At 34.2% G+C, this 109,347-nt stretch overlaps 4 protein-coding genes across 8 annotated transcripts; 3 read left to right on the plus strand and 1 right to left on the minus strand.

Moving 5' to 3' along the window:
• Nucleotides 1-34,117: 34,117 nt before the first annotated feature.
• Nucleotides 34,118-72,204, plus strand: LOC119070023 (mucin-19). Of its 5 annotated transcripts, none has more exons than XM_037174307.1 (8): nucleotides 34,118-34,401; nucleotides 47,743-47,840; nucleotides 55,828-56,067; nucleotides 57,071-57,180; nucleotides 59,104-59,251; nucleotides 59,323-66,620; nucleotides 66,705-68,035; nucleotides 68,283-72,204. In XM_037174307.1, exons 2-8 carry the CDS (start codon nucleotides 47,756-47,758, stop codon nucleotides 68,374-68,376), a joined length of 9,306 nt encoding a protein of 3,101 aa, XP_037030202.1. In that variant the 5' UTR covers nucleotides 34,118-34,401; nucleotides 47,743-47,755; the 3' UTR covers nucleotides 68,377-72,204. The 5 variants fall into 5 exon arrangements, with proteins under 5 accessions (XP_037030202.1, XP_037030203.1, XP_037030201.1 ...); XM_037174308.1 differs by having other exon boundaries at nucleotides 66,729-68,035; XM_037174306.1 differs by having other exon boundaries at nucleotides 59,323-61,578; nucleotides 61,651-68,035.
• Nucleotides 72,205-78,949: 6,745 nt separating this feature from the next.
• On the minus strand, nucleotides 78,950-80,695 carry LOC119070012 (replication stress response regulator SDE2). The gene is made up of 2 exons (XM_037174291.1): nucleotides 80,496-80,695; nucleotides 78,950-79,823 (listed from the first exon to the last, which is right to left on the minus strand). Exons 1-2 carry the CDS (start codon nucleotides 80,589-80,591, stop codon nucleotides 79,137-79,139), a joined length of 783 nt encoding a protein of 260 aa, XP_037030186.1. The 5' UTR covers nucleotides 80,592-80,695; the 3' UTR covers nucleotides 78,950-79,136.
• A 2,369-nt stretch (nucleotides 80,696-83,064) lies between these two features.
• Nucleotides 83,065-85,476, plus strand: LOC119070018. Its single transcript, XM_037174299.1, has 3 exons — nucleotides 83,065-84,398; nucleotides 84,817-84,891; nucleotides 84,953-85,476. Exons 1-2 carry the CDS (start codon nucleotides 83,174-83,176, stop codon nucleotides 84,846-84,848), a joined length of 1,257 nt encoding a protein of 418 aa, XP_037030194.1. The 5' UTR covers nucleotides 83,065-83,173; the 3' UTR covers nucleotides 84,849-84,891; nucleotides 84,953-85,476.
• Nucleotides 85,477-96,280: 10,804 nt separating this feature from the next.
• On the plus strand, nucleotides 96,281-98,527 carry LOC119070025. The gene is made up of 4 exons (XM_037174309.1): nucleotides 96,281-96,748; nucleotides 97,167-97,438; nucleotides 97,500-97,654; nucleotides 97,833-98,527. Exons 1-4 carry the CDS (start codon nucleotides 96,414-96,416, stop codon nucleotides 98,121-98,123), a joined length of 1,053 nt encoding a protein of 350 aa, XP_037030204.1. The 5' UTR covers nucleotides 96,281-96,413; the 3' UTR covers nucleotides 98,124-98,527.
• The last annotated feature ends 10,820 nt before the right edge of the window (nucleotides 98,528-109,347 follow it).

A 109,347-nucleotide genomic window follows, 5' to 3' on the forward strand; every position in this document is an offset into this window, starting at 1 on the left:
TAGATGACGAATCAGCAATAAAAAAAGCCGTCCTCCAGCTTGAGTAAATCACAACCTTTTTTCAAAATTCTTTTTTTCTGGTATCGACAAAAGTAAGGTCAAGTTCGAAAATGGGCATGGTAGGGTCTGCCCTTCCAGAGCTAGGGCCCTATATGTGTTTTTCAGTCTTTCGACGATATCTGCCGAAATACGCACGCAATAGCTGATTGTGATATATCAAATGAAAGGTATTGACGAGTAGAACAAAGTTGCTGAACATTGTTTTTGGGTAAGATGCAACGTGGGCTTGTTGGGAGGGCTCAAAGGTCGTTATTCGGCCCTAAGTGTCTTTTGCACATAAATCGAGTAAATCTCATCCGATTTTGCTAGTTTTTGTTTCATTTGAGAGATAATTGAATGCCGAATAGAATGATGGCAAAAAAAGTTGCAAATTTGGGCCCTTGGACTAAGGTCGCTGCTCGGCCCTAAGTGTTTTTTGCACATAAATCGAGTAAATCTCATCCGATTTTGCTAGATTCAGTTTTTTATGGAAGGTAATTGAATACCCAATGAGGGATTCTTTTGAAAATATGCCTATCAAAATCGGATCCATTTCGTCTGGGATTGATATATACATGGTTTGAAAGGCAATCACCAGCACTGCAAATAAGGTATCAATGAAAAGCTTAGACAATGTACGTTACGACTAGCATCTTAGGTTCACATTAAGCGTCATCAGTACCAGCCCAGACCTGTCTAAAGTTCACACAGATTTTGAAAAAAATTTCTTGCATTTTTTGCAAATATATATCAATGAATCTAATCAAACTAGGCATGACCCGAAAGTACTTGAGCTCGGCTTTCCAACGAGCCCACTCTCACCTGGAACGATCATTTATAACGGCCTAAAATTTCGGATATAAAACACTACTTTTCCAAATTCGGAGATCTTCCACCAGCAACCAGGTGTGGCTCGAGACTGTGTGAGGCCTGTTTTGAGGTCTACTGGCAAAGACCTTTCAAACCATGTATATATCCACCCCAGACGAAATGGGTCCGATTATGATAGGTGGATTTTCAAAAGAATCCCTCAATGGAAAGTTGGCAAAAAATTTTGGGTTTCTAAAATAATGTCGTAAGTTGTTGGTTTTATTTGAGAGGTACTTCGTACGAGCTTTCGTAATTGTGCTATGCGCAATTTTTAAAATGAACATTTTCAGTAAATTTTACCATGCCCAACTTGACTTGCATTTTGGTAACAGACCCATTAGAGGGTTGAAGACGTATTAGGGTTCCAGGCGTATTACGGCTTCGAACGTATTATGGTTACGGACGAAATAGGATTACGGGTCGTACGGGGCTAGGTCGTAGCAAACGCTCCGACTGTTCTGATGCTTTGTTTGATTTATAAATTCTGATTTTTTCTTAATGTTAAACCTCAATAAAAAGGAAACCAAAACAAAGTGGATCGTATGTAGATCATCCTTTTGGACAAAATCGCGCGCTTAATGATACAGACTATATCTGAGAAAACCTTTACCTTTTAACCTTTTACAAAAGTTTTTTTTTTGAAAAATGGCAAGAAAATTTGGAAAGTGTTGGAAATTTTGGAAAAAAATGACTCATAAATATTTCTCGGTTCACCTTTTGGAAATGACTAATTAATTGTCCTCGACAGCATTGACAAAATAAAAACAGCCTTTGGTTAACAAGTTTTTTTTACAGTCAAATGTATATTAAAACCAAAGAAGTGAAGGACTTCGTATCAAACTCTAGGTGATACTATGAAGAGTATTTCTATCGGTTAAAAGAATCGATTCGGGTTCTTCATAGGTAGTCGAAATCGTGGTGATTAGAGCTATTTTCGATTGAAAATTAGTCGAAACACGTAAGATTAAATATTTTATCTATAGCCACTAAAATAAATTGTTGTTGGTTTTTTTAGCAGGTCATGTCACTAGCTGTTTTGATTGAGACTCTTTCGATTCATAAGCAGATTTATATTATACTATTAATTTACTGAAGGACTTCACATATTCTATGTCTTGTTCGAAAGAAGATACTAAGAGACCAAAATATGATTCCTTAAACAGGGTTTAAAGGAGTGAACATAAATGAAAGTTAAGTTAAGTTAAGTTTCATCATCGATTGGGAGTGAAAAACAACTAGACATACATTCGAAACATGAAATCATTTTCGTAGATGTACGTATAGATACGTCATATATAATCCTCGTCTTCCGAGCGGATTCATTCTATTGATGAAGACGTTATGTCGAGAAAAAACTGCACAAGGTGAAAAAAAACATGCACAAGCAAAGTGACTAATCCATTTTTTTCGGTTACTTCGAAATAAAAACTGAAAAACGGTGATGCTGTTTGAAAGATTCTAACTCACACACAAAAAAAAAGTTTATTTCCTATCTTATTTAAAATCTTATTGATTGATCGTGCGAACTCACTTTAAAAGACTTGACTAATCGATCGAAAAATAATTCTTGTGAACTTGAGAGGGATTCAGAAATGCCAATTGCTTAAATAAAAAAAAAAAAACAAATAGATGAAATAAATTGGTTGCTACTAGTGTTAAAACTCATTTGAATCTCGATTAACATTTATATTGAACGAATACGTTCCTTCTTTTGATCAAAGTATTTTCAGCGATTTGTTACAAAATCTTTTACTTTATTAGTTTTAATATGTATTTTGCTTTGAAGGCTTGGATAGACAAGTGTGCCATGATAATGGACGGACGTGAAAATTTTCTGCTCCGCAGAAATATGTGAAAAATGTGAAAATTATGCTGGAAAAACTGAAATGTGACCGGTCAATGATGCGATACAGCAGTACGGGAACGCGCTACAGCCATCAGATCCGAAATAGAGATGAAATTGAGACAACAAAACGCGATGCGAGCACGAATGACTGTACCATGAAAATTCACGATGTTACAAAGGACAATAAGAATGCGAAAGCGGTACAGGTTGATGTGGACAAACAGATCCCCACGGCAAAGATAAGGTGAAACGGAGACATGGAAAAGAATGGTAAACATCGTTCAGCTGAAGATCGGCATCAATAGTGAAAACCTGGAATGAAGAAAGGAATTGAGAATAAGGCGAAGATAAATGGCAAATCAGTGCTTACTGGCAACTCCGGCTCATCATATGCGGAGTTTCGTAAATTCACTTGCTCCATCCACTCTTCGTGCAAATTATGGATGTCCTCCAATTGTCCCAATGTAACAGAACTCTCTGCGCTACGAGCTCTAGCTTGAATGCGAGACAGAGCAACAGACGGAGTGGTACGCAAATAAACTGATGAGAACAGAAGAACGATAATTAACGACTCAGAATATAAAACCGGTTTAATGGTAAGCCCACCGATGACATGGGGTTTCAGATCACCATCGTCCAACATACGATCATACCAGGTTCCCATAATGTCAGCCATACCCTGCTCGATGACGTTATTACGCAGAAGGTTTTCCATAAAAACATACCTGAGGAAGAGAGAAGGTGGTGCTATAAGAATAAAGAAGGAAGAGATTCGATGAAATGATTCAGCATACCGGGAACTGAGCAACGATCTCTCAATTAGTTTCACCCGCTTCCAAGTCTGTTTCCTGTAATTATCGCCGACAGTCATTCCCACCAACAACTGGAACGGTATGGCCCACTTACTCGGATTACCATAGTATTCCGACTGATGTAAAAAGAAATTAGATATCACCACGGAAGCTCAAAGATAATACTAGAGAGAACATTACCAGAACGTTCGTGCCGAAGAAACTCTGCCACTGGTCAACGGGCTCTGGATGTGACTGAAAGATGAGTTCGGAATGTTGACTGCAATATTCAAGAAAAGACGATTTGCCGGCACCGATATTTCCCTCAACGGCGACGACTAGAGAATTGGACCGATGACTAGTACAACTGATATCAGTAACTTGACGTGCCATGATATCACAAAGTTTTGTCAAAGTAGTAGCGGACGGTATTACTTGCAAAGGTTTGACGATAATGAATGACTTGCTAACTAGAAGTTTCGTACGAATGTCACAAGACACGCTGAGATCACGAGTGAATGAACATATTATGAGTTGATTTTCTACTGCTTTCCGAATAATGAGGAAGGTGAGTATATACCGACGAGGACCACGCATAACGTTTACGATCTCAGATAAAGGCGCTACTAGAATATCAACGAAAACACACGCAAGTATAAAGGAACGTCAAAAAGAGCAAGAGAAACCAAAGAACAACACCGACTCGAAACGACAGGTAACAATTGTGCGTATGAACAGGTAATTTATATATTGAACGAAAGATGATAATATTATAAAAGTAGTTAGTCCGACCACATAGATCGAGCGACGGTGGTTGAGTTAGTTACCTTGGTTCATCCTTGGTATATAAGTCAAAGTAATGCAAGTAGTGGCCCCACCACTGACAAAGTTCATCGCACACAAAGTGCCAAAGGCAGAATGCGAATGTGAGTGAATGTCCGCGACAGGAGAAAGTGCATAAAAGCTCGCTGGTGTACGATGAACTGAGTCTAGGAGAGAGAAAAGGGAGGATTAGGACCTGAATTTTCATTCGTGATCACTCAAGTCAAAGTCCTCACGTTCAAATAATCTCATGGGACAGCCCACAGGGGCAAGCTTGTTATTACGAAAGTCAAGTCAAGTCAAGTTATATGTATTTTGCTTTGACGGCGATATTACTCATAGCTCAGCGTTTATTTTCATCGTCTTTGTCGATAACGGATGACAAAGTAAGTTTTGGAAAATATTAGCGAATTAATTTGTTAACCATTGTGACACATGAACACAAGTAGAACATAATTCTGAGCCATTTCATGTTAACAACTCAAATAAAGCCTCCCATAAAAAGGGTTCAGGTTCGCACTTAGGTTCTTCAGTGAGAATTTAGTTTTGGCGCCCAGTGTCTCGTTTTTTCTTTCTTGTGAAACAATAATATGTTCATTAAAAAAATTAATTTGAATCAGCTCCTTCAGTTGTACGATGCCATTGTGAAAACACAAAAGCAAGCAACAATATCAAAATATATTCTAATGTATTCTTCTCTATTCTTCTTTTATTAATTAGAACGATAATAACAAATAATGACTACGAGTAGCACTTATTGTGTAAGATATTTTATGTTATAAAGATCATCGACACTCCGTACTTGTTCTTCTTCTTGTATGTGATCGGTTATTTTTGGATAGCGAGGAAGGTTGAAAATTCCTATCGAAACATACACGGGAGAGGTTTTAGACATATCCGAAGATAGTCCAAGTCCAAAATTTAGAACCCGCCTCCTGTAGAAGAAAAGACCCGCCTCTTTTCAATTTAAGTTCATAATGTTAACGTTAAAGGTGTGTCTAATTTAAGTGAAATAGGCGTGTTTTTAAAACGGGCAGTCCATTTTAATAAAATAAAATATTTTATACCGATCCTGGACTGTCCAACTTTTTTCGCGAGTCTTATTTCTGGACTGTCCAACTTTTTCTTCGACTCTTATTTCTGGACAGTCCAATTTTCTACTTACGAATCAATTCTGGACTGTCCAACTTCTTTCGCGAGTCTTATTTCTGGACTGTCCAACTTTTTCTTCGACTCTTATTTTTGGACAGTCCAATTTTCTTCTTACGAATCAATTCTGGACTGTCCAACTTTTTTCGCGAGTCTTATTTCTGGACAGTCCAATTTTCTTCTTACGAATCAATTCTGGACTGTCCAACTTTTTTCGCGAGTCTTATTTCTGGACTGTCCAACTTTTTCTTCGACTCTTATTTTTGGACAGTCCAATTTTCTTCTTACGAATCAATTCTGGACTGTCCAACTTTTTTCGCGAGTCTCATTTCTGGACTGTCCAACTTTTTCTTCGACTCTTATTTTTGGACAGTCCAATTTTCTTCTTACGAATCAATTCTGGACTGTCCAACTTTTTTCGCGAGTCTTATTTCTGGACAGTCCAATTTTCTTCTTACGAATCAATTCTGGACTGTCCAACTTTTTTCGCGAGTCTTATTTCTGGACTGTCCAACTTTTTCTTCGACTCTTATTTTTGGACAGTCCAATTTTCTTCTTACGAATCAATTCTGGACTGTCCAACTTTTTCTTCGACTCTTATTTTTGGACAGTCCAATTTTCTTCTTACGAATCAATTCTGGACTGTCCAACTTTTTTCGCGAGTCTTATTTCTGGACTGTCCAACTTTTTCTTCGACTCTTATTTCTGGACAGTCCAATTTTCTACTTACGAATCAATTCTGGACTGTCCAACTTTTTTCGCGAGTCTTATTTCTGGACAGTCCAATTTTCTTCTTACAAATCAATTCTGGACTGTCCAACTTTTTTCGCGAGTCTTATTTCTGGACTGTCCAACTTTTTCTTCGACTCTTATTTTTGGACAGTCCAATTTTCTTCTTACGAATCAATTCTGGACTGTCCAACTTTTTCTTCGACTCTTATTTTTGGACAGTCCAATTTTCTTCTTACGAATCAATTCTGGACTGTCCAACTTTTTTCGCGAGTCTTATTTCTGGACTGTCCAACTTTTTCTTCGACTCTTATTTCTGGACAGTCCAATTTTCTACTTACGAATCAATTCTGGACTGTCCAACTTTTTTCGCGAGTCTTATTTCTGGACTGTCCAACTTTTTCTTCGACTCTTATTTTTGGACAGTCCAATTTTCTTCTTACGAATCAATTCTGGACTGTCCAACTTTTTTCGCGAGTCTTATTTCTGGACAGTCCAATTTTCTTCTTACGAATCAATTCTGGACTGTCCAACTTTTTTCGCGAGTCTTATTTCTGGACTGTCCAACTTTCTTCTTACGAATCAATTCTGGACTGTCCAACTTTTTTCGCGAGTCTTATTTCTGGACTGTCCAACTTTTTCTTCGACTCTTATTTTTGGACAGTCCAATTTTCTTCTTACGAATCAATTCTGGACTGTCCAACTTTTTTCGCGAGTCTTATTTCTGGACTGTCCAACTTTTTCTTCGACTCTTATTTCTGGACAGTCCAATTTTCTTCTTACGAATCAATTCTGGACTGTCCAACTTTTTTCGCGAGTCTTATTTCTGGACTGTCCAACTTTTTCTTCGACTCTTATTTTTGGACAGTCCAATTTTCTTCTTACGAATCAATTCTGGACTGTCCAACTTTTTTCGCGAGTCTTATTTCTGGACAGTCCAATTTTCTTCTGACGAATCAATTCTGGACTGTCCAACCAATACCAATTTTAATTGTACATAAAAAGCGTTTTAACACGCCGAGCGATCCGGTAACTACCGTGTCGGTAACTTAGGAGTTAATTTTTTTTCTCTCGCATCGTCTAATAATTAGTCTGTGTGAAGGCGTTAGCTCGTTCCTAGGGAATTCATCCTTTTACGAAATTTAACGTAAAGGCGTTTTGTTCCAAACCTAGGGAATTCAACCTTTTATTGATTCGTAAGAAGAAAATTGGACTGTCCAGAAATAAGAGTCGAAGAAAAAGTTGGACAGTCCAGAAATAAGACTCGCGAAAAAAGTTGGACAGTCCAGAATTGATTCGTAAGTAGAAAATTGGACTGTCCAGAAATAAGAGTCGAAGAAAAAGTTGGACAGTCCACAAATAAGACTCGCGAAAAAAGTTGGACAGTCCAGAATTGATTCGTAAGTAGAAAATTGGACTGTCCAGAAATAAGACTCGCAAAAAAATATGGACAGTCCAGAATTGATTCGTAAGAAGAAAATTGGACTGTCCAAAAATAAGAGTCGAAGAAAAAGTTGGACAGTCCAGAAATAAGACTCGCGAAAAAAGTTGGACAGTCCAGAATTGATTCGTAAGTAGAAAATTGGACTGTCCAGAAATAAGAGTCGAAGAAAAAGTTGGACAGTCCAGAAATAAGACTCGCGAAAAAAGTTGGACAGTCCAGAATCGGTATAAAATATTTTATTTTATTAAAATGGACTGCCCGTTTTAAAGACACGCCTATTTCACTTAAATTAGACACACCTTTAACGTTAACATTATGAACTTAAATTGAAAAGAGGCGGGTCCTTTCTTCTACAGGAGGCGGGTTCTAAATTTTGGACTTGGACTAAGTTCGGAGATATGGTTTTAGCGATTTCCGACCAATGGCCAATTCACACCATGATTCTGAACGTTGAAGTTCTATGAAGAGAACCTTTTGCTCATCTCGAACCGAAGTTTATCATCTCGATGTATCTGTTTTCAGCAGATAGGTCTACTATATTGTAAATAAAAAGCTTAGATCAGCTGTGTCATAATTCACTGTTGGATACCTTTTGTTTAAGAATAAAAAAGTGAGTAAAGAGAATTATGCGGAATATTTTTTACTATATTTGTAAGTGCGATTTCTACGTACCTACTTGCTCATTCTTTATATGGACCTATTATAAGCTTTGAACATCAGTGCGATACATTTATAGAGCCCAGAACAAAAAAACGTTTACTGTTAAATGCCCCAAAACGACAAAAATGTGTTTTTATCAATTTGCTTGAGTTTGTTTGAAGGCAGCAAATGTAAATCATATTCGCAACGAATAGAAGGTTGACGTGATTTGCCTAATGAACGTTTAATTGTTAAGATATCGCTTCTTTTACCTTTACACGACATAGAGTGAGATTGTGGTGGTAAAAAAAAGCTGCTGTTCTCGCTATCAATCTTTGGTTTCACTTTGTTAAGTTAAAATTGCGGTTCCCCTTGTAGGCTGTTTTGTTAAGTTTCAAACAATCAAGTAAAGGGCGCGTAAAAAAATCCATTTTTTTGCAGCCCAGTTAATGCACCCAGTAAAAGAACTAAACGTTTGATGCAAACCATCAAATTTACCTCTTTAAAAGAGGAACACACTATTACGATAAGATTCATTTCATGTACATTCCTTCTCACAGTTTGAATAGGCATGTAGATGTAGACAGTAATAGCCTAACTTTCGCTATGTGCCTTGAAACGTTAGGACAGTAATATGCACCAATTACAATTATTCAACTTATTCATTCATATCTCAGCCGTCAGTCGCCATTCCAAGAAATTAACGTAGCTGTTCCCATAAAAAATTAATTTAATTTGTGACCCTCAAAGGGAAATTGTTGATTAATAGTTCCTCGGTGCATTTGAATTTCTATAAATAACCAACGCATCTTATTAAACGAGATATGTTACATGCGTGCGAACGCCATCGTTTAACGGTTAGAATTAATTGGCTAAATCAATTTTGCACCTGAAACACAGACGTTTAAAATGGTCACTCATAAGTGCTATTGGAAATGGAAAAAAGGAGAAAAAAAGAACGATCATCATCATCCCAGATCCATACATTGTGTACTGGGTCGTAACTCATGACCTGTCTGATGGTTTTCGTTGGACGTACCTTCTCGTTGGACAATTTTCTTTAAACGAGATAATAATAATAAAATGTTTTGCAATAAAAATACTAAGTACAAAGTTTTAGTACCTATTAAATAGTACGGCGAGGAACGCTAATAAGACAGGCACCGAGGAAAATGTCCGATTATATAAGCTCAATTTTCCCCGAGATCAATCCAGTATAAAATTTGACACCGATTCTACACGATAGTCTCAGTCCCTTATAGGGTTCGAACATCTAATGTTATATATTATTTCTCTAGCTAGGTTATGCCCTAGTTTAGTATGAATAAGCACAAGCAGGACATAGTAGTACTTAAGCCTCCGTATGTAATTGTCGTCATTCAATCTATTACATCTTCCGATTGCCAGTACTGCCTAGTTCGGTAAAAAATCTTTCACCTAATTTGTTCAAACATACATTTAGCTATAAAAGAAAACATCAACCGTCATCATTTATTTTAAATGTCGCTAACAGATGACTAGCCGTTACGTTAAAAAATAGTAGGCTGCTTTTTCTCTCGCACTTTATTATGTTTCTGCTTTAGCTTATCTTTATACTTATTACTGTAAGATAAAAGTTTAAAGTGTAAAGGACTGATGGTATTGGAATAGGTTTTGCATTCCTTTCATTACGACAGGAGACAGAAGTCATGCTTTCTTGGTGTGAATGAAAACACACTGATTTACGTCTAACATACGAGTGTTCTTTCGAAAGCTTCGAGCTTCTTTTGGATTTTATTGGAAAAGTGGAAGATTTAAATGGAATTAAATAGCTCAGAGCTCTCCAAAACACAAATGCGTTACGTTATTTTGGCTTAAACGGCATTTGAAATGGTAGGAGCAGTGCAATTTAATTGTTCATTATATGAATGGTACAAAATCCAATTCTGTTAAACGCACACAGTCCCGAAAAATAGCATTAATCAAATCGCAGATTCTTCTCTGTGTCCAGTTCTTTGTGGAAGGAAATCGGTAAAATAAAATTTGCAAAAGTGCACAACAACATGCAGTGTATGTATTATATTACGCTTTCCGTACATATATGTGTATAACCAACCACGAGTGTAGCTAAAACTACATAGTACTTCCAGTACGATAATATACATAAAAAAGAGTAATTCGTATGGATACCTATCTGATTCTCTGTTATTTATGCGATTAATCTTCTTCATTTCTTGTGCAAAAATCAAATTTAAAATATATTTATAGCATACAACGAAACAAGTTCAGCATAAGCAGATGAGTCATTCTAATGTCATTTATATATACTCCATTCATTTATATTTATACCTTTTAGCATCTCATCTCCTAATCCAAGATGATCGCTTCGCTCGTAGTACATTTTTCTGTTACAACGCTGATGGAATATGCGCTCTTTTATTACGAGGATGACGACCTTTGAAGGCCGTGTGTAGCTTCTCTTATATACCATATTATTTTACGATTAGCTGTTACAAGACGCAAAAAAAGATTATGTACAAAGCTACGAAACGTACAATAGCAAAGCGTTTCTCTTTTCTTATTTTTATAAATTTTTTTCGCTTTTTTTTGCAATCCACACAGCTATAGATTATTTATATTGTTGTTATAATGTTCAATCAATATCATCAGTTATTTAAAAGAAAATAAAAAAAATGCCAATCTGAAGATGTATTACCCCAATGATCATTTATATAAATTAAGTAAGTTAAAGGAATTTATGGAATATTCTTCATCACTTTTCAAAACAAATTGATTTGGTCAAATCGGACTAAGAGACATGGTTAACGTTTATATATATTTATATATATTATGCATTACACATACGTGTTGTACCTGGTATAATATGTATATACACGCATAATATATACCCGGTTCGCATATTTATATCCTTTGCATTTACCTACTTTAAATTAAAACTAAAAGAAAATTCTTTCATACCTTTATTCTCCAATAATAAGCACTCAACACCATCAGGTCCATTGAACTTGAACAAAGATGAATGCAGACGCCACAGATATACGTACAAATAAAAAAAAAATTTGCGTCCGTCATATTAAGTATGTTGCGCTCATGGGTAATATTAGTTGTCTATTTGTTTGTTAAAATGTTTGCACATTATTTAATTGACTTTGATTGCAGAGACACACTCACACCGACCTATCATGATGTAAAGATGTGATGTGTTTTTTTTTTGAATTTGGAGAATTTTTTGTTATTAAATTTTGTGATTTTATTAAACAAATTAATTTTTTGTCTGTGTTTGATTATAACACTGCTGTACGTGGAGTTTTTTTTTGCTGTCTCTGGCAAAAACACGGACATGATATGACTACAACTCATCACTGACCCCTAAAGTAAAAAAGAGGTCGTTTTCTCCGAATATTTTTTTTTTGTCTTGAGTCATTTCGTTTCTCAGCTTACGTACTAACAAAGTTCTTGTTAGGTCTAACATTCAAAAATATTTCAAGCTAATAGGAATTCTAACCCAATTGATCAGCGATTTCTACGAAAGCCTATTTTACACTAATTAACACAAGTTTTGAGCACAAAATGGTGGCATATTGCACATGACTTTATTACCTACAGGCTTTAACATTTCAAATGTCTCACTGTCATTTTTTCCAAAGAATGTCATTGTGAATTCGCAATGACACAATGAAATTCTCTGAAAAATTTGATAGTGAGACATTTGAAATGTTAAAGACTGTATCGTTAGTTTTAGAAGGACGACAAAAACGACTCATAATGGTTTACTATGCGCAGCAATAAAGTACACGATTTTGGATCAGAACAACTGAAGTAACAGATTCTATTCTACAGGTGGAAAGCTAATGTGTTCAGTGAATATACTGAATCATTATAGCCTCGCCAAAAAACAGGAAAGAAATCCCAATGAATCTGATGCTAAATTTTGGAACTATGGTGTGGGCATTAAAATATGATAAATAAAGGCTAAATTGACATAGAAATTGGAAAGGGCTCAAAGGGCTCAAATGCACTGGAATAATTAGATAACGTTCTCATGAATTGGTTTTCAACTATCGAATAGTGGTGATTTAGAGATGCCTTTCGAAAGCTACATGTTTTATCATCAAAACTTGTAAATGCAGCAGTGCTAATTGAATTTGATTAAATAAAATTATATCCAACTTGAGAGTATTATGCAGCAATTCTGTATAACAACCTTTGCTGTCGAATAAACTTTTAGATCAAACGTATTGAATAATCCCTATTCACGGGATAACTAATTGACGTGTTTATGCTATACTAATTTGTTACCAACATCAGTATGAGATGACCCAGTACGGATTGCAACTACTATTATTAGTTAATTTTAGCACAAATTAAAACTGTAATCGATAATTGAATTTAAAAAAAATATCGATAAACGAAGCAATTAAAACGTTTAGCAAATTTGCATAAAATTCTAAGCAGATGTGCTGCTATGTCAATGAAAAAATTATTATTCAAAATCATAAAATTCAATTAAATTTTCAACAACAACATTCGAAGGGATTAGCATGAATTAGCAATGTTACAGAAGAAAATGTTCAATAAAGATCAAACATTAAATTGTTAAGTCTTTTCGAATGGTCCGCTTCTGCTTTGTTGATAATTTGCAAGTTGCTGAGTCTAGTCGATATAAATCTGCTCTGACAGATACTTAAAAAAATGGTTAGAAAAATGAACTTGTTTAAGGATAAGCGTAACGAAACTAGTCACTCTACTACAGACAGTTACAACTGATATGTAAAGTCTAACTCAAAATTTTTTTATTTTTTTTTATGAGAAGCATAGATAGTGTGAAGTGCAGGTGATTCCGGCGACTACCTTGATTGGTATCGTATATTGTATCTTCACTTCAAATCCATTTATTACGATTTACATTCCGAGTTAAAAGAAATTTAACCGAAAACAGACAGGAACTTTTTTTTTAAATGCAATAATAATCTTTTAAGAAGATTAGCTGAATGCTCTTTCACAATTAAGTCATATCGAAAGGAGTTATACGAGCATTACACTTCGTCGAAATATAATGGCAAAAATTTTATATTTACACAAGTGTATGCCAATCAGTTCATTAAGAACATTTTACAACGCGCACAGTAAAAGCCAAGTCATATTTTTAGCGATTTAAAGAAAAGTTTATGCATTAGGGGTCTTTGCAATATAAAGAAAAGTTTTGGTCATGCGTTCAAATTTGGTTTACGAAATGCTCTAAAAACGTTGCATGAGATAGGTATTTCAGCTGCGGAATAAGAATGACAGCTCGCTGTGATTCACTTCAGGTTATACTCTTCACTGAGTGTATAGAAGTAAAAACGGACAGATTAGAAATGTTAAATGTCGAATGTCCTGGGAGGCATAGTCAGAATTTCGTGTGTTTGTGGCCAATTTGTAATGATGTTTGTTTAACATTTTTAGATATGACTACACATTAACTTACTGGTCAAAGGCATAAGTTATAACTACTCATCAACACAATAATGTTGAGGGAATGAAACTACCCGCTACTCATGTGTTATCTAAAACGACAGCAATAAGAAGCGATGGGTTTGAGGAATATTTGTTTTATGTATGTAGCAAAATGTATTTCAAAACTTTTGAAGTAGAAGATTTCGCATCAATTACTAGACGGTTCATTTAAACAACAGAAGTAACAGATTTTATGACTACTGTAGAAATGAAACTTCAAACTTCTGTTGACTTCTTTTGCATATGATGGTAGCGTCAGATTTTTCTTGCAATTCAATATTGTTAGTGTTGCGTCTAAGGCAATTTACAACTTCCACTTCATACAAAAGTCAATTTTGTCGACGTTTATTCTTTCGTTACCTATTTGATATCGATTAGCAAGTATATTTGTCATTTGTAATTGGCTATAAAGTTTTGTGAAAAGCGTCGCCTTAACAATTTGCATTATTAATGGAATACTATCGACTACCCGCTTGTCATCTGCTCTTTATCACGGACGATTGATTACCAGACGACATTTTAATGTTGAATAAAAAAAGTTTAAATCTTAAATCTCATTGACCATCATCAATTTTAAGCGAAACGAATGAAAAAAAGAAGAGGAAAAAATAGAAAAGGAAACAAAAAAATATTTCATTAACACTTTCAATGTTTCAACTATTACACATCGCAAATGCGCATTATCATAATCTTACATTTTTAGGATGAGCAAATATCTCGAGTATATTCAAATGTTATTCTGATACCGGTATGTCCATCAAGATTGTATTTCAATTTTATCAAAGAGAAATACTATGAAAGAACACTTAATGTGACCACAAATTCTGGAATTTATTTCTAGAGATAAGCTGACCGACCAGTGTATAATATAGGCTTCACTAAAAATAAACATTGCAAATTTTTGCCTTCATAACAAAGTTAAGTTTATTGACAATATTTTTTTTTTCTTGTTATTAATAATATTTTAATAAATAAATCGATCGATCGTTCGCTGTTTCATAAATTTTATAATTAATAAAAAACAGCGTCATTGTACATAATATGAAAGCGGAATATTAATAAATATACCTAACACTCACTCTCTACTGATGCCAGCAGTTGACTTTAATTTTATTATTATACCTTTCGGACTTACCGTATAAAACTTCGTTTTATTTCATTTTATGATTTACGAATTTCTTACTATCTTTGACAGTCTTCTCTCCACTTGATGATGTGCAAAATAAAAAAAAATGAAAAAAAAAAAATATTATGCAGCCTAAGAACTCACCACTTTGCGATTGAGGCTATTGAATATAGACAGAATTATGTATATTGAACGACCTTCACGGCTGTATGAAGAGAAGAACATAACAATATAAAAAAAGATTCGATTTCGTTGTCTTATCTCATCAGTTGATTTCGTCATTTAGAAGAAACTCAAAATTTCAAAAAGCGTTAAATGTGTCAAACAAACGCGGTTATTAAAAAATAATTTGTTTTTGCTAATTTAGACGAAGAATTCGAGAAAAAAAAATGATGGGACGAAGTAAAATTGGCATGGTCAATTTTGTGATGGATTTTTACCAAGCTAAGAAAATAACACCGCTGCTGTTCAATGGTAATGGTAGCATTAGAGATTGCCAGATGAATGAGGAACACAATCCCATGCCAAGCGAAAAACAATTTTTCAAAGACCTTGAAACAAGAAAAATACGTAAGAAATAGATCCATGAAAACTGATAGGATGTCCTTAAATAATTTATGTTAATGAGCAACCTATACGACTTTGATGTTCGCACAGGTATATTTATTGAACTTGAAATCATCATCGATATATTCTAAGCATTTTATATACAAGTGAGACGCCTTACACATCTTATCGATTAAATGTCTTTTAATAGATATTCAATTATACTTTTTTTATTACTATTATTCGAAGGAGGTACATGTGTCTTGCTTGCTATATTTCTGTTTTTCTAATGTTTCTATCGATGTAGCAGTAACAGGGTGGTGTGATGATAAAGTACAGCAAACAATATTCATTTCATATTACTTTCAATTTTTTTTACGGAATGTTTTAAATGGATTTGATGGTATTTGCACCCGGACGCGGATACGAGTAGGCTACTTTTAACCTATTCAAATCTCAACACTGGTAACTTAATGATTTATCAATCGAGAGAGAAGCTACGCAAGAAAATTTTGGGACAGGTGCGACCAATAGAAGGAAATAGTACGCCAAAAGACATCAGTAGAAGTAGCTGCGACAGTGCTCCCTTTCGCCACCATTTTCACTTTAAAAGACTTCTCTGTTGAATTCGCTCTTGTGAATATTTGACACATAAGAGAGAGCGAACGTCGGGATGTACTAAAACTCCTTAAAAACGTTATAATATTGCAACTTAACCTATTTATTGATCTTAATCTAATGGACTTTTAATTGTTTATCTTAACGATATGATCAAGTGGGAGCGAACGGTTTTCCAAACTCCTATCACGTAGCAAATATTGGTCCGATTGAAAAACTAATTACTGTTCCTGAGGTCCTGAGGTCATTTGCTATACGCTAACACTTTATTTGACTAAAATCCTGCGAGAAAAATTTGATAATTTTTCTCTTGATATTACTAACACTGGATCTGATATATTCGTGGCATAGCGACGCGTTTTTGTATTGATAACGTAAAAGAATAGTTGACGATAAAAAATTACTGCCATAGTACCGTTCCAGATGCTGTTCCAGCTGTAGAGCCCCCGGAAAGAAGGAAAAAATCTGCATTTTGGCACCAACTTTTTTTTCAACACTTCTGTGGGCTTGGAGCACAAAAGTACTGGGTTCATTTATATGTGGAACGATAGTGGGTGAGGCCAGCTACAAACAAGACCTGTAGGTCTTTCCAAGGCCGACATTCGTACAACATTACAACAATTTAAAATAATTTCTTCTTGAGTTATTGCCGAAAAACTGTTTTCGGTACCCTCTGACATGTCTTCACTTTTGAACGCTTTTCACAGAAAAAGAATTTTTTTTTTAGAAAAAGTGAAAGATACGTGTTTCTTAGAATTGAAAGACGAATCCAACGAGCTATCACTCATTAAAATCGGAGACCGCTTGTTCCCAAAGTTAAAAAAATCACCTGAAGATTTGGCGATATCACTCTTAACTCTTTAGACACCTTATAGATTGAGGACCAATGGAAACTGGTTACATCATATATCACGCTGATGCACTTTCCGTGAATGTAAGGTGTTCTTCTTTTATCAACAATCATTTTTAATCGTTAAGATTACATAGTTAAACGATATAATTTGTATAAAATATGTTGACGTTGAGATTTTAATGCTTTAGAACAACTGTGTGGTCAGGCCATTTGTCTCACAATTTTTTTTTATTTATGTTAGAATTTTGGCACAAGAAATTTGCTCTTCTTCAATCGAGATGTTCAATCAATTTAAACAAATCGGAAATTTGACGGAAGAAACCGAAGATAGACCAATAATAAGAAACGTGGGATCGGAGGATATGCCCGACATAACTGTTGATGAAATCAAGGCCTCAGTAGCCGAGATGAAAAACAAAAAGTCTCCCGGAGAAGATGGTGTTCCAGTGGAAGCCATTAAACTAGGTGGAGACTCATTATTAAAGGCAATCACGGCTTTGTTTAATCAATGTCTCCAATGGGAAGAAGTACCAGAAGCCTGGGAAAATGCGGTAATTACATTGCTGCATAAAAAAGGAGACATAACAAAGCTGGAAAATTACCGACCCATAAGCCTATTGTCAACACTCTACAAGTTGTTTATGAAAATCATTACGAAGAGGAACACTAACAAGTTCGACTTCTACCAACCTGTTGAACAAGCTGCTTTCAGATCTGGTTTCAGCACATTTCAGACCATTTGCAGGTGATGAGAACGCTTATTGAGAAGTGTCGTGAATACAACATCGACATTGTCGTGCTATTCATAGACTTCGAAAAAGCTTTCGATTCAGTGGAAACATGGTCGATATTGGACGCATTAGACGAATGTAGAGTAGACTCAAGGTACTCCAACACAATTCAATATGTGTACAAAAATGCTACTTCATGTAAACTTCATAAGAGCACGGAGAAATTCAGAATTGGCCGAGGTGTAAGGCAGGGTGACACCATTTCACCGAAATTATTCACGGCGATTCTGCAGAGTGTTTTTAGGAAGTTAAACTGGAGTAAAATGGGAATAAAGATAAATGGAGAGTACCTGAGCAATCTCCGCTTTGCTGATGACATTGTACCGATAGCAGCGAATCTAGGTCAGGCTCAGCTTATGCTACAACAGTTAAGTGAAGAGGCAAGCAAAGTTGGCCTCAAGATGAACTTATCGAAAACAAAAGTCATGACCAACATCGGGGACGATAGAGAAATCAAAATTGGTGACACTGTCATTGAACGAGTCTACAGCTATGTATATCTAGGACATAAAATGAAGTTAGGTCTGGACAACCAAACTGCAGAAATAAGACGTAGGATTGGTCTTGCATGGGCAGCGTTCGGAAAACTCAGACTAATTTTCAAAAGCAAAATGAATAATAGTCTGAAACGCAAAGTTTTCGACACTTGTGTCCTTCCAGTGCTCACTTATGGAGCGGAAACGTTAACCTTAACGAAAGCATCCGAAGATAAATTGAGAGTGACACAAAGAGCCATGGAACGGAGTATGCTTGGAATAACACTCAGAGACAGAATGACGAATCAATGGATTCGACAACAAACCAGGGTCGTTGATGTCATGGCAAGAATAGCATCTCTGAAATGGAGCTGGGCGGGACATATTGCAAGAAGGACAGATGAACGTTGGACCAAAACGATCATGAACTGGCGACCATATAAAAGACGAGCTATAGGTAGACCACCAGAGAGATGGACAAACGGAATTAAGAATATTGCAGGTACAAACTGGCAGCAAATGGCAATGGATCGTACGAAATGGAAAGAAGTTGGAGAGGCCTACATCCAGCAGTGGATAGAAACAGGCTGAAAAAGAAGAAGAAGGAAATTTGACGAAACAGCTGCCTATTTATTACCTTCAACAGGTGTGATTACAATAGAGAAGCGACACAATCGGAATGAAAGGAATAAAAAATCACAAGAAACAATAGGACTGCTGTCAGAACGTTATCTTGCTCTTGCATTTAACACATCGGCGATGGCTCCCGATTCAACTCTTACATTTTCAATTGGGAAATTATTTTCGATAAATTCCAAGAATTCCACTAGAAATTGGGACCTCATAGTTTTTCCAATAACAAAATCATTTTTAATTGTTCCCTTCAAAACCACAGTCCCTAGCTGCAAATCATTCAACTGCACTTTAACCATGTTATTCAGCTAAGAAACACCATTAAAGTTATTGACATCGATTATGAATGATGCATAAAACGGATATTACCAATCGTGTAAGTTCTAAATTATCGCTGATGTCATCATTGCAAAGCAAAAAATTTGTACATTTGATTCTTCCATTGCTTGTGCTTGAAACATTGGCGCTGGAGATGTTATTCATCATCGCAAGTTCATTACATGTATCAGATGACTCAAACTAATAATGCACCCGGAGAGCTACTCATCAGGTAGAAACGTTCAACTTATTGCTTTTTATTATCGTTGTTTCCATAAAATCGTTGCTTTAAACATTAACTCGGGCATATTACTTTGATGATCTCTTACCGTATAGCACTTACTGCCTGCGTTCTAACGAGTAATTTATTGGAACGAAATGTAATTTCAGATTCAATTTTGGTGTAAGGAAAATGCATGCACTGTGACAATTCTTTTACCTCTTCGAGTGCATGAACACGGATGAAAAAAAGCACGTAGAAAAGTCGAAGATAAGAGGAAAAAGATTCATTTTGTGTATTTTACACCTTTGACAATTATTGTCGTTATCTTTTTAATGTAATACGAGGAGCCCTTTTTCTGTTTACTACAATTGAATTCGTATTTTTGCGTCTCCTCTCCACCCACTCTTGTTGTATGAACATTGGCAACGATGGTACATTTCGCTTTGTAGCTGAGCGATAAAAAACAGAGAAAGAGAAAAAAATATCGAAATGAATTAGTCTGAGTCTTCTTCATAACACTTAGATAGAGGTATCATTATTGGAAAATATTCTTTTCGAAAGAAAATGATCACGAAGCCATTGGAAATGAATCAGTGTGAATTTATTGAAAAGATTTCGTAAAAATTGCATTTCTTTTTAATATTAATGCCTTTTTTCCTGTTATTTCTCTGCTTTCATTTTGCATATATTCATGCCACACTGATGCCAACATTTATTTATATTTTTTTCCTCTTCACCGGTTGCCCCGGTGAAGATAGCATTCCCACTGAGCCAAAGAATATAATCAATTTTTGTTTTGAATAGCCTTCGTTTATTAGATTTCCTTATTTCGCTTATTATATGCATATAGACATTTACTTTCGCATGATTTCGTCATTACTTGCATCGCAATTTTTGATATTACGTTATTTTCGAATTGAATAATAAACTGAATAAATAAAACTGATTCAATAGAACATATTGAATAAAGGATTTACTCAGTTACAAAAGAATGGACGGTATTGATGGTTGTTTGTTTGAATGGTTTATTGTTGTAGAGAATATCTTACGTGCTTTAGTGATGACTGTAATAGGGTGCAGTCGTTCGGAGCCGGTCGTTAAATTTCTGACCAAATACTAATTTAAGTATTTAGGGAATCAAGTAATCTCTAGGAGATAATTCATCCTTATGAACTATTTAAATGGAATAGAATGCTACCAATAAGTTCTTAGTAACATTACCGAGGTGGAAACTACTTCGAAGAACGCTGTACCATGAATCTGTATGAAGCTGAGCCAACGACTTTGACTTTACGTCTATTTATATGTATAGTGACTTTTCTGGACCCTGCCTGCCATGACTTCCCGAAGTAATTTGCAATGCAGGGCAAATCATCAAGTTCGTCTTCTTCTGTCTGTACACCGCTTCCTATATCTATAAAATCTAACGAATTTATACCGATCATGTCATCATTACTAGGGACCATTGTTCTTTCATATTGATCAATTTTTTATGAATAAAATAACGATATATGTCCGTTTTCTGGTATACGCTACATACAAACTAGCTACTAAAAGGCGTTTGTTATATTTGAATCAGAAGAAGTAGTAGATTTAATCCTTATATATGTGTGCCGTAATACTCTTGCCGTTTATAAAGCACTCGTGTATCTAATAACATCAAAAGAACTTGTAAATATTTTCCACATAGCGGATTTCATGAACCTGTGACTGGGGTTTATCGAATCAAATATCGTAAATCAATCAGGAAATATGCATAAAGTAATTTCATTCGGCAAAGTAACAACAAAAATAATGGGAACAAAGAAAAACACATAAATTTCAAAATTCTGAAAAATGGCACTAAAATATGCGATTGTGTGGCGTTGTCTGTGGCACACAACACACACCGTTTCTATGGCTAACAAGTAAATTCCAGGAACGATAACTGAAAGAATAATAAGAATTCCTCTGTAAGTAAGTGGGTCATACTTTTATGACAGAAAAAGTAAACTTTCATTCATTCACTCATTGCACATTAATGTATGCTGCTGTGTGTACTACCAACACTACCTACAAAATATCAATTAGAATTCAAAGATCAGTTAAGAATGTTCACGGATCGATTATTGAATATTATTTAACCACATACCTTATCTTGATAGTTTGCTTTTTATGAGTGTTTGAGCAACAAGTGGTTGTTTCTTCATTTTTTTCTAACGAAAAGCAAAACAAAATATTCGCAATTTTTAATGTATTTCTAAACATTCATATCAAAACAAGTGTTCGAAAACCCATTTGAATAGTGTATAAATCCAACAATGTAATAAACACGAATAAATATTACAATTTTGTTCTGATATAGAAAGTTACTCATTAGATTGATATGCAGACACATTTTTTTCGATAAAAGTAAAAAAAAGAGTTTTTTGATATAAAAAAATCCTTATAAAAAGAAGAAGAAAAAATTAATCATTAACAAAACGTTACTTCGCTTGCGTACATACCTACTTTCGGTACGAAACCACAACTTTGAAAAACAGTTTTTATATTCAAAATGTAATTAGTGTTGATTGGAGGAATTTATTACCGGTAGGTCTTAGTGGGAGACTCGTACGTGCCTATTATTATAAGGCCGCACATCTTCTGGTATGAAAGCTTTCACACTTTATGAGATGAACGTGGAAGTCTGAAATTTAAATAACATATAGCGACAATACTTAGCAAGCAATTACTTACGACTGCTGCATTTTTACATAACAAAATATTGTTACAACTAATGAAGTAATAGATTTGACTAGCGAAGATACTACAAACAAAATTTGCATATATTGCGATATGTTATGGTAAATACTTGAAGAAAAATGAGCCTGGACAGGATCAAACATTGGTATGAGGACACAGCTAGTGAAAAGTTTCTGAAAAATGTTTGAAACACAGACCCTTACAAAGTGATTGAAAAACGTTGACAGAAAATGTACGACCCACCTCACAAACTAGCCTATAAGAACCGTAAATTTTTATCTTCAATTTGTTCAGTGAGCAACTTTTTTAGAATTTCAGTTTCTAGACACCACATCTTTCAATCCTGCCTCATATTATGTATCAACTAGCCAAACTACGTTAAGTTTCTTTACTTTTGTTAAAATAAATTCCACGATCCTCCACAGTCACAGTAACTACATACGCACCACATTGAACTCAATCTAGTACTTCGAGAGGCCATAAGAGGCAGTAAGCCTCTAGACATTTTTTTCAGATTCGTTGATACGTTTTGTATTAGGTATCGTAAAAGACCTAAAATCCTAACATTCAACCGCTGGGACAATTCATTTTTGACTATACGCCATCGACATAAATATTTCTATTCCCACTAAACCATTGGTTGGCAAATCCACGAAACTCTCCCCATTCGAATCGTTTAATGAAAAATAACATTCGAAAGAATTTATCGGAGATTTTTCTGATTACCAAGTGATGCCGTTTTTTTTTCTGTAAGCTTCTCAAATGATGTCATCGATTTATAATCCACAATCAATTCCTTTCTGTATATTATGAGATTATACACAAGAATCATCTTTTTGTCGAACACTTAACTTTTATCACGAATCCAATGATTTTTGCATGCTATATCATGACATCATACGCTTGGAAATGATCGAATAAATGACCAATAATTATGTGCATGAAAAAAAAAGAAACCTAACCGGCATCGCTGTGAACAATTGGAGAGAAATTACTATTTTGAAACAAAAATATTAAGCTAAGAAAAAAGAGATACAGAGACGTATGTATAGTAGCGTACCTATTCAAGAATGTGTATAATATTTCAGTTCTTGTTGGTTTTTTTGTATTTTTTTTTGATTGAAAAATCCATCGTCATATTAAAAATAGCGATTGTATGAATAATAAAATCAAAGTCGGAATATCCATTGACAAATTGTAATTTCAACAGAAATCTCTTTTATTGCTAACCGTTGCTTTAAATAACGTAAACATTTGGATTTTCTCTATTACTCTCGATCTACTTAAATTTTTATTAAAATTTTCTGTCAGTGATATTGAACTGGACGAGTGTAATTAATCAATGGCATTCTTTAAACCATAGTTTAGGGTGGTACAATTGTAAGAAACGCATCTCCTGATTTTTACAACGGTTTGGATAATAAATTGGTCAACAAATTTCTGCATTGAACTCAACCTTATCGGTGTCTTCTATTATTATCGGATTAACCTATTGTCTTTCGGGTCATGATGCTAGAAAAACAAAGAGAACTGACAAGGTTATTAAAGTTTGAATTATAAAAATCATTAGAATGATAAAATGACAAAAAAATGTTTGAATTTGTTTAATCAGGAAAAAATCGTTTAAAAAATGTGTGATGCTGGATTGCTTAATTCGGCTACGATCTTTGAACTGGTGTGAACTTCTTCCAATAAAATGAGCTGAAGTCAGACGAAGGTTTCGATTTTTACTTCAATTTTTTAACAGGAAAGAATTGCTCATTTCAAGGTTTTGTTATTTATTTTGTTAACAGTTTTAGGCGCAAATTAAATTTTAAAATATCTGAGTTTGTTGTCAAAACATTCTCTGTTTTGTGCATTATGTAGAACACCGAGCTTTAATGTTCGTTTATGTGTTCACTAAGTGAACTTTAATTGAGATCGTTGAGATCGTAAATTGGTCGTCATTTTTAAAGTTTAATTTTCGCTCCATTTATTGTATTTTAAGCAATTACAGTAGCTCATAGAACTCGAGAATTCCCAAACAACGGTTTCGCTTCTGTGATTTTTTCATTGAATCAAACACCTACTTATGTATCGGCTTGTGTTTGATGTACAATCTTGTACTTCTTAGTTTTACCAAGAACAATATAGGTGGTCACGTATGTTTCTAGTTACTGTCGATAACAAATGATTTCACAATAATCAATAAAATAACTTTATTGAGCACCTTTTCTGTTAGAATTTGATGATTTTCGATAATAATTTTCGGTGCTTATTTTTAGAAATTTAATTCTTTAAAAATTCCCTAAAAATCCTAAATTTCTAAATTCACAAATTGAGGAGTTTGTAGGAATTTTGTAAACATTTTCTGGAAATTTTTAGAATTTTAAATTCCCAAAAATAGGTCGTGGTCACAATTCTATAAACTCATTGAGCTAACCCAATTAAACCGATTAGATTAGACCCTGATGACCCTGCACATATATCAATCTATTAACAGGTCTTAAAGAAAATTCAACATTTTCATTAATAGTGTTGAAGGCTACAAGCTGAATTTTGTAAATGTTTTTAATCGTTCCACCCTAATCGGTATAAACTACTGATATTATTAAGAAAGTCATTCAGGTTATAGTTTTGTTGTATCATATATTATTCGCGTAGTGGCGCCATATAAACATCATGAAGTTAGACATTAACTTTTAAGAAGCAAAGCAAAAGCAGAAAAAAACCATCACCTGATGATCATAATAATTACCAAAAGAGATACGCTATGTTATATCTAACTAGAAAATAATTCTTGATGCTCATTACCATACAACTAATTCTTCGATAATTTTTTTTTCTTCTTCATCGATTTATAAATTATTCTTAGTTCGCAATATCACAAACACAACCAGCTTTTATAACAATCGAAGAAGAATTCTTTTGAAAAATCCTTGACGGCTTAATAACACCTAAGCCATTTTGTGACGCTAAAACATTATATCGACGAAACGTACACACAATATGAGGAAAAAAACATATCTCAAAAGACAACAATAATGATAATAATGAAGAAGAATTCTTATAACTCTTCTTCGACTATTTGACCAAAAGCTTTAAACTTTATAACACTTTTATTTTCAAAACACGATTTTTTCTACAAAAAAAAAGTTCTTTTTAATATCATATTAATCAATTTACGATGATGCCATCTCCGTTTATACCAAATACATTTCATATTAAAAGAAAAAAAAAAAATCGGCACATTTTGTATTGTACTAATCATGTAGACCTTACTAAACTAGACAACTCTACGATATTGGACGGTTGTTGTTGTAATTTTTTTTTTCTGTTAATTTCGTTCCTCATTCTCTTCTATTTAATTTGCAGAGTATGATCTATGAGCTGCGAGAGTCAGAAGACAAAATATATACTTATAAAAAAGTCATAATTATTTTGCATTTAGGGTTATATATATACTCTCTACATTGGTCCATTGGACAAAAATTCGTTCGTAAAAAGAAGATATACCTGATTGTTCAGTTTTCATTCAACTAATTAAAAATAACTAAAAAGTGAGATCAAATTAACAAATATTTAATTTATATTTAGTAAGCACACGTTAGGAAACTTGTTTCCTTGTAAATAATAAAACAAAAAAATTAATTAGTAAAAATCTCCAAAAAATTATACCTCCTCTCAAATACTTGATTATCAAACGCGTCTCTTACATACTGAATCAATACAGCGCTGCGCTGATGATGGCCGGTGTCGGTGTATGAAACAAATAGATATGAAATTTTTCAAATTTTAAATTTTTCGCACAAATTCACGTCGTATGCATTTAACGATTTTTATAAATCAAATTTGGAATTCAAATTTAATTCAAAAAAAAACTTTGTTTAGGATAAATAAGGAAGTTGGCGCGTTTAATAAAAAGGATTTAATCTAGTAAATTATTGCGAGAAGATTAAAAAAACGTTTAATAAATTAATAATCAATAAAGTTATCATGTTTTTGCTTAATATTCCGAATTCCAACTATAAAAAAAAACGGAATATCGAATTAGAATCTCTATAACATTCTCGGTATTGATCGAAGACTCGCACGCGCACGCATCAAAAAAAGACGTTCATCATCGATCATCAATTATAAGGATATCGAGTAAGGCGCAAACAAAAGCTGACCTGAAACGATCCGTTCAATACATTTATAAGGTATAGACCCAACCAGGACCTAATTTTAGAAATTTGAAAATTCCAAAAAATTCTGAAAAAAATCTTTACAAAGATTTCACAATCTTTTTCCGGAACTTTTCAGAATTTTTCATAATTAAATTTACAGAAATAATCCCTGGGGCACTGTTGCACTTCAGTGAGTTATAACTCTAAGGGGGGTAACAAGTAAATGTTGGCTCAGTTGATACTTTGATACAAACACAGAAATTAATTTGAAAATTAAACCAAATCGAAGCTGCTTATGACAACGCATTTAATGCCTACAATAATCGAGTCAACTGCATATGGTGTCTAGTCTACATAATAACATTTTTTTCTATTTTTTTAGTGTTATACCACAAGTCTGCAATTTGTTTTTGACTCGGTCACTGTCATAAGCTGTGCTGGAATACAGGCTATTTACTTTAAATCTTAAACTAAGTAAGTTCTACAACTTTGCCCTTAGAGTTTAATATATTTAATATCAGACGATGAAACATCGTGCATTGCATATTATGCAGCTTGAAGAAAATGTTAGACTTTTACGAACTGTTTTAAAGTTCCCTCGAATAACGTTAAAACCAGAAGAAGAATACTAATGAAGAAAAACTAATGTGCTGAACATTTTACAATTTTAAAGCTGTGAAGAAAATGGTGCATCCGATTAATTGTTCTGGGCTGTTATTTATGGTCGCTTCAGACTGCAATCCCACAACGTTGAACTTTGCCCCAAGCATATTAAGCTCACGAGTGAAATTTTTCCACAGAAGTACACAACCGACTTCCACTTTCGTTATGTTCTATGGTGGAGTCTAATTTACATAATGCTCGAGCTATGATGAGATGAATCAACTGAACAGTTAGAAAAAGATCGAAAATACTAAGGTTTTAGACAAACTTCAATGACTTGTTAGCGTTGGTTTGGCTAAATCAAATAGACTCTCACGATCATTTCGCATCGTGCGAGTCTCTAATAATTAAATTCTAATGTGTATGCTTTGTTGGCTATAGCATGCTTTTGCGTAAGAAGAGAAACAGGCAGACAGGTCATCATAGATTTAATATGACCATGACAATATTATCACTTTGAATGCAGAAATACGTTTATATATAGACAGCTATGGTTTGGATTGTATATGTTATGTGGTTATTATACAAATGAGTAAGTTGTTTAAATCTTTCCTCCGATACGGTAGACCTATATCAGGAATGCTAGATTGGTTGGGAAGTAATTGAAATTATTTATTAATTACCGTCACAACGAGTAAAAATAGACGCATCAGTTCGATTTACCGATAAGCGGAATCTATGCCTTATTCCGTCTTAATCAGAGGCCAACAACATATGACATTTCGTTTTCCCGAAAGTGAATACAATGTTTACAAGAAGTCATCAGCGACCTTCAAGAATCAATTAAAAATGCTGCGAAAGTTGCAATGCTTCAAGCAATTATCCTGTATAGTGATGTTGCTCTAATCGAACGACCTTTAACGTGAAGCTTTGTAAAAAAAGGAAAAGAAAATCTTTGTCATTGTGAATCATGTAACCATATCTACATACGTACTTAATCAATTGGCGTTTAATCGTGTAGGTAAAACGTGAATGATTTTACTTTGTATTTCGCATTAACCTACACTTAGTCCAATTGTTTGTGAGTGATGAGTGGTGAGTGATGACCTTTATGAATCAATTCTACTGTAATTGTCGGATAGTCAGATGCTATATTGACCTTGACTAAAGAAAACTTAACGGGAAACGATTTTTTTTAACCTGGCACCGCGTCAATAATTCAAAAATCACATTTTTTTAGTCCAAGGTATTTCAACAAATTGATGAAGAATATTCTACTCCACTAGTTTTAACAACCCCTGCTATATTAGGAGACGTCGATCATTGCTTATTTATGTCGACGATGTCTGATGTCTTAAACAAATGACATGATTAAATATGACCTGAGTAATACTGATCATTCATTATCAAGCAAATTGATTCGTCAGGATAAACGTTTTCACACAGCCATCACAGTTTTCCCAGACAAATGATCAGCACTAATAACTCAGAGCCTATCTTCCAGAATTAATATTCGTGAAAATTTACGACAATTTATAAAATTCTCGAAATAAATTTTCAAGAATATGCAAGAAGCTTCGGGAATCTCAAGATGGTAAACTCTTGATAATTATGTCCATACAGCAAGTTCCACTACTACGTAGGGTAGCAAAATTTAACGTGATGACGAGATGGAAATAACTGAATTGATCATCAATGATCTTATCCTGCAGATGGCTACTCTTCTATTGATAAATTAATTTCGTTAATTTTATGGGTGCATTCGTGTTTGCAAGACTTATTTTAAAATCTATTAGAGATACTTTTAAATTTCCTTTACTTCAATTAGTTTCACAACGGATAAAACATCATATGAATGACCACATTCGAAGCAAGAATTTTTTTTTTCTTCAAATGATGATGGTAGTTCGGAAAGCATAAAGAACAGAGGTGAGAATTCAGAAAATAAATAACATAAAATGTTTGGATTGCGAAAAATGAAGTTGAATATAAACAAATAACAAAAAAGAGCAACAACAACAACAAAAAAAGAGTTACCGGATAGAATGTATATAAAATTGCCTTTGTTCGACCAATAGACTGTAAGGAGACAAACACTTAACGTAAGAGATGCAACCAAAAAAAAAATAGTTTTTTTGGTAATACACAAACATTACATACTACGGCTAAAAATAAAATGTCGTCAGTCAGATAAAGAGATTGAGAGAAAAAGTACGATTTTACCTTGTTCCGTTAAAAAATTCATGTTCCTTCTACTGCAACATGTTCTCAACTGAACTAATAGTCTGCACTTAAGTTCAATTCAGGTGCTAAAAAGTTCATGGGAAAAATTCAACCAAAAAAGAAAATATAAATGAGCAAGAGGATTCGTAACGCCGATTCATAATGTTTTTCCAGTTGTTGGTTTGTCTACCTTTGAAATTTTCAAAATAAGTTTTAAATCTCACTTGTTTATGAGTTAATTTTAAGTTCGTAGACTGACAAGACTGAAAATTCTATTCAATAAAATCATCGCATAAACGTTTATCTAAATCCACGCTTCTCCATTAAATGTAAAATAAACGTAAAAACCAGTAAAATCACTGACAATCTTACAGGCAGCGATAAATCTTGTCGAGTATATCTTTATCCACCATCAGAAACCCCTTCCAGGAGTTTAGCAAATTTCAGATTATTAGTGAATTTGAAATTGATGCACAACTGCAAACACTTTGCTTTAATGGTTCAAACTAACAGTATACTTATTCCTATATTAGGACTCCTATTTATAACTTTCAAATGTGATCGAATGTGATGTAAACGAATGACTGCTCCTGCAGTTGTGTACCTGATTTAATTTAATTTGAGCTCGTTCTTGTAAGTTTTGTCGCGCACCCTATACGAGTCAATAAATTAATAACTTTCAAAACAAAAACAAAATCATCGAAAAATTTCCCACCAGCACATGTAAATGATCGCACAAAATTTTATTTACATTCTCATCGCACATTTAAATTATCAAATTTATGTCAGCGTTCATTTGAGTTCATTTAGTGTATTCAGTGTATATTAGGTCCTTATTTGACATTTCAAAAATGAACCACTACTGCCTGGTTTATTTTACTCTGCCGTACTATCCCAGATTATATTTTGTGGCGTTGCGCCTTGGAAGCAAAAAAGGAAAAAAATTTATCGAAATTGGTCTGGAAATAAATCCGTCCAAATGCGAACTCTTTTTCTGTGGAAAAGAAGACAAATCCATAACAGACCAATTCAACGCAATTTCACCTGGAATTAAAATTTTAAAAAATGATCTGGAATTATTGGGTGCTCCTATAACGGAAGAAGCAATGGAGCGAATCTTCATCAAAATTCACGATAAGATGAAGTTGATGTTTGAAAGACTAGGACAATTGAATCATCACATTGCATACTTCATACTTAAGAATTGTTTCGCTATTCCGAAGTTAACATACTTGCTCCGAACCTCTGCCTATTTCAGATACGAACATTTGCTACATAACATAGATAAAGACATACAGAATACACTTCAATCAATCTGTAATTCGGAGTTCAATGATCAGAAATGGACTATAATATCATTACCAGTTAGAAGTGGTGGTCTTGGTATCAGGAAAGCATCGGAAATATGTCTACCTACATTCCTTAGTTCAGTGTCTTCAGTCATTTATCTCGTCACCTCAATGTACTCAGATTTATCAGATGAGACAATGGTGTCTGACTACAACTGCGCTTTGGAGAAATGGTCGTCATCCTTTGATCGTATTCCTGTGATTAAAACATGCCAAGAGAGCTGGGATAACATAGTAATTTCAGAAAATATTAATTCGTTGACATTCAATTCAGAAACAGAAAAGGCAAGATTCTTAGCATCAACAGTCCATGAATCAAGCGCCTGGCTAACAGCTTTGCCGTCAAAATTCATCGGAACATTATTGGACAATAACACGTTCAGAATTTCAATTGCTTTACGTATTGGAGCTAAGATTTGTAAACGTCATAAATGCAGATGTGGAGAAATCGTCAGTGAAGATGGTTCTCATGGACTTAGTTGTTTATATAGCTCTGGCAGGCTTCCACGTCATGCTGATTTTAATAATATAATTCATAGATCACTCCAGTCGGTAAATGTACCATCTATGCGAGAACCTCCTGGGATGTTCAGAGATGATAGAAAAAGAGTAGACGGAGTGACTTTGATACCATGGCGTAACGGTCAATCAATGGTTTGGGACGCAACGTGCTCAGATACTCTGGCCCCATCGTATCTACGTTTGTCAAGCAAATCGCCCGGTAGAGTTGCAAATAAGGCAGCAAATATTAAATTGGGGAAATATAAGAAATTGATAGAAGATAATTATATAATCATTCCATTTGCAATAGAGACTCTAGGTCCATGGTGTACAGAAGCGATTAAGTTCATTGACGTCTTGGGAAAGTTGTTAGCAAATGTGACGAACGAAAAGAAATCGAAATTGTATTTGAAGCAAAGAATCTCCATTGCACTTCAACGTTCTAATGCCGCTTGTATAATGGGAACATTCGAAGCGATTTGAAGAAGTTAGATGAAATCTATTATATTTTATAATTTTTGTTTTGTGGTGTTGTGAGATGATTTATTTTCAGTTTACTAAGCTAAGTTATTTTTCTCCTGTTTCTCCTGAATCAGGCCAGTTTCCATGGTTCTGGATAAATAGATTAGGGTAACTTTTGTTAAGAATAGTTGCCACTCCATGGGTGGAATTTGTTTCATTTTATGATACAAATTTAGGTTTATGAAAATGAATAAAACCAAAAATTCGTTTCCGAAAACTGAAAAAAAAAATATCGAAATGATCTTGGTAATCTTGGTATTTGAAAATGTTTTAATTCATTCGTTTTAATTTTAACATCCATTTTGCTACATAATGCTTAGTTTCCTCTTACCAAAAAAGTACTCCGTGTGAGAGACAAAATTGAATTTTTTCAATTTTTTCTTTTTTTATTGGACAGCTTGCTCTCTCACGGCTCTCTCACGGAGTACTTTTTGTTGAGTGGAGTGGACACTTAAGGATCACACCTCAGAACTTATTTCCGTCGCCGATGTAGATGACACGTGAGTCGTCTCCAAAAGGTTCACTTTTGACTGATGATTTAATAAAATTAGTTGAAAAGAGCTGATACAAGTGTAAAATCTAGTAAAAGGGACACTGGTGTTCGTAAAGACAGGTGCATAAGTGTATAAGATAAGTATGAAAATGAACAATTAAAAAAAGAGCATCCCAACAGCACTTCCCCCTCAGCAACAAATGTACCATTTACATCACGTCTTTCTTCATTTTCTCAGAACCATATGAAAGGGTTATGTCAGAGGACATAATAAGTAAACCGTGCACATCAATATAACTCATCAAAACACACTAGCTGGCTTTAAAGTTCTAAGAATTCGACATGAGAAATGAAGTGAACATGATTCATAGACTCAACTTATCTGCTTAAATTCGCTACAAAATTGTATCTCTTCTATCAAAAGCGATATTACTCTGCGACTATAAATATTCTGAGGTTTAGGTATAAAACTTGTAAAACAAAAAAAAATCTTAATTTTTTATCAGGTTCTCAAAGTCGTGACAAATTTGTCCATTTAAACATAATATTCTTCCATCTTCCATCGTAATACGTATAAAAGTCTGAATTGTTGAGTGTTTTTTTTTACTTGCTTCTCTGCTGTTATGGGAAATAATCTTGAGCTATTGCGTTCTTGAGCTATTTATAAACATTTAAAATAAAACAAATAATTAAAACACAAAACTGTAAAAATTATTACCGATAAATATGCATTTAATTATGCCTGTTTGAATATAAATAATTCCTCTCTCTATGCGTGCACATTATTAATTAGATATTAGGTTGGATCGATTCCACAAAAGGTGTATCTGCAATTGGCAAACATTACGCACAGAGGAAAACCAGACATTGCTGCATCTGCGACGTTTTTATTTCATTACTACTGTCCAAAAAAACTATTAAGGTTGCAGTTATTTTCCTCTCGATGTACTGAATCTGATTAAATTTAGGACACTTTTGGTGATAATTGCCAATTGTGTTAAAAATTCTGTTAACCAAAGTGTCAGAAAGCAATCATCTGTTATCGACAACTACCACTAGGATAGGAGTAGAGCTGTATGTAGTGATAACTCTTATAAAGCGGAGTATATTATTAAAATATTGTCGTGACCAAATGAAGTAACTTACCTATAAGTTGTTTAGTTGGGTTATTGTGGCTTTTAAACAACGTCTGACGCATAATAGTTGAGACTCAACTCCGTTTCTTCACTGGTAATATTTTCTACTGTTTTGTTCAAAATCATGTACTTCATTTGTTTTAACAAACATTTATCTATATCAGAGAACACTAATCAGGGTTCATCGCTTAAATTCGTCATCACCGTCGATAAAAGATGATTTTTATTCCGGTGAACCATGGTAGAGTTCGATGTTGAATTGATCAATGAGATATTATTATAAAAACATCCCAAACCGATTCACCCTATTGGTAATATTTATCTGTATCAAAGACGAGCGCTCTGATATTGATATGATTGATATGCACCTAATTCATAGGTTATTAATAAAAAGGTAATTTCATCTCATCAATTTGATGGATATTTTGTGTGTGTAAAATGAACCACAAAACCATCGACTGCACATTTAGAAAATTTATGTTCGAAATAAACAAAAATTCTAATTACACTTCAAGACGAAAGAAAATCAGAGGAGAATTTATAGCAACAACAACGACATATATAGCATAAAAAAAATAATACAAAAAAAAACAATCCATAATCGAAACTAAGTTACAATTATTATTAGTGTGCGGTTAAATATTATGTAAACATTTATTTAATAAATTTTCTCTATAATGCTCACGTGCAAGAATTATTCTAAAAAAAGGTATATTCCTTTAGCAGTACATAGGTGTAGTACTCCACATATGAAATTGGTGTGCATTTTTTTTATCGTATTATGACATGGTCTTCATATTATCGTGTGTATATTACTATATCCATCGTATTACACCGAGATTTTTGTTGTTTTTTTTTCTTCTTTAATAATTTTTTCGGTACGAAGAAGTCTCAATATACCAATAAATCCCCACCATTTTTCTCCTGCTTCCCACTTTTCACTTGTATCATCTGTTTTTTCTCCGTTCCAACTAAGCCTATATAAGTACGTGCAGAGATCACAAAACTCGAGTCTCTCGCATATCTCTATTATATTGTCATTTATAGCCGGCTCTGATTTCATTGTGTCTACAGCATTTGCCGTATCACCAAACATTTATTTTGGAAATTTCATGTAAAAGGATATAGTCTTTCCAAGAGGAAGGATAGAAAGAAAAAAATAAAATAGAAAAAAAGGATAACAACAACTCAATTAAGTGGAACTTTAGTGCAAAGAAAGGAAAAAAAAAGAAATAAACTTTTGCCAGTGATAACAGTTCGAGAAAAGTGTGATTATAAAGTGCAATAATTAAGGTGAGTAAATTGTAGTTTTTAAATTGCGGGTAAAGAGAAAACAAAATTTTTGTTGTGCTAAATGAAAATGCGGTGGTAAATTAATTTACTTTACGAACGGAATTCACTCAAATGGAAATATGCATCTTAGTGGATGAACAAAGTTAACACTTCCGAGTAATCAAAAATTAGAAATGCGCCGGTTAACATCAATTGCAATCAAACCAGATAGGAAAATTTGAGTAGGATAACTGGATTTTTTCCAAACCAATTACGGACAACACGTAATTACCTGGCTACCGAATAACATTTAGCATCTTATCGCAATTAATATTGCACAAAAGTTAACCGAATAAAAATAAGAATGTGCGCGTGTACACCATTTTTTTTTCTTCTGTTGTACAAAAACCATTATTGTCTCGGAATAAATCGATATCTACAAAATTTGGTCCCATTTTCTATTATATACACTTACTCCTTATTCTATGTGTGATATGATGGTTCGTTCGCATCGGCATTATATATATACATATTTGCACATCAGAGACTTGATACAAACACCTGTTGGGATGTCTCTTTTATTTGAACATCGAAATATTTGCCGTAGAATAAAATACGTTGAGAAAAGTGTACAGTTTCTTGAACGGGTGGTGCCTTTTTTTGGATAGAATTTTCCTTTTTTGCTTGGTGTGGTGGATGAAATTGAGCTCGTAGACAAATTTTTCTATCACAAATAATGTAATTTAACGAGTAATTTATTCGTTGCCGGCATATATAGCTGAAGGATTCGTTTCTTACTGGATGGTGGTGCAAGACCATTTTTTTTCTTGTCTCATTCACGATAAAAGGTTATTAAACCTCCTCAAGCCGTTGGTGTACAATTTCAAAATTAAACGAATGTTTTCGGTCATAGGTCACAATGTACGGCCGAAATGGGTGGAAGGGGAGTCAACCGGGAACAACAATACGCCAGTTCAAACGTGACCAGTAAAATTTTTTGTCCATTTTATAATTGAATGGAATGGGTTGTGTCGCTATTGAATAGAGCAAGAGAAATGCTTAAAATGTCATAACCACAAGTTAATGCTTAACAGAGAAAAATTAGCTACATGAACAGGTTGCATCAGTCGAGTTCGTGAATTATGGCTCTGTTGTATCAAGCATTCGAATGACTGGTTACCGATAGGCGCAATAACTTTTTGTTTACAGTTTTTTTTTTATTTGTGTCATTTTTCATTTTAATAGAAAACATTTATTTCGAATAAATAAATTGATTTAACGGTACACTAAACAGCATCGGTCAGACTGTTTGTCGAAACAATCAATTTCGAAAATCCACTCACAACGATGAGGGTACGTGCACAGATTGTTCAATAAAATTAATTTCGTCGTCAAAATTGACATATTCAAGCTTACACATCCTCTGTACTAAAGTTTGGCTAATCGTAATAGTAAGCCATCTTGTTATTTGAATTATTTGAAGGACAATGTATAGTAACGGAGTACAAGGTCACCGATGCATTGTGCATCTCTCTGGAAGGTCTCAATAGTTTGACATATGAATACTAACTTAGAAGTTACATGACAGGAGATATGGACTACATCTCAAGTTGTGGTAGGGTCAACCACCATTTATTATTGTAGTCTCTAGGATAATCAATCAATTAATTAAAATTTAAATGGATTTTCCATTGATTTTTTTTTCTTTTGAGCATGACACCATCGTTCTTACCCGTTGATCTGTCTAAATCCTAAACCTAAACAGACCAATTTTGACCTTTAGGAACTTCTGCAGAAGAAGTCAACAAGAAAAAAAAAGTCAAGGGAAAGCTAGCAACCTTGATGGTTTCTCATAATCCATTTGCTGAACTGTGTCAGCAAGCTGCTTGCTGACTTAAAGTTTATTTATAATATAAATAAACAACAGCCATCAATGCAGTGTTCACTGTGACCGTATTGATTTCAAGCATCAATTATTTCTTCTCTGTTTAGGATATTTAAAATACAACATTGACTAGATGTTGAAATACTATCAAAGAATTACCTTGCTCCCTTTAATATTCTAAAAAAAGAAAACTGAAGTGTGTCCTCTTCCAAACGAATAGAGATCACCTGACCTTTTAAACACACTACCTTGTACGGGTCATCAGGTTCTATTTTTAGAGAATGTTAATCATTAGAATCAGCTTCAAATTCCATCGAATATAAATGGGGTTTTATCTGAATTAAATTAACTTAAAAATGCCCTCTTCAATAAACATATGTACAACCCTCCCCAATCTAATTGCTCACATTCAAATAACAATTCTTTTAAATATATTTAAAAAAAACGTCCTTCACTCTCATTCTCCGTAACTCTGTTAATTATGATAATAATAAACAAGTTGTAAATATGCATATTGCGAAGAAGAGCGCTTCACCGATCATACATACACACATCAATCATCACCGAAATGTATTTAATTAGGATTAGCCGTTTTTTTTATTATTATTTTGGTATGTTCCTCGTTGTTCTTGATGTTGTTCACATGGGTAAAAAACTGTACAATAACGAAGAACATAAATCTAATCAAAGCAAAACATAAGATACAACATTAAGATAGAGAACAAGTCAAAAAATTTGTGGTCGATGTCTAGCGAAGATTTTAGCCAGGATTTTCTCATTACTTTTATCAGAATTCGTAACTTCTAATTTTTGTTTGATGGCTGAAGTTTTTTTTTTGGCTAAATATTATCATCATCTTCATCATGTTTTTTTGTCGAAATAAAAGAATCTTTCGCGAAGATCGGTCTATTATTTTTGTGTAATCGTAATGATGTAATAAGAAAACTTGTTTATCCGTTTCCAATCAAGAGACTCGCTCAGCAGTAGAACCATACATTTTGTTGTGTTTTTTTTTTGTGCTGATAATATAAATAAAATTTGAACAAAACACACAAAATTTTAATATTTTTATGTTAGGTACATTATGATAATGTTGTGAGGTATATAGGAACACATAACGTTAAATAATAGATTTATGTGAAAATCTGCAGACTTTTTATTATCTTGATGGTTTATTCGGTAATATGTTTAATTCGTGACGCAGTTTCTTAAGATTTTTCTTTAGGTTTTTTTTTTATTGGTGTGCGTTGTTGGTATTTGAAATCATCGATATTTATAATTTCTAATTAAAAATCTAAACACCGATTCAAGGTTTTTAAAAAGACTTATTACAATTTTCGATTTCAATTTTGTATTTTTTTCTTCGCTTTTTATTGGCGAACAGAACCTAAATGTTTATTCGTTAAAAGTGCTGATTGCGTTGTTTATTACCGCTGGCTTAATCGTTTCAGTTTCAAACACCAATCTTTAAGTTCATATATTTATTTACAAAACGATTTTACTCAAATTAAATAGCCATAGTAGTGGAGCACGGCACCACAATATATATATATTCTTACATCTATGTCTAGATGCAGCAAGTACAGACATTATAATTACACGTAACTATGATCAATATTTTTGTAAAACAAAATCAGATTCAGGTATTTCGTTTCGAAGTTTCGATTCATCTGTTTCGGAATTGATCTATTAAACTAAATGCTAATGCTGCATATAAAACTTAAAATATATGGAACGTAGACGAGTAAGGTAAAATGACAATCGAGTAGAGATTTAACAAATGTATTGATCTGAACAGTTGACCGATTTTAATTCACATACTTCTACGATTAGAGACAGTTGAGTTCCATGCCAGTGCTTTTATGCATTCATCAAATTTACAAGAAATCTTGTCTTTTCTATGGACAGTTACTTGCTTGTTCCGAGATTATTTGGAATAAGAATGAAAATTCAAGCATCGGAAATCGAAAGAACCTTAAAGCTCGATTCATCTCTTTAAGCCTAACGATGAGCTGACAGTGCAATGCCATGAGTTAACACAATAGAAATCTTTATGAAACATTAACATTGAAAATTGTTGTGTGTAATTTTTTGGTGGTAGCGACACATCACTATGTTTACTCCTGCGAAGCAATTTGCATTTTTTTCTCGGTAAATTGTAATATTTTTTGGAAGAATACCTTTCCATTGTATGAACAATCACATTACGGAAAAGACAAAAGCGGAAGGTTGATAGACGGACACGAACGTGTACATATAATATGATGTACATCACATCCAATTCATCCCTTTAAATAATAATAAATGTCCATCCTTCGTAAATTCCCCAAAAAAAAAACACCCGACGATATGTACAGTGTACACACATAGACCCAGACATTCGGTGTCCCATCTCTCCAATTTTATTATACGACCAGACACACTGAATGGACCCGAGCGAAGCAAAAAACAATTTTTTAAATAAATTTGTTTTATGAATGAATTTAAATATAAAGTTCGCAAATTGAATAATCTTTTTGTATTCCATTCAATTTTGATGAAGTTTCAATGAAACGATGATGATATAAGGACGAATGGAGAAGAATAATTTCGTTTTTTTTTTGTACAGGGATTAGCAAGAGTATAAAATATTTGATGTTTATTAGCGAGATTGATAATTTTATTGGGATTTTATGTGTCACTCTAGAGACATCGAAATGAATGAAAATGGTAGAGTTCAAGTCATTTCGTTTTTGTCGTTCATATTGCTGTGCTGTGCACCAGAGGTGTTAATATGTTACCAAGCAGAGTTTCAACTCGGACAGACACATGTCTTCGAGAATAGTAACGGTGGTTTTTTTTTCACCTAAGAATCTCGAAATTTATATCAATGTTACCGAGCTATCCACTTTAACGATTGTGGTTGTGTTGATCGAAATTATGTATATAAATCGCCCGGTTTATGGATTTCCAGTTGGTATAACGTCGTGTATATCTGTAACACATTCAAGTATTTTTTAACACCATCATGAATGTTCTGCATTAATTGATCCCCGATGCGAGTAATTAATAAGTTTTCCATTTACAAATCTTGACGCGCTGGATTCAGAATATGGATGGACCTAATATTCTCTCACACATACACTTGCACACTCCGTTAAAGACTTTTGTTTTTCTCATCAGCAACCGGAGTGGTGCATGAAATTTATTAATTATATAGCGAAACGAGTATAACGCCCGGAAAGGAATTTTCGCTAAATGATTTTGGTGTAATTAAATGTTGCTGATACACTAGATAGAGTGTCATCATCCACGTTGATCGGAGTGAACTCTCTTTTTATTTGTATCACTATAAATTGAATCAGTTTACACTGCACTCAGCCATAATTTGTGTGCCGGTATAGATGGTCGGTTTATTTATAAATTTTTCAGACTAATCGAATTAGAAATTTAATTGACACAAAATTCATATTGCTATTTAGATGGAGAAATCGATATAGGACATTGAACATCTCTTCATAATTAAATTTTTGGGCATTATATAAACTTCCGATATCTCTGATGTATAGACATTAAAAATCGTTAATTGGTTCAACATGTTCTCGTCATCACATTTCTGTTCATCTTCGTCTTCTATTGCTAAATCAATAAACAAATAAGCTGACCCGTCAGTAAAATCTAGCAAAATATTCAATAGAAAAAGGCTATATACCAGACAATTTTCGTCTACCGGTAATCTAATTAGAATTTTTAGTTCTAAATATTATTGTAAGCAACACAAATTACCACTTCAATTAACTGTCGATAAATAAATGTTCTCATCTGCTACGGGTGACTTTTACCAGAAATGGCATCAGCTAATTTCTGCGTCAATTACAATACATTCATTGAGATACCATTGGCAGATAACTGTTGATAAAATTAAAGGAATGTACCTGCCAATGTCAATTTAATGCAACATTACCGTCAGCACTAAATATTTTATTGAGAGATTTCTCTCGAATTATCCCGGTGGAATGTAAATTATATTCTTTAAAATGCGAATCAATAAACGCAATAAACAAATCAAATTTTAAATTCTTGCTGTAAAATAATTAATTTTTAATTTTTTTCTTGTGGCGTTCGGTAATCTTTATTTCAATCTCAAATTACAAAAATAATAAAAACTCGGAATTATAATAATTAGTTCGGTTGATGATGACTACGATCTAAATAAATGTTTTCTTTTCTCGAACCTTCGTCTTTTTCGGATCGTATCTGATTCATTTCGGTTAATTATTTAATGCCGCTACGTGCATATTAATTAAGCAACGAGAAATGTAACAAATGTGTTTTTAATATTATTTTAAATAGTTTTCAATAAAGAACCTAACGAGAGAAAAAAAATCAACACCGACGAAACATAACGAACTGAACCTTTCACATATCAAAAAAAAATTTAAATTAATTATCAACGCATCCATTTAACCTAATTTTATGTTACCTGGTAATCATGCACTCAACTCATACTTAAATCTAAATGGTTTAATCATATGCATAATGTTATACCACAAATTATGTAAATAAAAAAAAATATATATTTCTGGTTTTGTGCATCTCTCGCCCAACAGAATCACAGTTTTTTTTTATTATTATTCTTCCGAGTGTTATTATACTTCAATAATGCAAACGTGTGCAGTGAAATTTTTTTTATTTATTTTTCGTATAAAAATGAAATTCTTTCTTCGTCGCATTATTTTTTCTTTATCATGAAATGATGGATTTTTCGATGATGACTCAATGATGATGACTATAGAGGGGTTACTTAGAATGTTCATTGATTCGGGCCATACATTTGTTGCGAAACGATTGGACAAAAAAAAATATTTATACAAAAAATGATAACTGAACGATACAATCAAATTTTTATTTATTTAGCCTCACACCATTCTTATATCAAAACCATGAGTTCACCGATGGCCTAAGTACATGCTACATCTGCTTTTGGCAGATTAAACAGACACCCCATTTTTATTATGATAAGTCTATTCGCCGACCGAATTCACCTAAACTCAAGATAATCCTAAGAATTTAGCAGAATGTACATCGATGGTATCGATTACTATATCGATTTATCCATTTATAACTTCTTAAAAACTCTCAGAGTGCCCCTCGCCGGCTCATGTTGGAAATATATATATCCCAATTCGAAAGAGTCTCTCGAGGAAAAAGTAAAAAGATGGAAAAAAAATCGTATATTCGTTCTGTGTACAATTAAATTTCATCAAAGTATTGGTTTGGTTATGCCCATTCTTAAATATCATTATTAAGTTTAACACTTTATTCAAATATCTTTCAATATAACGGTTGTTGAAATTGTTAAATGGATATATATGTAATACACTGTAAATATACATAAAAAAACGTTGGTTTTTTTTCTCTTCTCTTCTTTATATGTACATACATTTATTATGTACACATAATATGACGTGTAAATAATAATGTACCTTTTCGAGCACAAGCATAAAGATTTTTCGATGATTCTTGTGTATATTATTTTTCTTTCATACACAATATTCTTGAGTGATAAACATTCTCTTCGTCCGAAAAAAAACACGAATAAAATGAAGAAAAAAAATAAATTTTTTTCTTAATACACGTTGTGTGGAATCACATCCGCATCCGTAATGTCATGTAAGAAAATTATAATCAACGTTTAAAAGAATTCGTCTTCTTATAATTTTTGTAATGATGGCTATAATATGCTTGCTATTTTTTTCTCCCCTCTTAGTCATACTATTCACCTTAACTTTGCAGTGAACGATGAAGATGGAATGGAGTGAAGAAAAAAAAGCTTAAAAATTGTTTTTAATAAATTTTCAATGTTTGACCGAATCTAGAAACGAAGAAAAAAAAACTTTTTTGTTATTGAAATCGCAAGTTCAAGTATAATTTCATTTTTCTAAATTTTTATTGTATTGCTAATTATAAGACCATGAACTATGTTAATCATTTTTCAATAGATTACACAACCGAAGAGATGTTCATTAAAAAAAAATTTATTCGTATACGAAAGGAAGAGATGAAATATATGGGAAACATTTTTATGTGACATCATCTTTCGTTTATATAAATTTTATAATTCATTAAATCAACATAAATATTATTCAATAATTGTGTGTTGTGTATACTATGCACGGATATTATTTTTAGAAAAACATATTTTTATATTAACTTTAACTTTATTAATAGGATTATTATTTATTGTGGAAAGGTTCTTCATCATAATCATCATCGACATTCTATTTCGATGAATAAGATAGACAAATTTTTACCGCGTGCGTTTAAGAATTAAAATTTTCGAGGTAACGAGCGCAATTAATTTTATACTAAATTGGAAACCACCAGACAGACAGCTTTTTTTCACTATCGATAAATTTCAACTAATTTCATTATGAATGAACGTTTTGGTAATTTTTACCATATAGGTACGTCTGTACATAGGAATTCGGATATTTGCGCATTCGGTTTTTTTTGGTAATTTTTTTTTTTCATAATTTTATGGGATTATGGCATCGAGTACTGTTCATATTATGAACTTCATAACGCGTCCTTGCTACAGCCAAAATTGCAAATACAAATTACAAAGTTCATTTCAAATCTTCAATGAATTCTTACAGTTTCCATGGGTTTTCAGACTCTCTAGGTGATTCTCATATTCTAACGCTCGAAATATTTTTCCATAATTTGTCGACATCATGTCGCTTATTTTGGTCGACTAGCCGTTTATGCGGACAACACGAACCAAACACAAATGTGATTTTTCACTATTCTTACCCCATCCACATAGTTTGACTAAATTTGTTAAACCCTTCAAAACGACTGACCCCCTGACTCTGAACGTCTTTATTCCGCACCACCTCGACTATACAATTCAAAAACTCATTACGTTCACCAGCTGCTTGAACAACACCATTTTTCGACTAATGTAATAGAAGTTTTTTTTTCTTCTTCTTCTGTCTATGCGAAACCAATGCAGCAAGCAAAACTCAAAAAATTCAAATGACAAAACTACGATTCTATCAAATAAAAAATAATTTGAAATTTAAATTGTTTGCATTTTTCTCTTCTATTGCAAAGAACTATACGCAGAGTTTGGGTGGATGAACCCAAAGCATCCATATAGAAGTCATTCTTTTTTTACCATTGTGATGCGGGGGCTCATTATTCTCTTTTGTAAATTTATAAATATTTGCAATTTTTTTTTGTATTTTATTGTTTACCTCTTGTGAGTAAGACTTCTGATGGTAGTGTAGTCGTTATTTGCTTTCATTTCGAATATAATATACGTGTCGTGAGTAGCTAACAAACAATTTTGAAAGCCATTATTGCTCTAAAAGCTACGAGCTATAATAAACTGGACGACAATTCATTGTACTAAGTTGATTTGCATTAGCACACTAATTATCATTGCGCATAGATTAATGAATATAAAAAAAACTGTATTCTACCGCACTAATATCTCCTCGTATCCAGAACATTTAGTTTTTCTTTATGTTTCAAACAAACGAACAAACACAAAGCGAAGACTTTTCAAATGCATAGCAATTTTCACTTTCATCTGTTGGCACATTTTTATCATTTTGTATTCCTTCCCATCGTTATGAGAAAGTTTTATATATTATTCAGTATAATACGAAAAATAATCATTGACATTCTTTTTAAATGCAGCAGCAGTAGCATCAGAATACATAGAAAATTGTGCTGCAAAAATATAGAAAAAAAAAACTTTTTTATTGAGATCGGGTTATCATACATGTATGCATTGTCTTTTATGTAGTTTTGTTCGAAGTAGGACAGCAACGGAATATGGATTTTTCGTTTGGAAGTAGAAAATTTTGTGCCATTTTAAATGGTAACGGCCTTTAAATTGGTCATATAGACTTGTGAGCGTCTGCCCATCGTGTTAGTTCATTTACCATTTTATTTATTCCAAATGAATTTATAGTACAGACCGCTCGACCCAATTGACTAGTACCCCGATGTAATGAGAAATCTGTGATGATAGACGCTTTCTAAATAAATTTGAAAGTCCTTCGAATGCTTTATGGTACACAGTTTCGTTAAAATGTCTCCCGATTAAGAGCTGTAGAATGAACATTTCTCTAAAAATTCAACCAAACAACTTTTTAGGAATTTAAGAATTTGTTAGAATTTTCGCATCGTTTAATTGTATTTGAAAAGGCTAACATATAATGCCTTCAGTGCCGATTTCATTGAATTAAATACAAAAAAAATGCCTCAGACCCGAGACCTTATAAAACAGGCACTGGGAATATTTCCAATAAAATCAAGACGAAGAGAAAAAAAACTTTGGCATTTTTATTGTAAGTACACAATATATATATCGAAGGAGAGACTCTTCCATAAAAAGTAAGAATGCTGGGGTCATGAGCTTTGAGGCAGATTTTTAATTGCAAACGATTCGATGCCCTTAAAACAATTGAATTAATGTTGCGATGTAGCTTAGTCATTCACACAGATTCTCATCTGCATTTTCTGCATTTATCCAGTTAATGTTATTTTCTTACACACTAGTCTGCGATATATATAATTTTTATTTTCATGCAATTACCCAAGTGCATGTATAATGACTTTATCCTATTTGTTGCATACAACAACCACCACAACAACGAAAAAAAATGCAATTTTTTACATTATAGAAACTAATTTTTACAGCTTAATGACCATTATTTCGTTCGAGGAAAAGGTATAAAATCAACTGATTTTTCTTTTTCATAATTTATGGTATCCTTCTTGAATATGTATGTTAATTTGCCTCGCAAAGTCTTCAACAAAATAGAATTAACATTATAGACATGTTCAAAACAAAATCATAAAAAAAATAATTCAAAAGCCAAGGGATTCGCTTATTTATAGAACTCTACATATAAAAAAAATGAGTTGCAAGTACATTGCTTAAAGCGATAACGTCTATGCGATCCAAAGTCGAGTTGCCATTTATAACATACATTTATTTACATCGTAGAACTTCATGTTCCTCACATCACATACGGATTTTTACCTTTATGGTTCATACTAGAAGATCAAGCCGAGTCTTACGCACGTACACATTAAAATAATTTTATGCTCTTGTACCGAACAGAACTTATACTTTTTTGCCATCCGAAGAGGAGATGTTTTCCGATTCTTCTTTAAACTCAACCTCTTTTACCTGTGCAACCATTACACAAAGAATATACGTATATGTATAATCATGCTGTGGATATTTAATTTCAATTTATTCATTCTGTTATTCGCATACCGTATTTACAAACAACAAACCGCACATATTATGCTGTTACGCGTATATTGACCCCGTAAAGATGAAAAAAAAATATTAAAAATAAATGAAGTTACTGGCGCCGAATAAAGCTGATTCGTAGTTTATTTTATGTTGGGAAGTTAATGTTAATTTAAACACAATAAAGCAAACGAGTCTCTACAAACAACAACAACAACAAAAAACCCATCTTCATATCCTAGGCTCCTCTGCATTTCAACTTAATTAATTTTTTTTTGTACTTCTCCATAATTTATCTTCCACTTGGTACAAAACTTAGACTTTTTTCTATTTACAATGTTTTGAGAGGAAGTTATAAACTTTTACGATCATCAAAATGCATGTGTACCCCGTAACTATGTGTATCGTACGTACAACATGTTTGAATATTTCTTTTATTAATCATATAAATTCTGCGAAGCTTTATTATTTATGGCTAGAGCTTTATGACGTTAATGATTGGTCACTCAATCAAGCACTGTACTTAATCCGAACATCCAACTTAATTCCAACCGAATATTTATATTCTTTTCAATCAATTCTCAGAAAGTTATGTTAATCTTTTTTTTTTTTGAATGCTGTGCTGATTATTTTGCATTATTCGCGAAATAATTCCGTCACTGACTGAAACCAGTACTGGAATTTCCTTCAATAAATTGATGAAGAATGAATCAAGGTTAGGTGATTACGTATTTTTGGTACCTAGCTGATGAAAAAAAAAACCAACATCGGAAGTATCGCACTTTTGCTTTCGAAATTTATTGGGAAAAACAAGTGTCTCATTATTATTAGGAGTCTCGTTTTAAAACACCGACTAGTCGCTGTGTATTCAGAGCTTTGAGATTTTTTTTAGTAATTGTTCTAAACAGAACGCGCATTTTTGAAATTTGAAACTTTGGTGTTACACTTATGTTTGTCTATTGGGGTTTGACATCCGAGTTAGACATATTTTTAATTCCTTTTGACAATTTTAATCTTCTCTTTTCCTCCTTAAGTAAAAATTTAGGATTTGTATATAATTACTGAATATACTACTTCTTTTGATCAAAACAGTTTCTAGATAGACTAGTACTTCACTAGACTTATCATAAACTCTGCTATTTAATAGCACATGAGTTAGGGATATTTTGCCATAGTCAATCTCGAAAACAGATGATATATAGCTGTCTTATTTCAGACAAGAGCTTATTTAGAGCTTATCTCGTAAATGATAATGTAGTGCTTGGATAATAATAAAAATATCTGATTCCCAGGCCGTTTTTTTATTATTTTAAATTAAAATTTCGGTTCAAAACAACTCATTAAAAATAAATAAATTTTATTAGTTCGCAAACTGTTTGTTCGCTTGGTCTCGTCACTTTAATAATCGTTTTTTTATGGTCAATTTTAAAATTCTTCATTTTTAAATATGTTTCGTTTTTGTTCTAAGACTTTTATCGCCGTTTTTATTTTCCCATATTTGAAATTTAATTTTTGTATCTACCTGAAAAAAAACGTATAAATTTATTTGGATACTTCGGTGTCATAGCGTCAGACACATAAATTTTTTCAGCAAATAAATAATAAAAAAAAGTTTGTAATTTAAGGCATATTTATGAGAAAAATGAAGGAATTCCAATGTACCTTATATTTTTCCAAAGCGCACTGCATCCCAACGTCAAAAAATACATAATTTTTTTTTGTATTCGTTGTCTTCTCTTCATTCTGTTGTTACTCTGCTCTGTTTGTAAATGTTGTACATTACACCAGCCATCTAAAAATCATACATACAATAACTAATTTATACTTAATTCTCCTCTGCTCAGACATATACGTAAATTTATACTATAATCTTGTAATCTGTATATTGATGCGAATTTTCCAATGGCGCCACTGATCTGAAAATTATGCACAACTATTTATAATTATTCCAGTTCTCTTGTGTCTATTTTTATCCAATCTACTTGTTAAATGTATTACATTACCTGAGGTGATAGGTGTTGTTATGTATATACATATAATACGTGTACCATATAATATTTTATACATTCTTACGTCTCATGCATAGCAAAGATTTTGTTATTAAATCCACAAGTTGATCAAATAAGTGCAATTTATTAAGACGAAGAAAAAAAAAACGACAACAACAACACGAACGGAACAGCGTTAAACAACAAATTTTTCTTTTTATTTTTAGATTTGAGGGCGCCATGGGTACATTTACTCGGGGTCCTATGTGGCTTCAATTAGCGCAACATTTGCTACTTTTATGGCTCATACACTACAGTGATGCGAGTAAGTACTCAATTAATAAATACGAAAACAAACACAAAATATAAAATTTTAATTAATTTATAAAATATTTACCGTTATTTGCGCTTTTTTTTATCTTCTGGTAGATTAAAAGTGAGTTTAAAAATGAGATTCTTCGTTTCGTTTTTTAATTTTAATTTTTTTTTTAAATGTAAGCGATGTTATCATTATGTGAAAAAGTGTTGCCATTAGCGAATTACTATACATTCATTATGATGTCAATATAATAAGAAAACATGGCAAGAGCTACGAAAAAATAATAAAGAACACAGAGAAATTATAAGACAGAAACATTTATGTAAAAATCACCTGTTTAATTTTTCATAATCCTTTATAGCCCGTGTGTAGATGATATTCTTTGGTATTAAATTTATGCGAGTTGTTTTTTCGTTCGTTTCTCGTTCATACATTTTTTTTAAATCTCGCATATTATCTTTTATTCTTTACGATTTTTTTTCTGTTCATTTCGTATACTTCCTATTAAGAACTTCCTTCGTGGGAAGACAATTTTTTTTCTTATAAAAAAATATAATTTAAATTAACGTCAATACACTTTCTGACTTTCGAGAGAAGAAGTAATGAACAGAACAGAATAAAAAAGAAAAAAGAAACAAACACCGAACACAATAAAGATGTACCGTATTATCAAGAGCCAAAAACGGAATTAAATTAATAGATGTGAATATTTCGTGAACCATAACCATACCTACTTAATGTACTTACAATGGCATCATAAAGTATGGAAATTAAGAAACAAAAGAATAATTTTCTTTTTTTTACATACCGTTCTTGGTTTGTGATATTAGTGCTGTTTTGTGTGTAGCGGGCATTTTGGCGATATATTCGTATGGTGTGTGGTACCCGATGGTGAAAAGGTGATTGTAATGATGGTCTTTAATATCAAAATCCTGTAGGTTGATTGATATGATAAGGACGTTGACCGGCATAATGGAGTCGATGATACAAGCTAGTAATTTAAATATAAAGTTTTTTTTTTTTTTAAATAAAAATCCAACTCATTTCGCAGTGAATTATGACGGCAGTGCTTTACATTTAATAGACTCTCAACCGATATTCAATAAAAATAAAATGAATTGAGGTTTTGAAATGAAATCGAGTGAACATTAACGCATTCTGGCGTGGAACAATTCGGTTGAATGTTCAATGTTTAGTGAATTTCAACGCAACAGTAAATTGTGATTTTTTTGTCGCAGTAAGAACAGGCAGCTGCCACGTTGATTGGTTTCTAGAGCCGGTCAACGTGAGATATTAGATCTGATTCCCGAAGCTTTAGTTTAATTTTCTTTATTGATTTGTTCAGTCGTTTTTTATCGATAAATCAACGTCATTGAGTAAGCTTGGCTATTCCTATTTTATACCCTACAATATCAGTTGATGATAAAACACATTCTGTTTGCGCACTACATTTTACTGCTCTCTGGACCATGTAACATTTAACAAATTCATATAAATAAAATGTTCCCGACTCTCCGAATTAAAATTCATTTTCCAATTTAAATTAGGGAAATTTAATAATACGAAAAAAAAATTGTACAATTCGGACTGGTGTGTAACAATATTGCGATTCTCATACCATTTTTGTGATGTTATCTCCACCCATGATTTTCCATCAAATAAAAAAAATGTTCAAATACATTGCCAGCCAGCCATATTAAAGCGAAATGGAGACGTATCTTTTTCATTTAGGCAATAATTCAGGAATTCAAAAACATTATTCAGCTCATTGAGCTGACACAGGTGACAACTGTATGTAATATAAGTAGAAGTTATTGTAATAGAGGGGAAATTTTGTTTTATTGAAATATGTACATCAGAAGATGGGATGGATGTTACGTTTTATATGTATTTTGGAAAATTCTTTAACGAAAAAACGAAAGAAAAAATCAGTAAACAAATCGTGTAAGAAAAATTGTTTCTTTGATGTTATTGCGAATACCATGTTTGAGTGGAGAGGAAAAAAAGTAATCTAAACTTCCATTTCCATTGTGATAAATCTCTGTGAATATAACCAGAAGTACAGTTAAGAATGAATTACGAGAAACATTATCCATTATTTCTAATTATTATTCCAGTTTATTGTTAATGGAATTTTATTCAGATTTATTTCATCGAACATTTTCTGAGAAAGAAATTCGCTTTTCGTCGTAAATATTCCGAACAACCTTTTTTTTGTCTCTATATTGGTCAAAGACTTTAGATTTCAATCTACAATTCTTTTCTATATCCAATCTGTTAATCAATTATTTAACCACACAATGATATCCGAAAAATATAATTTATTATTTTACCAGTCCGCCGATTCCATTCTATATAGGTATATTGATCCACAGTGTGTGGTGATACAATGGACAAATAAACCGTTTAATTGTAAATAGCAATTTACCCTCGCACTCCCCCCCGAATTGTAAATATATCGATATGTCTTAGTGTCTATTTAGAGTACATAATAGCAAAAGGCTATTTGGAGGGAGAAAAATTGCAATTTCCTTCTAACACCGAAATTTTTTCCTATTTGCTGTGTTTGTCATTAAGTTATTAACTTAGATGACATAAACAAATTTCCTTGTGCAAATAAAACTGCGTAAAAATTTATTTACGAAAATTATATTTTGGATTTTCTGCATCTCCGCTACAGTGTGTGCCACAACCGATATCTTTTCGCTTTTTCTCTTGAAATTTTTAATTAACATTTTTGTGACCTTTGTTTCTATTCTTGGGAAATTAATTGCCATGTTTTGGTAGTTATTTAGCATAAATGATGCGTAAAATTAAAAGTGATACGCACGTGCTGCAAACTTTATAACAAAAAAAGGCTGTCAAAAACTAGTTATGGTCTTACCGATTCCAGTCGATCAAGATTTTTAAAAACCAGGAAATATTTCTAGTTGGGATTTCTTATTTTAGCATTCTGTAGTACATTACGTCACGCTACTGTGTACTATATTCATATATGCGAATTAGAACACTTTTTGATTTCGTATTTTAGAATATGTAAAATTTCCCTTTCTGTTTTATTTCACACTCAATTCCAGGAAGATAAATTCCGGTCAAAAAATAATCTTTCACTTAGTGCACCCAAAAATCTTCTTAGGGGAAGACTTGTCAAGATCTTGAGTTCTAATTCTATTCATTTTTTACGACGACATTGTTCAAATTCCCCATTTTCTGTTGTTGTTTTAAATTAACCCTCAACACCACTTTAAACGTAACCTTGTTCGGCGTGGCGAATATTTCTTTACCAAACAATTCGCACCGTAATTGTTAACACCCTGTACACACACCACCCGGCTGATCCATTTCATACAATTTTTTTTTCTTCTCTCTCCTGTTTCGTACATATAATAGCGAATCCATTGAAAAGGAATATAAAGAAATGTGACCAAAAGAATGACTCATGTGCCCTTTGATTTTCTTTTTCCGCATACACTTCGCTTTTTTTCTGCTCGCACAAAATAAACAATTCATTATTATCACCCTCTTCTCGGGCTCACTCTCTCTCTCTCTCTTCGGGTTGTTGCCGCACAGCTTCGAAGATATATCCCCTTTTTATTTCAATTATTAGTATTTCATTAACATCTGTCATCTGAGAAAATAATTAAACTAAAATAAATTATATATCCCAAACTATTGTTCTGTTTTTGTGCAGAGAGGTTTTTGTGTAGCATATAGCCACCACCCAAACACACAACGCAAAAATATAATATTCTTTTCTGCACACATAGCACACACCACACCATAATAGTGTTAATGCTGAGGTTGAGAGTTGAAAGAATGAAATTTCTATTTCACTCCGGTTTTTATTGTGTGGGTTCACAAAAACATTAACGTACATTTCACTTAGGAATTATGGGTTTTAGTGAAAAATGGTAATTCTAGCAGACGTTTAATTCTCTTTGCGTTGAATGCTGATTGGGAATTAAGCAAAGGTACATTACACACATAAAATATCACAGAAGAATGAGATTTTATTTACCTAGAATTTTGATACAGACCACGTATAAAATGCACAACCGTACGTATATGAACGAATTTATATGTATTTTCGAATGATTTCTTTCTTTTCGAAAAAAAAAAAATAAAATTTAAGAAAATTTACACTTACATAAATTATCGAACCGTTAGAATGGTCAAACGTGTTGTAATTAACATCTACTTCATATCATTCTAATGTGAACTTGGAATGTTACGCTACTCTCATATATATACGTATGAACATTGCAAATAAATGAATTGTGTGAATTAACAGAGGAAAAAAAAACAGCCAACAACTAAGTTAATGCACTTAAAATGCAGAATGGTTCACATAGTTTCAGCAATATAAAATCCATAGTTTAACAAAGTAAAGTTAATTTGAATATGAGAATAATTTGAAGTGGCATGCCATACACACAACACACTCTTTAACCATCATAAATAATTAGGTTGACAAAATCTAAGAAATTTCTTTTTCAGTGAGAAATTCCATTATACGTGATGAAGTGAATATTTATAATATTGACTTGGCACAGATTACTTTTAGCATGATACGTACTGACGCTTACTGTCGAGAGTGTTCAAATCCAACCTTGTACAAATCATAAATGAGTTTGGTTACATATCAATTGGAATCAGTCAACTAGGTAGATTAAGTAATGTAATGAGGAATGATCTATTTAATTAAACTGAAAACTGTACAGCTAGCGAAGCTACATTGCAAACGTTTTTTTCCTTTTTCACAAATTCCAAAAGTTCTACAAACAGTTGCTATTCACTTGTGTTTGTTAGAGGTTGAAGTACTAGATTTTCTTTAGCCCAAAACGGTTTTTTCTTATATTTCATTTGATTATTGACTTTATAAATCATTCTTCGTAAAATTTGTAAAGGCTTTCAACTGTCTATTAAAGTATTTTTTAAATGTCGACGGCTTTATTATCATATTTTACCTTAGGCATCAGAATCCTACACAATGAAAAATTAAGACATCTGAAGAAATTAGAAACATGCTCTATATATATATATCCCAATCCATAATACAACCATCCACGCAAACTGGAATCAAATTCTACCAATTTAAATGAAATGTCAATGATTCCTTTTGTCGATGCGCTGGAAATTCTCAACCCCCAATTTCTAATGATAAAATCGGAAACCAAATTGTATTAAGCTTTTCACTTACTTTTAATTTCATGAAATGGAAATTCGAAGCGATCCCAAAAAAAGACAGACAAGAATGTTTTTTTGTCGGTACAAAACAGTTAAGCATAAAAAACCGTTATTTTTACCCGGCAATCTTATTGATGCTCCAATCGATGAAATATAAGTACAAAAAAGAAACGACAGACTATCCACACATCCATCTTATAATCACATCTTATCGATTTCCGATGAATGTAAAATAACAGAGTTATCAAATCAAATCATACACCTTTCCTACCTTTCCCACTGTATTGGGCGCATTAGAACTACCTGTACGTACACTCTCCGCACGTAATACGTTCGAAATTCATTCGATATTTATTTTCCAAGTCAGAGTTCCTACAAAACACCAAACGATAGTCTCACAAAATGAAACTTTTAAAACATTTAACAATTTTCTAACGTCATAAAACATAGTGGTATTGAATAATTTCTTATTCGCTGACCTGACTACTTTTAAAATTTTCTGAGAAGAAATTTTTTTTTATTTCGTATGGTTACACAACACACTGGCTCTCATGTATAATATTGTATATATATGTGCAATGTGCATGCATGTCTCTAAGAATGTTGAATGTTAATGGTAATGTTGAGGTTAAAGCATTAATTACGGTAACTGTGCTAATTTTCAAGTTCAAAGAAAAACATAGACCGACGACTCTTCATCGAAAGAAAAAAGTTTTGAATTTACAGATATGGTTATGATATTTTCTGTTGCTCGGCATTCGGTCAATGAAATTTTTGTGGGAATTGATTTAGATATATATTTTTGGTATGAATAAATTTGATTAAATTATGAAAAACATCAAATGCTTTTTTTGTCAGTTTGTTTGTTTTTATTTAGATTTTTTTTGTAAATTTCTATTTATATAATACGAGTTTTGTAACGTTCTTATAGGGAAAAAAATAACACGAGAAATTTATGGCAAATCAATAGAAGAATTATAAAATAGATATTGATTTGCAGTTGTGTAGCTGCACCTTTTTTTCTCCTATTCTTTTCGGTCTGTGTTCGGTTTTTTCGGCTGTGGCTTTTTTTCTCTTACTCTTTGGTTGATTTGAGAAGTCTTTTATTTGCTTTGATTTGAATTGATAATGGTTTTTTTTGGACGAAGCAAGTGACCAAACACTTTTTTCTTTAACTTATTCTTCAGTCTAAGTACATTTTTAAATTATTGTGCCAGAGAAGTATATGCGCAACTTCTTTACTTTGAAGAGATTTATTATATACATAAGAAATAACTGAAGAGTTTGTTGACCTGTTTGTTGTCTTGTTTATGTATGTTATGTACAAGAAAATGTACTGTAAACAATTTTGATGAGAAGGTAAAATGAGAAAAAAGAAGCGAAATTCATGACTTGTATTATGATTCAATTTTGCAATGAAGTTCTTACCCATTCGCCGGTGTTGGTATAAAAATGTTCAAAGTATAAACGGACAAGGCGACTTGTTTTGTGACAAGAGATATAGTGTGACTATATACAATATAAAAAAGGTTTATATTTGCTGCTTAGTTGTTCTCAGCAAATATATTTTTTTCCTTCAACTTCTTCTTCTCTGCAGCTCAATTGAAGATTGGCACAATTGACTATATACGGATTATACAACCTGAGTAACCGATTATAATATTATGCTTCAGATGATAATTAAATTGAATATATGGTCCGAATTCGAAAGATCAAGTTGAAAATTCAGTGAAATTTTTGTCAAGAATTTCGCCGTGTGTAACCATTCTATTGTATGTCGGTGCTTCTTTTCGATTCCACTTGTTTCCTCTTCTCCATTATATCTCGTTAATGTATCGCAAAAAAATTGATTTGAGTACCGAAAGTTTCTAACACTTGGCGGGTTAAGAAAAAATTAGAATCGCACAAAAAAGCCTTAAATTTGACATAGTTTCATTTGAGATTAATGGACTAATTGTAATAACAGGTTTCGTTACACGCCGAAAGAATAAAAAAAAAAACAAATTTCATCATTCGACGAAAATTCTATGATCAATGAAATGGTTCCGATGAATGATTTGTTGAATGATATCGAACCATCAGTCAATGGCTTACTTAAAAATTGTAAGAATTCCATTTGACAGTGTGTGTATTTGTAAAAGTAGCTAAGCCGCTATACGTCTTCATTATTGTTTTCGTTCAATGGTTTTCGATACAGAAATAGATTTCCTAAACCATGAATACTCTCAGCCTCAGGTGAACTTGATTTTTTTTTTGTGTGATGATTCTCTAGTTAATTGTACGTGCGGAAATCATCGTTTCCATTTTACACTTTACATTTAACATTTTTATTGGGGGTATAGACAGAATTGCAACGAATTCGCAGAGGTCCCACGGTTTTTCAAATGCAAGGAGTAACGAATTTTTTTTGTTTAGAAGTGTATTGGGATAACTGAATTCATTTAAGTCATTTCCTTGGTTGGTATTTAGTAACGAGATTAAGGAAGGAAAGAGTGTAATAGTATAAGGTCGCAGACTATTTTTGTTATATTCTAGACTGAATGGAACCACTGACATCACCTATTTACGTTAATCTAACTTGTAAGAATGGTTTTATTATTCCTAATAACAAAAAATCATCGCAACAATTTAAAATAATCGCAGACCTCCAGCCTTGAAGGAACATTTGTCTGTTTTTTTTTATGATTATTAACTTATTGTTTATCAAATTGCATATTTTTACCAGAAAAACCATTTAAAGCAATCGAACAAGTGTTTCAAATTATAAACAAATTTAAATAATTTTTTTCTCATTTTATTGTTACAGCACCATTTAAAGAACCAACTGAAATGGTGGATCCATCATCTTTAGGCTGTTATTACAATTACAACCACTACAGTGAAGGCGATCGAATTTTAACGAATGAACCATGTTTGAATTGCACTTGCCATAATAAAATGCTTATGTGTTATCTAAGAGTATGTCCTTTTACGAAACCAATCGGTCAAGACTGCACAATTGAAAAAAGAGACGACCAATGTTGCCCAATTATAACTTGTCCAGAAGGTAAGTTCTTTAAACTTCTTTTCGTTTTTATTTTTAAATTCTGTAAATGTCGGTAAAATACAAAAAAGGGAATATTTGAATTTCGGTTGTTATTTTAAAGTAAAAGAAAATTAAACTGCAACCTCAAACCAACGTCGAACATGAAAACGTACCGCGAAATAGCATCACAAAACGGGAAAAATATTTAAATTAGCAAGGAATTACGATTCTAAATTGCAAATTTTGTGAGATTCGTAGATTAAATTCGTTAAATTTTATTTCAATTTCGTTTCTCAGCTGATACTTTTCCGGGTTGGGAAAATTGTTCGTCGACCATTCATCGGAATTAAATTAACTTATAAAAGCGCAAAGTGGGACGTCCAACCAATCAATCGACATGGAAAAATACAATTCAGATCATAGATATGCAGAGATTAAATCTGTACATTCTAACAAACTTACCACACATTTAATTGATTCGTTTTTTTTCCTCTTTCTCTACACCAGATTTTTTTAGAGGAATTAATCTATTTTAACCATAGTTGAGCTGAGTTGAAATTGCATTTTTTTACAATAGTAGATCGTATACAGCTTTTTACAGTTTTTAATTGAACGGTCTTTGAATTTGATTCGAGACCATAAATAGTGTAGCGTAATATAGAGGTTGCAGATTATTTTATTGTTAAATCGTAAAAAAAAAGAATTCTTCTGTTGTCGAGAGAAAAATGTTGTTTTTAGATCATCGTACGGCATGGCTTTAATGTAAACAAAAATAAATGTCCATTCAAGCTGCTTTAACCGAAAAGCTTTATCCTAAAATTGAAATTCAAGTATTTTGTTAACCATTTGTGTTAATTAATTCATTAGCTAAATTGATTAGCCAATCAAATTAATCATTTTTAATTGATTAATCAATTTAATTAGCATTAACATTCCGTCATACGACAAACACTTTATCTTTCGTGTGACTGAATGGACTAAAAATAGCATTAAACTTGTAATTCTAATTAAAATCAATTTTCAGTTCCAGTCGAACTTGTTGATCATAGTTCCGGCCTCCATTCAACATCATTAGCGATGCCAGATCGCTATGGATGCCATATAAACAATCAATTCTATGCAGAGGGATCTCAGGTAAGAGTGCGCAGCGTACATCAACTTGTTCTTTTTTTCCTCGTTTTTTTTTGTTCCGCGATTCCAAAGTCATATTTGCATTTTTATACCCAAAAATAGCAGAAACACATTCTAAATGCCAAAATTTGAATTCTCGTCAAACTAGAAAACGGACGGACTCTCTTATACGAACTCTTCTGTTGTGCAAATATTTAACAGTTTATTGTTTGTACAAAACAGATAAATTTAAATTTGTGATTATCGAAATGAAAATTAAATTATTTTTATGGTTCGGCAAGCTATAGGTCCTCTATTCTTATAAAGCAAGAAAACAAAACAGAAAAAAGATCTAAAAATAAATTATTATCGAACTTTGATGGTTCTGTTAATAGCTTTTTAATCTTATGCATCAAAAAAGTCGGTGTCTGAAGTGAAAAATAAATGTTAGATCTCACATTGTTGTATAGAGTTTTACATACGGCTTATTCTGCCGGAAGATTTTTTTTCTTCTCTTAGACCTGTACGACCTTCATACGGGTCCTATTGTTGTAGATATTTGCTAAGAAGTCGATAGACACTTAAATATAGGACACGCCATAGGTTGGATACGATGCTAAAAATATAGGTATTAGAAAGACACAAAGACATGTCGAAAGATTCATAAACTGCAGTTGTGCAACAAAATCTTTTTCCGGAAAATGGAAAATCGTTTTTTGGCCGGAAAAGCCATTCATATGAAACCTTCAAAGTCGAATATCTCCGAAAATACAATATTTGTTGTGGAAACTTTCTTCTGTTCTGGTAAGTTTGTCACATTACCGATATTTCATGGAAGAACTTTTTTCGGTATTAGGGTTCTCCCAAAAAGTGTCCCGGAAAATTCATCAACTTTAAGGCCATTTTCGCTGGCCATTTCCAATCCATTTTTCATAAATGTGGTGTCATTCGAAAGAAACTCTTCATTTTGTTAATAACGTGCGGTTATTTACGTAGCCCCAACTTCTGGCATAAAACTTCGTTTATCATCACTATTCAGTTTAGTTTAGAATGAATTTGCTATACAGACAAAAAAGGAAAATGAAGATCCGATAACGTCATGGCTTAAAATCGATAAAAGAAACTTGACCATCAGGAGGGCTTTCTTGCTGTGCAGCACATAATGAGCTAGTTGTTCTAAGCTTTACGATTTGTGTTATTTATTGAAGTGGATTTTTTTTTGCTCCCTGTCTCTCTCTCTCTCTCTCTCTTCAATTTCTGCTGAATTTACATGGCGCAAATTAAAGACTTCACAGTAGTTTCATTTCACATGGTTTTCGCTCTAAGAAACTTTTGTGCGTTTCGTTTCGATCGGCGTAGTAAATAATATAGGTATTGTTGTGAGACAGTTTGTGGTTACAGATCATCACTTTTTTTAACTATGCGATGACTGATGTTCTTTTTAAACTGTTTAATTAGAAACAAAAATAGAAAGGTCTCTGATTGGTGTACAGTGCTATTAGCTTGCCGATTCAAATATAATTTAGATTGAGTCGGTAAATTTGTTAGACGCATCGCTAGATCTTTTTTTTCTACCTGAGGAGTCGTGACCCAATAACACCGCAGTAGTTCGAAAAATGAATCGTATTAGCAAAGCTTTGTGTGTTCAATTCACAAATGATTGCTTTAGATGCTGAGAAGAGAGTAATTAGGGCAACAATTAACTTCATATCGGTCATCGCAGCATATGATTCTTAAGGTACATCCAACGTAAAAACAGAAATCATTTAAGATACATCATTTTCCCGATGAATCATCTTGCAGCTAATGTAACCGTATAGCAGCCGGTTGTTGACATTTAATTTTCTGTTTTTTGATGGGAAAATTTAATTTAGCTTAAGATTAGTGACGCTGTTATCGACCGTTTCAAATGGACGCATTTTTGAAATTTCATTTCCATTTTTATAGATACCATCAAACCCAAAAAAACCATGCGAGCTGTGCTATTGCATACGAAACATGACATCGTGCGTGATGCAGGAATGTACACTACATGTTGAAGGTTGTAGTCCAATTTATAATAGAGATGTTTGCTGTCCCGTTCGTTACGATTGTGGTAAGTGTTCTTGCAAACACACAATTTTCGTTGAAGATATTAAAATTTCATTCTTTCGTTTTCATTTGCAGGAAGAGATGCTATGGATGATTTCCTCCTTGAAGACTCGACCACAACCGTTCGTCCAACACCATTCGTACTGACTACAACAATGATTCCAGAAGAAAATCATTGCGTCCATAACGATATTATTTACAACGAAGGTGAAGTTATTGAAAGCGATGAGCCATGTCAACATTGCTATTGCATGCGAGGTCACATGATATGTGCCGTTCAAGAGTGCAGCGCACAATTAGAAAATATGGGCAAACAGTGCAAGCCACAACCGCCACGCGATGGACAATGTTGTCCAACTACATATGACTGTGATATGGGAGACGAAACGACAGAAGAGTCTTTATCATTGACAACGACAACACGCACTGACGTATCAACCGAATCCGATAACATCAATGAAATTGAAGATGAAGGTCTAACCAAACCATTGCCGATAACCGAACACGCCGACGAGTCTGACAGAACAACGCTATCGCCACTTGGCCAACGTATTGATTTGACTGGTGAATCTGCTACACAATCTATTGTCGATGAGATGATGAAAGCACAAGAAAAACTTGAAACCACCACTTTACTGTTCCCTGGTTTTGATGAAGATATTGATATCAACACTGTCATACCACACATTATACCGGGCGAAGGAGCATGTTTAATCGATGGAGTGACCTATCGAAATAATTCTCGAGTGCCGGTGACAAATGAAAAATGTGATGAATCGTGTACCTGTTTGAATAGCATTGCTCAGTGCACACCCATTCACCATTGCAATGAACCTGTATCGAAGATAAACTGCCGATTAATTGAAGACAATGATTCGTGTTGCCCACAATATGATTGCACGCCTGGTGTTACAGTTTCCATTACGGAATTACCACTATCTGAAACAGAAAGATCGACTGAATCCATTACCGAATCTGCAACTAGTGCCACTAAAGCTCTTGCGGTAGAAGATGAATTTATTACAGAGGTAATTTCGGACGTCGAAAGCGCCAAACCTACAGAAAAAACAGTTTCTTCTGCTACTGAGTCGCCTGAGAAACCCGATGAAGAATCTCCGGCCTCAGAGAAACCTGAAGATGAATCGTCAGCCTCAGAGAAACCAGAAGAAGAATCACCGGCCTCAGAAAAACCAGAAGAAGCACCGGCCTCTGAAAAACCTGAAGAGGAATCACCAGTCACTGAGAAACCAGAAGAAGAATCACTGGCCTCAGAAAAACCAGAAGAAACACCGGCTTCTGAAAAACCTGAAGAAGAATCGCCAGCCACTGAAAAACCGGAAGAAGAATCAGAAGAAACACCGGCATCTGAAAAACCTGAAGAAGAATCACCGGCCACTGAGAAACAAGAAGAAGAATCACCGGCCTCAGAAAAACCAGAAGAAACACCGGCTTCTGAAAAACCGGAAGAAGAATCGCCAGCCACTGAAAAACCGGAAGAAAAATCACCGGCCTCAGAAAAACCAGAAGAAACACCGGCCTCTGAAAAACCTGAAGAGGAATCGCCAGCCACTGAGAAGCCTGAAGAGGAATCGCCAGCTTCCGAGAAACCAGAAGAAACACCGGCCTCTGAAAAACCTGAAGAAGAATCGCCAGCCACTGAAAAACCTGAAGAAGAATCACCGGCCTCAGAAAAACCAGAAGAAGAATCGCCAGCCACTGAAAAACCGGAAGAAGAATCACCGGCCTCAGAAAAACCAGAAGAAGCACCGGCCTCTGAAAAACCTGAAGAAGAATTGCGAGCAACTGAAAAACCGGAAGAAGAATCACCGGCCTCAGAAAAACCAGAAGAAGCACCGGCCTCAGAAAAACCAGAAGAAGCACCGGCCTCTGAAAAACCTGAAGAAGAATTGCGAGCCACTGAAAAACCGGAAGAAGAATCACCGGCCTCAGAAAAACCAGAAGAAGCACCGGCCTCAGAAAAACCAGAAGAAGCACCGGCCTCAGAAAAACCAGAAGAAGCACCGGCCTCAGAAAAACCAGAAGAAGAATCACCAGCCACTGAAAAGCCGGAAGAAGAATCACCGGCCTCAGAAAAACCTGATGAGGAATCAACATCTGAAAAAGTTACAGAAAAATCAATCGTTTCGGCCGCAGAACAACCTGAAAAACCATCGGCCACGGAACAACCAGAAGTGTTATCGGCCACAGAACAGCCTGATGAGCCTTCTGCTACAGAACAGCCTTCTGCTACAGAACAGCCTGAGGTGTCGTCTGCCACAGAACAGCCTGAGGAGCCTTCCGCCTCAGAACAGCCGGAGGAGCCTTCTGCCACAGAACAGCCTTCTGCCACAGAACAGCCTTCTGCCACTGAACTATCTGCACAACCATCTACCGAAAAAGAATCGGAAAGCATTCAGGAAGTAACCACAGTACCATCATCTGCGTTTGAAGGTGAAATTACCACTTTAGCTGCACCAGTTGTCAGTGATGAGTTTGGAACAGTAACAGATGCACCAATTGAAACAGCCAAAACCCAAAAACCATTAAGTGCTGAGCCTCAAGATGAAACTACAACAACTCCAGTTGTCGAAGAAATTGCAGTTACCAAAAAAGTTTACACCGTTGCTCCTTCGACAGAATTATCAGATGTGACTACAGAACAGGCTAAAGAAGTAACGGAACTTCCCACAGAACAACCAGAATCTGTTGATCTTGATAATAGAATTAATGACAGCGGTGCTACTCCATCTGTTCCAACTAAGGATGATGAATCAACTGAAGCAGAGGGAAGTGGTGCTACAGAAGCAAGTATCACTGGCACAGAAGAAGAACACACCGCCGCTCCAGTAGAGGAAACCGTAACAGAAGGCGAGCAAACAGCTACGCAAAAGTCTGATGTTGACGTTTCTGTCACCGAAAAAGATACCACCGCGGCAGTTCCAGAAAGTGTCACTACTGTGAAACAAACTCCAAGTGAGGATGCCTCGACAGAAGCCGAAACCTCTTCGACCGATGTTCCGAGCGTTGACAGTTATACAAATGCGCCAGGCGGAATCCCAGTGGAAAGTCACGTAACATCAGGTCAGGAACAAGCAACAGAAACTTCTGCTACACAGGAACCATTACAAGAAGAAGGTTTAACAGAAAAACAAACTGAACAGGGTACAACTTCTGCTGGTATTGAAGAAGGAACAACAGCATCTACTCCAAGTGAAACCGAGAAACCCGTTAAGCGAATTCAAGTTGCGACTCAACAGGCAGTGGAACCAATTGAAGAAATTACAGAAGAAGGCGTAATCTCAACACAAAAACCATTGCCTGAAACCGTTGAAGACGGTACGACTGAAACGTCTAAACCTGTTGCTACATCTGAAGACACAGAGTCACCTCTTAGTCAAGAAGGGTCAGAAGCACCAATAACTGAGCAAGAAGTTACTGAACCTAGCGTTGAAGAGCACATCACTGAAGAGCCAGTTGTTCGCGTAGAAACATCAGAAACGACGTCAGAACCAGCACTCGAAAGCAGTGCTACTGAAGAAGAAACGAAAGGCCCAGTAAGTGAAGATGGTCTTGCAGCTATTACTGAATCAATCACCGATAAGATTACGCCATCCTCTGAACAAGATACAACTGAGCCTGCTACTACGAAACCATTGCTTGAAGAAGAGCAACCTGTAACCGAACTTAGTTCTACTTCTGCTCAAGAAGAAGGTACGACAAAAGCAACAAGACCAGATGAAGGAGTTACAGATAAATCGTTACCTGAAGAAACTGCATCTGAAGCGGCTGAAATTGGTGAAACAGAAAAGCCAGCCCAAGAGGTTCAAACTGAAACTTCAGAGCAAGCGACAGAAAGTGGTGCAACCGCTTCCCCCGCAATTGAAGGGACAACCAAACCAGCTCATCCAAGTGATATCGAAAGTGAGAATATAATCGATGAATATATTACCAAAGCTGGAGACGCTAGTACTAGTTCACAGTATCCATCTGCTGATGTAACAACTGAAAAGGCTGATATATTGGAAGAAGAGAACGTATCTGAACCAGTAACCAGTGCCGGACAAACAAAAGCTCCTTCTACAGAAACTGCAACCGAAAAAGAATTGGAGACTCCTGAGGAATTAGGAAATAGATTCCAAGACACTGAAACACATACTCCATCTACAATATCGATCGAGAGTCATGTTACAGAGAGCGAAGTAGATGTCACAACTTCAGCTAGTGTAGAGCAAGGAGCTGGCACAGAAAAAGCATCTGCTCCTTCTGCGACAGAAATTTCATCAACACAAAAAGATGAAGGTCAAACCGATGAAAGCCCAACTCAAAAACCCACTATTCCAGTTATTACCGAAGAAGGTACTTCCAAGCCTGCTATCGAAGAAGAAGGTATTGTTTCCATCCTTGGTGAAACTCAGGAACCATCGACATCCGAACTTCCTACAGAATCCCCGGCTTCAGAAAAACCAGATGATCAACAAGCAACACAAAAGCCAGAAGATGTGAGCGTTTCGGCAACACAGAAACCTGAATCTGAGGACCAAACTGAAATTTCCGAAGAAACGACCAAACAATCTGGAGATGAAATAGCCACAGAAAAACCATCTGAAGTCACCGAGGAAGAACCTGCTGAAGGTAGTGGTGCCACTGAAGAAAGTGCTACAACAAAACCAACTTCTGATGAAAGTGCTGCGTCAACAGAGAAATCTCTGATCGAAGAACCAGCTGAAGGAAGTGGTGAACCGATTACCGAACTAAGTACAGGAAAACCATTACTCGAAAACATTCCTACTGAAGCTTCCGACATTGGCACTGAAACACCAACTTTGAGTCCTATCGAAGAGGCTTCAGTACGCCCAAGTGAAGAAGCTACACAATCACCTGTTCGTGATACTCAAGAAGAAAGCGTAACCAAAGAAATTGAACCAGAAGTACCAACAACATTGAGCACCGCAACAGAAGGGAAGTTTGAAAGTGACCAAACGACTGAAAGTCAGAAAATGACCACACTCTTAGACATCATCCGTCCACCTCAACCAACATCAGAAGACCTAGCATCTCCTGAAATCAGTACGTCTGAAAAACCATCCGAAGAAGAAAGTGCATCAGACATTGCAGCCACTGAAGCATCAGTAACTGAAATTGGATCCACACAACAATCTGATGTTAGTGAAGAAACAGGCATCAGTGTAACGGACTCAGCGGTAAAAGAAGCTACTGAATCAAGTGCAGAGGCTGTTGGTACAACTGCAGCTAGTGCGGAAGGAGAAGAGACTGGTACAACACAAAAAGATTTGGGAACACCCGATGACTTAGGGACAAGGTTTGACGATTCTGACGCTGCACGCCCGACATCTGCATCACCAGTGGAAACGGAAAAAGAAGGCGCAACTACATTAGCTAGTTCACAACCTGAAATTAGCACTGGTACAGAGAGCGCAGCACCGGCTACACAAGAACCATTGCAAGAAGAAGTTCAAACTGAAATTCCGGAAATTGTTACTGAATCTCCAATTGTTCCTATTCATATTACTTCACAAGCAGCACAGGAACCGGTTACAGAAGATATATCAGGCACAACACCGAAACCTTCTGAAGATGAACAAACAGAGAAAGAGATTTCATCCGAATATCCTGAAGAAGGCACACTAAAACCGGAAATTGCAACTGAGAAAGCTGTACCAGAGGGACCATCATCTGAACCAGCTGAAGGTAGCGAAACAACTGAAGAAGCTATTTCAGCCACACTAAAACCTTTATCTGAAGACATTCAAACGAGCGCTCCAGAAATTTCTACAGTTCCATCATTGCAAGAAGAAATTGAGCAAGAAAAGACCTCAGCTCCTGAACAGACAACATTAAGTAGTGTAGGAGTTGAAGAATTTGGAGGTGACCGTACAACTGAACCTCAGAAAATCACAACAATTTTCGATATTACCAGTCCACCAAAAACCTTCGCTCCACAACAAGCCGAAGATGTTACAACTGAAAAGTCATTGGCACCTGAAGAAGAAGGTACACCTGGACCAGTCGATGTAACTAAGGCACCAACTGATGAAGAATCACCTGCCACCGAAAAAGCTGAATCAACTGAACAACCATCTACAGAGCAAGAACTCGGAGCTGAAACAACACCAACTAGTCAAGATGCCTTAGTGGAAGGATCAACCGAAAAGGGAGCTGAAGCAGTGACCGAAACGAAAGCCGAAGTAGGAACCGAAAAGGGACCAGAATTTGCAACCGAAAAGGGAGTTGAAGCATCTGTTGAAATAAGTACGTCTGAAAAACCATCCGAAGAGGAAAGTGCATCAGACATTGCAGCCACTGAAGCATCAGTAACTGAAATCGGAGTCACCCAACAATCTGATGTTAGTGAAGAAACAGGCATCAGTGTAACCGACTCAGCGGTAAAAGAAGCTACTGAATCAAGTGCAGAAGCTGTTGGTACAACTGCAGCAAGTGCGGAAGGAGAAGAGACTGGTACAACACAAAAAGATTTGGGAACACCTGATGACTTAGGGACAAGGTTTGACGATTCTGACGCTGCACGCCCGACATCTGCATCACCAGTGGAAACGGAAAAAGAAGGCGCAACTACATTAGCTAGTTCACAACCTGAAATTAGCACTGGTACAGAGAGCGCAGCACCGGCTACACAAGAACCATCGCAAGAAGAAGTTCAAACTGAAATTCCGGAAATTGTTACTGAATCTCCAATTGTTCCTATTCATATTGCTTCACAAGCAGCACAGGAACCGGTTACAGAAGATATATCAGGCACAACACCGAAATCGTCTGAAGATGAACAAACAGAGAAAGAGATTTCATCCGAATATCCTGAAGAAGGCACACTAAAACCGGAAATTGCAACTGAGAAAGCTGTACCAGAGGGACCATCATCTGAACCAGCCGAAGGTAGCGAAACAACTGAAGAAGCTATTTCAGCCACACTAAAACCTTTATCTGAAGACATTCAAACGAGCGCTCCAGAAATTTCTACAGTTCCATCATTGCAAGAAGAAATTGAGCAAGAAAAGACCTCAGCTCCTGAACAAACAACGTTGAGTAGTGCGGGAGTTGAAGAATTTGGAGGTGATCGAACAACTGAACCTCAGAAAATCACAACAATTTTCGATATTATTAGTCCACCACAAACTCTCGCACCAAAACAAGTCGAGGTTCTTACAACTGAAACACCTGAAGAAGAAGGTACACCTGGACCAGTCGATGTAACTAAGGCACCATCTGATGAAGGTTCACCTGCGACTGAAAAAGCTGACTCAACTGAACAGCCATCGACAGAGAAAGAACCGGGAACTGAAGTAACACCCGCTAGTCAAGACGTGTTAGTAGAAGGATCAACCGAAAAAGAAACTGAAAAGGGAGCAGAAGAAGCAACCGAAAAGGGAGCAGAAGAAGCAACCGAAAGAGGAGCTGAAGTTGTTACGGAAAAAGAAGCCGAGATAGCAACCGAAAAGGGATCAGAAAAAGCAACCGAAAAGGGAGCAGAAGAAGCAACCGAAAAGGGAGCAGAAGAAGCAACCGAAAAGGGAGCAGAAGAAGCAACCGAAAAGGGAGCAGAAGAAGCAACCGAAAAGGGAGCAGAAGAAGCAACCGAAAAGGGAGCAGAAGTAGCAACCGAAAAGGGAATTGCAGCAGCAACCGAAAAGGGAATTGAAGCAGTAACCGAAAAGGAAGGTGTAACTGAAGGAGAAGCTGAAAAACCCACAGAAAAAGAGGTCGAAACACCTACCGAAAAGGGAATTGAAGCACCAACTGAAAAAGGAATTGAAGCTGTAACCGAAAAAGAAATTGCATCTCCAACGGAAAAAGAAGCTGAGGCATCAACAGAAAAAGAAGTTGAAAGTCAGACAGAAAAAGTGATCGATGGAATTACTGAAAAAGGAGTAGAGGGTGCAACCGAAAAAGGAGCTGAAAGTCCAACTGAGAAAGGACTTGAAGGTGTAACTGATTCACCAATGGTCATAGAATTAGCTACTGAGCCAGCAGAAAAAGAAAGTGATAAAATTATTGGTGACGACATAACCAAGGCGACTGAATCGACAACCTTAAGCGATGTAGATTTCGCACAGAAATTCGGAGAAGATAACACAGAAAAAATACCCACAATTTTAGATATTATTAGTCCAACCAAAGCTCCAGTTCCCACTCTGCAAGCGGAAGCTGAACAGACGACAACTGAACCGAAGAGCGAAGAGGAAGTAGCAACAACGGAGAAACCAGCCGTTACAGAGAAAGTCCAAAGTGTCGAACAAACAACATTCAAACAGGTTACATCATCCGAAGCACCTGCACCTCAATATGGCAACGAATACGAGCCAGGAACGTCTCATTATCCCGGATCGACTTACCTCGATGAAGACTATGGTGAAGAAGATGATCAAGCAGCATTTGGTCCAGGAACATGTCGATATGGTGGCAAATTATACGTATCTGCCCAACAAATACCTAGAGACGATCCGTGCGACTTCTGTTTCTGCTTCCGTAGCGACATTATTTGCTTACAGCAATCATGTCCACCACCAATCAATGGGTGTCACGAGGAACCAATTCAAGGTTTCTGCTGCCCGCGATACGAATGTCCAGTGTCAATGGCAACTGTTGTGAATGTGACCACTAGTACCACGACCACATCGACAACACTTCCACCACATTTCTTACATCACGCTTACAAAGGAGCCGCTACCAAGAGCGGATGCCAAATAGATGAACACACATATCAAGTGGGTGATGTAGTACCGTCAGCCAGTGGACCGTGTATGCATTGCATGTAAGTGAATTCTTTTTTATTTCTATTCAGTGGATTTTAGCTAACTGAAAATCTTCTTATATAAAAAATTCATTTGGGAATCGACAGTAATTCATCCTAAAAATAAACGTAAAAACCCATTTCGCTTTTTTAGTTGAATTAATTTATTTGAACAGCAAAAATCCGTAAAATTCTTGAAATTATATCTGTGCAGTGCGTAATAATCGCTTGGTTGGTATACATTTTTCTAAAAATTCATATTTTCCAGATGCGGTGGGGATGGTCAAATGAAGTGTGATCCAAAACAATGTACTCCTGAACCAATGTTACGCCAAATGATTGCAACTACAACCAGAAGATAAGTTAATTTTAATAAATTCATAACCGCTTAGGGTAACTTTGTTACAGAGATGAACAAAACGAAAGAGAGTTAATTCAAAAATGTCATTAAAATGAAAATAATTTTTCGTAATTAAATCAAAATAATTTAAAATTTCAGATTTTCATGAGATTTTGTCCAGTTTGATTGTAATTATAGGAAGGATAAATAAATTGCACTGTGCGGCAATGTGTAGCACACACGCAATTTGTTTTCCATACCGAAATCGGATTGGTAAAATTTCATGAAAAACGAAATCAAATTCATTTCTTTTTTGAAAACAACATTGAATGATGATGATGATTTAATTCGGAATTTATTTCGTTATAGAACGAAAATGAATATGAGAAAATAATTTCAATTTCACGTATATACAATATACAACCACGAGCTAAGTCTTTCGGATGAAAATATATTTAAAATTTGGCGCCAAAACTTAGGAGACGAAAAAATTCGTACTTATCACTATCCATTCGATAAATCCAATATTTCTTTGTCGCTAAATTTAAATAAATTTTCGTCCAAATTATATTCGAAAAGTAAAAAAATAATAACGCAGTCAGTAGGAGTAAATGTTTTTTTGTGTAGTTTTTAGATGATGGGAGATATAATTGACAATATTACTCAGTCAGAGAATGTTATGTAATTTTTTTTTCATTAAATTATATCAATATTGATTAGGGTACTAGATATATTTAAAAAGAACAACAGAAAAAAAATCATAAAATTGATACACAATCACGAGTTGACATTTTTTTTGACGAGAGAGTGAGAGAATAAAATGCAATAATTTCTTATATTATTTAAACTTTTTTTTTGCTTTTCTTTTTAATACCGATTAGAAAACATACGATCGACAATTAATAATTAAATTAAAATGATGCCAAGACAATACACGTTTGAGCTCGTTCCCTTTTGTTTAATATTTCAATGTAACATTTCCATTGCCAGTAAATGCAACACTTTCATTGATGAAGTAGACCGTTCGCAACAATTTAATAGAGATAGAGAGAGATAGAGAATATAAATTGTTTTATTAAAGAAATGAGCCAAAACAAATCAATGAAATGTAAACCAAAATAAATAAAATGTCAACTCGAGCACAGCAAAACGCATTGAAAACGAAATAAATAAAAGAGAAAAAAAAAATAGAATAAATTTAGGGAGAAACGATAAATTAAATGTGATTCTATAAAATATATTAGAATTAGTGTTTATATAGGATATGAATAAAATTACACAGCCAGAGCCGCCGTCGAATTATCAATTGAGATGCTTCAGATGAACAAATCAAACAGTGATCCACTTTGCTGAATACACTAATATCGCATAGGAAATTGGTAACGATTATCAACTTAAAGAAGTTCTAGATTTGATGATGAAAAATTGAATTATTCAAATTTTTTACACTTGAAGGTGTTTTCGATATTCATTTCCTATGCGACATTATTGGTATGGCTAGACGAAGAAACTGAATATATCTGAATGTATACTAGCAAAACGCACACATTTTTAATTGCTTCAATATAAACAAATTTTGCAATCAGATGTGATACGAATTAGTATTTTTTTTTTTGGCTTTGAAGAGTTTTATTTTTTACTTGACGACGGCTCATATACACTGGAGCACATACAATTTTTGTACTTTTTTAAATCAAATAAATAAAATTGTGGGAAAATTAGGTTTTAAATGAAATGAAAAAAAAAAAACAAAATTTTTTGCTCAATTAATTTCGAATATAAATCAACAAAGTGCTTACCAATAATCAATGAAAAAAAGTTCACCGCGACCACAATTTTTATACACCGAACGGGATATATATATATTGATTTCTGACATTTTCGATAATAATTAAAAATAAAAAAAAAAATTAAAAAGAGAAAAAGAAAAATTGAAATAATTTTTATAAACAATTTTTATATACACATCGCTTTTTTGTAAAGAATTAATTAGACATTCGGCCATGATTTTATTATGCGCCTATTAAGTAATTATATAATGAAATTATATGCTGCCATTACTTGTCGAATATCACTTTTAATGAAAAAAAAGAAAAGAAAAATTAAATGAAAACAAACAACGGAAAATGGGGAAAATCAACCGATTTTCTCACTTTTCCCACGAAGAATGCAGACACATTTATATCTGTTAAAATTTGCAATTGATCTATTTTCTTTCACGTCACTTCTGCCCAGTCGACGATTTGTTAAGTAGATACATGTTCCTAATTAAACAAATCACTAACCATAGATTAATGTTAATCACAGTTGTCGCCTTTCCTATGAGACCATTTGGACGATGGTCGCCGGCGCTGTACCAATTTTATAGGTTAACACAAAAAGGATCTTTTCTTTTTTGTTAGAATGTTGGAATCATACTGTCCGATTTTTAGGGCCAATTTTCGGCCTGGCCTCACAGTTTTTGAGTGTCAATTTTTCAGTCCAAACAACAACGTAAAAATTGCCCAAAGAAATTATTTCATTTCTGAATTTTTATTAATTGTTTCCTTTAAAAAAACCCTCAATTTTGTAGATTCAAAAAGAGTCATCATGAAATATAACACTAAAATCTCCCATTTCGTCTATACCAAAGCACCGAAGTGACTGTGCAGACAAGATAATCATAAATTTTAACTGATACAAATTGGTGATATTTGCATTGAAATAAATAAAAAAATCTTAGTGAAAAATAAAAGCATGACTTTTGTGGAGCTTTTTTTTTAGTATATATGGCAATTAACTTGTGCTTGTATTTTTTGCGATTTTTTGTTTTATTTCCAATTAAAAATTGACTTATTACAACGTTACTCGGTTGATCGTCGTTTTTTTATTATTCCTTGTCGAAATGCAATCAACATTAATACATATTCACTTGGATAATATCAAAAGCATGTTAAATAATGAATTTGTAATGATAAAGACTCAAAACAATGAAAAGAGAAGGAAGAGTAAGAACAGTAGAGAGAGATAGAGAAAGAGAGAGCAAACAGAAAATTATAGAAGAGGAGGAAAATTAAGTAAGATGAGACAATTATTTGTAATACATTTATGGCTGAAATATCTGATTGTTTGATCAAATGAAAATGTTTATTACGTTTTATAAGAAAGAATTAGTTTCACAGTAGTAATGATGAAGTAGTACATATTATAAGATCCTTCCAAATTGACGATCTATTAGAACCAGAAATCATTACTTGTCGATTCTTTAAATAGTCAAGATATAGCGAGAGAAAATCTTTTTGAATCCTTGTTGATTCTGGTTCGATCTAAATAGAATGGAGTGAAAAATGACAACCAATTTGCTAGAAACTGGAATGGAAAGTACTTTAACATTTGAATTATGGAAAACAATTTTCGATTGCTTGAACGATTAGATATAAAAAAGAAAAAAATTGATTTAACTTAACGTTTTTTTTATTAATTAACGTTATGAATGCCATTATATAAATAATGAAGTAAAAAAATGAGAAAAGTAATTGTAATAAGATTTTAAGCATAGTTTTGTACTATTTATAAAATGCTAATTTTTAAAATGTATGTATCTTTGTTAAACTTTGAGTCCGTGTGACAATTGGCAATTTGAAAAGATTTTTTTTTTGATTATTATTTTTTACATTTTACTTCCATTTTAGTACCTTATTTATATTCACCAATAGCAAACCGAAAAATTTTGGAAACAAAAATGAAATTTGAAAATTGATTTTAATTTTAGCGAACTTTTATGAATAATTGCCAACATTTGCACAGATTCATTATATTTTTTCAGGACATTGAAACAAAGTGTCGTTTTTAATAAATACATTTTAAAGGATGTTTTTTTCTTCTTTTATTCCTCTGAACTGCTGTCAACTCATAATTCAGAAACCCCACACAACGGTCAGCCTCCTATTTAAGAAAAAAGGTGAAATTTATGTTCAATCCAAAATTTATGTTTACCAAAATTACTAAAACCCACCCAAAATTGCCGAAAAGGTATTTGGTAAATTCTGGTAATTTTTGGTAATTTTTCGAAATTTTTAGATCAGGGTTTACAGCTCGGAAAAAAGTAATTTAAAATTCGCTAAAATAGGCCCTGAACGACATCTAAGATCCAGCATCCAAAATTTCATCAAAATGTGGAGAGGAAATGGCATACAAACGTACCACATTTTAAGTTTTTACCGTTTTTACGTCCTCATTCGTTTCGCTCCATTCCTTCGTTCCACTCGTTCCATATGCATTTCTATGTGTTAAATATGTGGACCAAACAAATATGTATTTACAAATATTTTGAACGTAGAAATTTATAATGCGGTGCGTTTGTTTCTACCTACCTGGTAAATATACGGTGGATGTAATATCATACAAACCGCATCAGATGTGCGGTGGCACGAAAATTCGACACAAACGCCATCTCCTCCCCTTCATAAAAACAAAAAATTGAATGGAAACTCGGGCCATCTGTTGTGTGTGAGATAGCAAAGAATATTTCGTGAAGCACATGGAAATCAACCATTTTAAAAAAGATGTCATTGAGCGTCTTTTTCGTATTTTAGTATTTTTTGTTACGAGTTATTTATCTCGACTTGCTATTTTCCTTACCAATTCACTCCTTCTCATAAGTGAGAGATAAAATTTGAATTTTAAGTGAACGATTCGATGAAAAAGTGAACCGAAAAATTCATTCCAACGTTTCCTTGTATGAAAATGACGCTACGTTAGAAATACCTCCGCATTTTTCCACTTTCCATTTCGACCTTGCATTGCGACCTTTTGACGGCATTTTTATTTCTTACGAAATACATGGATTTGAAATCGCTGGGATCGTCGTTAGGTCGCAGATCTTTTGACGGCATTTTTATTTCTTACGAAATACATGGATTTGAAATCGATAATAATATTTCGGTTGATAAAAATTATAAAAAAGGAGATAAAAAATTGTGATATTAAGATATGTAACTCCAAAATGAAAATAAATTCCATAGAAAATTGAAGCTAATAAAATCTAATTTCGGAGATAATAAATTGAGTTTTGGAGATAATGTAACTAGAAACGGAAATAACAAATGCTGGAATGAAGATAAAACAAATTAAAAAGTTGAGATAATAATTTCAGAAAAGGAGATAACATCAGAGATTAAAATTTTAAAAATGGATAAAAATGGAGATAAAAATAACTAAAAACTGAGATAAAAAATTAAGAAAACGAGTTGATTAGGAGTAACGTTTGACTGTACTGAATTCATCTTTCTACACACTGTAAGTGGAAGGTGTTTCGTGGAATATCTTAGCGTAACTATACATTTGGTGAGTTGAGTTGAAATCTCCTAACTTTTTTCTCACATTAAAGGCATTTTGTTGGTTCCTAGGGAATTCATCCTTTTACGAAATATACCGTAAAGCATTTTAGTTCGTCCCTACAGAATTTATCTATTTACGAAATGAATAGGAGATACTGTAACTCCATTTTCAATCAAATTATCTCCCTTTGTTAATTATTTATCTCCGTTTTTACTTATTTAATCTCAAGTTTTAGGTTATTTATCTGCATTTCTAAATTTTTTATATCCGTTTGTCAATTATTATTTATCTACACTTTCACTTTTTCTTATCTCCGTTTTTCAATTTTCTATCTGCCGTTTATTGCGATCCGATTCGAAATCCCTACGATCGTCGTTAGGTCCTAGATCTGTTGACGGTATTTTTATTTCTTACAAAATACATGGATTTGAAATCCATATGATCGACGTTAGATCGTAGACCTTTTGACGGCATTTTTATTTCTTACGAAATACATGGATTTGAAATCATTGGGATCGTCGTTAGGTCGTAGCGCGTTAATGGTGTCAATTTATGGAGATGCTAACCCAAAATGTGAGTCAATTCTCGTTTCGTTTGTGTTTTTCCACGTTCTACTTGCGCACGAACTGATGCTACATAAATGAAACGCAACAGGAATTGGTAAAAAATTGCTAGCTGACATAAATAAGAAAAAACCAAAAGCTTCGCTTCGTTAGGACAGACCTAACGTTAGGACGTTAGTCCTAAAAAAATTCTGCTTTTCATCACTTGACATCAACAAAATATACTATTTCTGCGTCTGAGGAACATAATGAGGCAAGACCTCAACATAAACAAGAAGTCACTCTACAACCATTTAAGTTTTTCTTGGCAAGCATAATTGAATAATCGGCTTCGTCTCGTTAAAATAGGCTTACGACCTAATAATAGTATAGTCCTAAAAATACACTTTTCATTTTTTTGATTGATTTAAGGTATATAGTAATTTTATTGTCTAACTATCTTCTAGCTGACATGGAAAAAGAGTGGTTATAACGCAGTCATAACTCTCGTTTTAAAAACCATGGAAATATTACAGTACTTATAAGAACATTTCTCTGAAAAAGAGTTGGCTGCTTTTAAGACCATTTAAATGTCTAATCCTTTTTTTTATAAATTGACAGTGAATGAAAGATCTGCTGAGCGAAAATAAAAACTAGGCCCCACCTTTTGAGCGGGTCAGGTCCCTTGACTGACAACGGTTGCTAGGAATCTCGCACATTTTTTATAAGGAAGATGTCACTTTGGCAATTATTGTGAATGACGCGGCGCGAGATTCCTTAACACCCTGACAACTTTATTAATATATTTTTAACACAATCGTTAAACTCAACTCAATTTAAGTTTGCAATTGGTTAGCATTCTACAGTTTTAATTGTTCCACATCGTTCTACATGTTGTCAACAAAAGAAGCTTAAAGAGTGTCGTTTCACACACACGTACACTCTCGGAATTTTGAAAACCGACACATTTTCTGTTTCGTGGTTTACTTTTTTTGTGAATTTTGCATGTGTTTTTATATGGAGAAATCAGAAACTCAAATAAACACATAAACAGAAAATGTGTCGGTTTTCAAAATTCCGTGTGTGTACGTGTGGAATCGGAATGGAAGAAACGCTACTTCTATGTGGTGGAATACGTGTGGAACAAATAAAACGAAAGAAACAAACGAAACCCACCAAAATTGTATTCTTATGATGAGATCAGTTTACGAACATTCAAAATTCCAAGAAATTTTTTTTTTTTTCATGAATTCAATTATTCTTCTTTTGTTCTAAAAATTCTATGTATTCGTTCGTTTAATCAAATTCATTTTATTTTCCGTTGTTAAACTTCCGAAACGTCACAAATAACTGATATAAAAACCTTCGCTTGAGTCAACATTCTTTAGAAAAATACTTTTTGTGTTCTCAATTTTCTTGTAAATTTACGGAAAGATTTTTAATCAACCATAAATTATGCGATTTACGGCCCTCGCTTCGCTCTGATCGCAAATTTCACACACGTAGCAGTTTTTATATTATGTTTGACTTTTTTAAATGTCATTCCAAAGTAATCTTTTTCGATTAATTGAATTTCCAACAGTGTAAAATACTGTTTTTCTGGAATAACTTCCAGATCTTTAATTCCACATAGCCCATCTTCGAATTTAACCTCAGAAATTGAATTCTGCGTCGACTAAAAAAATAAAATTTGTAATTGGTTGATAATCACTCAAGTTATCGTGTTTACAAGCAAAATATTGGGACAAACAATTCTGTTTTTCTTAACATTTCATTAAACCTTTGGGACAAACATTTTAGGTATTTTCCGTCATAAGACCCTGACTTACAGTCAAGGGAATTAGCGACTATCGAAATTTAAAAGTCGCTAATATCGGCATTTGTGAAACGCTTGTCGTTATTAGCGAAAAATTTGGAATTTAGTATCGCTACTAAGCTAATACATCCTTTATGGATGAGAATGGCTCACATCAAGAAAGGGAAGAAGGTAAAAATCTTATTTATGTAGTATCAAATGGGATTGAGTTCTATTATTAACGTTATGTTTTTGCAAGCGGTGAATGCATTATTTGGAAATAATGAAATATTTACACAGCACATCGATTCATAGATTCAACACATCTTTGAATCAGCGAGGATCTCTGGTTAAATAGATCTTAAATACCTTTGAAGTGCTAAATATTTCGCATGTCTTACACAGAATATAAAATGCAAACTAATGCTTCTTTTCATCCTGTCCACTCTACAGTCAGCCTGTTTGAATTTAGTTTTTTCGCGTCAAAGTGACATAAATTCAGAGCACGATGGAACCATGGGTGTACCTGTACCACTATGGCCTTTGTCGACATTATTGAGAAGCACAAAGCACGAAGTTAGCCCAAAAAATGGCGTGGGGTAATTTGGCACACGGTGCAAAAATAACAGAATTATGAACTGCGTAATAGGTAAACTCGCACGCAATTTTACTTCACTAAAATTTCGTAAAAGGGATAATTGATCATTCGCATCAAAAAGTTTTTTATTTTTAAATGATCAAAGACACTATGTTCATTCAAAATTTAAGTTTAAAAAAAAACTACGCGTTCAAATTAGTTTTATAAAAATAAAATTAAAATTAATTCATTTTTGCACTGACTGCGAAATCGCACCTTGTCAGCACCTTGTCAGTTTGCTGTCTACTGAAATGTATGGAATTTATGAAATTTTTATTTTTTTTGGTTGGTACCATTTGCTATGCAGTAAGTGAATATTAGCGCGAATACTTTGAATATGTAGTTTCAATTTGATTTATAAAAAAATTAAAACAATATTTACCCATGCCGTAGAAGTACTTTTGTCTTATAAAATCATAATTTATCGAAATAAAATAAAAAGTCCTGAATGCGAATGATTAATTAAGTTGATGACAGAGCTAACAAACATTTATAGCATTAAATTTGCGTGTGCGAGATTATGAAAAATGGACTTTAAGAATGTCATATTTTTGCTTCGTGTGCCAGATTACCCGATACCCCAAAAATGCATTAGATGCTGCATGCATGAATCACGATGCAATCTATACACACAAATGCAAAGATTTCGTTGCGCGATCGAATGCTGACAAACGGGTATTGCGAATTTCATCAAGGCGAGTAATGTCCGCAGATGCATCGTTCGGGGAACGTGCATCAGCTGTGCTTGTTGCATCAATCTTGTCATTTAAAGTGCCATTCCAGAATATTGGTTCTTTAATAATGGCACCCTTTGATTAACTCAGTACATGGGCCTTAGCACGACAGAGTAAAGTTAACCAGGCAGGAGCGCTGATTTGACTTGGAACCTGAATAATCTAGTAGTCCTATATTCTTTGCGAATAAAATTTTTCAATTTATGTCAGTGTTCATTTGAATTCATTTTCATACAGTGTATTAGATCCCTTATGTGACGTTTCGAAAACGAACCGCTACTGCCTGGTTTATTTGACTCTGCCGTGGCCCTGGACAAATTTTATTAATATAAATGCTCTCAAATGGATCGAAACATTTTGTTTTGAGTATGATCAATGGGGAAATAAAGGATAAAGGAGGTCACTTTCATTTGTTATAAAAGCGATTAGAAGAGTATCAGAGATCAGAGAGCCTACTTTTTGACACGTCACGATACATGTTTGTAAAGAGTTAGTTACCACTGCCGTAGACTGATGCTGGATACTTATAAATCATCCATACAATGGCTTTGATCCTTTCGCAGTAAGTCATAAGTTATTACCCTTTCATTTATTACCCATCTCAATTACACTGTAATACATGGAAGGGCTACAAAGTTTTCCCAGTTTTTCTATGTCATTAGATAGTGTCATAAACCAGATATTAAATATATTTTGCTTATGTTTTCGAAAAGAAGAACTTCCGGTCCTAAAATATCTCCTGAGACCGAAGAGATAAAAATCATCTGGAACTTTTTAAATATGTCATCTCATTGTCACATACAACAGGTTTAAAGCACAAACCGCGATGTGTGGCCAACGACCAACCTCACATATTCCAAATTCATAAAAGATTTCAGAGTAAAGTGACGACTTCTGTTATCAATATCAATCGCGATATTCTTGGGGTGGGTCGTCACTTTTACTACAGTCGACGATAATTCCACTTAATGGCATTCTGTGCTTTCTAATATTGCAAGACGAGATCTTTCGGCTGACAATATGAGAAAGTATGGAAGAATCAATGTTATTAATCCGATCTATTCCACATGCGATATCTACGTTATTATTTATACCCTAAATCTGACTCCTGTTCACCTGATTATATGGAATTTGTGTGCATGTTACAATAGCAAAATAAACACCCGCATGACAGGATATGGTTTATGCCTAGACTTAAATGCTGCTGCCATAGCACATTACAGTTACCACATTTTTCAATCATAATATTTACCTGAAATAAAAGGCGTCTACGAATTAGAGTGGATATTTTACGTAGACCACCAGACACAAGGAATGTCCGTGCAACATTATACAAAAACTTTGATGTTTGACGAAGACAGGTGCGGATTCAGGAAATCTTCTGCCAAACACTTTCGATAACTACATTTTTTTCAAAATTTCCATGTAATCTTTCTGCCAGATCCGATCAACTTCTTCCTGCTCAAATTCAGTTTTCAGTTCGAATGGTCCAACAACTAATGATGACACTGAGCCGAAATTGAACAAAGATAATTCGGCACAGCAACAAACAGTATAACAACGCTAAATGACGTAATAAATTCACTTTATTTGTACTGTCCAATGAAAGTAACATGTTGCTGTCATACAACGTACGACTGCATTGGTGTTGCATTATATACAAAATGGTTGATGTTAACAAAACGAAAAGTTAAAAAATAATTTAAATTTATGCTCTGGCGTACCTTAATTTTCAAAACGAAAGAAGAAACCGATTCATTTATCCACCGACGACGCATTACTCGTATCTTCGCTGACATCAGCCGAAGATGATGTGCTCGGACAAGACGAAACTGAAGAACTCTTTAACGCTGCTTTCTTCACCGGACGCTTAGCATCTGTATCCGTATCCGAATCCGAATCGGTCTCCGACGATGAACTGATGTCACCCAACCACAAAGCTCCTTTCTTCTTCTTTTTCAACTTTTTACCGCTACCCTTTGCATCAGTGGCCGACCGTTTCAAACTGAGACTTTGCTGCTGTTCAGCCGCCTTCTTAAAGCCTTCCTCCACCGAATCGGCAATGTTTTGTGTTAAGTCCGTGCGCGCCTGTTCGTACGCCTCGTCTTTGAACTCGTGCTTCGGTTTGGCTTGCAGTTTTTCGATTTTTTTCTTTTGCTTATCTTCGGCGTCCTGTTCGCGGTTCTTCTGTGAATCCAACCAGGTCTTTAAACGCTTCTCTTCATTGATGTCCCGCAAACGGCGACCACTCAGGTCTCGGCAGGCTTCACGATTTGTTGTCTTTTCGATTTGTGCTCCAATGGCACGCAACATACTACCAAAGCCACCTTTTCCGCCAAGCAAACGGAGCTCTGCGTGAATATCATGCGATGGTGATAGTGTACATTCGGTGTTGTGAATGATGCCATTTTGAATAAGATAGAAGTCGTTGGTGCTGAGTCCCTAAAATAATAATTTAAAAAATTAGTCTCGGAAGCACTAGAATCTGACGCTAAAAACAATTCAATTTTGAAGGTCAATTTTGTGGTCGTAGGGGATATTTCGGTTCAGAAACACGGCTGATGGAATAGGAAATCGCATTCGTGACAATTGCTAAGTTGAACTTCATTCTTGTTATTGTGAATGATCTCAGTTTGAGAACTGAAGACTCAAATCTTCGCTTCTGTTTTACTTGTAGCACGTTCTCGGGCAAAGTTGGTCCTTCTAAAATTGATTGAACGTCTTAGAGCATTTGGGAGGACGCTAATGCCGAGGCAACTAACATTTCATTACGTTTGGAGTTGACTACAAAGAATTCTAAGACATCTATTCGGAAAATAGCGACCATCGACTCTCCATTCGTTCGACGATGATCCCACGACAAGCCCAGCAAGAATATTTAAGCAAAATTCCAAAACGAAGGTGAAGTTCTAGCCTCTGGTCAGATGATCTAATCAGCACCCACAAATATGAACACTTAGACAAGCATTGGAACTTCGTCCATAAAAATGCGCTCCCTTACAAAAGAATTTCAGTTTCAACATAAAAAACAGATTCAATCGAATCATAAACATCCGCTACATGTTTGTCGAACACAAACATTTTCTAAACGTTTCGCGTATTTGTTCTACTTACCAGCGTCACCAAAATTTCTGTTTGTATATCGGATACTGTAATTGGTCCAGAAATGGATTTGATTTTCTTTCCAGACAGATACAAGTTGCAGCTCATGTTGATAACTTAAATGCTTAACAATGTTTAACAAAGTTTCGAAGCGTATGCTCTAGATGCAAAAACGTTAATGATTCGATGATGTAAATAGTCGAAGTGTCAAGTGACAAGCACATATACCCAGTGGATATTTCTTATGATAAATTCTCAAATCAATATGGCTACGATGGCTACACTTTTTCAGTCCCAGTAGGTTTTTATACATTTAAGTATCGAGAGTTCAACAGAGATGTCTCTGAGTTCTTCACTTTGCTGTGTTATTGAATTTGCAAGGTAAGGTCGATTAGGTGGGTTAGGTGACCGTGCGGGATGATGTTAGGGATGATGTTTGGAAGCTAATAAAAAAGCGTAATAGGGCGAAATCCAAGCAAAGACTAAAAAAATATTTTAGTCTGACATTACCATAATCTCGTCAAAATGATGTAAATAATGTTAGAAATTACAGGAAAATTTACATTTGATTCAAAGTTTGTTGATCAATTATTATTTTTTTAACTTTGTTTAAACGTGTTCGTTTACATAAAGTGACGCTCGAATGACATTTATTGACAGAATTAAATTTTCATTTTTTCGCATGAGAACGGACCTTAGAGTAATTATACCTAGAGAGGTATTTCGTACGATAAAATGTGGTCCCGACATCAGTTTGTATAAGATTCACATTTCGTACAATTTTACGTAAAGCTTTTCACTAACACATGTAGGCGTTGAAAATTTTGATAGTTGTCAGTTTTGTATTTTCTCAATCGCCTACCACTATTTTGGAATTTTGTTTAAAATCATTCGCAATAATAATTATTATTAATTAAATATAGTGCAAATGTGATTCATTACGGGATGACAAAGTAAAGGAGTCAAGGGCAATGCTTGTTCATTTTTCCGGTAATTTAAGCGCATAATAAAAAATTGCTCAAGTTGCATCTGTTTGTTGATTTGTAATTTTCCTTCAAATGAGGTTTAAGCCAGTTAGGCTGGAGAAAATTTTCCAATTAACTAAACAAATAATTGCACAACTAATTTGCTGCATAAAACAACACGGGTCAATTTATATTTTTTTCGTTGTGTCTGTTGATATCAGTTCATATCGGTGATATGTAAAGAGTTCTCAATTTTTTTTTTAAAGAGTCCTTCTGGTAGGCACATTCAAATTTTTTGCGCTAATTTGCCCACCAATTTAGTAGGGAAAAACTCACACTATCAAATATTACGTTTTTCATGTTGGGACCACAAATTTTACGTAATTCTGTTCGTAATTTCCTCTCTAGGTATAATTACTCTAAGGCTAGTACACAGATCATGAAAAATGGACCCTTGCAAAAAATGACATAAAATGTATGAGTTATCTGTCAAATATTTTGCAAGCTCGGTGTAAACCTAATGATAGATAAATCATATTTTGTCATATTTTGCAGAGGTCGATTTTTCGCGCATTTTTCACGATCTGACCACAGTATATAAACATACTGAAGGTAATGCAAATAATCAAAAATTTTACGGAACCCAAGTTTCGGTTGAATGTAAGATTTGTTATGTTGCTTGCGTGACGTTTTGCGATTTAATGTTGGTAGAAATGTGTTGTTCTGCATACAATTTTTTGTGTTGAGTATAAAGATGCAACCTAACAAAGTGAATTTAACTAGTGGCCAACAGTGTAAAAATTATATTCACCCGAAAGTAGGGTTTCGTGAGTTTTTGCAATGAAAGTATAAACCAGGTATGGTCTGTTTATACAAACCGGAGGACATAGCGATATCGCTATGTCCTCCGCTGCATACAAAGTTTGTCATTCGACCATACCTTGTGTTGACATTCATTGAGTTTTTGTGGCATTACCTTCATTACCTTCAGTAATTTACCTTCAGTATTACCTTGCATTACCTTCAGTATGTTTATATACTTTGGATCTGACAGCATCGATCTCTATGGTGTGTGATTAAGTCTGTCAATTGGAGGTAGTTCTACCCCAATGCCAAGTTAAAACGGTTAAAACACTTGTGAACATACATGTCGACAAAGAAACTTTCAAATAAATGGATTTGATCGATTGAATAGAAAAATTTCTGGGACATCAGTCAAATATTTTTCATGTTTGATGTAATAACTTATTTTTCAGACATTTTTCATGTATTTTGCGCGGTCTCACGAATTGTGTTCAGCCAACGCACTTCAAGCATGAGTGGCACTCTAAACAGAGTACTGAAGCTGGACAGTGTATCGAACAAAATTGGCATCTGTAAGAAATGTGAAAAAAAAATTCATACTAAATAGCACTCTATTTGGCAGCTGTAACTAAGCTGTCACTTCTTGAAGTGCGTTGGTTCAGTCAAAGTATATAAACATAAATTAGGGTTCCGTGAGTTTTTTTTTGCATTACTTAACGATGTTTATATACTTTGGGTTCAGCCACCATCTTAAATAAAATGCGTTACGTAGCCCTGCTGCGAAATTATTTTAAAAAATCAGGACAACCCTTTCGGTTTCAAAACACTTGTCATTTGAGAATTTAATTCGAACGTCCGTGATATGAAAATTTGTGAAATTTTGTTCATAAAATTGGTGGTTTTTGCAATTTTCGTAAAGTGATGTCCACATTTGCAACATTTTTGACCAACGGGCCATCGTACCGTCGTCGTCGTCATGGAAAAGTAGATTTGAAGCAGAGATTTCTCCGTGAAAGCAATAAATATTTTCCAAAACCAATTAAGCCAAAAGTCAATGTCAATCCCATCGTCAGCTACATGACCAATCAAGAAAATCGAAACCAAGAGCAAGAGCAATATCATCAACGAACAATGAAATACAAAAACTGTGCTCAAATCGTGCCAACAGTTGGCCTGTCAAATTTGATTTTCTACGATTGCCATAAAAAGGCCACTGCTGCAGCAGAAAAGTCTCTGGAGGAGTCCATCTCGAAGTTCGAAGAACCAACTTTACCGGCAACCGAAGACCGTTGCAGTAGTTCGTTTTTTGAAGAAGAAATTATTACCGAATCCATCCAACATGATGTCGATCTCGATACCAGCAAGCCTCCAGATTGGTTAAGTTACAATTTTGATAAGTTTATTGAGGCTCCACAGCCTTTTACACATCGACCCGTCCAAGACTTCACTTTCGCATCGAAAGCACGATCCAGTTTGTTGTCATCAGGCATTGACTCCTGCACATCATTTGAAATGGATTTCAGTCGTCAAGCATGCGTTCCTACGAGTCATACGAACCATGCCATAGCAGATCTAGATGTGAATTCGTTCGAAATGAATTTGAATGATCGAACCGATGAATCCAGAAATCTCACAGAGCCTTCAGATGTGGATACATTCGATATGAATGTGACTGGCCAGTCCGATCATGACATCAGCAATGTAGTGGACTCGGTTTCAATGATGAATGTAGATGATTTTGGCGATCAATTAAATTCATCAGACTGGCATTTGAAATCCAATGTTTCGCAGAGTGAGGACGAATCGATGGCCAAGTTTGCCGTTTCTAGCTGCTGTGACATTAGTTTGGAAGATATTGACGACCATGACTTCTATACCAACTTTGTTCCGTTGCATACCTCAACTCCAAAAGCAAGACACAAATTAAATGATCGAATTGATGTGGACGGCGAATTGAACGAATTATCACTTATTACACCTGACTTCGTTCCGTTGTATTCATCATTGCCGATAGAAGACACCAAAGCAAGGTCTCAACATGATGTGGACAACGTCACCGAAGAATTTTTGCATATAACCGGCGAAGAACTGTTTTTCAATCGGCAGGAACAGATGAATGACCTAAGAAATGATTTTTCATTTTCCGGTAACTAAATTTCATTATTAACAAAACGATTATTGAATGCCAGACCTTTTGATATTTGAAGCGATTCAATTTGTACTGTGAATATTAGTACCACAATAATATCATTTTTTGTCGACATAGCTTACAAATGCTCACAACTCAGCGATAGACATTATTTGTTCGAGTTAAATGTTCACAGTAATGCGAATCTCTCTCTGACTCTTAGGTACTAATCTTGTGTAGTAGGAAATGATGTATCATCATTTCACCTGACTATTGTTTTAGAAATATTCTAAGAAATGGAATCTGTCTTCGTTTGAATAATATATGAGGGAAAGATATTTTTTTTCGACATTTTCTCTGTCAATTTCAATGAGCAAATCTAATCACCAAGAATTTTTCAATTCGAATTTTGATGGTGAAAATTTCGGTTTTCCAGATGCACGAGAACTCGACGATTTATTTTTCTGATGGAAATGTGTCTGATTGCCGCGTCACAGGATTGGATGAACCAGTGAGACGTTTTTAGTAAGAATAATTTTCATACTTTTCTAAACAATTATCGGTTTTTGTAGGGTGTTCTTTTATCAACGAAAAGAATTTCAATCCATGGTGAACGATTTGTTTGTTTTGTAGACGACAAAACGCTGGAGAATATTATTTTGAATTTTTTTTTTATTTGTGTATAAATTGTGACTTCTTGCGTATTGACAAAGACATAAATTATGTTTCAGCATATGAATTTCATTCATTGAACGGATTAAGCCAATTTAAAATTAATTTTTTTCTTTCTTTTATAATTATAAAATCCAGTACGACCTCGTCTACCTAATAAGACCGTATATTTAGTACAGCAAAGATACACAAAACGTCAAGATGTTCTTTGGAAAATCCATTCATTGATACCTCATTTGCAGTGCTGGTGATTGCTGGCGAGTTTTGCGAGTAGCGGTTGTACTAACCATAAAGTTCTGTTATGTCAGCAATCACCAGCACTACAAATAAGGTATCAACGGAAAGCTTAGACAATGTATGTTATAACTCAGTCCATTAGTAGAGCTCGAACAGACAACACGTAATAAATCATACACAAGCCAAACCCGATGTTTACATTAATTAAGTAGAAGCACAAGACTTCTATAGCGTCATCAGTACCAGCCCAGACCTGTCTAAAGTCACACAGATTTTGAAAATTTTTCTTGCAAATTTTTGCAAACATATATCAATGAATCTAATCAAACTAGGCATGACCTGAAAGTACTTAAGCTCAGCTTTCCAACGAACCCAATCTCACCCGGAACGATCATTTATAACGGCCAAAAAATTCGGATAAAAAACCCTATTTTCCCAACTTCGGAGATCTTCCACCAGCAACCAGGTGTGGCTCGAGACTGTGTGAGGCCTGTTTTGAGGTCTACTGGCAAAGACCTTTCAAACCATGTATATATCCATCTCAGACGAAATGGGGCTGATTTTGATAGGTGGATTTTCAAAAGTATCCCTCCAATGAAATTTAGTTCAAAATTTGCTTCAGCAGTTTTTCAGCTTTTCAATTGTCCATCGATACAAACAAAACTGCTGGAAAGTATAACGAAAGACCTCAGCATGATAAGGTGTATACCCATCTGTTGTGGACGGTGGATTTTAGGCACTTTCGCTTGTCTCGCGAAATTACCTAAGATCTACCGTCCACCAGAGTTATGTAATAACTATTACCACTACCACGTGCATTAGGGTGGGTCGTATTTTCATTTTGTTTTTATTTTAAAAGGCCTGGCGCCAGGCTGTACTTAGAATTGACTGAGGAATCCGAAACAACAATTTTTTTTTTCAAAAATTAATTTTTCCCTTGCCTCTAAGCTGATTTTGATTTTCGGGGTAGTAGCATGAAATTGCACACATTGCTGACTGATATCTCAGGTATTTGGTATTAGAAGGCATTACTGATAACTGTAGTTAATAGCTGAGGAGTCCAGCTATGAAATACCATAACAACGTTGTTGCCCTTCGCCTTCACTCGGGCAGAGTAACTCTGTCAGTGTTCACAACTAAGACTTTTCGACCAAAAATTTCAACTTTATTTGCAAATAAAATCAGCAAATCATGACATAATATGTCGTGTGAGGTATGTCTGAACAGGTAATTTCGTAGAAAATCCATTGCAGAAAAGTTTGATGATAACGAGCTTAAAAAACTCACAGGAGCTCTGTTTTTGAAGCACAAATGTTGGCAATTTTTTGTTAAAGTATTTCACAAAATTGAAACAAATTTTAATACAATTGTTAAACGTTTCCTATATGCAGAATGAGCACCAGCTGAATATCACCAGCTGGATCTACTAACACACACTTATTGTATGATATACAAACACATTCTTAACAATGTGTTTACTGTATTCATGCGTGTTATGTGCGCGCATAGATGACGTTAACGTAGAAATGCACAGTGTGTAGGTTGTCTTTGAATTGTTTACAATACAAAGTGTCTTTGTTTGTATGTATATCAGCTGGTGATATTCAGCTGGTGCTCATTCTGCACATAGGAAACTTTTAGCAATTGTAAATCGACAAGTTTCACATTATTTTATTTTTTTTGAAATTCTCATTTCCATAAATAAGCAGGGCAAATGGTTTGGAAATGTTCTTAAAAAATTTAAAAAAAAATTAAATTTTAGAATTAAAAAAATCCTAGAAATTCTTAAATTTGAGATTATTTCAGAATTTTAGGACTTACGGGAATTTTAAAAATTTAATTCTAAAATCTGAAAATTATTAAAATTACAGGAAAGGGCTACCGAAACTTGCTTCAACCATTGATATAATATATGGTATATAAGTAATGTCAAACAACTTTATGCGGAAAGATCACATGCATGTATATGTAACGTAACTTACGTTTTGAGAAAGCGCGCGAAATAATGTCATGCAAATATTTGAAAATAATTGAAACTCTGCATTTCTCAATTTCCTTTTTCTCTTCGTTTTGTGTTGTGATTCGTATTTTTTGCACTTGTATGTGTGCTATATTTCCGAAATTTCGTTCTTCGTGTCTCATTATCTACAGCATATTATATCGATGGCTTCAACTGATTCACTGATACAAACAAAACATGTATGCATGCTTATACGGTTCTACCACTACCACGGACATGCGTGTACTTTTTAATCCCTCTGTAAACACTCATAATAGCCAGTTGTGTTTGTATGAATTAGATGAAAATTAGTTGAAGAAAACTTAGGCTGAATTTTGATTCCCTTACCTATAGTTTTAAAAAAATTGAAAACATTCCAAATTCCGAGAAGTGAATAAAAGAAACTTAAAAATGGTCCATGATCTGTAATGAATTGATTTGGATAAATATTTTTTCTTCATTTATTAATATTTTCTTGAACTTTTTCAGTTTAAAAGTTCCACAGATATGAGCAAAAACCTTAACAACCCATCTAAAATGACATTTTCTTAAACTTATAAAACTTTACATTGAACGCGTAATAATTGTACTTCGTATGGGGCTAAACATTGAACAACAAAGTAATAAGCGTGATAAATTTTGAACAGATCCATCACACCTCGCATCCTAGTCAAATATGTACTTAAAATTTCAACATTTCGACGACAATTCCGTTCGAATCCTTATCATTATTATTAAAATTTTATTTATTTCATTAAATTTTTAACTTGCTCCTTGTGTTGTATGGTTTGGGTATTGACTATTGAGGTAGGATGAACGTTTTTTTCATCGCTCATTAGCCGAACAAAACACCAAATATTTATGTTAGTTTTTTCATTAGACGTACGATAAATATACCGTAGCCATCGAGGGTGTTCCATCATTGTAATTAATCCATCTATGTAAACAATCTAATAACAGAGAGACCATTAGTCGGTCCCTCTTTTCAGACACTTGCCGAGCAAATAAAATCGGAGAAAATTCAGGATTCAAGTGATAAATGATTGCATCTATAATTTACGGTACATTCTTCGGTTGTTTCCTTGTTTGTAACGTTAGTCCGTTAGTTGAAGGAGAGTGAAAAAAAATTCTCATTTGCTCGCAAATTACTTTTTGCCTCGTCCACACAAGCGTTAATACGAAAGCGAACGATAAGCCAGAATAACATAATTTTGCAAAGTTTTTGGCACGAAGCTCTCCTGGCGTATTCGGCTTTAAAGTGGTCCAGTAACTTGTGTGTAACGACCCCCGCGGGACATAACCCTTTCGATTTCGAATTACATTACTTTCGGTTTTGCTGCGATATTACAAAAACGAAAACAAAACAAAAAACATTTTGTAACGAGTGAACTCTAGAATTGAGAAAATGAATTGAAATGAAAAAGTTAAAAACAAAAAAAAAATTTAATATTAGAACGATGTAAACAAAGAAAAAAAAATTGAGTGAATTGGGGAACCCATCTGTACACTCCGTGTTGTTCCTGTGAGAAAAAGGAAAATTTATTGGGGTGCAAGTTGTTTGTTATTTTGTCTGAAATTCAATGTAATGTCTTTGTTAGAGGATATTGGGCTAGTTATCCAATTATATCTCCCTAAACCGCTTTTCCTCTTGTAATTATTTGAGTAAAGATTTCGATTTGAATTTCGGGTAATAATGGATGTGTATACGTACAATATATTACTCCTGATGCGTTTGTGTGTTTTCTGGATGTCGTGAAAAGTTATTTGATCGTTGAATATAAATGGGCTGTTATTAAAATTAAACGATTCAACATTTATTTTGTTATTTGCTTGGTTATTAATCCATACAACGGAATTAGATTTATTTACGTAAAGGGTTTGCCTCCCCGTCCGTAATTGCTATATTCAATGGCATAATCGTTCTGGTTTCCGTTAAATGGTCTTGACATTGATAGATGAATCAACGTTTACATGTAACTCATACGTATGATATATGTTGCAATGCCTTGCACATCAGCTGCTTGATGAATGCAAATGGTTTCGGCTCAGTTGTTTTTCTTTCGGCATTAGTGTAGTTCGACACCCGAAAGCTTTTATCATCATTTAATAGAAGAATGTTATGTAAGGAAAACTTTAAGTTAAAATGACCTAGACACATGATTTTTCCAACGAAGTCATTTTCTACAGATTTCACCGAATGCCATTAGTTGAACTCCCCTAAGGTTCGAAGTTAGGAAAATTGAGTGATGCATTCAACGCACTTCCAGCAAAAAGAAATCATAGTCGACACATGCCAAATAGAGTACTATTCTGTATGAAATGGTTTTTTACAGTCAAGTTTCAGTACCCCCTTAAGATGCTTGAAGTGCTTTCGTGCTTTGCAAAATGTGGGCCAACCGCCAACGTTGCAACAGCTACATAAGTAGTTAATAAGACTACATCAATCCAAAACTTCAATTCTTCAATGTAATACCTATAATATACCTACGCCGAGAATCCATCTTTCTTCCTTTGGGCCATATTAGATAGCAGAGTCTAAAATACGTTCAGTGATATATACTCACCATTTCTAGTTAAAACATAACCATCGATTACAGCATCCCTGTTATCTACAATCTGCATTACACATAATTTTACTAAAAAAATTAGAATGAAAATGAAACGGTTCCGTTCAAACATTAAACTCCGGCAGCAAATGAAAACACACACTAAAAATATAAATTACATAATTTTGTGTCCCTCGAAAAATAATAAATAAATCCACATCTCGCCCTCAGCGCAAAATCCATCACTTTAATCCAGCAATTATTTTACGATCAAATTTTAATCTGTTTAATTTTCCCAGCGGTTTTGGCAGGGCACATGTAAAATAAAACTTTCGTATATATCGGGCTGGTTTCGGTTGTTTTTTTTTTTGGTTCCTTTTTCGAAAAAAAACCATACACACATTTTGCCCGGCATTCCTATCCAGCGTGAACCATAAATAAAAATTAAATTATTTGCCCAACCTCTAATGTTCATTAAAAGAAATTCAGGGAAAAAATGGTATTTACATTTAGGATTAAGTTTGTATTTGGGTATATATTGTTCGTGCACCAGTAGTACAATAAGTGGAATATGTTGTGCATGTTCTGAATTGTCATAGAAATCTTTTTGACAGATATTCTTGCACTAAAATAAGTATAATTTGTATAAGTGTATGATGTATGTGGCAACGCAATACCCGAGCGAAAAAATGGTGACGAAAAAAATTGACAAATAGCTTTGCTTAATGATGCCTAATATCCTCCGATCGTCAAGATTTCTAATAAATAAAACAACATTCGATCGAAAAGGAGAAAATCCCAAAATTAGTTCAATTTTGCGGACAATGAGAAATTGTATCCATGAAATATAAATTTCAATTCGATAAATATTTAATTTTAAAAGAAAGAAATGCTTTAAACTAATTTCAAAGAAATAATGAAAATTCAAATTTCCTTCGCGCCTTCATTTCAAAATAAGTCCAAAAATAAATTCAATTTCCACTCCGTTTGCGTGACAGTTCTTTTGTTCTATTTTACAACTGTCATGTAAACGGAGGCTAAACGGAGTGCTCTTTTTAAGTGGAAACTATACTTAAATTTAAGGTACTCACACACACACTTGAATATTTCGAATTTGCTTTGGCTTGAACAAAATATTTACATGGAAGGCCTGTCTATTCCACTATTATGTCATTGATAAAAATAGCTCAGGCCGTCGTGATATCCGATAAAATTTGGTCTTTTGCTCTACCGTTATTCACCTGAGTAGTCTGGGAAGAATAGTAAACTTTACTTAGTGTAGACACTGACGAAACTTTCGTCTTTCGGCACCACTTTCCGTTACCACTTCTATTACTTCTGTTGATACTTCTTTCTACTCGAAGGATTCGTAATAATGAAAGGAATGAGCTGAACGCATATTTCCACCAATTTCAGAAGGATTTTCTCTCTTTCCTTTTAAAATTTATGTTAGTCTGAGTACATTAGGATTTGAGTGTACTTAAATCGAGGCCAGTGGCGCCGTGAAATGTAGGACAATTTTAGAATTTCATTGAGAAGTTGCTACCAAAACAGATTTCTAGCCTTAGACCCATTAGTTCGTACAGGTCTAATCACAAGAACACATATATAGATGGATGCAATGCATTCGGAGTTGTCTCGAATATATATATTAACGTAAGGGTACATATAACTGTATAATGCACAAACACACATTTTCCCATATAAATATACACAATCGAATAAATTACATAATATTTCCACCCTATTCCAAACAATCAACCCAAATAAATCTACATCCCCCATAATATCAATACGGCTGTACACAAGACGCAAAGTATTTATAAGCATCAAAACCATATTATATTATTACAATGGAGAGAAAATGGCATTCGTTCGTCTTCTTTTTTTTTCGTCCGTTGTTTGGCTGTTGTTGTTGTTGGTGTGTTTGTATCATCTTAATCCATTTCTAACCAGATCATAACGCTTTCTGATCAGTATCACTATGATAAATGGTAAATTTGATTATCATATTCGCATGCTGAACGTATTATAGCAGGAGGATACGTTTTTAAGGAGGAAAATCGTCTATTTCGATGGATGCGGTTAAATTATCATTTAATCCAATTTATAGAAGTTCAGAAATCGTTTTTGTTTATCTACTGTTAATGCAAAGTTAATGTTCACCAGCCGTTGTTCTAATGCCAGGGCGCATAAATTAGCTAATTTAATACCAACAGTACATCGACGACAACGACGTCGACTGTCTCACTGAGAACAGAACAAATTATTGGAAAGCAGGCAAACCTAATTTTATAATAACTTAGAGCGATGGTATACTATATACCATACATACCCACTGATGTTACGTTACGATATTGGCGTACGGATTATGCCTAAGGGTGGAATAAGCGAATTTAAACATGACCGTTTGTGTGTCTGTCACAACATATAAAACAACTCTTTACTTATTTAGATGAATTTTTCATCGAAAGTGTGCCATACATGGTGGCTGCATGTATGCATGCTGAAAGTACTTACACAACTATCTCTTTTGAAGGAGATTTAAAAAAAAAATGTTTAGAGAAGGATTGATTTTGTCGATTAAAAATCAAAAATATTTATCTCAATTCTTTACGCTTTAAGGCAGAGAATTTATTGTTAATCTCTTCCTGTGTGGATGGTACAGTTCAGTTTTCACAAAAGACGTTAAGTTCTTCTAGCTTTGAACTACTAATATTAACCTTAGGTTTCAAGTTATATTCGGCCATCAATGGCATCAATCCTGTAAGGCTGTTTTTGAAAGTATTCCTTTCATTATACCACTACAAACTAAGAGATCAGCATGCAATATCACGTTCATATTTTTTATCGATTGCTTACATTCCTTCCCATACCTTTTCTGTGTAATTTTTCTCCTCACCTCTCTATGTGAACCGTCATTATTGCATGACTCCTAAAGCTAAGCAAACGATATTCTGTTTGCCAAAGACTCGAACTAGTTCAATTGAGCAGAATGCAGTTGTTTAAAAAAATGAAAAGGTTCAGTTATATAAAATCATCTTCGTTTTGTAGGTCACGGAAAAGACGAAAAAAAAAAACACTTGAGTGTCAACAGCGTCGACAGCGTGAGAATTATAGGAACATACCACTTAAATGCAATTCATTCCTTGTTCTTCCTTTATTGATTATATTCCTTAATTACAACAGCACACAACTAACAAAATTGACTAGGAGTAGATATTGTTCTTGACCAATTACGTAAATGTCATAATTTCAACTAGAAACCAGAATCATCTCGGTTAATTTACGTGCTTCGTTACCTCATATATGCGAAGAATTCAAATTTGTAAATTAATCAATTTAATGTAGAAATTCCACGTTCTGCTTGATCAATTTTCTTAATAATATCATCACTTGCATGAAATTCAATAAGAGAAGGTCATTATCAGAGTGTGTTCGTAATACATACCGAAAAAAGCGTGTATATTGCTGTGCGTGGTAAATGGCAAATAGAAAATAAAAACTTAGCTAAAAGGTTCAAAATACCTTTCGTTTGGATGTAAACAATTTACGGAAAGAATTGTTATTTTATGTGTACATCTGAGGTAATGTTCGATGTATATTTCCAAACAATTCAGTTCGACAACAAAAGTTTACTGAACCAACTATTTCGAGGGGAAGTCTTAAATCGATTGTTCATCGCCTTTACCTTTCACTAGAAGACAGTCTTTTATCATATCTATAGATCGTTGCTGTCAATTACATAAGATATAAGGCCAAGTTTGAATTACGATAATTAACATGTCACAAACGGCTATTCATCTGTTATCGACGACGACACAAATAATGACAATAAAGTAAAATTCATGTCAAAAAAAAATTGAAGTACTAGATTAGTAGATTAGAATTCAACAGATTAAAAATACTTTGATCGATGGAAATAATATGCCCGATAATAATACTGGTCCATGATTGCCGTCTGTAGGTTAAGGATTTGTTGACTGAAAGTTATTTTTTGGCGTAAAGCCAACAATTTATGTACGTATGACGTTGCTACACCATTGCATGCGTAGCGTATTAGACATTATTTATTTACGTATCTGTTGTGGTCTCATTCATGTGTGGTAGATTTTAGGCAATTTCGCGAGTTGTTGGCCGAGCGAAGTTTGGGTGCCCGAGGCGAAGCATTCATTTTTCTTTACGAACCCGTTCATTAGAGAAGTTCAGATGTAGCGCTACAGCTATTTTTCTTGTTCTAATCAACGTGTTTCTATATAGATGAATGCTTGGTGTCGGACTCACAAAGTTTTTCAAAAAAATCTAAAAAAAATGCGGGTACTTGATATTTTATTCGGAATTAATAGGAATCTACATACAACGATGGAGAGTACTTCTGAGAATTAAATGTCATGTAATGTTCAAATTTTGAGACGACCATCGTGTCGCATGTTGGACCATAGCAGGGGAATTACTTCTTTTGTACTTACTAATCACAAAACGAACGCCTCCACAAACCTTTGCATTTGCTTTAAATACAGCGGTCCTCATAAAATTTCAAGTTGAATTTGTCGTTTAAAGGTCTGAAAGCCGATAAACAAAAGCTGCACAGAGTTTAAAAAAACGTGCCACACAATCAGCATACTGCTTCCATTATGCTACCGAACGAATCAATACTAGAGAAGCATAATAAAGCGTATCATGATTTTTTCTACACGAAAATTTTAAGAAAAACTATACCGTTCCACCGATCGTCATCAAACAGAAAAAAACAGGAAATAATTTTTTCCACACAAACGTCATGACCCTGTTAGAAAATTGAATCTTTTTATTTTGAAATAATGTTTCCTTAAACGCTTGGAATTAATGTGTATATTCAATTAATTCAGAAATTATGATTTTAGATATTATGTCATTTTTATGAATAGTTAGGATTTTACAGGTGTCGTCAGTCGACATTTAGGCGAACCAACAGTAAGATTAGTACACGCATCCCAAAATGTAGCTATGAAAATAGGTTCGAAGTATTCCTATGGCTAGTTTTGGCAAGTCAATAAGCTGGCATTCCGCCAATACATCGAATACTTTGGTTTACAGCTTTGTCTTGAAAGCTTAATAGTATATTACTTCCGAGGTTCCAAGTTGTGTATTTGACCCGAAGGGGAAGGCTGTATTCCCCACTTGTCAAATAACAACTTGGAACCTCGTAAGTACAATGCTTTACGTGATTAGGCAATGTAAATGAAAATGAAACATGCCGTAACACGTAAAAATTCTTATTTTGACCAACGAAAAATGACTTACTGACATCAATCTACACTTTCTTCACATATGTTATCGACATTGACGACAAAAATGAGCGATTGTTCCAGTTAATCTGGTATTATATTGCCAAATTTACTTTAAAACAAGTGAAGTAAAAGATTTCACTCGCTGGCCATTATGACTAATACTCAATTTAGTAAATAATGATCTGATTATGGCATGAAACAAAAGAAGAAGTAACAGACTCGACAATTACAATACATTTGTTTCATTTGCTCAAATTACTTTTAATGCAAAGTCTCCAACTTCTTAAGTCTTAAACTCAGTAGTTTTGACTCCCAGATTTACCACTAGATCTACTACTTCATTTGATCTAAATATTTTAAAGAGATTATTTTCAAAACCTTATACTTTATATTTTTTGAATATGCGTTTTGCGGTTGTATCAGGGTGAGTACAGTGCTAAGAATCATTGGATAGAAAGTTGTTATCGTTGTATTGTCGTTACCTTAATCTTTGGATGTTTAAAATTGTAACATCGTAGTGAGATACAACTGGATTGTTCCAAATTTTGTCCGAATCTTCCGAAAATTTACGTCGATGACAAACATATAATCATAAATCGACATTATCTCGCAACTATTACGGATGGAGTAAATTTATGTTGACGTTTTTTTCCCCTTTGTTATTCAAATTTAAACAGCACATCATAGTAACGATTTTTCAATACAAATGACTCAACAGCATCGCGAAATTTTCGTGCAGTAAAAAAAATCTTATAAGTAAAGTCATTAGCATCCGCACGGATTGACAAAATTCTCAATTATTCATTCAAAAAATCGATTGATTAAAACATCTAATCGGATCGTTTCAACCGTATCGCAAGTGAACAATTAAAAAGATACACGAAAAAAAAGAACCTCGAAGTTATTACAAGCTAAATTATACCTTGTTATTATGGTCTGTATTCTGTAAGCTGTACAAAATACATGGCAGTTCGTCATCTTACTGTATTTCTGGCGAAAAATGAAGAAAAAAAAATTGTTGAAAGAAAAAGAACTAAAGAATTAGCATGGACTGACGACTATGGTTAACTTTGCTGGATATACGCTTTTTATTGAAATTAAATGTTTCTGGTGTTCATTTGACCGTAAAACTGATTTTCGATTTATTTATTAAAGACACTCATCTTTGGAGGAGTCAGTTATATCAGTGGATCAGTTGAGTGAACATTAAATCTGCAGAAGCCGAAAAACGAAATTTCAAACTAAGTGCAAGTGAAAATCAGTTTGTGTACACAGATAACTCAATAAAAAAACACTTTTTTAAAGAAAAATGACAAAGTGCTTGACTATTATCGCCGTTTTTGTCGTTCAATTAACGGGCTACGTTTTCGGGAGCTATTATGCCAATAACTATCCGTATATTGGTATCGAGTCGACAAATGCCGGAGGTATCGGTTCGCAGGATATACGCGGTGCGGCCGATTCAAATGTTTATGTAAAAAATCTGGCACACGATCATGGTAATAATTTGTATTCCGGTCAGGAAGGCGCTAAGTTTTTCAATAAAGAAAACCTAGCGAAGGGGCATGATGTAGCGCACCAAAAGAACGGGGCAACAGTTGATGATCATCGACATGTTGTTGGGCAAAATGTTGAAACGGATAAGTAAGTTGGTTTTTTTACAGAATAAAGTTCTTAGTGCAACAATGTCGATTTGCAAAGGCTCAGACTAGATCGTCTGACCTAAGTTGAAATTTGTGCAAATCTGCTCATAATTGCTTGCCGGACTTTACTATCAGGGCATTTTTGTTAATGTAATTTTACGACAGAAAAGTCTACTCCTTCACTTCACTTTGCCTCCATTTCAAGAAAATTAAATGTAGGACGAGGTAGTCTCACTATAACGTAAAGAAGATGCTCAACATGATCACATTTTTTACTTGCTTTGCAAGATCATTTTCTGATTGAAAAAGAACTTTTGATTTTATTAGTTTGTTTGAAGGAGAACGTAAATTACCTCAGAAATGAGCAATCAATGTCCTCACTTCCTCAGTTTAATTGGAAAATTTTATTAAAAAACTAGGAGCCACAATAGAAAGCACATCAAATCAGGTTTTCATAATACTTACTCGAAAGACGAAAGTGGAAGCAACAGTTCATACTATGAAGACTCCGATGACCGTGGTGGGCAGGTCAAATATGACAAATTGCATGGAACCAAAGGCGATGTTCACGATGCCAAATACCATGAACAATTACGTGATGGAAGTATGAGAGACAAATACGATGATCGATTCGGAGGATATAGCACTCGTGGTGGACAGGATAGACATCATTTGGTGGAACAGGATCAAGGTTAAATTGAAGTCTTGCCACTTGTTTTACATTAAAATTTAAAAATTTACAATCAAACTAGGTAATCGGCAAGGATATCGCGATCATTTCAATAGAGGACATGGCGAACGTTATGAGGTAGTCAACGAAAGACCCCATGGAACGAATGGATATTATCATGGTGGGGCACTTAATTTTCAACGACCCGTCGACTATCCACATCCATTGGAGTATGGGGTAAGTAATTTTCGAAACATTAAAATTTATTGAACCATAATCGTGGCTCAACAATTCGCCACTGCTTCGAAAAAAAAAATCCACCACATCACCTCATAATTAACTGAAATGTGACAAGAAATTTAGCTCTAAGTGAACCACATTCCTTGTAAATTTTTTTTTATTTTCTCCACCGTAGGGCTATCCATCAAATGTCCATTCACCTCGTTTATCCAACAATTCACCCATACCATTGCCTTTACCACTTAATAGAGGCCAAGATGATGGTTATTTTTCGCGTCACAGAATTACGATTTATGACGACCCCAGGGAATTGATAGATCCACGCCGTATAGCCGAAAGACGGGGGTCGTTTGGTAACAATAATTTCGCCAGTGATGGTATTTATCACTCCCCAAGATTAGAAATTCGTTCAAGTCCGTTGCGGGTTAGGGATTACTATGACGAAAGAGATAATTTAAGATATTGAGATTAAATGGAGAGAATGAGAGAGTGTCGGGGTGTATGTGTATAGTGTGGCGTATAGTATACGGGTTTTTGTGTTCGGTTGGATATTGTACATGGGATAGTTTTTACCCAAACCAACAGTTCCACACTTTGTACAACACACTCATTTCACTCATGCTCCAGCCTCTCTATCGCACAATATATCCATTTATATACATACGTTTCCGTATGCACCACATAATGAACTTAAAATAATTGTTGTGTTAAGCATTATGATGTGGGTACGGTATAATGGAATGGAGTATTAGAATAAGGAGTTGAATTAACTTACATACAAATATAAATGTTGCTAATAGTAATTTATTATACTTTCCTTTAATTATAATGTAAATTTTTGGGTCTAATAAAGCATAGCCATTACATCCATTTGAGTGTAATTTCATTCTTGGATCTTGGGAATTCCATAGCTGTAAGTGTTGTAAAGCCTTTCTCTGCATCAGAACCATTTATCAAGCTCTACGGACTCATATCTTTGTTAAAACGGAAAGCTCCACCAGCACTTTCATTTCTATTTAAAAAAAAGTCCTTATAATGACGACGAGACAATTTATTGTCAAATATTTAAATTAAACATCGGATGGCAATACAAATTGATTCACGGAAGCATTATACAAATCGTAAAAATGTCTAATCGGGAAGACTCTAATCAGTGGTTTATCGGTTAATTTATGCGATTATGAAAATACGCGAACATGTACTACAGGACATCAAACATTGAAAATGCAAGAAAAATTCTATTCAGTATATCCACTTACTGCTATTTCTTCCAAAGTTGACAAACATTTTTGGATATTGTTAACTTACAGCTATCTTAATTAAATTCGAACTTTAGATGGCTGTAAGTACAGTATAGTATAATTATCGATTCTGTTACTTCAATTGATGAAGTATTTTTATCAGATTTCCACAAAAAGAACATTGGCTGAAGGCAGCGGTAAATGGTTTGTATATCAGAATAATAACAGTTATTTGTTAACCTAGGGAAAAAAAGGTTGGAAATTTCAGTTTGAGGGTTCTGTTGCCAGAGAGTAATATGGGCCTCAAGTCACCTGAGAATTTTCTACTTTTCCCGAGATAATAACGTAATTTTACGCAACAAAGACAATGTATTTTTGTGAAAAATCAGTTCAATAATTGACAGTTTCAGCAAAAAAAGAATAAAATTTGTAAAGAATAAAAAATTGCATTCTACTCATCGTGTTAAATCACGAAAATCACCACACAAGTCCTTATTTTAACGGTATTATTAACCTTATTTTCTCCACTCAAAAAGCTGTGAGAAAATTACATTTTGTTGACGCTTTGTCCTATGACGTGGGAGAAAATTATTATTTTTTCCCCTGTTGTTTTGACAGGAGAGAAAATATAATTTTTTTTTCCCTGAAGTGTCAACTTTGTTGTTTTGAAAAAAATGTTTTAATGTTTTTGTTTTGTGGAGAAAAACCGCTTATCACAACCTCACTTATTTTTGGAAGTTTTTTTTTGGAAATTTCCAAATATAAGCCCTGCACAATCTGAAAATGTTGTGTTCACCACTGAAAGAAAATAGGAAATTTAGCTTCGACAACTTCTTGAAATTTCCTATTTTCTTGCTCGCTGAGCAAATAACTACATTTTGTGTTTAAATTTGCATATTCCACTTCGAAACAAACAAAATAATCCAAAACTCGTTATATTCAAATCTGACAAATGTGAAGCAAACTCTAAAGGAAACTGTACAATCATGAACACCTAAACGTTCCGTCTTCTTTATCTTTTATTTTTATAGGTCAACTTTGTTCCACACTTCCACAGGAGTTTCACATATGAGTCACAAGATATGAATGTGTGGATCGAAGTGGACTAAACACGAAAACGGCGGAACCTTTAGGTGTTTACGACTGTAGCGAAACCTTTCAAAAAAGGTGAGCTATATAATCACTGAACGTGTTACTTCGATTTACATTAATACCACTTGGTTGCAAAATCTTCTACTTCCACATTTTTATCGAAACGCAAAATTAGTAATAGGACATCGCTTTTTTGTAGTCATTATTGACAACTGATGATGATTTTTACCTCAACGTGTTTTCCAGACTTTACAATCTCCGTTCATGACATTTTTTTTTCAATTGAAGATTTAATTACCAGCGCAATAACAACAATTTGTTGCCTCTTTGTCTTCCATTCGTTCATCATTGATGCAATAAATAGAAACAATCAAATAATATCAACTTCTGTTATTAATTTTCATTGGCATTTATAAATCTTGTTTAACAACCCCAGCTAGACAAACAGCGTTGTATATAGTTAATAGGAGATAGATCTCGATATATTTTCTCCCCATACGATATATAATGTCTTACACTAAACATTATTGTTTGCTTCAGAATAAATATTTTCTTAGACATTTATGCTCGCCGGTTTTTGCCATGTCCTTAGAGTCTAATACAATAAATACAACAACAACAATTATTCGATTAACTCTAACCATGAACAAGATACGCTTAAATGTTGGAGAAGACATATATCTCTATCCATCCGATGATACACAGAAAGTTTTATAGTTGTTGCAGAAACAAAACAAAACGAAACAAAAAATGAGAAATTTTATTGATATAAGAAGTGTGCACAGAAAGTCTCGAACCGGAGACTGTAAATACAGTCTACTCAAACTTCTGGATACTGTCCTGTTCTGTTGAATGTAACAATTTTTATAATGTAGACGGTAATGGAATGGGTTCTATTGGTTTTCGTATTCACTGAAAATTGCAAGAGAGTTTACCAATATTGAAACACAAACAAACGAGCCATAAGAACAGTCGGAGCGGTTGCTGCGACTGAGCCCCGTACAAATCCGTACATCTATTGCGTACGTGACCCTAGTGCGTCTGTCACCCTACTTTGACCGTAAGCCTATTGCGCCGTTAATGTAGGTAAAGTAAAATTATTATTACATTTGTACATCCTAGAAATTGTGCATATCGCAATTATGGAGCCCCGTACGACGTTCCTTTCAAATGTAACACAAATTCCAAAAACCCTAAAATTTTAATTTATTGAGTATAAATACACATAGGGCCTAGTATCGGCCTTAGTCCGAGGTCCCTTTTTTTTGTTCAACTACACTCTGATCGGCCTTTGATTACCTTCAAAATGAAACAAAAATTACGAAAAAAGAGTGAAATTTACTCGAGTTATATGTAAAATATACATATGGCCCTAGTACCGGCCTTAGTCAAAGGACCCAAATTTATTTTTTTTTAACAACATTCTATTCGGTGTTCAAATGAAACAAAACCTAGGAAAAACGGATGAAATTTACTCGAGTTATATGCAAGATACACATAGGGCCCTAGTAGCAGCCTTAGTCCAAGGATCCAAATTTAATTTTTTTTTTTCAACAACATTCTATTTGGTGTTCGACTACCTTTTAAATGAAACAAAAATTATGAAAAACGAATCAAATTTACTCGACTTATATGCAAAGTACACATAGGGCCGAGTAGCCTTTAACTTTTAAGGCCCTAACTCACGGTCCACTCACCATTTTTCTGGATCCAAAAGACCTTAAATCACTTAGGTGGCCCCAACTCACGAAGGGCCGACCCGAATATGCCCATCTTCGAACTATTTCGACTATCTTTCAGGGATTTTTTTTTTTTAAATCGTATTTGATTTACTCCTCAGGATATCGACGTGACAGACAGACGGACAGACAAAATTTTTATTGCGGATTCGTCATCTACGAACATAGGCAAACACTTTGCCCTTACTGTCTGCATAGAATTCCATCAATTACACACGGCATCGTAATCCTATGAGCCCGTTTGTACTTCGTACGGGGCTAAAAAGAAAATTTAGCGATACAAGACCGACTAACAATTAATAAGACCCGTTGGCCTTCCCAAGACGAGTTTGACCAAGACGACCTTTCAGTTGAACGAGTTTTCGAATGATCTACATTAACCTGTTACAGATGGCAAGCATATGACCAGTATTATTATCGGGTCTATTACTTCCATTGATAGTATTTTTAATCATTTGATTTCAAATCTTGTACTTCAATTTTTGAACATGCATTTTACTATATAACGGACCATATTATCCAGAGCTTGTCAATATTTTTGTCGTCGTTATGGATAACAGATAAACAGCCGAATGTGACCGGTTAACACTTGGCCCATTCGCCATCTTTTTCTGGAAAGTTCTGGAAATGTGGCATAAAAATGAACAAAAATCTTTAAAAGAACAGAAACCCAAAAATACAATACAAAAATTGAAAAACTCATAAATACATAGACCTACAGTTAAGTAATAATTCATACCGGTACAACGTCGCGATTTCTATTCAATGGTTCACAAAACATTAAAAAATTCACTGACAAAATGCTTAAAAACACCAAAAACGTAGGAAACTGAAAATATTTATTTTCAGAAGAAAAAAACACTGACCCAATCACACTACCAGACTACACAGTGACCAAAATATTAGTTTCATTCATTTGGTCTCACATGCTTTACGGACACGAGTACAAGATGCGAAAAAATTGAAAAACTTATCCGAAATGATTTGAGGCGTCAAACACTAGAGCGAACTGAAATTTAATGGGAATACTTATAGAGCTTTCTATTCTATACAATCAATCCCGGAGTCAGGGCCTATTTTTAATTCATTAAATTCATCAAATTCTTGAAAATTCAAGAAATTCATTAAAATTCTTGAAAATTCATGAAAATTCATGAAATTCATTAAAATTCATGAAAATTCATTAAATTCATTGATTTTCATTAAAATTCATTAAATTTCTTTAAGCTTCATTAAAATTCGTTTCCGTTTCAAATTTGTTGGAAAATAAAAAGTTTAACAAAAAATTATCCACGCAGGGCTAAAGTGAGCTTTGCTCGGCCTGGAAACACTAGACTTAATTTTTTTGAATGTATTTCGTTTACAATGTATCGATTTTAATTATTTATAGGTTTATCAGTAACAATTTTTTTCAAATTCAAGCTTTTTAAGTAGTTAGAGCTGTACTCTAAAAATATAGGCTTTCACGTTCGTCTTTCTTATATGATTAAGAATAGCAACGGTGTTTTCCGCAATGATAAAGATACTATTCGCAAGCGACGTGGAATACGTAAAATCGTATGACTTATTATAGCTTATAATTTCTACTTTTTACGTCAAAGTGTAATGAGGAATTATGAAAAATTCGAAGCAGAACATTATTCTAAGCAAAAAATTGTTCTACGGAACGCCTCTAAAATGAACAGTTTTTATTATAAAATTGAGTTTTACGTCAAATTTAATTAAAAAAACTTATCAAATCTTTAATCTCCCATTAGACAGTTTGCGCAAATGACAAATAATTTATAAGTCAACTTATAAGGTAGAAATTATAAGTCACATCTTCATACGAGAAGTTCTGGAAGTTCACTTGTAATTTCCAACTTATAAGTTGACTTATAAATTATACGTCATTCGCGCAAACTGTCTATTATCAGTGGAAATCGAGATTTCTGTAAAATATAACATAATGAAATTGTATTTACGCGGTTTTTGAATACAGACATAAAGCACGTCAACCATTTCCGCATAAAGTAGTTTCCGCTTAGAACGTATACAATAGCCTCATCTGAACTATACGACCAGGCCTGGACTGGCCATACTGGGCGATACCCGATGCGCCTTTTGCTTTTTGGCGCTCCTCAGACCAATAAAGTTTATTTATGCGCCTCTGAGCCTTTTTCAGCCAATCCGCCCGATGCGCCTTTTGGTAGCCATTCCGGCACAATATACGACTCACGATTTCAACTAACAGATCAATCAAAGATAGCTCTAAGTACAAATTCTTTTGGTAACATGGTGATGAAAAGTTACATTTGATTTTAAAGGCTAGAAAATATTTAAGCAAATGTGTGAACGTCTAGAGATCCGATGATGCTCGGAAACAGATTGAATCTTTATTTACGGGTCATAAACGAGTTGTAACTAACGTAGAATTTAGTTATTTATTTTATTTTGTAATTAATGAGAAATCCTGGAAGTACTTTCACATATAGCTCTGTGATCACAATTCTTGAAAATTCATTAAAATTCATTAAAATTCATCAAAATTCATTAAATTCATTAAAATTCATTAAAATTCATTAAAATTCATCAAATTCATCAAAATTCTTTAAAATTCATTAGAAAATCTGAAAAATAGGCCCTGCCCGGAGTAGCCATTTCCATACGATAATTTCATTCCATCGGTAAAACAAACGCATAATGTACAGTTACAGTAAATGTTGAAAATTAAAAGACTGAAGTTAGTAGTAGTAGTTAGTAGACAAAAAGAAAGACCAAGATATTGGAAGTATTTACACTTCTCACAGAGAACTAAAATATGACAAAGAAATAATCAAATCTGCTTTGGTCATATTTAGATCAAATTGAAGTTCCGACTCCAATAACGAAGTATTACTTCTTCTTATGCATTGCTATGGTAATATACTGCCCGGCGATATAAATCAAATCTCACTCGTCTATTTTGTAATTCTCAAAATGCCAAACAAAGTCGCACAATAAAACATTTGTAGAAATTTTACTCCTCTTTTTCCTCATTTTCCAAATATTTATCGAAAAAGTTATGAGTTCTTTTCGTGCCTGTTATGGACAGGTATGCAGAAAATTATTTTATTTCGTTTGATGGAAAATTCTTTTGTAACATAGAAAAATGCCTGAATAATCTTCTACATATCTTAAAATGAGATGACCCAAGGCTACTTGAAATCCTTTCTATTGTTATTGTGCTGAAAAATGTTTTCTTCAAATCCGTTATGAGATATTCTTACTATTCGCACAGGTAAATGTGATACATTCATGAACCGAGGGTTTTTCCATTTTCATATTACAGAGATAATGTCCATTTCTTGGCTGAGTCGATGGGGTGAGTGATATGAAAATGCTCTTGAGGTGTTATTATTAAAAGTAAAATGGAAAAAATACAATAAAAAAAGCGGAGGAGATTCGAATGGCATTTTTTTCTTTTTATTATTAAATTTGACTACAATCGTATACAATCTGTGAGGGGGAGGGGTCTAAATAAAAGAGAATCAATTTAATTTCATATGTTCAACGAAACGATTGCTAGTACATGTGCCTTTCTGTTTGACTCAATAAGAAATTCAATTATTGTTTAGTGAACTGGCTAAATCAAATCTGAAACAAATCGCCGAATAATTTGTTCAATGTTTTTCTCAATCTGTTTGAGTGTGTCGCCTAAATCATTTCAAAGAATATTTGGTTTACGGAAATTAACTTTTACCGTTGAATTTCACGATCGACAAAGTTTCGTATTGTGGACAAATTTGTAGTTGCTATTATCAATTTAGAGACTTTTGCGGAGATCGAAAATATAAACGAAAATTTTCGGAAGTCCGCTATAGCCAAAAATATTTTGAAGAGTACAACTCAAGATTTTGTAGACTTTCAAAGGTCACGCCGAAATGGGTCATTTTCGATTATACCTGACGATCCGAGGCTTCGATTCAAAAATCTCGGATTGTGAGTTATAACCGAAAATGACCCATTTTGGCGTGACTATGAAATATCAACTCGAAAACTGACAAGTGTCCAGAAATGGTTCCATAGAAAGTACTTGGAGGGTAGTCATTTGGATTGATGAAAAGTGGAATGTTTCAGGACAAATGACGAAAAAAGTCATTATTCTTAGGCATAAGGTCAAAATACAGGCAGAAATAGAAATGTCCACCGGATAAGAGTAATCTTTCGCAATATTTCTGTAATATCAGTTTGGAACTCTAAAGGTCTCCTAATTTCGAGTAAAACTTTTTATTGATAGAGATCCTTCCGAATTACAAACAAAACGAGTTATTGTATAACTCTTCAGCCTCTTCAATGATAATTTAGAATTAAATCGAAATCTACTAACGAATAAACGATTCCGTGAAGTTATTCCGAAATCTTTTCTTAAATCTCTATCTTTATCGACAATCGACTTAAGTGTAAGTTCTGCTCTGGCATGAATAATAAAATTTTCGACAACATTGTCTGGGTGCCGTGTATACACACCAGTATAACATTGTACCCCACCGCAAGTCAGGTCTTCGCACACACAAAATCTTATATATATTGATGAAACGAAATCCCTCCGCATTTGTATTAACATTGAACATTCATTTGTTAGGATTGACTATGGATTATTGTCGCTTGAAATTTTAAAAAGATTTTGTTTTCCATGCTCTTGTCATTATTGTTTAGCGAAAAGAGCAAATTGCTATATAGCATTTATGTTAATGAATTGGAATAGAAATATTATTGAAATGGATGGGTAAAATCAGATGTAAATTAGAAAGGTAGCATTTTAAAATATTTAGCGAGGTGTGTGAAGAAGAACGGTGTAGTGAGCTATAATAGTTTTATTAGTAGATTTTAGGAATCATACAACCTTTAAGATATAAGACGCGGAATAGGTCAGGTAAACCTGAACTGAATAGCCTGAAATCTGATTGGATCTGGACCTGACCTGATTTGACCTCAGCCTGAAAATCGAAAACCTGAATTGACCTGTTTCACAAATTACTATAACTTGAGGTTTTAGAACACAGCGGCAACGAAAACTAACATAAAATATGCGAATGAATCAGGTCAATTCCGGTAAAATATGTAACTGCTCAGGTCAAATGAAAATCAGGTCGACTTCAGGTCGAATCAGGTTTTTGATTTTCAGATTCAGATTATTAAGATAGCTGTAAAAAATGTGACAAAATAACTCTTAACCTGATATGCATCCGAATCAGTTCTCATTTGTGAAAAGTTTATTTCATAACTTTGAAACATGATCCCAACTCTTCATTTTACAATATCTGCCTTTTCTATTCCTGGCAGAGTTATACAACAAAAAGTAAGGAAATGGCCTTCGAAACATCTAGCATCTAAAAAAGCATTTTAGCATCAGTGCTTCCATGCCACCCACCTCTTGAGTGTAACTCTATGAGTCATACAGAATGTCTACTGGAAAATTGACACAGTTTTAAGAATTATCGAATCGAACATTTAAATTGCACAGGCTCCTTTGTGGTAGTAGTACCACTAAATTATTAATAAAAAACCAGTAGTTTTCAACGAAATTCAGTGAATTATTACAGAGCCAAAACAAATAGTTATTTACGTCACAAGGAATTTCATATTCGCGTGACGTATTAAGTTTTTCATGCTTCATACGAGAGCCAAAAGTGCTGGAAACTAAATTTTCCGATTTACTCACAGCAATAAATGACTACTTGAAAACTTAGCTAAAACATAAATTGAAAAAGCACGAGTAGAAGTTGATAGATTTGCACCGCTAGACAATCAAAACATGAAAATTAAACCATTATGCCAGTATTTTATCGCACTAGTGCGATAAAGGATTTGCAAGGGGTCACACTAAGATATCTTCGGTATTTATTCGATTTTCATCATTGCATAAAACGTTGTATATGATTCATACGATTCTTAATACGTAAATAACTATTGAGATACGCGTGCGTACACTGTCATTCAATTTAAATTAAAAAAAAATTGTTTGACGTTTGCATTTCGATATCTTATTCCTCAATAATGACAATGAAAGTTTTACTTTTTGTCTCTGAGTTAGGAAAACAAAATCTGTTTTAGATTTGAGCTGCAGATTTTTTGTTTATCGTCCAGTTATCTGATAGTCGAACTGGGTCGATAAATGTAAATCAATTGTTTCTCTACAGCATACAGCACCCCTTCAGAGAAATCTGTTTTTTTTTTACTGTAGAAGTAACGAATTCTTTTTCCAGCCACCGCTTAGGTCGACTGCCTACAAATTTTAGTCTGTTTGAGTTGAACGGGACCTATTTTGGAAAATTGATTTTTCTAAACTTTTCTGAAATGAACTTTCCCGCAATATCAATTTACGCTCGTTAGCAGTTCGTAAGAAAACTTATCGAGGGCCGTTCATAAACAATAAATAGTCCGACCACAAACGTTTTACTTTTCGGCCGTTCTGTGACTAAATAAAATTATTGGAGATTCCGTTTCTCTGTATCATCGCGTGTGGTACGTTGTTGCTGTACTTAAATTTCAGACAAAAAGGACCAAACATTTACCCCTCGTCACTGATAGCTAATATGATGCTTCTGCATTTATAAGTAAAAAATTCGTTAACAATAAGATTATCATATAAGTGAGACATGTGTGCGTGCATTTAAGTTTCTGCGTCTGTGTATGGATAGTGTTACGATTATAGCAAATTTATGAAGAAGAAAAAAAAACATAAAACTATTATGGTTAAATGTGCGGTGTTGGCTAGGCACGCGGCACCTTCTTATCGTCAAGTCCAAATATTCTAAATGGCACGTGTCCCATTTTATACGTCACTAACAAATGTATTTTATGCAATATGCATCAAGGTCTACCAGAAATTTTTGAAATTTGCCTTCTCTCTGGTAAATGCATGTAATACGGCTGAACATCCCGTTTAAGGGGAGATGATTTTTGTTTTTGAATGTTTTGTGAAATTCGGTTGACATTTTTAGCGTTATATTAACAGAAATGGTATATGACGACGAAGTGTTCTCGAATAAAGAGCCAATTTTAGTTTTCGGTTATTTAATGTGGAATGCAACGATGCATTCGTAATTGATTATGGTGTGCACTTCAGTGAGTGTAAAGATAAGTTTAATTAAATTATAAATTTAATTTTGTTGCATATAAATCCTGCACACACGCTTATACTGCACTGATATACACATTATTGAGTTGAATGAACAACATGACTGGAGCTGGATCTGGAGCTGGTGGCAGACTGTATTAGAATTTTCGAACGGTCGGGGTAAATTTATTTCAAACGAGCCATCAGCACAGTCGGAGCGTTTGCTGCGACTGAGCTCCGTACAAACCCATATATCTATTGCCTACGTGCCCCAAGTGCGTCTGTCACCCTACTTTGACCGTATAGTGTAGTCGATAACGCAATGAACGTTTACCGAGCGAGTTCCGGCAAACGAGTGATTGGAGATGGTTGGGTACATCGAAGAAATAATTTTCTGAAGAAGAGACAAAAAATTCCTCCTCGTCCTTCCACTCCTAACCCCTTCAAAGTTTAAATGCAGAGGTGTCTTTGTCGAATTATTGACAGGGCTGTGTGAAATGGATAGATACGTGTGATAGCTCATTTTAAAGGTAAAGG

This window comes from Bradysia coprophila (assembly GCF_014529535.1).
Source record: "Bradysia coprophila strain Holo2 chromosome X unlocalized genomic scaffold, BU_Bcop_v1 contig_44, whole genome shotgun sequence".
In the NCBI taxonomy this organism is placed as follows: domain Eukaryota; kingdom Metazoa; phylum Arthropoda; class Insecta; order Diptera; family Sciaridae; genus Bradysia; species Bradysia coprophila.

Excerpts from the sequence above, each read along its gene's own strand:
- LOC119070023 (XM_037174304.1), top strand. The coding sequence starts at position 47,756 with ATGGGTACATTTACTCGGGGTCCTATGTGGCTTCAATTAGCGCAACAT. Across the intron at positions 47,841-55,827 it reads CATACACTACAGTGATGCGA|CACCATTTAAAGAACCAACT; the intron begins GTAAGTACTCAA and ends TTATTGTTACAG. Across the intron at positions 57,181-59,103 it reads TCTATGCAGAGGGATCTCAG|ATACCATCAAACCCAAAAAA; the intron begins GTAAGAGTGCGC and ends CCATTTTTATAG.
- LOC119070012 (XM_037174291.1), bottom strand. The coding sequence starts at position 80,591 with ATGAGCTGCAACTTGTATCTGTCTGGAAAGAAAATCAAATCCATTTCT. Across the intron at positions 79,824-80,495 it reads CAGAAATTTTGGTGACGCTG|GGACTCAGCACCAACGACTT; the intron begins GTAAGTAGAACA and ends TTATTATTTTAG.
- LOC119070018 (XM_037174299.1), top strand. The coding sequence starts at position 83,174 with ATGTCCACATTTGCAACATTTTTGACCAACGGGCCATCGTACCGTCGT. Across the intron at positions 84,399-84,816 it reads AAATGATTTTTCATTTTCCG|ATGCACGAGAACTCGACGAT; the intron begins GTAACTAAATTT and ends TCGGTTTTCCAG.
- LOC119070025 (XM_037174309.1), top strand. The coding sequence starts at position 96,414 with ATGACAAAGTGCTTGACTATTATCGCCGTTTTTGTCGTTCAATTAACG. Across the intron at positions 96,749-97,166 it reads CAAAATGTTGAAACGGATAA|GAGCCACAATAGAAAGCACA; the intron begins GTAAGTTGGTTT and ends TTAAAAAACTAG. Across the intron at positions 97,439-97,499 it reads TTTGGTGGAACAGGATCAAG|GTAATCGGCAAGGATATCGC; the intron begins GTTAAATTGAAG and ends CAATCAAACTAG.